Below are 113,047 nucleotides of genomic sequence, written 5' to 3' on the forward strand. Positions count from 1 at the left end.
TCATGTTTGGTGGGACTGCAGTTTCTTATTGCTGTGTGGAGTCAAGTAGCTGGTTTATGCTATAGGATAATTGCATTTTTAGAATCAAATCCATATACTACTGAATGAATTTTCCATCAAACAGTAATTTGGAGTAGCTTTATTGTTTCCACTTTTGTCAGAACCCAAAAGTTTTTAAAGAATTTAGCATGCCATGTGATGTGTATTGATACTGGGATCGAGCAGTTGGTACATTTTTGTATAATAACAGTCTTTCAGCTTGCATAAGGAGCTCTTAGCTGCAAAACACTAGGGTGGTGAGATTTTTCAAACTGAAAAATGAACAGCTGTGGATACCAAATTATTAAACATTTCGATTGCACAGGCCTTTAAGAATGAAGATGCAGTTACATGATGAAAATATTACTCTCTCCATATTGCAAAAAGCTAATGTTTATGTATATACATGTGCACCTAGTATTTGAATGTAACATATTGTTAGGCATTGTCTGTGACATAGAGATTTTACATGTTTGGGACAGTTCAGTCAGCGGGAATCTGTTCCAAGGGTAGATGTGCTGATAGAAAATAAATTGTGACATGAGTATGCCCTGAAACTAAATCTGTTTGTGCCTTCATGGCAAGTTAGAAAGACATGGTAAATTGGTTTTCTATTAAGATTCTCATTTCTTTTCTGGAATCTGTATGGCAAGTTGCACGGTGTTTTAGGGTGGGGGTGCATGGGGGCAGCTTGTGTATATATTGATATTAGATATCTAATTAGAGCTTAAACATTTATTTCCTTTACTCAGTACTGTCGCTCGATTGACATGTAACTGGCATGGGAAAAGGAGTTAAATAGGATTCAATGTGCCTAGTAGTTTTAGAGGTAAAGCGAATGTTTGGGGCCCAATAGGTCATTACACACCACAAATGGCGCACTGATGCTCGATTGCCGATTATGATTTGACTGAAGTGGATTGGATCAGATGTATATGTTTTTTCTGAAGATTAAGTGGTCACAGATAGAAAATATTTCGCTGTAAAGTGTCAAGAAAAACTTGGGTAGTAACCCACCATTTGGTTAGGCAAGGCCGGCAAGGCGGCAACCCACAGTCCAGGAGTAATACTATGCTCTAAAGAAAGAAACAAGATGATTGATGATGAAATGGCTGAGTTTAATTCATCTTGGTTATTTGCAATTTCGTGTACCACTTAAAGTTCTAAACAAATTTTTATTTCTATACTGGTAAGACCTCCGATAATAGATATGTTTTCACAATAAAGGAAGTTATCATGGTTTTATATAAACTGTGTGAGCTGTACTTAATACTGATTGTTATTAAATACACTGCTATTTTTTGTATGTCCGAGAATATTTGATAGGGATTGTTATTTAAAGGGTTGAAGCCAACAGTTTTAATTTTCTTTCCACCCCTTCTGCGAATATGCTGTTTAACATTTTATGATGCAACAGTTTCTTTTGTTCCTCACATATATAATACCCTCGTATCTGATGTATTGTGATTTACTTCAAAACCAGAGGGACACAACTGGTTTAACTGCTGAGAACAGAGAGCTCAAACTTCGATTGCAGTCCATGGAAGAGCAAGCTAAACTGCGGGATGGTATGTTCTGATCTTCCATTGAAACTATTTCTGACCTCCTGGTTGTAACCATCGCATGTTCTTAAACACAAACTTTCTGTGCTACAAGATCTCTGATTTTACTGACAAGTTGATTGATCTGTTAGAAAAACGAGATAGAGCAATTCTAGTTTCTTAGTTATTTAGGGAATCAGCACATTGACATGTTCCATTTTCTACCTCTACAGCTTTGAACGAAGCCCTGAGAGAAGAGGTCCAGCGACTTAAGATAGCTGCAGGGCAAGCTGTGAACATGAACGGGAACCCCTTCAATGGTGGACTCCAGCAACAGATACCATCCTATTTCGTGCAGCAGCAGCAGCAGATGTCATACTTTGGTGGCCACCAGGCTCAGCATCACAATCAAAACCATCATCACCAGAGTCCATCGAATGGGGGCCAGTCGCTGAGTGGTCAGTCCCTAAACGACTCCATGGATTTCATTTGAGGACAATATCAGGGCCAATGTTATCACATACCAACTGCAGTTCAGCATTGTAAAGATAGCTAATGTACCATGTATGCATATGCCTCATTGGTAGGGTAGTTAGCTCTTGTATCATTAATCAGCAAGTAATTCCTGTATGACATAATCTCCGCTTTTTTATCTTTGTAACTTTGTTGGTTTCTGGAGTAATGTACTAGACTGAATTAACTACCCTTAACAGTTTCTGTACATGTTCTCTTACCAGTGGAAGCATTTAGTTATCTGTCAGTTGTTCTGCTCCATTCTGTGCCTGTTCACTATATTGGGTTTGTAAACACGTTGCTGCTATGTGCATCGGATACAGTTGGTTAGCAAGGCATCAATGTGCATCAAATTAGTGCTAGCATGTCAGACCTTAATCAAATAATTGTGGCAAAAGACACGACGCCTGGAATTACCTGCAAAACAGCTTTGTATTGTTATTGCTAAATTATGAACTGGGGCTAGTCCATACATATTATGTCTCCATTTGAATTACCTTTTAAATTATTGATAACTAGATTCTAAATAAACCATGACATAGTTTAAGGCTATATATTAGTTTGAAAGCAAGATAATAGGCCTACTTGCATCAAGCAAGATATATTAGTTCAAAACCATTACTAGCTCTCCTTGAAGGCTAGAATATGTTTTATCTGGACCTCACCGGCCAGACAGCAGGCAGGTGGTTGGTCTCTCTCAACTTCTCAAGTCATTTGACAAATCAGATTGCAGGATCGCAACAAATCAGGTGGTGATGCGCCCTTATCATATCTCACCTTTCCTCCTCCCTTTTAATCTAATGTTAACCATTTATTTGGACAAAAATATCCACTTCGGCAAGATTGGGGGATGGCACCTGCATTTTTTTTTATATAAAAAAGACCCGGTCGTATGGCCTTTTCACAAAAAGTGGGGGCAGGCCCGGAGGGCCAGATTTTAAGGCTTTTGGACTAAGTGCTCAGCTTGAGGACTGCTAATTTTGCGGGAGAAGTATCACTGACAATCTTTGATGTTTTTTGCATAAAGTTTTATAGTAAAAAAATTAAGCGAACGTGCGGAACTTGTTTTTTTTTCTCGAATCGTGTGGAACTTGTTGATTGTTCTAATCTCAGCTAGAAACTAACAAGTCACAACTCTAGTAGCATTCAAGTATAGCGCTAGCACTAACAGCAATTCCTAAACTTACCCCTGTGTGTGTAGGTGATGACACAGGAACCAATAGGATAGCTTGATCCGAAATTCACTGAACGTGCATGCGTCTTTGAGGGACAGCGGACTCTCCATCAATAATGTACTTTTCACTACGGATGGCAAACTCTTAATTCTTAAGAAGGAAACTCGCTTTTGAAGTCCAGATGAAAAATCAAAAGCAACATAGGAAACAAAAGGGCGTGCTTTCTCTAAGAATGCTTTTTTCTTTTGTTAGCTGACCAGCTGGGTGCACTGAGCCTCGACAGCCTTATGCACTGATGTCCATTTGTAAGCTTGTTAGGTCTACTTGACAGGTGAACATGAAGATAAAAAAAACGTTAGGCTGCTCAAAGCCGCAGGATCCAAAGGTCATGTTGTATTTATGGCAACACATTCACGACAGCATTTAGCTACTTTCTTTTGCAGCTTCCAAAGCCTTATTTCTGTAAGACTTAATCTGCAGTTGTCCCTTATCTGATTTTGGTCAAGGAAGTCTGCAGCAGCCTTTGTTGACTTGCAGCTTTTGTTGACTTATGGCTCTAGGCCACTAATGATAGAAGTTATTAGCCATAAGTGGTAGCACCTTAGAGTAGGTAGCAATGGTGTATAAATATGAGTGCAATGCAATGAGAAAAGGCAGTTCAGTTTGCCACAATCCAGTCTCTAGCTCTCAGCCAACGCAGAGAGCTGTGAGTGTATGTGTGTGTAGAGGAGCTCAGCTCTTCTTCTACCTTGGAGCAAAGGAGAGGGAGAAGAAGGTGAGCAGGTTGCTTACCTGGTCCTTGATTTCAGGGACCAACAAGTGGCATCAGAGCCGTACGGTGTCGTTCTAGCCCAGCGGCTGAACGATGGCTGGCGACAACTCCCCGGCGTCCAGTGCAGGCGACAAGGGGAAGGATGTCTCGGAGGTTGTGATCAGGACGGTGCGGGAGACGAGCTCGCGGGACTGGCCGCAGCTCACTCGCACCAACTATGGCGAGTGGGTGGTGCTGATGAAGTGGCGGCTCAAGGCGCGCAATCTCTGGACGGCCGTGGAAGTCGGCACCAAAGAAGAGGATGAAGACGTCCAGGCCATGGACGCACTGCTGTCATCCACGCCACCAGAGTTCCACGAGGCCATCGGCAACAAGAAGACGGCGAAGGAGGCGTGGGACATGCTGGCTTCATTCCGAGTTGGCTCGGATCGAGCCAAGAGGGCCAAGGCGCAGCAGCTGCGCAGGGACTTCGACGACCTGAAGTTCCGCCACGGCGAGGCTGTGGAGGACTTTGCGCTCCGACTCCAGTCGTTGGCAAGCCAGTTGGCAACGCTGGGGAAGAAGTTGGAGGAGGAGGACGTCGTCTGCAAGCTGCTCCGCGCGTGCCCGGCCAAGTACAGCCATATGGCGGTTACAATCGAGGCCACCTTGGACCTGGATCAGGTCTCGCTCGAGGACGTCGTCGGTCGACTTCGCCTGACCGAAGGGCGTTCTGATGCGCCGCTGGAGCGGAGGCAGGAGAGCGGCAAGTTGCTGCTCACCGAGGAGGAGTGGAACGCGCGCATGAAGCGGCGGACCGGGGAGAACTCCTCAAGCCGCGGCGGGTATGCCGGCGGCAACAAGGCGCGCGGGAATCCGCGCGGGAAAGGGAAAAAGAAAAAGAACTTCGACCCCGATGCCTGCCGCAAGTGCAGCAAGATCGAGCACTGGGCTAAGGAGTGCCCGGAGCGGAAAGAGAAGAAGGAGGAGGCCCACCTAGCTCAAGAAGAGAGCGACGACGACCACGCGCTGTTGATGGCGCAATACTGCGCGCTGAAGGATGGCGAAGCAGAGGAGGCGGACACGGAGCAGAGGACTGCGCCGCAGCCCGTCAACCTTGACGAGCCAGAGGCGCGGGTGTTGCTGGGCGCGGTCGGCAACGAGCTGTAGCAGAGGTGGTACCTGGACTCTGGGGCCAGCAACCACATGACGGGGAGCAGGGCCGCCTTCTCTGACCTCGACGAAAGCAAGACCGGGACGGTCAAGTTCGGCGATGGCTCGCGGGTCATCATCCGCGGGCAGGGCACGGTCCTCTTCAGGTGCCGCAACGGCGAGCACCGCGCACTCCAGGACGTGTACTACATTCCCCAGCTGCGCTCAAACATCGTGAGCATGGGGCAGCTGGATGAGCACGGGTCGGAGGTGCTCATTAAGGCCGGAGTACTGAGCATAAGGGACCGGGAACGGCGTCTTCTCGCCAAGATAACACGTTCCCGTAACCGGCTTTATCTCCTGGATTTGAAGGTGGAGCAGCCGGTGTGTCTCGCGGCGGCGTGCACGGAGGAACCATGGTTGTGGCATGGGAGGTTCGGCCACTTGAGCTTCGAGGCACTTGGACGCCTGGGCAAGATGGTGACCGGGCTGCCGCAGATCAAGCACGTCGACGAGCTCTGCGACAGCTGCTTGGCCAGGAAGCAGAGGCGTCTGCCGTTCCCAAAGACGGCCAAGTACCGGGCGCAGGAGGTGCTCCAGCTGGTCCACGGGGACCTGTGCGGGCCCATCACGCCGGCGACGCATGGTGGTCGGAGATACTTCCTCCTGCTCGTGGACGACTGCAGTCGGTATATGTGGCTGCAGCTCCTGACGAGCAAAGATGAGGCGGCGGAGGCCATCAGGCGCTTCAAGGCGCGGGCAGAGGCGGACTCCGGGAAGAGGCTGCGCGTCCTCAGAACCGACCGTGGCGGCGAGTTCACGGCGGTGGAATTCGCCAGCTACTGCGCAGGAGAGGGAGTGGCGCGTCAACTGATGGCGCCATATTCGCCACAGCAGAATGGCGTAGTCGAGCGGCGAAATCAAACCATCGTTGGGATGGCACGCTCGATGATGAAGGCGAAGGCGATGCCGGCGGAATTCTGGGGCGAGGCGGTGAGCACGGCGGTGTTCATCTTGAACCGCTCACCGACCAAGGCCCTGAAGGGGATGACGCCGTATCAGGCGTGGTATGGGCGTAAGCCAAACGTCTCGTACCTACGCACGTTCGGCTGCATCGGGCACGTGAAGACCGTCAAGCCAGGCCTTGGGAAGCTTGAAGATCGGAGCACCAAGATGGTGTTCCTAGGCTATGAAAATGGGACGAAGGCCTATCGGCTCTACGACCCAGCCCGGGAGAAGGTGGTGGTGTCCCGGGATGTCGTTTTCGACGAGGCGGCGGCATGGAGATGGAGCACGCCCGCGGCAGGGGAAGAAGAGGGGTCCGACGGCGGCTTGACGGGCGAATTCGTCGTCGAGCAGCTGGTGATCGAGCGCCGGAGTGGCGCAGAGGAGGCAGCGCAGGAGCCAGAAGCGGAGGCGGTGGAGCCTCCAAGTCCTGGCACGGCGGAGGTTCCGCCAAGTCCTGGCGCGGCGAGTTCAGCGTCCCCAGCCTCCCCTGTTTTTCCAGAACAGGGGACCCCGACAGCGGCGGCGGATCCTGAGTTCACATCCCCTCCGTCCTCCTACTCGGAGTTTGTGGATGCCTACCACGACGGAGAGGAGCTCCGATTCAGGCGAGTGGACGACATCATCGGTGATGCAGAGCTGCCGGGGCTGGCCTCGCGTCTCACCGATCCAGAGCTCATGCTCATGAGCGCTGAGGAGCCGGCCACGTTCGCGGTTGCGGAGCGTGACGCGGACTGGCGGAAGGCCATGATGGAGGAGATGCGGTCAATCGAGGACAACCGCACCTGGGAGCTGGTCGATCCGCCGGCGGGATGCCGGCCGATTGGCCTGAAATGGGTCTACAAGGTAAAGCGGGACGAGCGCGGCTCCATTGTCAAGCACAAGGCTCGGCTCGTTGCCCGTGGTTTTGTGCAGCGTGAAGGGATTGATTTCAAGGAGGTGTTCGCACCGGTGGCTCGGATGGAGTCGGTGCGGTTGCTGCTAGCTCTTGCGGCAGCAAAGGACTGGCAGGTCCATCACCTCGACGTCAAATCGGCGTTCTTGAACGGCGACCTGGAGGAGAAGGTCTACGTCAAGCAGGCGCCGGGCTTCGCGGTGCCGGGGGCAGAGCACAAGGTGCTCCGGCTGCGGAAGGCTCTGTATGGGCTGCGCCAAGCTCCCAGGGCGTGGAACGCCAAGCTCGACACCACCATGGATGAGCTTGGGTTCGCACGCTGTGCCACCGAGCATGCGTTGTACACACGACGACAGGGGAAGGAAGAGCTCATCGTCGACGTGTACGTGGACGACCTGATCGTCACCGGAGCTCGGGCGCAGGACATTGAAGCGTTCAAATGCGAGATGGCGGCTCGTTTCAAGATGAGCGATCTCGGCGCACTCTCCTACTACCTCGGCATCGAGGTAAAGCAGAGGAGGGACTCCATCACGCTGGGCCAGCGCGCCTATACGCTCAAACTGCTGGAGCAGGCCGGGATGACGGGCTGCAAGCCCATGGCGACGCCGATGGAGGAGCGGATCAAGCTGTCGAAGAACAGCACGGCGGCGAGGGTGGACGCAACGCGTTACCGGAGCATCGTCGGCGGGCTGCGGTGGCTGACGCATACGCGGCCGGACATCACGTTCGCAGTCGGGTATGTGAGCCGTTTCCTCGAAGACCCGCGGGAGGACCACTGGACAGCGGTCAAGCGGGTGCTGCGCTACGTCCAGGCCTCTCTGGACATGGTCTTCGTCTTCCCCAGGCACGGCGGGCTTCAGCTGACGGCATTCAGCGATGCGGACATGGCTGGAGATGTGGATGGACGGAAGAGCACCACAGGTGTGCTCGTCTCCCTTGGAACCGCACCGGTGGCTTGGCAGTCACTGAAGCAGAAGGTGGTGGCGCTGTCAACCTGTGAATCGGAGTACATTGCAGCGGCCACCGCGGCGTGCCAAGTCGTTTGGCTGCGCCGGCTGTTGGGTGAGCTCACTGGCGTTGAAGCTCGCCCGCCAGCACTCAAGGTGGACAACCAGCCGGCCATTGCACTGGCAAAGAACCCCGTCTTTCACGACCGAAGCAAGCATATCGATGTGAAGTTCCATTTTCTTCGGGACTGCGTCAATGGGGGGCACCTTGTCATCGAATTCGTCGACACCGGACGGCAACTCGCTGACATCCTCACCAAGTCGCTCGGGCGTCTTCGGTTCTCGGAATTGAGGAAGATGATCGGCATGGATGAGGTCCAGGGCTAGCAGCAGGATTAGGGGAAGTAATGTAAGACTTAATCTGCAGCTGTCCCTTATCTGATTTTGGTCAAGGAAGTCTGCAGCAGCCTTTGTTGACTTGCAGCTTTTGTTGACTTATGGCTCTATGCCACTAATGATAGAAGTTATTAGCCATAAGTGGTAGCACCTTAGAGTAGGTAGCAATGGTGTATAAATATGAGTGCAATGCAATGAGAAAAGTCAGTTCAGCTTGCCACAATCCAGTCTCCAGCTCTCAGCCAACGCAGAGAGCTGTGAGTGTATGTGTGTGTAGAGGAGCTCAGCTCTTCTTCTACCTTGGAGCAAAGGAGAGGGAGAAGAAGGTGAGCAGGTTGCTTACCTGGTCCTTGATTTCAGGGACCAACAATTTCTGGCTGAACACATACTTGTTAGGATGGTCAAATTGATCCAGCTTGCTAGCTCACTGAAAAGAATGATCGGCCTTACTAAGGTTATTTCGGCTTATTGGAATTTGTTCTATACCTGCTGTTTAGTCTTCTTGCTTCGTACATTTGTTATGAATTTGCCTTTTGAATTTGTCGGTTTTTTCTTCAGTGGTGTTAGCTGCACATTTTGTTAACCATCATATATCAATGGTGATGGCTACTATTTAATGTAGTTTTGCAAGTCCTAAGCTTCACTGTCACCTTGTGTTTTCTTGACATGGGGCAGGTTGCTTTGGTTCAATTAAAAAAAAATAAGAGAGAGATAGGCTATTTCAGCTGCTGGCTGTTTTTCAACTTGTGGGCTGTTTGGTGCTACCTTTTACTTTCAGAGCTCATTATGCTTCTACTGTTTTCTACGCCAACTTACCTGTTACCCAATAATTTGCATCTTTTAATGCCTCTTCTTCGTATTAGTGATACAGATATCTTACAGTGCCAGATTGGCATGCAGATTGCTGCATTATGCTTCTCTTTGGGGTTCAGGTATTGTTTTGGGCTTCCTGGTTTTGAGAGATTGACTGCAAGCTGTGGCGCTAACTCAACAAGGAGACATGCACCAAGCTGTCCAAGGACTCAAAACCAGGTGTGTTGACAGAATCTATAGCGAAGGAGATGAGCGGCTGAGCGGCGTAGTCCGTAGCTACATATTACTTAGACTCGAGCCTGACCGGTTATTTCAAATAGAAAACAACAGGTTAGTATGCTGTCACCTTTTTCCCTTTATTGCTACAAGTACAAGGCGCATCCTACCTTCTCCTCAAGAACTGAACGTTTTTTCTACTGAAATTTTTTTCTGCCATTCACATTTTGATAAGTGCTTGAATAGCCATATCAAGTCATGTTTTTTTCAGTCTGGAATGTCTACTAGATGTCTAGATTCTTCTGATTATTTGATTATGTGATCATCATGCTGATACCTACCCTGGAAGAAGAAAGAAAAAACAACTAAGGTTTGCATGTCCTTTAGAATTGTTTCAATATGCTGATTCCCTGACTTTCAACCAGAATCATTGGTCTGATGGAATCATTGATCCAGTGCTGCATTTGTGATTAATTTGTTTATCTAATATAATGCTTCGCTTCTTTCTCTGGTACAATTAGGATGACACCAAGGTCTCCATCGGCCGGCCTTGACTCATTTGATGTACGTCATTGTTGGTAGAGTCTTCCATAAGCATGGCAAACATCCAAACCAATACTTTGTAGACTATGCGGCCACTTCATTGTTCGTTTCAAATAATTGCTATTAAACTCTAAATATATGATGGCACCATGAAAGTTTGAGTTGTGGCTATTATAGTTTCCTTCATATTTACAGGCCTGCCCACTTGTACGGTTGTACCATATAGATTTCGTCCTGGTTTGCCTCATGGTTGCGATGATCACGGCAGGCTTCTTACCCTCTTCGCTGACAAAACGAACTATGAATTCATGTGCGTAGCTTGCATGTGTTCCAAGCTGCCAAGAATCTTTTGTTGTAAAAGAATAAATACTTCACTTTCCAACTGTGCAAGCTTGTTTTATTGTATGTCCCTTTTTGTTTTGGTTAATGATGACAAAAATTAATAGTTGCAATAAACAATGCAGGGGAGTACTGACACTGGGCTAATCACAAGATACCCCTTGTTAGCGTGTGGATGGTGACATCTGAGCTTGTCCTCTAATACCATCTAATTTATGTGCCGCTTGGCAGGTGATCAACAAATTTGCCTCTTCTATTTGTTCCAGTTTACAGTTATTGCTGCTTAAAGATTATATATCAAAGCATAACATTTGTGGTTTTTCACCATCTTAACTGCTTTATTCAAGATCTTGCTTCAATATACTTCTCACGATCTCAACATTCAATATTATATTGCAGATTTTCAACCCTGTTTTATCTAACTGTAATTTTAAATTACCACAGAGAAGAGTCTTCAGTACAAGTCGAGATGAAAAACAAGAGGTCGATTGGAACCGAGAATATCTCAGTGGCCCCCATTTGTTCTGTGTGAGTCCCCTTTCTGCATCAACTCTACGCCTTCAGACAAGCAGCATTGTTCTCTTCCAGTTACATGCTATTGGTTGCCTCTCCTGCATCTCTCTTAAAAATTGATGTGGTGTTAGAATCAATGCTGTACCAGCTACATTATGAAACTGCGAAGAGTTTAATATTCATATGCAACATTAGTACTGTATGTCTGGTAATATATTGCACATAAAAGAATTGGAGATGGCAGCTGGTCCGTGTCTTAAGCTTATTGGGCAATCATTATAAAATTGGGCACACACAGCCACAGATGCATAAGTAACTGTACTTGCCCGGTCTTAAGTAAATTTTTCATAAAGATCTGGTCTTAAGTAAATTTGCTGTCTTCCAACACTAAGGCCCAGTTTGGATCCAAGTGCTACTGGCGAAAGTGCTAAACTTTGGGCTAAAGTTTAACCAAGACTCAAATTTTAGCATGTGTATATGGATGCTAATTCTAGAGTTTAGCACTCAATTTTAGCTCCTCCAAACAGGACCTAATTCTAGAGCTGATTGAAGAATAGTATATACTTAGCCACAATAGACCATGATTAGGAAAGTTAAATTAATGCCCATAAATATCCATTGCCCCTCTTTAATTCAACGATAATACTAGTTTTTTCAAATGAGCCTGCACCCCTGCACATCTACCAAATCCCAGACTCACATGTCATGCAGGCAAATTAAATCCGGGACCAGGAAAATCTGCAACGGCATAGAAGGATTACCTATATCACAATTCTCTTCTTATGATCACAACTTGGTTTGCTTCGTGCAATTGTCAGCATTGCCACTTGTCATGGATGTTGCAAGATGCATATGGAATACATTGTGCCATATGATTCAGAACCTGACCACATGCTGCCATGCTGACACCTAGCTAGAAGCATTCCAGGAATATGCTCTGCCATGCTCTCACTTATTTCTGTCAACTCTGATTGAACAGGAAAATGACACAGTGACACATCATATCCTCTGAAGTTGGTAGAGAACTGTACAAAAACGGTACATCTTCTGCTAGATCAATGCCCAATCGAGACTCCAAGGTAAGACAATTTAGCTTACACAATCCATGAAGGTCCACATATAAAATTCCATCCTCTTGAGAAATGGTCCTAACCCTCTCTCGTCCTCATTGTGTACATAAGCTGTATGAAACCACAGGTTATAGCAGGCAGTTCTTTCTCTCTGAGGACGTCATCCAGATGGAGACCATGTCATATCCTTGCTCCCCTCTCATCCCCTTCCCCACACAGCATGAAGAGAGCAGCTGTCTTCTGTGGTCTCCTCAAGTAGTGATCCCCCTTGAGAATGGCAACATGTGCGACGGCGATGCCGATCCTTCCCCTGATCAGCAGCAGCAAGATCATGAGTTCATGGACATCATGATCCAAGAAGCCAGTCGCTTGCTGCTTCAGGATGATCTCTCCGATGGTGATCCATCATTGAGCGGTTTTGATCAGAAGCTGGAAGGGCAAGAAAATGGCAGCCTGTTGGCAGTCCAAGAAGAGTTCATGGAGGAGAGCAGTTTAAACGACCTCCTCGTCACCGGCGCCAGGGCGGTTGAGGCCCAGGACTCGATCAGGGCCTCGACCATCTTGTCGAGGCTCGACGACCTCGTCCCCGGCGTGCCTTGCAGAAGCTTTCACCATGCAGCGGCCAGCTCATCTGACCATCTGGCCTGCTACTTCGCTAGAGGCCTGCGGTCCCGGATCTCCGGCGCGCGCTCCGAATGCCATCCGGCGGCCGCAGCAGCACCGGAGAACCGGATGCCGGCGTACCGGATGCTGCAAGAGCTGTCGCCGTTAATCAAGTTCGCGCACTTCACCGCCAACCAGGCCATCCTAGAAGCCACCGCGGACGACCCGGGCGTCCACGTCGTCGACCACAACGTCGGCGAGGGCGTCCAGTGGGCGTCACTCATGTCCGACCTCGCCCGCCATGGTGGCAAGCCGTTCCACCTCACGGCCGTAGTCACGGCCGACGACGACGCGGACTCCGCCGCCGCCGCCGGCGGCTCGCACCCCGCGGCCGCACGGTGGCTCTCGGAGTTCGCGGGGTCGCTGAACCTCCCGTTCCGGTACAGCTCCCTCCACCTGCGCAGCGAGGAGGACTTGCGTGGCTTCGCCACGAGCGGCAACGGCGGCGGCTCAGTGACCGTCTCATGCGACACGACAGATAAATCTTACAGCTCCCTGATCAGGTTGCAGATGCAGCTTCTCGGCAGTGTCAAGATCCTCCGGCCCAAGCTGGTGATCCTAATCGAACAAGAGCCGTTCAGGATCGATCGGGGTCTCGCTCCATTCGCCGAGTTCTTCTGCGAAGTGCAGCAGCACTTCGCCGCCATGCTGGAGTCCTTGGAGAGCTGCTTCCGCGACGGCGGCTACGGCGCGTGCCTGGGGCCCGTGGAGAAGGAGACGCTGGGCCCAATGATAGAGGACGCCGTGAGGCAGTACGAGCCTCTGGCAGGTGGGGCCGGTGCTGAGCTGGAGGGTTTCAGGGCTTGTGAGCTCAGCAGCTTCAACGTTGCTCAGGGCAAGATGTTGGCTGGGCTCTTCAGCAGAGGGTTTGGGGTCGCCCAAGAGGAGGGCAGGCTTGCACTGTGCTGGAACTCTAGGCCCTTGACCTCAGTCTCTGTTTGGAGTCCCGTGTGAACACGAAAGATAGGAGTCGTGGTCAGTGGTCACTTGGTCAGCGTGTACTCCCTCTGTCCAAAAAAAATCGTAATTCTTTGACTTTTAGAAATTGCGTTTGACTGCTCGTCTTATTCAATTTTTTTTTACAAATATTATCACTTTTGTTATGACTTATTACATCAATAATGATATTTTAATAATATTTTATTTGTCTTACAATATATATTAAAAATTTGAATAAGACGAGCGGTCAAACACAATTTCTAAGAGTCAAAGAATTACTGTCTTTTTGGGACTGAGGGAGTACTTTGTTCTTGGATTGGAGTTGAGTTGTTACAAATTTTTTTTGCGTGGCTACATCACATCAAGTTCTTTTTTTACAACAGACGATAATGGCGTCAGCACCAACTCACGTGACTAGGCCCTACGTACTCATGTGCGCTGGTCGATCGACTCCATTACTCCTAAGGTTGCTAGACCAGTTGGTCGACAGCTTCCGACGGCACCTCCGCGGCCGGAGTTCGAATTCCATGCGGAACGAATTTTCGATCATCTCTTTCGCTATGCTCGCCGCAAGATATGGTCTTTGTGGGCATGGGTCGAGTTTGGAGGTTTCTCGGCCGAAAAAAACCGTTGTCGCTTCCTCTTACTAAACTACGGACTCCGGCCGAGTCCGGTCGAGTTTTTTACTCATCTGCCCGCACCAAGCAACCGAGTTAGTGGAGGACGAAAAGAGGCGATGTCAGGGGCCGAAGGTGCCTGGTGCATCGGCATGGTCGCCACCGCCCACCGGCCATCGCCATGAACGCAAGGCGTTACAAATTCATTTTTGTCCTGCGCAATAAATAAAATCGTTGTCATTTTTCGTCCTCACAGCCACACCTGAATCCCACCCCCTATCTCTAAAAGACCAAACTTGACCCTGGATCAGGCTTCTCACTGGGCCACGTCGACTGTTTTTTTCTCAACCGCCGGATGTTGATCGGACGTGCCCATCACCTGCATTGCAGCTAGCGTTTCTAGAGGCTTCCCGTCTGGTGTCGCTTGTCCTCCATCCCTTCGCATCTCCCTGGCACCGGCCTTGTCCCCATCGACCATGCCTGCTCCCGTGCTCCTGTGTTGTGCTCCGTCAGCGTATGTTGACGCCTCCGCCTCTGCCCGCCTGCTACCTGCACGCTTGCCTCCTCTGCATCCAAGGCGAAGCGCGTGCGGGTTAGACCTCGGATGCGCTGCCTCCTGCCGTCCTGCGTGCTTCCCGCTCTGGTGCGAGCTCATGGGCGACATCTGCAGCGGTGCCAACGACGATTCTTTTGCATCTTGACCTCAGAGAGCTAGCTCGAGGCCGGCGAACGGCAAGATTGGCTTGGGTCCTTTGCAGCTTGACCTCAATGTCTGGCAGGCGACCGGCGGACCCGCTGGGCAGCTGCAGCGTCTGGCGCGTGGGGCGGGCAGGGTCAACGGCTCCAACGCCGCTGCGCAGGTCCTCAACTGGCCAACTGTAAACGTGTGCGCGCACAGGGGCAGCACGACCCTTGCCAACCATGGAGACTCTCTTGCTCTCTAAAAAAAACATGGAGACTCTCCGCCAACGGCCATGGCAGCGGCGCTGCTCCTTCCGACATAGTGACAACTATCACACACAAGTTGCTTGTGGCTAAAGACAAGAAGGCAAGCAAGAACCTGTAATTAATTCTATATGCCTCTCATCTCAGCTCATCTTACTTGAACACGACGGTGAGCGATCTCAGCTCATCTTACTTGAACACGACGGTGCGCCCGCTCAGGTGTTAGAGCATCTCTAGTCTCCCAATAATTCTTTTTCAATAATTTGTATTGGGAGATGTCCCAATAAAAAATTTAGAATTATTAGAAAATGCCCCAATAATTCTCCAGCAGACCAAAATATAGAATATACATAGATCCAGTATCTACAAGATACACTGTCCAACTCATCATGCTAGGCGCGGCAACGGCCGCGCCAAATTTCTAGTTTTAATCTAAATCTAACCATCAATTTTTTCCATAAAAAAAGTAACCATCCTTTTTTCCCATTCTTTCTTCCCTAACCTCCCTACCCCAATGCTGCTCTCACCGATGATCTTCGCCATGCCTTCTCTGCTATTGTCCCCGACACGGCAACTGTTTTCCACCGCCAAACTTTGCATCTCCAATTTGCTGCTAGACATGCACACTGCCTCGATCAATCTCTAGCCATCAGTTCTGCTGCCACCTCGATCGACCTTTCCTCTAAACCTTTTCCCATTACCCAAAATTAATCCAAATCTCCAAATACCTAGCCCACAATCTATCCTTAACCACAGTTAAAAAGACAAAAGAGTACGAGTTGTACTGTTGGAGCAATGACCTGGTACCCAAAAATTTGGTCGTGGATTGGAGGCTAGAAGAAACACTTGAGTGAAACAGTAGGGAGACTTCGTTTCCCTATCCATGACTGGGCATCCGTTGTAACTTTCTTCAGGTGTCAATTTCACCAGAGAAAGTTACATGCATGGATGCATAGACTCGATCAACCACAGCCGGCATTGTTCAAAAAAAAAAAAAGATCAACCACAGCCGGCTGGTTACGTGCCTGAGGTAAGATGATTTTACCGCCGCATCAGATCTTGGTGTTTGTCTTCCTCTGATTTGAGCCACGTGTCGGGCTGTCAGGCTCCGGTTGACGCAGAAGTTTCTTGAAGCCAAGCTATGATTTTTTCAGGTGATTCCAATATGATTTGGAGCTCTTGTTTTTGGCCCCTTTGAAGGATCCGATGGTGGTTTTTTGGGGGGTTCTTTAATTCCTGCAAGTGCAATGTGACGTTCAGGTGGCATGACCAGGCCGGGTGAGGTGACAAGAAATATTCCCACTATACACGAGAGCATACAAGGAAATGGACATGTGCGATACCGAAAAGGCGACCCCTCTTGGCTCAGGCTGCTGGCATACACTCTGTTCGGCTACGGGCGGTCAACAGTGTTTTTCTCTCAGACTAAATCAGCACCAGTCACCAGCATCAATCTGCCAGCAGTATTATTCTCTCACAACAAATCAGCACCAGCCACCAGCCACAGCCAGCCGAAACTCTTTTTCTGCATATGTAGCTGCTGCTGACCTGTAATGGAATTGTATTGGCCTGATTTTATATGATCTGTCGATCGACCCGTTGCAGTTGCACGTGGCACGCAGAATTGCAGCAGGAAGGTTTCTGACAAAAGAAAAGGACAAGATCACTGTTCTGGCTGTCAGGAGTTCATGCAACACCAATGCCACCAATGCCACTGCTTGCAATTCTTTTACAAGAAACAAATTATCTTTGCAGAATTTGTTTGGTAGAGTGAGCACCGAGCAGTGTTCTGTCTGTACTCCTGAGGAGCAGAAAAGAAATATATTATTTGGCGGCCCATATGCAAACCAACCGCCAAAAGCCCGGGTGTAATTAACGGCCCAGTAACTCCCACGCGTGACATATTTTGGGCCCAGATTGCTGGTGCTTCCAGAATCCAGCCAGACTCTTGCGAGGCACTGAAAGAACTACTAGTACAATCTCTGCCTCCAACATTTGTTCCCATATTCTCAAGCTTTCAGTCATCTCTCCCTTGATGCATCATATATATATATATATATATATATATATATATATATATATATATATATATATATATATATACACACACACACACTCAGTTTTTTTACAGAAATTGCTTCTCCACGACCACTCTGTTCGCTGGGCTGGAGCTGGAACTGGTGGCTGGAGTGGTGTGAGAGAAAAATACTGTTGGCTGGCTGGTGACTGGAAGCTAGTACTGGAGCGGTGTGAGAGAAAAATACTGTTGGGCTGGAGGCTGCTAGAACTGCCAAACAGAGTGAACATGACTCTGCTTCCTTTATGAAAGTCACACCTCCTGCTGATGCCTATTTCAGTTTCAGCTTGATGAACTATATAAGTAGATGATCACTTTCACGATGAGCTGATTTCTCAAACCAAACGCCTCCCGTGCTGTGCTCCGCCGTGGGCAGGTTGGAACATTTCTTGACATAGACATGGATGATGGATTATTTATAGCACGTGCAATGACACTGTTGTTGGGTCATATATGTGGTAGGTTGTGGTCCACTAACAAACCTAAACTATTGGTGGCCGGCGGTTCAGCTGCAACAACTCAAACTGTAGAGCTTTCCTCCTCTTGTAGACTGGTCACTTAGGTATGGCTATATATATTTTTTCGAAAAGGGAACTTTTATTAATTTCAAAGTGATACATTAAGATGATACATCGTTTTGAAATTTTTCCGACCTCTACCAAAAAAACACACAACCTACAAAAGTCTTACAAAACCGGACAAACTAATGACAGTCAATCCTAAGACTAGACCGCAACCCATGTGCCCGGATAAAAAATCTCTTGGCTACCTGCTCCGAAAAATGAGACGCCACTAAGGACATCCTGCGAGGTAGACGGCTGAAGAATAGCCCACGTGCGTACATATCCACATGTCCTTCCTGTACATGAGCCTATCCACATGCATGCTATTCAGTTTTCACATGTGTGCACAATCTAAACAAGAGTTAGGATAGGCAAAGCTGAGTGGGAAGCGTACTATTACAATTATTTTTTCTCGGTCATGGATCATAAACAAGTTTGGTCCATATGTACGATCTTGATTAATTTTTGCAGAAAGGAAGAGTGTTTCTTGGGGCCAACCAAGATTAGACCAACAAACGTGGAGGGTAGAACTAGAAAAGGCTGCCCATGAATGATTATGCAAGTTGACTGCAGGGCAACAGGCCTCACACAAACACCCCTCAACCTTTTGAAAGCTACTTCCATCTCCATGAGAGCCCTTCAAAATTCCAGGCTTCCGCAACTCCCAATCTTTTAAGCCTTCTCTGCACAAATGGATAACTATGGATGACACATGTTGCCTCACTCAACATCTCAACAAAACCACATGCCTGAAGCTTTTACCTTTACCAATGAAAGGGAAAGGCTTCGAAAAGACTTTTGTAGCATTCAGCAGCTTTCATGCATACCTTCTCACATCGCAAGTGCCTTGCAGCTACGGCAAGGCAATGATGTCTGAACTTCGTGCTGTTCCTTTGATGATTTCTCAGAAGACCCTTGTGTACTTGGCATTCCTACACCTTGTGGATAAGGTTGATACTATAATACCAATCCGCCTTATCAAGAACATGATGTTTTTCAAGAGAGTTTCTTGTAGACATCTTTTTAATTTATCCTCGTTTAACATGGCCCCTCCATTGATGTAACCAAACCTTATCAGCTTTGACTGTAAATATATAATTTTTTTGAAAATAACTGTAAATATATAATACTTAATAAGTTTATATCCATCATGTGATGTGCAACGTACCATGAAAATAAGGAGGATGTGTACTTCACCATCTATAAGGGATACATGTTTTCTGCAATAATATGCAAGGCGTGAGTAGCTTGGATAAATTTCAAGACATTCAAGTTGGATTCAATACGTTTTCAACAAATTAAATCTGGATACATACAACATGAGCTGAGTACTGATTATAGGTTTTTGGGAACTATATTGGCTTGGATGCTAGTGTTGAAGATTAGTTGATAATGCTAATTATTCCTTATTTCCATCGATTTTTTTAAGATAATAAGGTAATTTTTCGTGGTGCAAGAACATACCCTTTTCCCCATATCCACATTTATGAGTTGATACATTATCATTTGTTATGTCCACTTTGGCACCCGATCGAAAAATACAAAAACAGAGCTAGTTTTTCTACATCCCTATCCAACCCATTTTTTCCCTTGTACTCCCATGATATGATCGAGATCCCTTACCCTACAAAAAGTATAGTCTGAAGGCTCCACTTCTCCAAGAAAATGGCTGCCCCTCAAGTGCACACCAAGAAGGGTGGCGCCCTTTTTGCCCTAAAAAGGGACGAATGAATAGGAAACGGAACGAATGAATCAACTAATGGCCGACAGCAGTGCTCTTTGAGTTCCAGGCTTACGTAGCCTACTGCCCAGCGATCGAGCTTACTTCTTCTCTTTTTTGAGCAAATTCTCATCGGCAGCGTGGTGTGTGCGTCTATCCAATCCATCTCCTCTGCAGCCGTAAGCCTAACCCAATGCGGCGCTGCAATGTGCAATAATATGGTTCACTTCACCTATCAAAAGATGCCCCAATCCAAGCCCCAGCTTTTACTTATAGATCATGTTGTGTTTAGATATTATGCAACCTTGATTTTTTTCCCTCACTTTTTTTTTTCTTGCGCCTGTTTGGGGTACGCGAATTTGATCTAGACGGTGTTATCCCGCGTGCCGTAGATGATGCCAATGCTGCAGTGTTTTCTGGGTTTTATTATGTGAGAGAGATTGTATTGGCTTCCGAGGATAACTTTTCTTTTTGATACAATTATACCTCTCTTTGCTTGCGATCGGTGGTAATTTTGTGTCATAATTATTACCCTACCCTCCACTTTGTGCTTACGTATGTTGCGCTTGTGCAAGAGATAACCACGAACATTACATTTACCTTTTTTTTAATTAGCTGATGGCTGCACATTGAACTGCAATCATCACTTTCGGTAATGGGCTAATATAGTATCTTGCTTTGATGCGATTTGTCAAAAAAGAGATCTTGCTTTGGTGCTAAGAGTATATATGCTTGATGATGTCATCACACATTAAACTAATAGAACATATGCTAATGAAGCATCATTAATTAGGACTAATAATAAGGGATTGGAATAGATAGCCGGCACGCGTGGCATGCTGCAATTGACGCTACTGCCCTCCCATGCCCATTATTAGACATTGTTTATTAGATAGACGGTAATTCCCTCAAATCCATACTTGCTGAGAGGGATTAGGAGAGAAATTAGCCCAATACACTGGGAGAGAATGGCAGTATATTCTAATCCCTAGTTACAATGAATTTTTCCTAAAAAAAAGTTAAAATGGACTAGTAATATAGTATCTCTCAAGTTGGCTGAAAAACGGAAATAGTCTTTTGCACCCTGTACGTCTAAGTGGGATGTTTTCTCCGCAGAACACCGTAAAGCATCACTGAAAAATCAAAAGCTCTCTCTAACTACCTTTTAAGTGGCAATAAGCAGATTTGTATAATGGTTGAAAAATGTTGGAATAAGTAGATCTATGGAATCATTGAAACTTATGCAAATCTTTGTGCACTTAAGGTGACGAATGGAATGGAACAGGGGATGTGACATGCTTGCATCAGAATAAGCATGGACCCCAAAGCGAGATCCATCAGCTCAGGTTCTCCCCTTCCCTCCCACTTTAAGCAGATTCCATCCAGCACTATGGCCTGGTTCTAATCCACATTTTGGATAAAGGCATAGAACAAGGTTTAGAGCCATCAACATCAAGGGCATCTTTGTCATTTCCTTGTAAAAATTCACATCGACCAACTGAAGGACGTCTCCTTTGTCTAAGGACTCCTCCTTAGTTTAGTCCTTTCAGCTGAACAATTTCATGTCGTGAGTGATGAAGGTAGCATGAGAAAATGGAATATACTAGGGCCTCAAAGCAACTAAGCTAATGCTGGGACCTAGCTCCTCTATGTTGATACCAAATTGTTGTTATCGTACGACTATTACAAGCTTAACTTGAAGATCAAAGAATGTGCTTAGGATCAACCTCGAGGACCACACACAATTTCTTAGTTTTAGTGAGGTGGTAGGTGCCCGTATTAGACTACCAAATTCATATTCAAATATTTATCAGACAACACCCGTGAATGAAAAAAAATACTAGGGCTAATCATATAAAATTCAGCGTACATGCCTAATGGTCTTAGTCTCTTGGTAATCCTTTATCTAATTGTGAGGTAGTCATTTGATAGCGTTGCTAAAATCAAGTATGCAAATCACATGCTTCTATGTTGAATGGATAATTTGATCTCAGTTTTCATACAAATTGTATTGGGATCAGCTATTTTTAATGTATCTCATTTTGGTTATTTCTCAATAAAATAAGAAAATAGTTTGGCTTGAGTATTTCAATATAAATTGAAAATGTTTGCTTAATCAAAATACTTGTGCCTAATACCAATACTCTTGGAGATTGAGTAGTGTAAATGCCACAAATCTTTTAGTTGCAAGTAGTGTCATTTGTTGGTTTTTCACAGCTATTGCAATATAGTAAATTGTTGAAATTACCTCAAAAAATTAGTAAAATGTTGCATGATTGGATCAAAGAATGATGCTTAGGATCATCCTCGAACAATTTTATGTTGAGATGTTGATGTTGGACCATTCATCAAAATGTACCCATAAAACTCCAAAAAGAATCAACAATTATAATAATGTTGATTAGTAATCTCCCATCATCTTTCTATTGCTTATTTGCAACTTGTGAGATGACGGTTTGATCAAGTTGCTTTAGGCCTACTTTAAGATATATTCCGTTCTAATATTGGTTGCCCGCATCTAAATTCAAAGTTGGTGATTATAGGTTCCACGATCAATTTATCCTTACACAGAAATTAAAGATAGGTTCCTTGCTAATTAAAGTTAATTGTTTATATTAGGTACACTTTGCCTCGATCGAGTTATGTTAGGCATGAATACATTATATTGATGCCATAGCTCAAAGTGTTCTCGCAGCAGTACGATAAATGATATATTATGGACCTAGCCAAATAGCAATATATTATCAACAAACCTTGGTTATAATAAATGGGTTACGAAAATGACCTGACTTAGTCTCTAACACCGGCGCTCTTGGAGATTTGTCACTTGATCTACTTGCTGCTAAAATAGTACTGGTACCAGCAGAGTGCCGGCAATACTTTAAGATCCCTTCCAAACGTTGTTCTTATCCCATCTCATCATACTAAAAGAACACGGTCCCACCAGTCATTGTCCGAGCAAAGTCCACAAGAGAACTTCGTGGCGTGCACGTAGCGCACACACGTTCAGAAAACCCGCGTCTACGTCACGCAGCCTGTCCACTCCATACACCACGTCCACCCTTCAGTTATCACTGACATCCGGGACCACTCGAACGCCCAGGCAAGGACCAAGCCCCCGGCGCACAACCAAATCCTGCCACGCCGCCGCTCATTTCGCAGCAAGGCCCCCGTGGTCCGCGACATCCTCGGCCCGCAGGCCGCAGCGCGCCACGGAAAGACGCTTTTGCCCCTGCAGCGGCCTCGTATTCTCTTCCTCATACCTCGTGCCTGTCTTAAGAGCTCTCCTCGTCTTCTCGCACTCCTATCCTTCTCGCCTCCGACTGCCCCCACCGCTGCGAACCTTCTGGAACAAGCGAGCGAGCTGGCTGGCGGGCGAGACTCCTGTCGGCGAGGCGAGGCGAGGCGAGGCGAGGCTAAGGGGGAGGGAGGGAGGGGCGGCGATGCGGGGCAGGTGACGTGCAGCGCGGCGTAGGGGGCCGGGGATGGTGGCTGCGGCGGCGGCGGTGGAGGGTGGGCTCGGCGGGGGCGTCGAGGAGGGCGTCGGGGAGAGCTCTTCCCCGCCCCGCGACGCGGCTCCTGTTCCTGCCGGCCCCGGTGGGAGCGGAGGCGGGGGAGGCGCCCGCGACATCTGCGGCCAGGTGCTCGAGCGACTCATCGCCGACGGGTACGCGGAGGCGTCCGACTCCGAGTTCCGAGACAAGCTCGTGGCCCATTTTGGGCGGCTTCCGCACAGGTGATCCATTAGTTCCTCTTGCTTTCAGCTGTCGCGTCTTAGGGTTGCTGTGGTTTAGAGCGGGTGGTTGTGGAAATCTATGCTCATTGTTTCGGTCAAGGAGGGTAGCGTGGTCGTTTAAGCCTGGGCTTCTAAGTGGGCATCGCGAAGCTTAGTGGTGAGCTTCGTCTTAGCGTGAATTTGTAGCATGTTTGATCTTTGAGTTAAGCTCCCACGGGTGCTTGATAAGCTAAGTGAGTGTTGTTTGACTCGGCCATGGAATTGGAGTTGACTCGGTACTGTTTGCTTGGTATCTGGATGGATTTACACTACTTTTGTGTCGGAATGGTGCCTAGCAGCTGTGTCTTCCTCGATTTTGATCCAGTGTGGTCTGTGATTATGCTAAGGTTGGAAGTGAATGGAGTGATCGGTTTTGTTAATTTCACTTGCAAGGTGGGATCATATGTTCCAAAAAGGAAAAATATGATCCTTTGCCTGAATTAGTCTTTCACTTGCTGCTTGCTTCCTCCGATTGAATGACTATTTCTAGGTTTCATTTTTGCAAGAAAATATTTGGATTGAGTTGAGGCATAATTGGCTCAATTTTGTGCTAGCTGCTAGCTGAAAGCATCTATTTTAGATCTTTGGCAGCAAAATTTTTTGAAATTAGCAAATGCTATAGGTTCCAGAGCTGCATGGCGATACAATTGCAAACTAGCCCTTAGTCTTGTGGTTTGCCTTTGTATTGAGCACAGTAGTTAGAAACTGGTCCATTAGTCTTGTAGTTTGCCTTTGTATTCTTCGCTTGTGGGTTTATTCTTTTTTATGATAGTCATATCTGCAAAGGAAGCTGGTACCTGCAGTCACCATTTTTGGATTAGCATTGTTAGGACTATCAATTAATTCTTTCATTGTCTCATTCGTGTCATCATAAACTAACATTGGCTCTTCTTTTGTTTATTCATGCTGTAGCTATCAGCTGGATATCAATGTTGAAAAAGCAGCCGATGTCTTGGTCCACCAGAACGTCTTAGCAGAAGCAAAGGATCCTGATAGGCGCCCTGCATTCCATGTCCGTTTCTTGAGGGTAAAGCTCTTTCTTATTCTGGTTGAGAGTTTGGACAGTTCTGCAAGCAACTATATGTGCAATATAACAATGTTGCCTGCTTTTGGTGGCTAGTGGTTGCAAATTAATTTTTACTGCTGCCAAAGTTGGGAAAAACTAGTGTGCAAGTTAATGGTAACCACATTTCTCATTCTAGATGAACATCTAAATGAAACAGTCGAAGACACTACCCTATGTAGCAGCATTTTTTTTCCCAAATGAATACGTGCTTGTAAGTAACTATAACCCCCCGTGTGGTACAACTGGTTTGTGGAATAGAATGTTTGATGTATATTCATGTTGTTTTATGCATAGAGCAAAATTGTGTTTGATGTTTTGAAATATGAAGGATAGTGGATTTAAAAAGCAATACTTACCAGTGCTAACTTATGTATGGATGATTTTGTGGGAAATTAAGTACAATTAGATAGTTATTAAGTAACTGAGTAAACTTGCTTGTTTTTTGTTGCTGCTGAACTGCTAATGTAACTTGCTTGCAAAATGTGCAAGGGAGAGAATGACTGGCTTTGGCTGATATTCATACAGGCTCAAAACCTACCTTGAGCTGAGCCCAGCCTATTGCCTGCTTTTTTTTCCATGCAATTGTAGCTTATATAATAAGAATCTTCACGGCTAGTATATTAGGGATTTGGAAGAGAGGTCTGTTAGCTTGCGATTTTATCTCTTATCGAGGCTAAGTATTTTTCTGTGCATTAATGATTGCTTGTCTTTAGTATCCCCAATAGAAATTGGAGTTGCCGAATTGACTCTAAACTTTGATCAAAGATTGAAGATGTGGATCAAGCATATGACTCCGATGCAACTGAAGAAGGGGATGATGATGGTGATGATCTCTCTGTAAGGTAGATGCCTATGATACGTGCTGCTTCAATATATTTTGGCGATCCCCAAATTGGGTGCTATGTGACTAGTAACACAGTAACATGTGGCTCATTGCTTTTGTAATCTGTACTAAAAAAAATGTCTTGCATGTCTTCACTAAGCTTATGATTCTTCCATATGCTGGTTGAGTGGTTGTACATCTTATAGAATATCTTTACATCCCTGGATAATTGTAGTGCACTATATTATTGACAATTATATGCATAAGAAAATGAAAAACAGAAGGCATGCTAAAGAATCAATGGAAAAAAGTAGAATGTGTAGATAATAATAGGAGGTGCAAATAAGAATTTCCCTTATAGGCTAGGCTCCATATTTGCAGTGAATTTGATGTTCCCAAAGTCATGGAGGATCAAAGCCCTTTCTGTTTTTTTTTTGTCTGTGCACAGAAAAGTATTTTTTAGTTAATCATACAAGCTCTGTAAAAAGCTACCACTCAAAAACCCTTGCACAACAGCTAACTTTGTCTGGTGAGCAATGGAACCTTTGTATCACATAGTCACCCATTTCCTTTTCATTCCTTCTAAATAGTGCATGTGAAAGGTTGCAACCCTTTGAATACAAGTGCATTAGCATTTTAGTTGTCTTTGCCTTGACTGTTGGATCACACAGAGGGATGTTTGCCTTTGTGCAAAAATACTTGTTCACTTCTGTAGTCTGTGTGTCAGATAAACAAGCAGAAGTTAAAACTGCTCCTAGTTCTGCAAAAAGAAAAGTTAAAACTGCTCATGCATTTTCAATTGCATGAACAACTATGACATGCCCAAGACACATTTAACATAAAACTTTATTTTCTAATGCACTAATTTTGACTGTCTATATTTCACAGGCAAGACACACAATATAATCATATTCATGAGATTGTTTTCTCCACAATTGACAAGCCAAAGCTACTCAGTCAGGTCAGCAGCTGTGTGCCTCTTAAACTATCCTCAACTTCGTGATACATTTTTACAAGTAATAGCATTTTTCAATCAATCTACATGCTCGAGTTGTTTGATAAATGATATCTAGAATCTAGTTGGATCGCTTGGGTAATTTATACCCATGCTTACACTCAAGATATCTTATAGAAGGATATTTTTTGGCATTCAACCATGTATTACTGTACACTCTATGATGTTAATAATTGGTCATTTTTTCTCACAGTTTAGCATCTAACTCAACATGTTTTGCCAGCTCTCTGCATTGCTATCCGACATTGGACTGAACATCAGAGAAGCACACGTTTTCTCAACTCATGATGGCTATTCTCTTGATGTTTTTGTGGTTGATGGTTGGCCTATTGAGGTAACATGTTAGGCCCTTATCATGGCATTGGTTGAATTGTTGAGGGTTGAGCGATTGATGCATTGGGGTTGTTCCTAGACTTAGCCCCCAACTTTCTTGAGGTTAAAATGATTTCTTGTTCATGGTAGCACTGGCCGCTGCCAGTAATAAGATTCATCTTGAGTTATGGCAGCCGTAGCAATGTTCACTGGTGCACATTAAATTGGCACGTAGTTTATTCTGAATAGTTATATGTGCTACTAAATTATCACTTTGTGAAGTAACAAACCGCATGAAACTTCCAGTTAGACCTTTTCAATTACTTGCTGAGGCATTAATCCTTCTCAACATCCAACTTATAAATGAGGTAAGTTATGAACATCCATGTGCATATAGAAGCAACTTAGCATCCATGTTACGCTCTGTTGCACAAGATGCAAGGGTTTGATCTGAAATCTGCCACTTAACCAACTTCCATAGCTCATGGTGTTACACATAGTTTGTAAATAAACAAAACCAGAATCAGTCAAGGGGTCATACTTGAATTTGCCTCCAATGATGCTAAACTCATAATTTTATGATCAGGATACTGATGGTTTGAACAAAGCACTGGAAGCATCCATTTTAAGAAATGAGGTAAGTTCTGAACAATTCATATAAAGATACAATTTATGATTGACACTTTTACAGTATTAGGAAGGCAGGTCCTGTCTTGCTTGTGGTTTATGCAGGAGTCAGTATATATTGTTCCATTGTTCAAAGCTAACAACACATGTGCTGTGTTCTGAACACAGGGTTCGTGGTCTGGTTCATCTCATTCCTCAGCAGCTGAAAGAACACTGCTCTTCCAAGTTAAAGGTGGTGAGTGGGAAATCGACAAACGACTTCTTAAGATGGGAGGGATGATTGCTTCTGGTTCTTGTGGGGACTTGTGAGTCAAGTTTATACTTCTGACAAGTAGTTGCTGTATTCGGTAGTGCTTTCTTTTTATTGTGTTATGCTTATGTGAAGGTATCATGGGACTTACCTTGGTGAGGATGTAGCTGTTAAAGTTCTAAGGGCTGAGCATTTGAATAAGAATGTCTGGAATGAGTTCACGCAGGAAGTATATATTCTAAGGTATCTAACATATCGTGGGACCACTTATGACTTACGTGTTGTACTCAAATATCCTATGTCCTATTTGGTTGGAATAGTTTAATGATGTACGGCATGCCTTCACCTTCCACACTTTTCAGAGAAGTTCAACATACAAATGTTGTGCGGTTCATTGGTGCATGCACAAAACCACCGCAATTTTGCATAATTACAGGTGAGATATTTGAACCATCTACTGGATGTATTTGGAACCTGAATACATGCAATGCAAAGCCCTCCTTTTCATAGCATTGGCCTAGTATAACTTGCAGCTCTCAACGATTGCTAGTTACTTGCTGAAACCAAATTTTACCTTTGCTTCTTAACCGACGCCCTTGTAAGCTTTAGCAATTTGCTCTGGTAATACTCTTTTAACCTTTCCTTAATTAACTTGCAGAATACATGTCTGGAGGAAGCCTGTATGACTTTGTGCACAAGCAGCATAATGTTCTAAACCTCACAACTATCTTGAAGTTCGCAGTTGATGTATGCCGAGGGATGTGCTACTTGCACGAAAGGGGTATCATCCATAGAGATTTAAAGACTGCCAACCTTCTAATGGACAAAGATCACGTATGTAGCATTTAACTACTACTTTTGTTCCAAATAATAGGTGTTTTGGCTTTTCTGGATACATATTTTTTCCTATGTATCTAGACATAACGTATATCTAGGTGCATGGCAAAAACTATGGATCTAGAAAATCCGAAACGACTAATAATTTGGAACCTATGGATTTTTTACTATTTCATTTGCGAAGGAGATGTTTAGGGTAGGAAAATGGGATGAAAAGAATACTGGTGGTGAAACTTGTGGATTTATTGGTGTGTGTGTGTGTGTGTTTTGGGGGGGGGGGGGGGTGGCGGGTGCATGCATCGCAAAATTTGTGATAAAAGTTACTCTGACTGATGAATAATTTTGTTGCTTGTTCCTCTAGGTTGTTAAAGTGGCTGATTTCGGTGTGGCTCGGATCCAGGATCAAGGAGGTATCATGACAGCTGAAACTGGAACATACAGATGGATGGCACCTGAGGTACAGCTCTATTTGCTGGAGCACTGTGATTGTATATTAAAACTTACCTGACATAGAAATTCAGATCTCGTGAATCTTGTTCTTAAAGTTTCAGAAACAAGCTGCTGATAGAAGCTTTTCATATCAAAATGCACTATGTTGCCTAGCTCGAGATATCAATCAATCTATTATTCACATTGCTTAAGTCGAGAATTCATATGGTAGAAGCTTCCAAAATGATTAGACTCTTGTTCAATAGTTTATCGTGACTAGTAAAGTGATGAAAATGTAGAATTCCTTTCTTATATATCTTCTACATGCTTAGGTTATAAATCATCAACCCTATGATAACAAAGCAGATGTGTTCAGCTTTGCAATTGTTCTTTGGGAGCTGATAACGTCTAAGGTACTGTTGCACTTATTTCTGTGACTACTTATAGTTCCTTGTCACTAATGATGCAGTTATCATTGCAATTGCTGAACCTTCTTATTTTTTATTTCTGGTGTTTCCAGATCCCATATGATACCATGACTCCGCTCCAGGCGGCTGTAGGTGTTAGACAGGTGGGTAAGGAAAGGATTAGTTGTTATAGCATTCTATGCGCACAGTGAAATGTGCTAAACATACTGTCATACCAGGGATTGCGTCCAGGACTCCCCAAAAAGGCACATCCAAAGCTTTTGGACTTAATGCAGAGATGTTGGGAAGCCGATCCATCTAAACGGCCTGCTTTCCCAGACATCCTAGCGGAGCTAGAGGATCTTCTGTCACATGTTCAGGTATCTCCACAAGCACTTGCATTTGCCTCCTCGAGGGAGAAACCCTAACAAACCTGATCCAGTTCACTCATAGTAACACTGACAATGCTCTCTCCACCCCTTGGACAGGGAGCTTCAGGAAAGACAGTCCAAGATCCAGCTAATGACTCGAACAAAAAAAGATTGACTCCCCCTGCACATACCTGACATTTTTCTCAATTCGGTGATTTGGCGTATTTAGGATTCGGGTCACTAATTAAGAGGAATGTAGCATATCATTTTTTTTCCGGTTGGTTTTGCTTTGGTGTACATTTGAACAAGCATCTTGGGGCCTAATTTTTTTGGTCTCATTGTTCTTACATCGAGGAAATTGGCTCGCCAACCTGCTTATAATGAGACTGGATGTTTCGGATGCATCTGACTTATCTCCTGATTATAATTGGCCTTTGGTGGTGACACTCGGCTGTCTGCTTCGAAAAGGTTTTCTCAAGCCACATTTGAACAAGCATTGCTTGGGTGAAAATCAGAATGGACTTTGGAAGGCAGGATGGAATGTTTGCTACGGCAGCCGAACAGGACTTGATTGGTGCGTTATGCAATAATGTCGAACATCTTTTCTGGAACGCAAATGCCGAGCATTCTTCAATCTTTGTTACCGATTTAACTTTGCGGTTTGCTGACATAAATAATAAATAAACAATTTTAATACTATAGATACAACCAGCTGGGGCAAAGCGAGCACATATAAAGGCAACGCTAATAGCATGAGGATTTATGTAAAAACCTGTCATAGATTCTCCTATAATAAAGGACATGAAAAATCTGTAATAAGCTGGGCAGGATCAATCCACGTTTGCAGCTCATGGATGTCATTGCACGGACCAATAACCAATTCATTTGAAATCTACATGAAAATTATCAAAGGACTGGAGGCACGACAAATGGATGGCAATCTTGAATGTAAACAATTGTCAAAATAAAGGATGAAAGGTTGAATTTCGAAGCTCATATCCACCACCACCACCACCACCACCACCAGGAAAACGTTTGGTTAGTTATACTAACACTCTGGGTACCTTGCTCCATCTACCTTCTCTAGTCATGACAGTGAAACTGAAAACCAGCACAGTACGTGTTTGCTGCCTTATTCAAAGACTTCTACCAGTTGAATAGCAAAATGAAACCATTTGTTACATGTTCAACTTATTTAGCTCGAGAATTACAACAGAGAAGTCACGTTGAAAGCTGCAGTCTCATCATTTGAGCTTATCAAAGAGCTTTGGAGCAACCTGTGCCACAAATTTGATAATGAATTGCTCTGACTGATAAAAAGTCAAGAATGTGAATCTGCAATTATTCAACACAAAGTATTACGTACACACTTGTCGACGCATGACCAGTAGTCGAAATATTGGCCGGTGCAGTGCTTCTGCCCACTATCGTCGTTCTCAACTCTTTTCATGCATCTCTGCACAAGAAAAGGTTAGCGTTAACACTAACCACACAATATTAACAAGTGAACATGCTTCACAGTAAAAGCATCAAGATCATATGTGCCAATACTGAAACAACATAGTTGGCTTAAAATTCAAGCTCAGTATTTTGGTTATACTATACAAGATTCAAAAATACAAACCAAAAAGGGCATGGATAATTCCTTGTGGTAATCAGATCCATACCTGTTTTCATGGAATCAAATAGCATGTTTGTACGATTGTACCATTCAGAATCCAATGATGCATCCATTTGACAGAACAGATTGTTGACAACATAATAATAGTGTCTCTAAGTTCCAACTAGTATGCATATGCTATAGGGCCACTAGAAAACTGAAGTAGACTGTGGGAATGCAAAAGTATGGCATTAATTAGATATGGCAAAAGGATGGTACTGTCCAATTTATAGCATAATATGCAGACTTCAAACTTGTAGGCTATAACCATATTTCAAATAAAACTTTCATAATATAAGCATGCATTGATATGCAAGAAAAGAACTGTCAAACTTCTCCAATATGAGTCCTGGCTCTGTGATTGGAATTATTTTATCAACCATATCAACTCCTTAAGACAAATGTACACACACCTCATAATGATACAATGATTTTACACACTGTGGCTTGCAACGTTCCTCAAGGTAATTCTTCGGATCAACAGGTTCAGCGTCCGCCCTGACAGAATATAAACCAAGTTTAAAAAAAAAACACACGAAATGGACATTTCTTGTACAAAATCACTCAAAGACTACGGGCTACAAAGTCAGAGGTCAATCAGTAATAGGAAGTATTCCGAAAATCCAAAGCTAACAAGGTAACAACATTAAATTCAATACAGGACATTATTTTCTTATGCTTTTTCCCTTTAAAAAAGATAGATCAAGCGTTGTAAACCAGTATGCAGCAAGAATGTTGAGTGCATACAAGAGCAAAATTTACATAACGGAACAATATATAAAAACTGGCAACAGTCAGATAAAATTCCCTTCCCAAGTTTGTGAACAATATATGCATTATTACATTGCAAAGCAGCAGTGATTTTTTTAGAAAAGAAAACACTGCTTCCATCATAAGCAATCTGCATTTAGATGCAAAAATCCCAACTTGTTGATCCATCTGAAGCCAGTGTATCTAAGTTATGAACCCAAGGAACTGAATAATTGCAGAAGTTAACAGGCAAAATCTAGTTGTTAAAGATGTGCCAAATCAGCCATTCAATTACATATGGCACACTTAACTTATGCTCTGACCTAAAACAGTTGTTCATTAAGTATCCAGTGACACTAATTCGTCAGCCCTCCCAATCCCCGTAAGGTGACAATCTGGATTACTGAATCCATTCGTGTAAAAAAAACTCAGTTGATGGAGCAAAAATTTCCTACCTCAGTTCACGAAAATACAATGAAACAGACTTGAGCATATTATGAACAAGTGAGCATGAATATAAATCACACTTTCATACTGAACAAATAGAGAGGCATCAGTTCAGAGGCTAAACTAACGATTCTAATGACAGCTGAGAAAGAGAAAGGCGTTACACATAGCACTTATAGGATCTTGATCGAAGGTCAAAACCGCTAACATAAGTTCTGAAGCAAACATCTATTAACTCCAGACTCTAGTTGTAGGCTACCGTAGATAAGCCAAATGGGGAAATGGGAAATTCAGTCACATTGCGCACTTAATTTATGATTTCCAGTAGAACAGCAGTTGGTGAGGGGTGAGGCATTTAGCGTGCATTACTAGTCACACTTCTCATTGCCCAATCAGGAATCCACTCACGGGGATAGAACATCCAGTCCAAAAGAAATCTCCCTTCCACTTCACAAATAGAAAGAGAAGTGATGATAAATAAAGCCCGTTTAACTTCTCATTGCCCGGACTCAAAACTAAAGGCTACACAGGAAGACATTCAATCAGTAGTTGGAGCAATTATGAAGTTCGAAAGCGAAGAACATTAAAATTCAGTTCCAGGGCATTATCTCCTTTCTCTCGCGGAATTCGTGGTCTCAAAACACCCTTCAAAACGTGCAATTACACTACACATTACGCACGTAACCTATAATTTTCCATGCAGCAGCAGTCCGTGAGGCTTGAATCGGATCAGGAGGCGCTCCGGGGCGACGAATCCTCTCGCGGGGGACTGAACGTCCGGACGGAAACGCAAATTTCTCAACCTCGCTCCACGAATGAATAAAAATGGACGAGAACCGAACATACTTCGTACAGGAGCACGGATCAGACACTGATGCGCAAAAAAAAAAACTACCGGCAGAGAAAGTACATACATGGAACTCGTAGGATCGCGAGACAAATCCCTGGTCTCGTGAGCCAAGAGGAGCCGAGCCCCCGATCTGATGGGTTGTCTAGGGTTACGAGACGGAGGAGGAGACGCGACGCCGAGGAAGAAGAACTGGGGGAAGGGGAGAGGAAGAACGATGACGGAGGAAAGGTTGATCGTTTCAGGTGGGCCTTTTTAGTGTAACTGGGCCAACTCATGGGCTTGGCTCTTCTTCCAGAGCGCTTTTTTCTTTTTTATATTTTTTAAAAAATAAAAAATTCAAAAACATATGTCCGTTTTGAGATATTTCGAAAATACCCCCGATCGCCACCCATAGGGCGACAGACCTTAAATGTATTTTTTTTTCAAATTCGCAACGATGTCCCTAAAAAAAAGAGGGTCTGTCGCCCCCCCAACGGGCGACAGGGGCATGTCGCCCATGGGGGGGCGACAGGGTCCCCTCCTCTATACACCCTGGCCGCTATATGCCGCCATTCCCTTTGTCATTTGAGCCAAAAAATTCGGGAAAAAATAGAGGGGTGAGGAGAAGAAAAACGGCGAAGCTCTGTCGAATTGCGTACTTGTGATCTACCGGTAACTTCCGTATGAATCCATTGATATTGTATAATAATTAAATTTAATTAGCGGATTAGCTGAATTAGATTTGATGCTTTAGAACACTCGTTTAGTATTACAATTTAAGTAGTATCACGCGAAAAAATCGCAAGAACTTCTCTTATTTCACGAGCATTATGGAACCCACAAACATAATAAGTTCACATCAATAGTATGTATAGAAACAAATGACAAGTAAACTAGCACAATCATAAACATCGGATACAAATAAGCGGTCCACAGCTATCTCATTACAAATAAACATCAGAGATACAAACATCAGATATATCTAACCACCCCTAGGGCGTCAGACCCTCTTAGCCCTCTGCTGGGCACGGACATAGCCCTCGGAGTAGGTGAGAACATCTGGAGACCTCATCTGTCGCTCAGGACGCGCAAGGGGCTGCGGTGTCTGCTGCTGAGATATCCCAAGTGGTGCTCCTCCTAACTGTGAATACCCCAAGACATCGGGGTCACCTTGCGCGGCAGGCTCTTCTGGACTCAAGCTGTCGAAGTCGTCTAAGGTGAATATCTCGTTATCTGGTCGAAAGGAGGAAGAAGAAGGTCCGGCGCCCGCATGGGGGTAGAATTCTACGCAAAAAATATGGATGTTAGCGTACGCTCGTATATTTTATCATGACATGTAGAAACCGAAATACGAAACATAAACTAACCTGTGTAGACCGGTATCTGTGGCCCCGGTACCATCCCTGGATACGGTCCGCCAACTGGTGCTGTCCCTCTAAACATTCCAGTAGCTGGATCGTATCTTGTATGTGATATTAGTAAATATGTAGGAACACTTGATCTAATTTTAAAGAGATATGTACGTTACCTGCACTTGGGAAGAACTGCGATGTCGGCCCTTGCACGGTCGACGGACACGGGAACGACGACGAGGCCTGGGACGACCCGTGGCTGTCTTCGTACTGCACACGGCTTCCGAAGTTGTGCACTAACTGACGCAACTGATCACGCTGCCTCGACCATGCCTCTGTCTGCTCAAACTGGGTCATTGGGGATATTGCCCATAGTCTCACAGCATCTTTTACGGCTTCAATATTTGGATATGTTGCACCTTACACTACCTCATTTCCTCTGTACTCCCACTCCTGATTTCGTACGTCTTCTGCGACATGACTGCCAAAACCATACTCCTTCCACTCTTTTGGCAATGAGTACTGCTCGTCGTCATCAGATGAGCCCTCATATTCTTCCATCTCTATTGTGGTTTGGTCTTCTGCCTCCATCTCGTCCACAATGCTATGTATCATCTCTCCCTCATCAGCAAGGCCCTGTGGTCCCATGTTTTGGTTCTCTGTCTCTTCTTGCTCAATATAATTGGTCTCTCTTCGAATACTCGAAGTTGCTTGATCTGCACCATATTGGATTTCATTTTCTATCTTCTCCCGGATTTGAACAAGAATGGCCAGAGGCCACCCATGTTCTAGAGCTGCTTGCATGTACTTCTGCCAGTCATCAGTGCTGTGTATCATCATCAATTCCCATGAATCACTTTCTACCTCCCAATTAACAAGAGATTGGACGGTGATCACATGTGTCAACGGATCAACACGGAACTCGCGTTGCAGCCACTTAAATATAGAACCAAAACTCCTTTCCAGAGGTTTATCTATGACGCTTGATGTGCACTTAAAGGCAGAAAAATCTACTCCATTTGGCCCATACAAAACATTATAGTCACCATAAAATACTTGAAACTGCATCTTGCTCGACATATCTGTATATCACAGAATACTTATCGAGTTATACTCTTTACTTCACTACCTTATTCAATAATCCGTAAAAACTAAGTATGGAATTCAACTACAACGTATAAGTATTCATAACTACGTGATGACACTTAAATTCTATACTGCATATGCCAAATTCTATTCTAAATCGTAATTAATTTATAAACGCGTCTCTAATAGTACTGTAATTGTAATAATAAATGCGTAGTACTAATTTTCTAAACTAATTTACTACTACATAACTAAAAACTAAAGTATCATTAAACTCCTAGTTAAATGGTTCTACTATAGCACTAATTAAATTAAATTACTCACCCCTACTTAAATGCGTAGTACTTAAATAAAAAATTATATAAACTAAATGTACTAACCTGCAGATCACAAGTGCTGAATCCGGCAGGGCTTCGCCGCTTCCCTTCTCCTCACCTCTCTCTTTTTTTCTGTATTTTTGTTGGAATTTTCGGGCTCAAATGAGGAGGGAAGAGGGGGTTTGACCTTATATAGGGGGAGGTGCCCCGGTCGCCCGCGGGGGGGGGGGGGGGGGCGACAGGCCCCCCTGCCGCGCCCGTGGGCCGGGCCCAGCGGTCGCCCGAGGGGGGGCGACAGGCCCCTTTTTTCCAGGGACATCGTTGCAAATTTGAAGAAAAAAAATTACACTTAAGGCCTGTCGCCCTATGGAGGCGACCGGGAGTATTTTTGAAATATTTCAAAACGGACATATATTTTTGAAATTTTTATTTTTAAAAAATATAAAAAGAAAAAAGCGCTCTTCCAGAAGCGGATCATCTCGGCCCAAACGAGCGAATTGAGCCCTCTCTCTCTTCTTTACGCTTCCTGGAAATTTTACTGCGGCGTATTTATTTCCTATCGGCGACGTCCCCACACGGCTGCCGGATGAGGTTGGCAAACATCACCTCCGGACCAACACGATCTGATCGGACCTCGATCGCGACTCTCTAGCGGACTAGCAGTGAGGTTGCGGCAGCTTTCTTTGATGCGTGGCAATGCCGGGCATAAACAGAGCAAAGAAACCATCATTCAGCTGCACGCTCGATCGCATGGATGCACGTTGGACGGACCTACGCTACCGGCAGGCTGGCCGGGCAGGCCCTAGCAATGGGTGATCCCACGAGGGAGGAGATCGGGAGGATCTTGTTCCAGGAGAAAAAAAGATGGAAAAGAAAAGAATGGAAGATTCAGTGGGGATCCTGCAATGCCAGTTACGAATTACGTTGCTCCCATTGATAGAGAATTCTTGAAAGAATTTCTAAACTAATTGAATCTAATATTTTTTTAATAAAAAATATGGTACAGATGCTGACGGCGCTTACATAACGTCGTGCAACATTAGAGTGGCAGGTCTCAATGAAAAAAAGACGGTGGTCGTGTCGTGACCTCCAATTCTCCTGGCAACGCACGCACGCACGCGACTTATCTGGCTGGGATCTGCCTGGTTTTGTATTTTATACACTGGGCTACGCTGGAACATGCTCATGATATATCTTCGTTTCTTTTTTATTTCTCCTTCAACCTGTTTCTTTCCCTGATCTCTTTCTTGTGTTCGAGACGCATGCAAGTGTATGGCGAAAGCATTACTGTATCTGAACACGGAAAGTCCTCCAGAAAAAAAAATGTCTGATGAAACTAGCTAGCCTCTCATAAAAGGGAACGTTATTTTTTTTTAAAAAAAAAGGAAAGGTAGTATAACAAAAGAAAGAATCATCATCAAATTCGCTGGCTCTGTGTCATCACCCATCGTGCAAAAGACTACCATCAACTCATTGCGAACAGCTGTCCAGCTCAGCAGTCGTGCACAACCATACCTCAGTGGCCATTATATAAATCAACTTAATCGATGCAATGATTCAGGCACAAGCTGGATTAATATTTGTTTATTTATTTATATTCGATGAATCATCAGGCGCAAGCTGGACAGAGTATAATCGAAAAGGGGAGGCCTGGAATGGGGTGTTGGTTCGGTTGGGTGAGCTGGGCCAATGGGAGCGCAGGCCCAAAGCCTACCCGCGATCCAGCGAAGAACCAGATGGTTACTGCCGGCCTGCCGCGTGGGGCCACACGTCGGTAGATCGGACGGCCGGTGCGCCCTACGCGTCGGCCATTGTGCGGTCCAGGATGTCCGAGCATCTCCAGCTCCTTCCAGCCTCAGGCGAGATACAACGGCTCCCCCTATACCTCCCCCACTTAACGTAGGGGGTGCTTTGGGGAATTGGCGATCCAACAGTTCCCCCAAAGCTACTCTTATATATGGGGGAGTTGAAACTCTATATATATATGGTGAGTTCTAACTCCCCCTATATTCTAATCACACTATTTATTCGCGATATTAATCCTGTTTGAGCCCCGTAATATGATGATAATGTGTATTATGACAGTATAAATACTGTATGATTTTTTTTTAAATTCAAAAACGTTAAATAAATAGTTAGTTAATGAGTGATAGTATATAGGGGGAATAGATATGGGGGAATGGTTGGAGAGAAAGAGTTATAGAGGGAGGAATCTTTTGGAGGGAGATAGTAAAATATAGTAAATAGTACGTTTGGGGGGAGTTGGATGGGGGAAATGGTTGGAGCAAACCTAAATAGTACGTTTGGGGGAGTTGGAGAGGGGGAATAGTTGGAAATAGCCTCAGCCAGTCAGGAGAGCTCCTCGCCGTCCTCGGGGCATTCCCCCCTCCCTTCTGATTGTTTTCCATTTTCTTTTCTTTGATCCTGGACGGCTGGACCACTGGTACTATCTTGTCGAAGGAATTGATTTATTGTGAAACGAAAGGAGACGTGAAATACTTGGGTCTTGGGGTTCTCTCACTCGATCCTAAAAATTTTAGTTTCTTTGCCATGTTCTATGTGTTTGAATGGTGTGGTTTGTTGGAAGTATGGTTAGCTCTTTTGGCATGGACTTTCTTGCAAATATTTTCCTCCCTGTTAATAGTTTCTTTTTGGCGAATAATAGTAGCTCTTTGCATGTCAACACCTTTTCTAACCCGTGACAACCGGCCATGAGATTCCAATTCAGTTACTAGTACTTGTCTTTCAACGCAAACTAATTTTAGCTGTCAGCCAGGATGCGCAAATAATTCTTGACATCTTGGGTAAGAGAAATGAAGTGTCTTCCACGAATATACGTGGCTCCTAGAAAAGAACCAGAGCTGTGATGTCGAGTATAGAAGGATTTAAATAAAACTATAATCCGTATTTATTTACAAACTGCTCAAAACAACAATCGACACCTCTATTTTATGCAGAAAATATACCATGTATTTAGCACAATGAAAGCTTTTCTTGTCTCCTGTGGTGGAAAGGAAATGTTGATGATGCCAGCACCAGCGGCGGAGCCAGCAAGGGGGCTAGGGGGGCTCCAGCCCCCCTAAGCTCCCCTAATTACACGTAAAATACTATAGCAAAAACATTAAATTATCATTAAATTTTCACACAAATTAACATCTCCATTGTTTCAGCCCCCTTGCCTCTCATCCTGCATCCGCCACTGGCCAGCACGAGTGAAATCAATCAACAACTGCGATATAGATGTCATACCCCTTGAAAGGCCTGCATTTGGAGAAATACAAATGCTAAACACGAAATCATCGTATTTCACTCTATTTTATTAGAACACACTACAAAGACGCCGCGCATCTGAAATCGTATTTATTAAAATTTATGGAAAAAATACACGCCTCGTATTTCAAACCGTATCTGTGTCACGGACCACGCATCAACCGAGTCCACGTACCACCCATCCCTTCCCCTCCACTTCCCCAGCGGCTCTTGTATAAACTCCACCACCCCAGTCCTCGGGGACGGGCACGCCGCCATCCAGATCCAGCCGCCCTTCCCACCGCCGGAACTCCGCCTCCCTTCGCCGTCGGCCCCGCCCCTCGGATCGGTCGGCGTCTCCTCTTGCTGGTAAGGAAGCCTAGCTTTCCCTGGTTGTTTTTTCGTTTTTGTTCCTCGGTGGATGGATCTCCTCTTCGCCGCTAGTGGGCGCTCGAATCGGATCCGAGTCCTTGTTGCTTGTATGGCTGCTTCTAGCTCGTCGCGGATTTATTCGCTGCGCGGCGGAGTAGTAGTTGGGAGCAGTTTGTTTCCCAGATCTTTTGTTAGGATTGGGAGGAAAGGTTTATGGGGGAAAACTGAAAGGTTTATGCGCAACAGCTAGCCGCCTCAACGGAAGTGGTGGCTTGCCGCCGGGATTTGCTCAGTAGGATTACCCTTGATGAGCATGAGCTAAATAAACAGAACCTGTTTGAGTGATCAGTAGGAGTAGCCTTCTGATGTTTGAATCTGTGTGATGCAACAGAATCACTAACCAGATGGCTGACGGCGAGGACATTCAGCCCCTTGTCTGTGACAATGGCACCGGCATGGTCAAGGTTTGAGCTGCCTCCTTCTCATCGGTTCATACACATCTTTGGTCAGGCATTCACAGTACTGACCCTATATTGATATTTGTGTTCTTCTTAGGCTGGTTTTGCTGGGGACGATGCGCCAAGGGCCGTCTTCCCGAGTATCGTTGGGCGCCCTCGCCACACTGGTGTGATGGTGGGGATGGGGCAGAAGGACGCCTATGTTGGCGACGAGGCCCAGTCCAAGAGGGGTATCCTCACCCTGAAGTACCCGATCGAGCATGGTATTGTCAGCAACTGGGATGATATGGAGAAGATTTGGCACCACACCTTCTACAATGAGCTCCGTGTCGCTCCTGAGGAGCACCCTGTGCTGCTGACTGAGGCACCCCTGAACCCCAAGGCTAACAGGGAGAAGATGACCCAGATCATGTTTGAGACCTTCAATGTGCCAGCCATGTATGTTGCCATCCAGGCTGTGCTCTCCCTCTACGCCAGTGGACGCACTACAGGTGTTTAACTGATTCTCCGCTTTTGTTAAAGCACATTTTGCAATGTGAGGTTCTTTACGTTGGCTGGACTAATGCTGTTGTTCCTGCAGGTATCGTGTTGGACTCTGGTGATGGTGTCAGCCATACCGTGCCAATCTATGAAGGGTACGCCCTTCCCCATGCCATTCTCCGTCTCGACCTTGCTGGACGTGACCTCACTGACAGCCTGATGAAGATTCTTACTGAGAGGGGTTACTCCTTCACCACCACTGCTGAGCGGGAAATTGTAAGGGACATCAAGGAGAAGCTCGCCTATGTGGCACTGGACTATGAGCAGGAGCTTGAGACTGCCAAGACCAGCTCCTCTGTGGAGAAGAGCTATGAGCTGCCTGATGGGCAGGTGATCACCATCGGGGCAGAGAGGTTCAGATGCCCTGAGGTCCTCTTCCAGCCTTCTTTCATTGGTATGGAGTCGCCTGGAATCCATGAGACCACCTACAACTCTATCATGAAGTGTGATGTGGATATTAGGAAGGACCTCTATGGTAACATCGTGCTCAGTGGTGGCTCAACCATGTTCCCTGGTATTGCTGACCGCATGAGCAAGGAGATCACTGCCCTTGCACCAAGCAGTATGAAGATTAAGGTGGTGGCACCGCCCGAGAGGAAATACAGTGTCTGGATCGGAGGGTCTATCCTTGCTTCGCTTAGCACCTTCCAACAGGTCAATATTACACTTATCTATTGCTCAGTTATCAAATTTATCTATGTTGCAGTAGTTACACTTCTTTTTTGTCAGTATACTAACAGTATGCTCTGATGTTTATATGGCAGATGTGGATCTCAAAGGGTGAGTATGATGAGTCAGGCCCAGCAATTGTTCACCGGAAGTGCTTCTAAGCCCTGGATTCATTGCCTTTCTGCTTTATCGGGGCTGTTCTTTTGTTGAGTCCTTGCCATGTAAGCTACTGTGTTTGAGATTGCTGGGGTTCCATTGAGCTATATTACCAGATTTGTTGGTTGGGTCAAAACCATGTACCATTTAGACTCTGTTCAGTGGCTGCTATATTCAACCAGTGCTGAATCATACATTGTGTGTTCTGGTTTCGCTTTGATGGCAAATTTGGTGCCAATGTTAAAGAGTATTGAACTATCTACTAGCATGTTCTGTAATAGTCTTGAATGACTTGTTTTCATTTCTCATGTACATTCAATCTGGGATATTATCTATCGATGGTGTTGCCCAGTTAATTCATGATTTCTGGCGTAGTGTTCTCTGCATTTTATATCAACAGTGTCCCCATTGATGCTGGGACTCCCAAGAATAGACTCGGTGGTGTGCTGTATATCTCTTGAGCATATGGGTCATTGAAATGATTGGTTGATATGCCCGTTTGGCTATTTACTGTCGAACTGCAGCAGATTTCTGAGTGCACATTCTGCTGGCCCAGTTCATCTGGTACCAGAAAACATGGCATGTTGGTGCTACTAATTTCTGAATGCGCATTCTGCTGGTTTGATTCATCTGGTGGTACCGAAAACGTGGCATGTTGGTGCCACTGATTTTCTGAATGCATCAAAGGCAGGAACATGCTCCTGTACTTGGAGAACATGGGGTGTTGCTTTGTGAAGAGCGGGGAAGGAAGAGGCCATTGCTGGCTGTAACTTTTTCATGTGCAACCATTGATTGTTTCATGTGGGTGGTGGATGCCCTTTGGGTTGTGACTTTTGTTCAGATCTGCAGCAGTGTAGCCTTTGATCTACTCATATGTAGGGGTTGCCCCTCTTTACGAGTTCATGCGAAACATTTTTTGCGACGAGTCATTTTCAGCTCTGCTTTTTGCGTGTCCTTTTCGACTGTTTTTCGTGGATGGTATATGAGTTCAGGACCTTCAGGTGGTACTGGTTGCTATTGCTTGAGCTTTGTGGTGCAAGTTCGCTTGAAGCTGCACACCACAAAAGCAAGTGGAAAATATGGATATATGTGGATTGGCTTGTGCCAGAACTTGTAACGAATACGTAGCCTGTCATTGTTAGGTCTTTGTATCTTGGCTCGCTATCTTTTATCGATCAATCAGCGATGTGTGGCTGATAAAGTGAACCGTATTTGCTTTCTTATCCAAACAGGAAACTGAGGTCTAGTTTTTATTTGATTGGATCAGCTAACTAGCTAAGTTAAATAACAAACTCAGGCCTTTGTGAATTGCAGCATTTTTCGCATCCCAGAGGAGCTTGGATTACTATAGCTTATATGCTGCTGAAAACTAATTAAATATATGTAAGCAGGAAACTTGAAACGAAGACGAATGAAAAATACAAACGCTATTCGAAAAATTCCTTAAAAGTTTAAAGAATGTCGAGAGCATAAACCCCCAATGGGCCAAACTATACTCTCACTTGTGTGGGCTCTTATCTCGAAGGCCTCAACAACAAGGCCCAAAACTCTTCAAAATAAAGGCCGGCCCACGTAGCAATCAACTGCTCTAGTGCGGTGCCTTTCTTCTTCGACGCCGCCATGCCTGCTGCTCGCCGGCGGCGGCGCTCATGGCCAATACCGTGCAACTAGGGTTAGCTGGCCAACAAAGTTAAGCTGAGTGAATTCGGTGCATGGCGAAGCCATGACAACCCGTCCCCATGTTAGCGCCCTCATTCTCAACTACCACGCTCACACCCGTGCTGATCCACCTCCTGCGCGGCGCCTCCGACCTCGCGTCCGTCGCCGCCATCCACGCCAAGCTCCTCAAGGTCGGGGTCGCGTCCACTCTCGCCTCCTCCAACCATCTCCTCGCTGCTTACTGCCGCTGCGGCGCGCTGAACCGCGCCCGCGACCTGTTCGACGGAATGCGGGTGCGGGACGTCATCTCCTGGACGACGCTCATGTCCGGGTACACCGCATCCGGTCGTCCCCGGGAGGCCATCGCCGTCCTCCGCGCCATGGAGTTTAGTGGTGTGCGGCCTAACGTGGTCACCTTATCGACGGCCGCCAGCGCGTGCGCGCGCCTTGCGGAGGCGGGGTTCGGCCGGCAGGTGCACGCCCGCGCGGAGGTCGCCGGGTGCGCGCGCGACACCATCGTCTCCACTGCACTCGTCGACATGTACGGCAAGTCTGGCCGCGTCGATGACTCGCGCGCGGTGTTCGATGGCATGGCTGCGCCTGCGAGGAACGCCGTGTCGTGGGGCGCGATGCTGGCTGTGTACGCGCAGAATGCGCTCGGGGACGAGGCGATCCAGCTCTTCGCCGAGCTGAGGACAAGTGGCAGTGATCTGGCGCCCAACCACTTCATGCTGTCAAGCGTCGTGAGCGCGTGCGCCAGTGTGGTACGTCTCAGCATTGGCAAGTGCGTCCATGGTGCGGCTCTCCGGCTTGGGCATGGAAACAACGAAGTGATTGCGGTGGCTCTGGTTGACATGTACTCCAAGTGTGGGTGCTATGAATACTCAAGAAAGGTGTTCGGCACGATTGAGCAGCCATCCGTCATCCCGTGCACCTCCATCATCGTCGCAGCAGCAAAGTACGGCCATGGGAGGTGTGCACTTGCTTTGTTGGGTGAGATGGTCGATCGAGGTGTGCAGCCAAACGATGTCACACTGCTTGGCGTCATGCATGCTTGCAGCCACTCTGGTCTCGTTGACACCGGCCTGCAGTTCCTCCACTCCATGCAGAGCAAATATGGCATTGCTCCGTGCCCCAGCCACTACACATGTGCGGTTGACATGCTCGGCCGGGCAGGGCGGTTAGAGGAGGCATTCGAGCTGGCCAAGGAGGCTCAAGTTGAAGGCAACGAAGCCCTCCTGTTGTGGAACTCCTTGCTGTCAGCTTGCCGGACACATAAGCGCCTGGACCTAGCAACCTTGGCTGGGCAGAAGGTTTCAGAGTTCAACCAAGATGTAGCTGGTGGACTGGTAGTGATGTCAAATGCATACGCTTCAGCTGGTCAGACTGACAACGCTGCTGCTGTGTGGTCAAGCATGAGGCAACGTGGCATACAGAAGGATCCCGGGTGCAGCTGGATTGAAGTAAAGGATATCCCCTATGTGTTCTACGCTGGTGCAGTATCATGCGCTGGTGCAAGGGCAGATGAAGTGATGATGTTGCTAGATGAGTTGGAGTATAAAATGAGGGAGAAGGGTTACAAAGGGAGATTAGGGAGTGCTAGAGTATCTGATGCTCATGAGGATGATGGGGATGGAGGAAAAGGGGTAATGGTTGGAGTACATAGCGAGATCTTGGCTCTAGGGTTCGGTTTGCTGGTTGTACCAAAAGGGATGACCATCAGAGTCATGAAGAACCTGAGGATGTGCTGTGATTGCCATGAGACGTTCAAGCTCATTAGTGGCATTGTTGAGAGGGAGTTTGTGGTCAGGGATCTGAATAGGTTCCACCATTTCAAGTTGGGGTCATGTTCTTGCAACGACTACTGGTGATTCAAGATTGTAACTGAAGCGGCTCTGATCTTTCTGTGTAGAAAAGGAGAACATTAGTAACAGATTACCTTGGTGTAGATGTTCAAATAACTTTTTTTTTTGCTGCATGTAGAATGACCCAACCTTGAGCTCAATCGGAGCTACTAGCGTTGGGCATCCGATGCAAAATTTCTCATTGAACGTCCTATTCCAACATTGAAAAATAACTGCTGCAAAATTCAAAATCAATGCTTGCAATATTATAAAATATATAAAATTGTTTTATATCCGATTCTATGATAGAAAATTCCCGCTGTAATATGATACTATATGTTTCATGCAACATCCAATAAAATAATAATGTGTAGAAATAGACTTTTGTAATGTCGACATGTGCCTTTTGCAACATTTAAAGATTATATTTGCAATATTTTTTGAATTACAATTGCAACATCCAACAAAATATTTTTCTAAAAAAATCAGAGAACAAATAGAATTAATCCATTGTATTAAAAAAGGTGTAATATAACAAGTCAACTATTTAAACATCTATAATAAATTTATGCAACATCCTAAAACAGTTGTTGCAACATCACTTCACATCTTAACACATCGGGTTTCTTAAAGACCGGTGCCTCCTCCGGCTTTCTCTGCGTTTCACGGCTGGCGCTGCTCTCCGCATCACGCCACGTCGTCAAGATGAGTTCTGGTGCTCTTATGTCTTGATTTTTGTGCATCCCAAACTAAAAAATGCTCTACTTTGCGAACCGATTATCCAAATTAAATTTCGACTGCACCGTTGTGTTTCTTACGACAAGATCTTCAAAACTAGACCACACTTGATTATATTTATATTATATTTTTTCTAAAACAATTTTATTTTATTCATGAACATTTTCTATCTTGGAGAAATTTTTATCTTGTTTCGAAACATTTTGTTGGTTCTGGAACAATTTGCATCTCTAGAATATTTTTAACTCCAACGGACTTATGCAATGGTATGATGTTAGTCGCACATGCTATGAGTAGACATCCCTCAAGGCGGAAGCCTAGGCAAACTTCGAGGCTCCGTGCATCAGGATCATGACATGCTAGACACGGGAGGATGGACTACACGATGGCTCTGGCATCGCAGTTAGTGTAGAATGGGTTCAGCTTGGCACACGACGATGGACATGGAGGAAAAAAAATACAACGTCATTCATCCGTGTCGTATGCCCAACTTCCACCCACACATATTGACGGATCCTGAACTGTGACTACCCCACATGCAGCGATGGGAAAAAGCAACAAATAAGGCTCAGGGTGCGGTTATATATCACTTCAGATGATATTTCCACCTATCATTACCTAGAAGATATATTAGATGGGCAATCATCGGCCCAACCGGGGAACTATTTCCATGCTACGATGGGCCGTCATCAGCTGGTGTGACCCACCTACATGCAAATTCAAAATAAAAAAATTATAACTATTAAATCAAGCTTCTAAATTAAATTTAGATTGCACCATTGTTTTTCTTATGACAAGATCTTTCACGACATTTTGAAAAAAAAACATTTTTTACACTAAATAATTAATTTCAACTATTGGGAATAAATATTTCATACGAAAAAAGTTAAACATATCGAACAAATAATAATATACTACGAACAAAATATTAAACATCGTGAACTTTATATGAAAAACAAATACATCTACATTGAAAAAATATATTTTTATAAGTATACATGAACGTGATGAACAGCTTAGCTCATAAAAGGAAATAAATTATTTCACACTGGACTTATGAGTCCACAACACAAATAAATTAATATAAATTAAGCATGGCTCACTCTTAATTGTGATCAAAAAGTTTGATAATATAGTAAAATGTTTTTTTTAGATCATAGTAAAAGGTAAGTAAGTACAGATCTACTAATATCTTATAAAAGAAACAAACATGGTTGATAAATTATAAGAATGATAATTTATATACACAAACAAAGATTATGTACATGAGATTTATAATGAGGAGAGAGAGAGAGTAGATAAATAAATAGATACAAAGGATTGGGAAAAATAAGGGAAATAGAAATAGAAGGAAAGAAATAGGAAAGAGAAGAAAAGAACAAGATAAATAAACAAAAGAAGAAAATAAATAGAAAATAACAAGATTTATTACGTTCTTATCACTAATCACTAATATAGTGTAGATGTTAATTGGGAACATGCAACTTTATTTTGTAGAATTAATAGCTGATCATCTGAGCTTCTATTCATCATCATAACTCGGTCAAAGTTTTTACCAGATGCTATTTAAAATATTTGTAATAAATTGACTATTGAGAATAAGAAAAGGGAAGCATAGGCTAAGCAAAGCACACTATATTAGGGATACCTAATATAATTTTTTATATTTTTTTGAAGAAAATTCCAAGTAGATGCTCTTTAATTCATTTATATTGTTAAAATTCATGGTAGTCATGCTAGGGCGCGCAAAGCGCGCTTAATGTTCTAGTACTGAAAATGACCACTGCAGCATCACCTATGGACCCATTGACCAATCTTACATCAACTATTGTAACATCAATAACAACTAAACTTCCCACTTTAAACTTAAACTTTTTGCTATAACATCATCATATTCATATGTCTATCACAACAACAAAAAATCATGTAAGAAGTCCATCACAACATCCATCATTGAGGTCGGAGTGACTTTTCCGCTGCTATATCAAAATCATATCTATCGTAATAAATACATGCAAAAAATTTCCACTACAACACCATTGTGCTGGGTAAAGGTGTCCGACGATCGGAGGGCCTGATGCAAGCAATTCCGTAGCTCAATTTTGTTTGTAAACTAGTCACCATGCAGAAGATGACTAGAGGGCATAGTTGGGAGGGGGTTAGTGATCACGGAGGAGAGCACTGTGGCAATTTAACTTGAGAAAATTAGATGATATTGGGGCCATGGTAGCTTGGTTCCTTTTCTTGTGTTCTTATGGATGTGGATACAAAGATATCACTCTTATAGCAGTGACTTGGCTTGAGCATCAGAACACTTAAAATTTTTGTCCATTCTGAGTATAGATGTTCAATATAATATAACACTTAAACATCTACATAAATTGTTAAAATATTTTATCTAAAATGTTGCATGAAGTTTGAATAGATGCTCAATATTAGTTAGTATATTTTAGAATGTTGACTACATTAATACAACATTTTAGATATTTTTAATAAAAGTAACAAGCAGAATAAAAAAACATAAGCAATGCACACAGCACACCTGCCACCTCTGCCTCCAAATGTGTCCGTGGGCTTCTCCTGGGCCTCCCGACATGCGGGGTGTTCGCTCGGCCGCCGACTTCTCGGACGGGATCTCTCTCTCTCTCTCTCTCTCTCTCTCGCCCCACTTTCTCTTCTCTCTCTCGCTCGCTCGCTCGGCCGCCTTCTTTCCAAGCGGCGACGACAGGGGAGTGGCGCCGGTGTTGCCAGTTCTTCGTCGGGCGCTTCGCCGGCCGACAAGGTATGTCCACCCTTTCCCTTCCCTTCCGATCCTGCTGTGCGAAATCGAATACCCAAACCCCCTAGCGCGTGCTATTTGTATTTGGATCTGACCATGTCCAATACTAGGTCCGCCCCTGCTCGGGGGTTCAGCTGAATTCTGTTGAGCCTTTTGCTAGTGCAAGTACTAATCTTTAGCTCCTCTTTTAGGTGTTGCTTAATTGATGCTGTTGACTTGACTACAGTATTTGGTCCTCCTTTTAAGGTAGTTTCACTCTCAATACGTTACAAAAAGTAATTCACTGATTAGTAGGCTGCCGTGTTTGCTAATGATCTGCTGAGTGAGCCCATTGCTTCTACCTTAAATAAGTGCCTCTAATAGATTAATTTAATGAATCACTTAACTCTTAATGAAGCATAAACATATTATTTTGATTTGAATGATCTCTAGGTTCATATAATTATTTGTGATCTTGTTGGAGTACTCATGTAAAGGCGGCAAGGCAACCCGAGGCAAGCTGGGTATGCCTGGACGCGGCGCCTAAGGCGACAAGGGTGTGGCTGTTGCCCAAGTCGGTGCTTTTAGAACTATGCATGTAGCCATATCTCACACGTGTATTTTGCTCAACACTTCCCCTGAATTATTTTCTCAGGTGGGGCTGCAGGACCAATAAGGAGTGCTCACGCCAATCTCTCTGCTTGTATATGGTATCAGTAGGGAGTATTAATGACTGCATGATCCTTTGGGCAAAATGGAAGGAAATAACCTACCCTCTGGAAGCTTGATGCAAGGAACACCTTATGGTAGTTTAGACTTGCATCATAACCACATGCCAATGCACGCACCAAACTCTGGAAACCAGGGCTTCAATCACCCTCAGATGGCCAGCAATTTCCCCATTCATCTGAATCAGGATACAGATTCCGATCAGCTGACTGAATTTCAATTTGGAGAACATGGCAAGGCCAACCACCACCACCACCAGCAAACAAAGAATAGCATGAGCGATGATGAGGAACATGGTGTCCATGAGGATGCCACTGATAGCCAGACCGGCAAGGGCAAGAAGGGCTCGCCATGGCATCGGATGAAGTGGACTGATTCAATGGTTAAGCTTTTAATTACCGCAGCATCTTACACCGGGGAGGATCCAGGAGCTGATTCAGGAGGTGGTAGGAGGAACTGTGCAATGATGCAGAAGAAAGGCAAGTGGAAGGCCATATCAAAAGTCATGGGTGAGCGAGGCTGCCTTGTATCGCCACAGCAGTGTGAGGATAAGTTCAATGACCTCAATAAGAGGTATAAGAGGCTTACAGATCTCCTTGGTCGGGGTACTACTTGCAGAATTGTGGCAAATCCAGAACTTCTGGATAGCATGACTAATCTCTCAGATAAGACGAAAGATGACGCGAGGAAGATATTGAGCTCTAAGCACTTGTTCTATGAGGAGATGTGCTCCTACCACAACAATAATCGGTTTAATTTACCTGAAGATCCTGCACTTCAGCATTCGTTGCAGCTTGCTCTTAAGTGTAAAGATGAGCATGATGCAAGGAGAACCAGTGGAGATGCTGATGAAGATGATCAAAGTGCGGACACTGATTATGAGGAAGAGAATGATGATGAGCATCCAGCAGTGCATGTCAATAAGGGGACCTTGCCCATGCATAAAAGAATGCGGTACATGGCGAATCAGGAGGATGTAGGTTTCGGCAACTCTTCAAGCTCACATGACTGCAGCAGGAGATCTGATCCCCATAGCATTGCCGTGGATATTAACAAAGTCTTCCCGGATGGAACTAACTTGGCTTTGGTGCAAAAAGACTTGGCTACACAGTCTGCGGAGATTGAGAAACAGCGCATGGAAATTGAAGCTGAGGCGCTGGAGCTTGCAAAGCAACGCCACAAGTGGGAGAGATTTAGTAAGAAGAAGGACAGAGAACTGGAAAAGATGAGGTTGGAGAATGAACAAATGAAGATTGAGAATAGACGTTTGGAGCTGGAGGTAAGACACAAGGAGTTGGATCTTGAACTCAGGCTAAAAGGCAATGGCAGTCAGGCATGATGTGATGACATCTAATAAATTGCAAAGGCTGACTTGCAATATGGTAAGCTGAATATCTTGTTATCACTGCCCAGAGAAATGATTTCGAGTCACTTGTTTTTAATTCCTTCACCAAATCCTTGGTGTTGCTGTGCTGCTAGGTGTTATTTAGTATCACACACTTCACTCATCTTTATATATTTATTAAGTTTTCTATAGATGTTACAGAGTAAGTTCAACCTTCGACGTGAACTTGAAACATCAATGCACGCTTAGGGAGCTATGCTTTCCTTGAGATATCTTGGTTGATGTACACTAAGAGTTATAATGGCTTTATCGATTGTTTTTCAGTACACTTCTTTGTATATTCACACTTTCCAGAGATTTCCATAAACTGTCTTTAATTTTGATGATGTGGTTATTTACACCTCAATAAAGGCAGAAAAGCGCAGTAGAATCTCAACACGTGTGGCAAGTATACATTTTAGTGATCAGTCTGAGACGCTTGCTTCCAAATCAAATAGTTGAGAATTGCCAAAAACACTTCACTACGTTTCTTCTGTCTGTCTTGAACGAAGGCAGAGCCCTTCTTTGTGCTAGTGTTATTTAGAAATTAAATAGTTCTATTTTTTTCTGCCCTCCACCCCCTGTTTCAACAGTGTATAACTTTACTAATGCGCACTAGCAGTCTATAACTTTACTAGCAGTCTATAACTTTACTAATGCGCACTAGCCTGGATCACTGGAATCTTTGATGAAATATATAGTCTATATCGCATACTTCCAACAGACTTAATTTTTTATACGTCTTTTTTGTCCTAAACATATTTGCACTTGTTAATCCGACAAACAGTCTATCAGAAGTTGAAACTATTCCAAATACTTGTCAATCTATGTGCTGCATATAATTTGCACCAACATAGAGGAAAAAATTTACTCGAGTAACTAAGAACATAGACATACTACCCAACCGACAGTGACATATATACTGCACAAATAGATTACAGGATCGATCATCCGTAACCTGAAAAACGACCTATTCTTCTGTTTTTTATTTGAGAACCTATACTGAAAAGCACTGTAATGTAGCATGTGAAATTTGTGAATCTGCGGAATGTATATGAAACCTATATTTTTTTCCTCTTACCATTTTATGTGGCGGGGATAAAACTGCTGGCTATATTTTGTGTTGGAATTTTCTCAGTATAGAACAGCGCTGTCCATAAGACATGTCCTATGAGTTTGCTACCTCTGTTCAGTTTGCTTGAGGCAGCCAGGTTGCTCCATGTGCTGATACTTGATAGTGGTGTCATGAAATACCTTACTTCCACATTCAAGATAACTGAAACAAAGTCTACAGACCGCAAAGAATATGCTATGGTCCATGGAGACCTTACTTGTTGATTATCATGAAGCTATGCTGTTGCCTGATGCCAAATTACCTTCAGAAATGCTAGCATACACTGTTAAGTTTTTCCCTAATTTTCTTACCCTGTTGATGCCTTTCAGGTTACTTATGGCATTGATGTTAGAGTACTTCAAGAAAATTGACAAGGACACGTTGCATTGAGCCACTGACCATGCATTTTTCTAGGGGTTGCAGCGTAGAAGAAATGTTTATGATGCCAACGATGGTTCCATTCAAATTGTGCTTCTTCCTCGCAATATCATTTGTATATTGGAGCGGCCGATTTGTACTATAGCTCTTAATTCTATTTGCGTGCTATGCGCTATTATTCTGTTGTAAATTTCCACGTACAGCTGTAATATGGTCAGATTGTTCTTCCAGAATTTCAGCTGCTATTCAGCCTAGCCTAGCCCTGTTTATTCAGTGTATAGTTCTTTGATGTAGGTCAACTACTTATTGAGTGGTAAAAACTGGCTTGACGCCTCCTAGGCTGTGACTTTAATAATTCCCACCATATTTCTGTGTCATGCCTAAAACAAAAGGGTCGATCTAGGACAAAGCTGCTGACTGAATAAACATCACTCAGAAAATGGGAATATATATCTATTACAAATAATAAAAGAGGGGGAAAAAAGAGAATGGAGTGTACTTGTACTGCCATCAAATTTGATTAGGCTGGTTCCAGGACTCTGGAGGTACACAATCTTCATCTTTGATACTGCCATTGTCTTCTAATACTTTGTTATTACTCTCTCTCTCTCTCTCATTGTTCTTTAAGCCATAAATAAATTCAAGAAGTTTTGGGTTAAACCTAAAATTTGTTTTTTTCCCGCTGTAATTTTTTTTCCACACGACACACTAGTTTCGCGGAAAACGCCCTCACAGGTCGGTGTTGTCTTGCGCAGGTCGCACGTGACGTCGCGTTCGCCCCCGCAACACTTGTCCAGCCACCACCACTTGTTCTTTCCTTCGCCTCCTCTTCCTCCTCCCGTCGTCTCCTCTTCCTACCCCACCCCCCCCCCCCCCGCGTTCCCCTCCGTCCCTCCGGATCCGCATGGCGCCTCCGCAATCCGCGCCGCGCGATCTCCCGTAGCCGCGGCTCCGCCCCGGCCCAGCTCCCGCCACGCCGCTCGCTCCCGCCCCAGGTGCGTGTCGCGCGGATCCGTGCTCCTTCCCTGCTTGATGCGTGCCGGTGGCTTGTGGCGGATTCGCGCTGTTGTAGCGGGGATTGGGTTCGAGAGAGGTGGGAACGTGGGGCGTCTAGCTGGGAAGAGGTGCTTTAGCTTGCATTTTAGCGGAATTCGGGCGGGATTTGGTGGAAAAGCCGCGGGCTTTTCCTGTGATTTGGGCTCAGCTATAGCGGGATTTGGGCGTGGAGAGGTGGTTCATGTCGAATTTTTTTGCGGGTTAGCCTTAACTGCATCCGGCGAAAGCGACATAATGTGCCGGGTAATTGTTATGTTTGGGTATGCATATTGTGGCTAGCTTTAGCGTAAACTGTTGGGATTGCTAGAAATCAGAAATCAGGCGTCGCAATTACAATGTACGTTGAAGTCTTAGATTACAAGCCGCAACTAATCGAGTCCATGGTTTAGTGGCCAGCAGTGGCATGGGTGGGGAACTGAAGTGTATCTATACTCTTTTGTGCTCCGAAGATCTGGAATTACGGCTATTACGTTTTCCAATCTGTGCTGTGGTTTTAAATCTATATTGGATTATCGGTGATGTTACTGTAGTTTTGACGGACATTGGTTAGTTGTTATGTGAAGGGGTAATTCTGGTGAGTTCTTTCCTACCTTTTTTTCTTCAAATTGAAATCGCCACACAACCTTTGAGCTACACATCATTTCCAGCTCTACTGAGTGACCCATTCCAATATTACTTTTGTGATCATTGCTATATTGTATTGGCAGTTTGGCACAAAAATATGCAAAAGAATAGGTTCTCCCATGTTCAAAGTAACTAATTGTATCAATTGATTTGAGAGATTATTATGTGATGAGCTACAATATTATAGAAGGTGTTTTTTCAGAATTTGGTCTCTTGGTTGTTCCTTTTTTGGTAGTTTGAAATAAGCAGTTAGATATTACTGTTCTTACCAGAGAGAAATTTCAAAGGCTAATATTAGCTTTTTTTTTGTATGGCAGGCTCATCGTTTGGTTCATCTAGACTGTCATTACTTGGCATCGTGCTTGTACTATCGTTGGAGGAAGTTTTGATGTTTCAGCACAATTGCATTTGCTGTGATTGACCTTTAGTAGATGTCGTTCCGCAGCATTGTGCGTGATGTAAGGGATGGTTTTGGGAGCTTGTCTCGAAGAGGGTTCGAGGTGAAGCTTCTGGGCCACCGCAGAGGGAAATCTCATGGTGCTGTCCATGAGTTGCATGATCCAGCCCCGGTGATCCAGAGCAGTTGCTGGGCTAATTTGCCCCCTGAATTGCTTCGAGATGTGATCGAGAGGTTGGAAGCCAGTGAAGCAACATGGCCTAATAGGAAGAATGTAGTTTCTTGCGCGGCTGTTTGTCAAACCTGGAGAGAGATGTGCAAAGAGATTGTTAAGAATCCAGAATTTTCTGGAAAAATCACTTTCCCTGTGTCCCTGAAGCAGGTGATGATGCTCTCTTTGATCCTTGTTTCATTTTTCATTTTTTATGATAATTTTACTATAACTGGAACATGTTTTTGCATCCTTACTGTAACTTCTATTTGGAAAGTGCTATCATTAAAATAAAGAAAACAAGGGATACAGACACCTTTTCTATTCACTAATACTGTATTGTTGGCCACATTCAGCCTGGGCCTCGAGATGCAACTATCCAGTGCTTCATCAAAAGGGATAAATCTACCCAAACATACTACCTGTATCTGTGTCTTAGCACAGGTAAGCCTTTTCAAAGTACTGTGTTTGCTTGTACTTGCTGTAATGCCTTACACCACATCACTGCCATCAGCTTTTGTGAGATGCTTGTAGACGTTTTAAATATGCAAGATACATGATCATGTTTCTAGTTACATAAAACAAGAATATACATGCAGCCTAGTCCTTGTGATATAATGAGCCATGCTCGAATTATAACGAACCACTTTACCCTAATATACACATATGTACTATACATAGCAGTCTTTTGTGCATGTCTTCCCCACTTCTTTTTCATGTTCGACACTGGCATTCTTGACTCAGAAATCTAGAGAACCGGGCCCCTCGTTTTGCTCTTGCGGAATATACACTATATTTTCTTTCCAGAAGTAGTAATTTTAACTGATGTTGTAAATTATAGCACTTGTTTCTAGTGCTTTCTGCTAAGTCTGCATTTTCCTACTACCATTTAACCTCAATGAAGTCCACGCTCGCGGGGGTCGGGGTACTTTAAATAAATGTGTCGATATGGTCAACCTATCTTGCATCTGGGTCTAAGCATTCTTGAACCCATCTTCATAGCTGTTTAGTTGCTGGAATCCAATGAGTTAAACATTTGCAGTAGCCCTGTTGGTATTCTATGGGTCTAAGCATTGTTGAGCCCATCTTCGCAACTGTTTAGTTGCTGGAATCCAATGAGCTTAAGCATTTACGGTAGTCCTTTTGGTATTCTACCACTTTCTTGAGGCTAAAGCATAATACCAGTTACCAATTCTAGGAATTAGTGGCGGCACGCTGACAGATGCCCACGATTGTCTGTTTCCAATTCATTCCTGAATCTTTAGATCGATTCCACTTGCAGACCTGCCTGTTGCCTTGTTGGTACCTCTTTTTTTTTGTCAATCTGTTGCTAATACATGGTGTGACACATTTTTCAGCTGTGCTTGTTGAAAGTGGCAAATTCCTCCTATGCGCAAAACGAACCTCCCGTCCAACCTGTACAGAATATACAATATTTATGAATTCTGAAAATATATCTAGGTCAAGCAAAATGTACATTGGAAAGCTGAGGTACTAACTCATATATTGCCCAAGCTGTTTTTAGAAATCATTTTTCTAATATGTATTTATCACTAATATATCTATGGTGTAAATTTAGGTCAAATCTCCTCGGCACAAAGTTTGCAATATATGATACCCAGCCTCCATGCAATGTAGCACAGCCAGGGAAAACAAGCCGTAGGTTCTACTCCAGGAAGGTGTCACCAAAAGTCTCTTCCAGCACCTACAACATAGCACAGGTTTCATATGAGCTGAATGTCTTGGGAACTCGGGGTCCTAGGCGGATGAACTGTGTTATGCACTCCATTCCTGCCTCATCCCTTGAGGCTGGAGGCACTGTTCCATGCCAGCCAGACAGTGTCCTCACCCGCTCCCTTGACGAGTCATTTGGTAGCATTTCCTTCTCGAAGTCATCTGTTGTGGATCATTCCATGCGTTTCGGGAGCACAAGGTTCTCTGAAGTCTCGATGAGCAGCCACAGGATTGGAGACATGGCTCTGGGTGACAATGATGAATACAAGGAGAGGCCATTGGTGCTCCGTAACAAGGCCCCAAGATGGCACGAGCAATTGCAGTGCTGGTGCCTCAATTTTAGGGGCAGAGTGACTGTCGCATCTGTCAAGAACTTCCAGCTTGTAGCTGCAACACAGGCTGCTGCTGGAGCCACAACCCCGTCGCAGGCTGTCCCAGCACCGCCACCGGAGCATGAAAAGGCGATCCTGCAATTCGGGAAGGTGGCCAAGGATATGTTCACAATGGACTACCGTTATCCGCTATCAGCCTTCCAGGCCTTCGCAATCTGCCTGAGCAGTTTCGACACCAAACTGGCCTGCGAATAAAGCTATCGTGGCCGAAGGATCTGTTTGGTGAAGACAGCGGCCCCGAATTTTGCTGGGCCGCCATATTCTGTTGTATGTTGTTGATGCCTTCTTAACTTCCCTAGAAAGCTGTGTTTAGCCATTTCCACCTGATCTACAGCTGCTGCTGTGCTATGTCCTGATTGCTTTGTTTTCAATAGCTTTGTTCTGTGGTGTAGCATCATGGCCTGCCCTTAACTAGTTGGCAGATTAAATTGTTTTTTTTTTCGTACTATGTTTGTATTAACTATGAAGGGTGTGACATTTTCGTTGTGCCTAAGCTCTGAATTCCTTATTGTCTGGCTGCAGTGGTGGCAAGCAACTGTCCATTTTGTAAAATTCTGGATTATCTTGTCATAAGTCATAGCAATAAAAGAATTAGCTTTCGTTTATTCCAAAAAACTGTTGGGTCGCTGTATATGTATTTCTTGAAGCAAACTATCCCCTGTATGCACTTATTACTTTCCCATGTATGCTGCTGCACACATGTATTTGCACCAACATATACAACAACTAAATATTATAACCGATTTTGAACCCACTCCAAACTGTCCCACCATAAATTTGGGGTAAACCCATCACGGCCCACTTAATATTTTAACCCATCTAAACACGCTCCACCCGCAAACACAATGCATCCTATTAAACTTATTGTAACCAGCTCCATTGGCAAAAACCTAGCTTCATTTCACATACCTAAAACATTTTGCATGGACTCAGATATTCATCCAATTTGCATGTGGACCCATACGTGGACCGTATTGAACTATGGATGACTGGGTGTCGTAGGTTTGTGTAACTGTGCGCAAGTGTAGCTGTAATTTTGTAAATCTTAGCAGAAATGTTGTAGTTTCTTAGTTAAGCGTAAATAGTTGTTTTTTTTGTGAATGAACTCATTTGTATAAAATAGAGTGTTTCGATTGATTCCTCCTACCACACATAAAGTTTTTTTAACAAATTATAAAAGCAATAATCATAAAATTATCTAAAATGGACCCAGTTTACATCAATCAGTCAGAAATCAATCAAAAAGCCCCTGGCCTAGGCCCGTCTGAAATGGGCCCAGTATACTTGCGGCCTCGGGCCCATCAGGATTCAAGGCCCTCTCTGGCTCTCTCCACTGTTTCTTAGCCTCGTCGCAAAGCGGAAAGCCGGAAAGGGGTTTTCCAAAAACCCTGCTACAAAATCGCAACCGCCGGCGTGGATCGGCGCCGCCGCCGCCGCTGATCCGTTGCCGCCGCCATGTCACAGGTCCTCCTCCTCCGCCTCTCCGCGCACTCCCACGTCGTCCGCGGCCACGGGTTTCGCCGCCTCAGCTCCGCAGTCCACGGCGGCGGGGGCGAGTGGCGGCGGGCCTCGGCCCCGCCGCTGCAGGAGGAGAGCCGGGAGGTGCGGGTGTCGGTATGGTGGGACTTCGAGAACTGCCACATCCCCAACGGCGTCAACGTCTGCCGCGTCGCCCCGCGCGTGTCCGCTGCCCTCCGCGCCGCGGGCATCCGCGGGCCGCTCTCCATCACCGCCTTCGGTGACGTGCTGCAGCTCGCGCGGTCCTCGCAGGAGGCGCTCGCCGCTACGGGCGTCTCCATCTCCCACGTCCCACGCAGTTACGTGCTCGCGCGCGCGCCCCTACCCCTTTAACTGTGCTCCGTTCCATTTCATCCCTGCTATTGTGATTTCTGGAAGTGGAACGTCTACCAGAATTTCCTTACCACATGTGTAGCAGTATTAAAAATGATGATTTGGCTACCCCTGATATCTAGATTGATCTACTACGTCGGCTTTTCGTACATTTTTTATTGGACGTTTCGTTGATGGGTTGGTGGCTCCATACGCATTTCTATGCTATTGGTCCTAAGTTGGAGCTTGTATGTGATATATTTCGCATCCATTGCTCTGTTGATTTCTAACTTCCTGTTCACAAAGTTTGATGCCAAATTTAGTTGCCTACCAATCACAGGGATGAATCGTCTTATTGTAGGTTAGAATTGAGAAAAAAAAAAAGAACTCTTCCATAGAACAGGCTGGATGGATAATGGTTGTGCACCGTTTTGTTCTAAAAGTAAAGTGTTTCTGGTTGGTACTGGAACTTTTTTGCCGTCTACATTTCAAATCCACTGATATTTTACTCACTTTACCTATTTTTATGTTCTCTATGGCAAGAGTTAAAACTTAAGATTATTATTAGATGATGAAAACGAACATTCCTTTTGTCTAGTGAACTGTGGGAAATTTATTGCTCTTAATGACCACAAGTTTTTTTTTGTGTAGTATGAAGAAGTGTCGGTGTCCTGACCCGGTGGTCCAGACCCAACTAGTGATGATGCTGCGTGTTCCTCGTCCCAAATGGTTGATGCAGGAGGCAACACAGTCACGCACGAGTTTATCCTGGTTCCGGCCGCGGGGCCGTACGTCCAGCAAAAGGGCGTGCGAGAGCACTGTACTGTCTTGCACCGGGAGTGCCTGTAGTAGGGGGTACAAGCGAGGCGAGAGAGGGAGGAAAGCTCCCAGGTCTCTGCTAGAGGGGGAGTTGATTGAGGCGAGTGCCAATATCGGGGCTCAGAAGAGCGTATGTGCTCTATGAGTGGTGCTGAGTGTTGTGTTCTGCCAGATCCCGAAGATAGAGCTCGCCTCCCCCCTTTCATAGACACAAGGAGGGGCGGTGTACATGCACAGGAGATCGCGGAAGTCATCGTCTTCTCCCTGAATCGCGGGGGTGCAGTGGTCGAGCACTGTAGAAAATATACTGCGGGGTATGGCGCCTGGCGTGGCAGTTGTCCTGGGCGTCGTCCTTGGCCTTGCGGAGATCGCGCCGGCGTCCTTGTAGCTCCAGCGGGCGGCGTGGTGGTTGTTGTAGGGGGTACCGTCCTCCAGGCGTGGCGTGGCGACGTTTCGAGGGTTCTGCAGACCAGGGTCTTGTCCTGGTCAAGGTCGGAGCCGCTTCTGAGGGTCGTGCCCATGCCGTTCGAGGGTTCCGCGGAGGGAAAAGTATGAAGGAGGTATGGGGAGTTGGCAGCACAGTGGCTGGAGCAGTGCCGAGCACGTCTTGCACTGCGTCGCAGGTTCCCACAGTGTCGCCACAGCATTCGGAATGGCGGAGCAGTGACTGAAGTTGGCGGACGGGACTCCGGTCACAACCACTGCGCGGAGTGGCTGCCTGACGCCGTCTGACCCGGATGCTGCGGAGGAGTGGTTGGAATTTAATGCCTCCGTACGGCGGGCGGGTGAGCGGCGGGGCTGTGTGTCCTTCCTGTCGAGGGGTGGCCTCGAGCGAGGCAGAGACGATCCGCTCCCCTGAGGGTAGGCTCCCTACCCTCGAGCGAGGCGGAGTCAGTTCGCTCTCTCGAGGGTAGGCTCACTACCCTCGAGCGGGGCGGAGACGCGGGGCGTTTGTCGAAGGTCTTGGCGGGAGGCCCTCGAGCGAGGCGGAGATTGCCCCGCGGATTCGAGGGGGCTCGGTTGGGCCGTACTGTGTAGGTGGGCCGTGAATTGGACTTCTTTGAATTCTTTCCTTTTTTTGGATTGGAAGGGGGCTGTAGGTCTTCGTGGGCCGTGTTTTGCATTTTAAGGGTGATTTAGTCCCTTGGTTAGGGTGCCCTTAATCATGGTACCCGACAAGAAGGATATTATTGGCCCTGTTTGGATCTATAGGTTATTTTTTAGCCCACCCCCAAATAGCCCAAGGGGAGCCAAACAGGAGGGCTATTTCTAGGCAATTTGCAAATAGCCCACCCAAAAACTATCCCCTCAAAGAGGTGCTATTTGTGGCTATTTTGTGTGGGGCCCACTGATTCTCTTAATCTCTCTCTTGAAAAAGTGGCAGCCCAATATTGGAAAAGTGCTTTAGGAGCCAAATAGCCTTTGGATCCAAACACCTCAAGGGCTATTTAATTGAAGGGCTATTTTTTTGGGCTAAATTTTAGCCCCCAAATAACCCTTGGCTATTTCTCCAAACAGGCCCATTGTCTCATACACTCAATTTTGTGAAGGTGTCTCATTTCTTGGTTAGGCACATGGTTTTCATGGCGTCGCCTAGGACAAGGCGCTCCCCTTGTTTTGGGCTAAGGTGTCGCCTTAGCCCACTAAGGCGGCTGGGCGGTGGTGACTCGCCACACCTCGCCTTACCGCCATAAGAACCATGGTTAGGCAACTGTACTTTTCATTGATTTTGGTAACATTTAATTCCACATGGGTAGTATATTGCCTATAGAACATTATATGTAAGGGGTCGTGTCTTTTTTTATGACAAGAACCCTTGTGATTTTTTTTCCTAATATGTCTGGCTTTTAGTACTGGGAAATTGGCGATGTATTGGTTTTGTCAGGTTCAATACGGTTTTTGCATCTCCAGGTGATTACTTAGATGGCATTAGGGAGAATGACAGAATGTTAGTTGCAAAAGTTGCATTGGTACCCTCAAAATATTACAAAGTTGGCATCTGCGCATTTAAGTTGTTCTTTTCTTATGTAGGGTTCTGGTTATTTATTAGTCTGTACTGAAGTATTGTTTCGATAATGTAGGTGGGAAGAATAGTTCCGACCGTTCCTTTATGGCTGATCTTGTCTACTGGATTGCTCAGAACCCTCCACCAGTTCATTTTTTCCTTATATCTGGGGATAACGATTTTGCAAACCTCTTGCATCGATTGCGAATGAGCAACTACAATGTACTGCTTGCTTGTCCTAGTAATGCTACCAGTGTACTGTGTAGTGCAGCAACAGTTATGTGGCCGTGGGATGCTTTAGTTAAAGGGGAGGATTTCTCACCTAAACGTTTTAACCACCCACCGGATGGTTTACATGGATCTTGGTATGGTCACTACAAAGGAGCCCTGGACAATCCCTTCCTGGAGAAGGAATCAAAGGAACCCATCAAGGTACCATCTGATTCCTGGCATTGTTCAGTACCATCTTATACCAAGCATGTCTCCAAATCTTTAAGCAATGCAATTCTGGAGGCATTACGTCCACATCCTGATGGGCTGAGCCTCTCACGTGTGCGAGCTGAGGTTATGAAGAACGAGGTTTGTCGGGACAGTGATTTCCTTGCCCGCCAGAAATTCTCTTGCCTTCTCCGAGCAATGCCAGATATTGTTGAATTTATAGATCCTCCATCTGGTAAAAACGAGCCATATGTAACTTTGGTCAACAAAGGCCTGCTGCAGCCTGGTGACGTAAGTTCTAAGGCCGTTAGCTCAGCTCAAGGTAATGGCAGGGAGAATAATATCAACGGAACAGCACAAAATGATAAGAAGCATCCATCTTTGATGTCAACTCCTGAAGTAAATTTGAAGCCACAAAGTTCTTGTCAAAGTATTGCAAGGAGCAAAAGCTTCACAGAGACTGTAATTGGACATCCACCTACATTTTCTGTCCCATCTTCCCCATTGGTTTTGCTGTCTGAGGACCAAAAGAAGTACCAAACTGCTGATGTGAGTGCACCGACAGAGTCACCAGCAAAACACACGGAAGTTGACGAAGGGACAACCCCTGGAACTCCCTCTTCCTCAGGGGTGGAAAATGTTGTTAACAAAGATGGACTCCTTAAAAGAATCTGGATATTGTGGAATGGCCCTGATAATGCCAAGCCTGAGGTTTCTCAAAATTGTGAAAGTACTTCTGCTGAAGTGGTTAATGATTTGCGAATACCTCTGCAAGAGCATAATGCTGATTGCCGTATAAACGTTTTGAGGAGGATCCATAAGATCACTTCAAAAAGTGACAATCCAGATGGCACCAATAGTACTGCAGCAGTAAGTGCTAATTTGCCAATTTCATCTGATGGTGAGAATTCTGAAAGAATAAAGAGAGATCCATCAGTTCCTGAAAACCCAGAACCATGCAGTAGACCTGCATCTGTTTCCACGGGTAAAGCTGGAGATAAAGATTCTTCTGAAATGAAGAAGGGCTTGTTTAGCTGGGCTTCAAGGTGGTGGGCATTTGGAAAATCATATGCAGACAATAGTACAACAAACAGAAATGTCACTGATGAACCAATTGAAGAAATTGAATCTTCAAATGCTTCAGCTTGTGGAAGAGGGCAACAGGTGGTTAATGAAATATTTGCAAAGGATCACGTGTGGGATCTTTTGGAGCAACAGTTGTCAAAATGTCTTGGGGCTGATCTTATTTTGAAAGCAAAGACAAGGTAAATACTACCCCACCCCCCCCCCCCCAAAAAAAACAACTAATGCCTTCTGGTTTCCTGTTGATCATGTTTTTATGTAAGAAAAACTGTTGTCTCTTTGACCTTGAATTCGAACTCATGCAAATTTAAAGTCAGACTCATGGTCAACACAATACACGTATGTTATTTCCTTTTTTATGTTTGAAGCAATTAATAGATGTAGAAGAAGAAATAACTATCAACTCTGGCACATTTATGCTAGTAATGCCAATTGTTCCTATCATTCTATGGATCACTTGCTAGAGGTTTTGTAGACTGATACGGGCAAGGTGCAGTTATGCAATTTGTCTTTAATTGTATAAACATGTGGTTTGTATTTGCAGTTTTCTAGAGCAAGTTATTAGCAAGATGAATTCTATGTTGTTCCTCAAAACTAACAAATATCCTCTTCTACAGTTACCTTATACTTCCAATGATGATAATTTTGTAGCATATCATGTTTTGTAAGCTGAAGCCTGCAGGAAGAGAAGAGTATAGATGAGGTGCATGTAATGATTTCATTATGTGTCCTCGAAACTTCTAAGCTCAGCATCACCTCACATTTTGAAATCTTATGATCAATCGTTGCTTACTTGAGCATTCAGCATACATAATTCCTTATTTATGTTTCCGTTTGCAAGTAGAAAAGGATTTATGAGATGATGTGCAAATTTATGTTTGGCGTATTTAAGGGAGATCAGTTCTTATCTGATGACTTTTCTTGGCCAGGGGTGAATTGGCACATGGATTGCAGAAGCTGGGTTGTTGGCCTTTGCAAGGCCTCTTAGAGAAAGATCTGCATCATCTGGTACATTTGTTAATTTCGGAAAAGAAATGGATTGAAGAAATTTCTTCCAGACCTTTCCCTTTCCGTCTTACCCTCCCTCACAAGAGAACATGTGTTCCATCGAATTCCAGCAAGTCCACTGCTCTTAGTTCCATTTTTGTCAATGGGAAGCCACATAAGGGCAAATTTGTAGATGATAAGAGTAAGAAAAGCAAGCCTCTTACTAGGGAGGAGATACTGTCAGACTGTCACAAGCTGTTGAATGAGCTTCTATCGCAGCATAAATATGGATTCAACATCAGCATTTTCAAGCATCGTTTTACTCAGAAACATGGATATGAGCTTGATCATCAGAAGCTTGGGTATCCAGACCTTGCATCACTGTTGCAGATTATGCCTGGTGCCAGGATAAAATTCCCAAGGGTTCTACCTGCAGAAAATGAGAATGGGCAAGCTGGCAGCAAGGGAAGTGGAAACCATAACAATGGCGACGACTTGATTTGGGAGGAGCTTGGTCCTGTATCTTCCACTAGCGAAACTACTGCTGCAGAGGTCGATAAGGAAATGTGCTACCGTCCTCCTACTCCTTCAGATGATGAATTCTCAGATAATGACAGTCAAGCAGACCAACAGACTAGGAGAAATGCTGAGCATAGCTCACTGCTTCAGATCATTGATTCCTGGAACAGTAGCAAGGATGATGGCTCTAACAAGAAATCTGAAGACATCGACGGGCTTGTGGACTGTTCGACGAGAAACCCAGGTTATCTTGACAATCATGCTGCAGGGAACGTGCAGAGATCTACAAGGCTATCACAGAAGCAGTACTCTTTTGTGTCGGACTCTGAAGAAGATAAAGAGAAGGATAAGCTGGTTGAGAGTGTCTTGGGCAGTCTGCAAAAGGCGCGGAGCTCAAAGTTGCCTAATTAAAGTTTTGTTATATGCAAAAATGCTGATTTGCTTCTGTTGGCGCCCAATTGCAGCTGTTGGCCTGACATCATTCTGAGTCCCGTCATGGTCGTTACTTTTGTTTGTCTTCCTAAAGCAAAGATCGGACTTTTGTGGTCGTACTTTCATCAAGGTGCAGCTTATGTTCAGAAGCTATGGATTGATGGGAGTTATCTAACATTCTTTTCCCAAATCAAGAGAGTATGTTGATGACGGCTCTGAGGTTCAGTTAGCGAGACTGTTTGACCAAGCTGGTCGTTTCCGTCTATATCTTAGTAGTACTGTGAAATAAACAGGAGCATCACAATTCTTCTATGAATTTCTTCAAAAAAAAACATTTCTTCTATGAAGTTTCCTTGAATGGTAGGTACTATATAGCATAACTAATTTTACACTTGACTGTAAAACTGGCGAACCCAGTTAATTTTTTTTCTGCTTTCTATAAAAAGCTGTGCGAAGTTGGTCTTTGCCCTAAAAAACTAGTTTCTGCTTTGTTTTCTGCACTGTGGTTCTTCCCTCAACTTGTGTGTCCACTCTCGATAAATTGCTGTTAACACGCGACTTTCACTGCGTTCGGCAGGTTGCAGTTGGAATGGTGTGAGAGAAAAATAGTGTTACCTGGCTGGTGGCTGGAGACTAGTGCTGGAGCGATGTGAGAGAAAAATACTGTAGGGCTGGAGGCTGGTGCACCAGCCGAACACGGTTTTTGATGCATCGGTTACCACTTACCAGTGTTGGTATCCCACAACCAAGCTCCAAGCTTTATTCCTGCGCGCGAATTCTTGGTAGTAATTTTTGTAGTATGATTTTAATCACATGCTGGTGTCTGGAGGACACTTTTCTGAGAACCACACGGATCTAGGTGTCAGGTGGACATTTGTGTTATACACGCCAGATGCCAGTTCTTGGTTGCACTATGAAATCCCATCCTCCATGCTAACCTGGGCCACGTTAGTTCACTGAATATTCTCTGACTGAACATGCTTCCTGCTTGGAGTACAATTCATTTTTTTTTTAAGATCCAATTCAATTTTTTCAGCCGTTTGGGTGGGCTTTCCCAAAACGGCTTCACAAGCTGAAGCCGATAAAGCCCAAAAAAAAAAAGTTTCACCTGACTTTTTATTTTTATCCCAAAGCTTACAAAATGGTTTCGCGCTACAGTCATTTTGTGCAAACCAGGTGGAACCGAAGCTACAACAAAAGCTCCTTTGGAAGCGCTCCATGCGGCCTGCTCTGAGGGTGGAGCCCGAGCTAGAGGTGGTGGAGTTGTTTTTTTTCTCTCTCTCTGCCGAGTCCGTCTTCTCGTCTTGAAAACGACTCTAGCTCTCCCAACCTCTGCTGCGGAAGCGCTCCGCGCGCACGGCGTGTTTGGTGCGGCTCCACGACTCCGGCGCAATAGCTACTGGCAGCGCCGCTGCGGGAGCCGGACCAAATCGCTTGTGCTTTCTTCTTTGGAGCCTGTCATGGCAGAGGCATCTAAAAAGGCAACCTGGCAAGGCCCCAGACACCAGGTGGATGAATCACCATACCAGCTGCTAGGAATTACTTGTTTATTTATCGTCCGAATCCTTGACCAGCTTTTCATCACCTTTAATCGTGCCAACAACAATAGTTTATTCTAATGATCCAGCTTGCTTCGCCCTTCAAACCTGCCGATAAAATAACACCGGATATCGTGGCCGTTGGACCCCAGCGTGAGCAGCAGCAGTTGGCTCGTCCTCGTCGTTGGATCCAAGGATGATGCGAGCAGCAGAGCAGCTTTGGCAATTGGATCATCCAGTTCCAACCCAAGGATGCAATGCACCGCTCGACCCGTCAAAGCCACCGGGAAACCGCCTCCAGTGATGCCATGTGGCTTGACCGGACCAGCCTACTCACCGGTTGCCATCGGTGACACGTCAGCTCAAGCGGGCGGCCAATGGGCGGCCCCCTCGTGGAGCCCGGACGCCCCGGCTACGAGCTCACGGCGCCACGTGTCGCCGAGACGCCGGCGCTCCTACGCTTCGGTTCGATTAACCTGGCTGCCTACGTGGCCATGCCTGCGTCACCGGGCCCACTTCCAGTATCTGTTTTTGCGGCAGTGGTTCTGGTTGTGGTTGTGGTTGTGGTTGTAGTGCGGGACTACTACCACTCCGTTTGACCCGGGACAACGAAAGGAAAGCGTGGCCGTTGATCAGCGTCAGTTATCATTTGGGAATTTTTAAGTGAACACACTCCATTAAGAAAAGTACAAAGCGGACCTACCTGATTTCTTATGATGACATCGATCTAGTAAAAGTTTCTTTGGTAATCCTTGCTTCTACCAGGATCAAGCCCAACAAGAGGAACTACCATCTGACCATGAAAATGTCGCAGAAATTTTATAAGGCATGCCACCAAATATCCTCTTACAATGCGTCAGATAGATGACGTTTTGATGATGCTTGATTCGTCCTAAAAAAACAATTGGCAAGATAATGTCATGCGCCTACTATTACGAGAATGTTAGCCTGCTGGTTGTTTTCTTCAGCTTATCAGCGATCATGCACGCCACGCAAGGCCCTGTTTACCATGATTTTTGCTTGTAGGGATCGGAGTCCACAGTGTGGTATAGTATGCACGATCGATGGAAGACACTTTGTACCACCATTTTGGCTCATTCACATGCTCATTTTCGAAAGGAGTTTTTTCCCCTCTTCCAACGCAAGCATACCTGAATTCCCGGTTTGCCATCATATGGTCAGATAATGACAGAAATTATCATGCCAGTCTCGTAATCAGCCGGCCATGACCCAGCAGGTAGGTAACCATCAGGCGACGAACCAACGAAAACGATCAACTGCCTGTTGGTTCCTGTGAAAACGATGGATAGAATACGACTTGTCTGCCAGCCCAGACGGGTTTATTTTTATACTATTAATAAATACTAGTAAAAATTATCAAAATATCCTACCCTAGCAGCCACTACCATCCGTACTCGCACGCAACCGCCACGTGCCGGCTGGTCCCCTCACCCACCACCGGCGACAATTTCAACTGACATAACTGCCCCACCTTCCCTCTCCTCCCCTGCTGTGGCTGCTGCCCTGCACCCGTCGCGTGGGTCCCGCAGCGGTCAAGCTCCCACGCCGATCGCCGTGGACCAGCACCGCGACCGCGTCCCGCGCGGCGCGGGCCAGGGGCATATCTGTAAACCTGCCGGTTCCCCGCTGGGCGCTGGGCCTGGGCCTACCTGGGCGTGCTTCTTCTGGTGTTTCTGGAAGGAGGGAGCCAGGGAGGGAAAGGCAGGACCCACCCGTTCCCGTGAGCAGCGGGGCCCACGCGTCAGGCGCAGCGCGTCCACGGCGCGTCGCGGCCGCGTTCACTCGGTTTCGCGGAGCCCGGGAAAAAGGGTACTACTACTACTCGGTTTCCAGGACTACTAATCATAACCGCGCTTTTTAGTCTCGTTGTTAATATACTCCCTCCTTCCCCATTTATAAGGCATGGTGGAACATGACACGGTCTTCTAAACAACACTTTGACCATTTATTTATCATATATTATATCACTTTTGATTATAAACTTATAATCATTGTAAAATATATTTGATTATGAATCCAATCATATGAAATTTGCATTATAAAAATAAAAATTTAATAGTCAAATTATTGGTCAAAGATAACAATGTTTGAATCTTGATATACGTGTATGCCTTATAAACAGGGAAGGAGGGAGTAATAATTACGCTTTTGGACGAGGCGTTTCTCCCTACCGCCTCTCTTTCTAGCGAATCATGCTTGAGGTAGCTGAAACTGAAATGCGAAACGCCCATAGTGAGCCTTTCAAATGCCAAATGTCATGTTATTCGGAGGGGATTATGATCGATGCTAAGGGCTACGAGGCTTGGAGTTTTTGGGAGCAAAGAATTCGCTAATTATTGTGGTGACCAATGGGGATTGGAATCAAGCACAACGCCCATGTTGTCAACGACACGGGACCCAGGCCCTGTTTGGTTCCCATCAGAGTTTCTTAGTGCACGTAAGTCGAGAAAAAAAAAATCTCGCATACATAAAGTACTAAATGAAGTCTATTTGTAAAAAAATTTTAGGAATTAGTATAACTTTTCGTGATGAATCTAATGATAGTAATTAATCGATGACTGTCTACATTGATGCTACAGTAATCATACTCTAATCACACAGTTAAAAGACTTATTAGATTCTTCAGGGTTCCTAACGCAGGGATCTGGAGTTGGTTTTGTAAACTGGCTTTATTTAATACCGTAATTAGTGGTCAAAGTTTCCTAATACTCCCTAGCACACAAAACCAAACAGGCCGGATTGATTAATAGTTGGACACCCACAAGGCAGTCAGTCCCTTAAGGGAAACATGTCTGGTGGCCGAGGCCAGAGATGATGCAGAAATAAGTGACTTGCAATAATACAGCTCCCATTTTCAGTTAGGAACTTTTCATTTCATAGGGACTGGAGTGCAAATCAGGTGCCCAGAAGAAACGTGAAGAGTATCCGAATGCGCCCCCATGGCCATGGAAACATTCCAGGCAGGGCTCCCTGAAGAATTTTGCAGGCTATAAATAAACAGAGCCCCCTTCCCCTTCCATTCGCATCATGCCCATCTTCCCTAAAATTAACTATATTTAATCGCCCCCTAATCTCGCGGCCCCATATAATATAAAGGCGGCCCGCCACCCCCGCTCCTCTCCTCCTCGAGGGAAGGTCACCCATCGCGAGCTCCCGTTCGCCACGCCACCACCAACGGGCGCGCACCCGCCGACCCGCTAACCCCGGCCGCCCGCCCGCCCGCCAACACGAGATCCACTCCGGGCCGGCGGCGAGAGGGATCGCCGGAGGCCAGGCCATGCCGGTGACGGACTACCAGGGCTCAACCTCCTCGCCCTTCTCCTTCGGCCGCTCGCTGCTCTCGCTACGCAGGGACACCACCGCCATGCCGTCGGGCGAGGAGGCCGACCTCGAGGCGTTCCAGCGCCACGTCGCGGCCACCCTCGCGGAGCTGCTCCCCGGGGGGGACGCGGGAGGGGACGCCGCCGCGGCAGGGGCCGCAGCTGCCGGGGGCGAGGAGTTCCTCTCCGTCGCCTGGATCCGGCGCCTGCTCGAGGCCTTCGTCATCTGCCAGGAGGAGTTCCGGGTCGTGGTGGCCCAGGCGCGCCGCCGCGGCGCGCTGCCCGCGGCGGCCGAGAAGATGGTGGCCGAGTTCCACGAGCGCGCCGTCAAGGCGCTCGACGTCTGCAACGCGGCGCGCGACGGCGTCGACCAGGTGCGCCGCTGGGAGCGCCTCGCCGACATCGCGGCCTCCGTGCTGCGGGGCCCCGCGGAGATCCACGAGGGCCAGCTCCGCCGCGCGCGCAAGGCGCTCTCCGACCTCTCCGGGCTCCTCGTCGACGACACCGCGGCGTCTGGCAGCGGCGGCGTCGCGTCCTTCCTGGCCTCCCACCGCAACCGCTCCTTCGGCCGCGCGCGCGCGTCCCCGTCCCGCTCCGCGGTCGCCAGCGCCACGGCCTCGGCCTCCTCCTCCCACTTCCGCTCCCTCTCGTGGAGCGTGTCCCGCACTTGGTCCGCGGCGCGGCAGCTGCAGGCCATCGGGGCCGGCCTCGCCGCGCCGCGCGCGCACGAGGCGGGCCTCGCCGCGCCGGTCTACTCCATGGGATGCGTACTCCACCTCGCCGCGTGGGCGCTCGTCGCCGCCGTCCCGTGCCCGGACCGTGGCACCGCGCTCCAGGCGCACCACCTGCCCGCCGCGCCACCGCGCGCCGCATTCCCCTGGGCGCCGCCTCTCCTCTCCCTGCAAGAACGCCTAGCCGAGGAGGGGAAGCGCAAGGACAGGCGCCATACTTGCGGTCTGCTCAAAGAGATCCATTCGCTCGAGAAGTCGACGCAGAAGCTTGCTGAAGCAATTGACGCAGCCCCCATCCCGCTCTTTGGTGACAGGGAGACCGATGTGCGGGAGGCTGCAGCGGAGCTCGCTGCCGTGTGTGAAGCCATGAGGGATGGTCTGGAGCCACTGGAAAGGCAGGTGCGCGAAGTGTTCCACCGCATTGTGCGCAGTCGTGTCGATGGTCTTGATTCGTCCATGCACAATGCTGATTGATTCGCCGATCAAAATCCTGCCTTCAATTGGGCAATGTGGCGATCCTAGGTAGCTTTTCTTGCTCTTGGTTTGCTTGTTTATGTTCTGGTTGTATTAAGTATAAAAGTGTATCTCTTGTAAAGAAGGGATTTGAATGTGGCCATCATGATGTAAAGATGGCTGCTTAGTTCCCATGTTTTTTATGCTGCATTTGGTATATATTTCATCAAATTTTTGTTAGCTTTATGTGCGTGTCTGCGGCGACTAAATTCACAATAACCTGTCCAGAGTTCTCTAAGATCACTTAAGAAATGTGATCTTTGATCTAGCTAAGATAAAATGAGGTGGGGAAACTTTCTTCCATGGTTAAACTTGCCAGTTACAATCTGAGATGGTTGAGAATGTTTTGTTTTGTTTTGTTTTGTTTTGAAAAGATCACAGGCAATCTAAAAGCATTGGATGTCTTTATATGGGGAAGTTTCTTTCCAAAAAAAAGTTAAAAACTATATGATCTTGTTATGCTCCATATTCCAGAGTTCACCAGGATCACATGGGAGATGATCTTCTTCAGAAAATGTGGAAACAGAAATTTCTTGAGTTTGCAATTGTTTCTGCTATGTTTGATTGTAGTAAGTAGCTGAAACTTGATAGACAACAGTGCTCCTTTGCTTTTGCGGCACAGCAAAGTGTTCTATTCTTGTCTTTTTCGTCAGCGTCTCCCCTGGTCCGCACACTAGCAGAATTGCGATCTTTGATGGAGGAAAATGAAATGGGGAAACAGAACTTTCTTCTGTAACTGAACTTGCCGGTTACAATCTGGTACTATTTGTATATTTTGCACCATCACACATTGTCGGATGCCGTTGAATGGGAAAATTGTGATAATCACCATGCTTGTCCTCTAGCATACTTACCATGTCTTTCAATTGTTTTGTTGATAATCCTTCTGGTTTGTTCTATTGTTCAACGGTGCTTCATCTGGTTGAACGAATTATCTTTGTTTGGATTCACGATGTATTAATTTGTTCGTGATGTGTGTGTTCAACAAGCATCAGCCATTTCCCGCTACTTCAATGCGATTGCCATTTTCTTTGGGCATGTTGAAATGCTCAATTGTGATGGCTAATTGTAATCGTTTATGGCCTACTGCTCTGGTTTCTGGTAGATCGGACCTGATCAAAGGTAGCAGAGACTGTGATGAGGAAAGGTAGTCTTCCTTGTTGAAATGCAGCTGAATTCCACCATCACCTACTGATTACTTGTCTGCCAATCACCTACTGATTAGTGTAGTGATGCAGAATTTTTTTTTTGAAAGATATATTCATGCAGAAAGCAGAATGGCTGATCGACACCAGGACGGAGAGAATGACATGGGAGAAGGTTCTGTTTTGTTTGGGCATCAGCCAATTCAGCACCCAGCTGTGTAGGTAGCGCTGTGAACCTGTGATATACCCGTCAGTGCCGTGAGCTGTCGGGTCCCTTAAGAATTGTTCTTGGTCAGAGCTGTTTCAGTTCAGCAGTGGTAGGCTCACCCAGCTGGTGCCCGCAATAGCAGCAGCAACAGCCCGTCCGTCTGCCCCGGTCCCCTCGCCGGCTGCTACGTCTCGCCGGCTGCTACCGTCCCTGGCGTCATGTTCGCGTCGGCGGCGACAGACGGGCCCCTCCACCCATCGCTCGTCTCACATCACGGAGGTCGGCACGACGACCATGTTCGGCTGCGGACCGTCGCACTCGCACCGTTCGCCCCCTTGACCCAGTGCGGAACGGATCAACCAACTCTGCTTTTTTCAACAGTCAAACTGTTTACCGCCATTGCCATTCTGCCTGTTCTGGACAAGGGTTCAGACGTGCAGCCAACATCACCACCAGTAACCACATCATGGTGGTCTCGGTTGCCACCGGAAAAGCCAGCATGTCACGCACATATGCAACACTGACCCGAGCATGACCGCACGAGAAAAGGACGGCTCCACAAGCAGTTTTAGAAGCAGATCCAGTCATGCAAACGTGCCATGACAAATACAGTAATTTCTCCAAGCAGAACCAGTACACTGGACGGCCGGCTGTATCTAGACCATCCACAGATCTATCAGGAAGGCTACTCGTCTCATCTATAAAGCAGGTTACAGGCTCAGAGATGAAAAATCAAACGTAAAACACTTGTTTGGACACAATAAGCTCACTGATCGTTAGCACATCCTAAACTGTAGTATTAAATACACCAGACAACAAGGATTCACAGCAAAGGTGACCATCTACAGCACTATGAATGGAACTGAAAAAGAATAAGCTATTTATACAAATCGAATCTAGCAAGCTGGAAAACAATTGCTGCTAGGATCTTTACAGCGCTACCCGTCCTGGTGTTGGATTCTGGTGGAGCATTTATGCTATGCAAGCTTAATTTTCCTTGCTTGGTCAGTACTCAGTAGTGTGAACTATTGGTTTGGTATGTAGCAGTATCACAAAGCCGAACAGTGTCGTCACCGGAATAGGTCAGGGAAAGACCACATGATGAACTTGGCGTAGAGGTCGGTCTCCAGGAACTCGATGTGGGCAGCTCTGCCAATCATGGTGTTTAGGCTTCGACCTTGATTGGACTGGTCGAAATTCACATCACAGCGCATGAATATCCGGGTGTCGGATGATGGTGCACGGATCTGATCTAAGCAGTTGTTGAGCATTTCTGTGAAGACTTGGCCCTTCTTTGAGGTGTCAGATGATGCAGCTGGGCAGAGCTCGATTCTCGCGGAATGATATGGCACATAACCATCCTGGAAGAAGAATATAAATGTGTCATTACCCACGGTATGCAACAAGGACTACAGATGCTAAAAATAATGTAGTGCCGCAATTTATCACTCCACCCGACAAGTTAATGAAAACTATTAGAAGGGAAAAGTGAATAACCTGTGGCGACGATAGCAATATGATATTTTTGAAGTTCTCCAATGTTCTTAACTGTATAAAGGATAACTAAATCAATAATAGTTGGAGGTAAGTTCATCTTAATGTAAAAAAATCTGATATAAATTGTGACTGATTGAATGGCCGAAGTTACTCCAAAGTGAAGTAGGCTGACATTGTACCTTGCAGAGCTTATAGAAGTACGTATTCTGGGGGTCTTGATCATCACTAAAAGTCAGTTGATGGATGCACTGTGCTCCCTTGAGCTTTTTTAGCAGCCAGAGTCCAGAATTGAACAAAGAATTTGAACTATACCAGTAACCCAAGTGAGGCCCTGATATTGACATGTAAGTGTAGAGATTCTTCAAGTATGGTTGTAATGCAGGCTCTGTTAAGATGGACCAAAAAATAATTAAAAAATCAGCAACATGTCTATCAGTTCAAAGGATTTTGTTACGAAAGTTGGAAAAGACCTGCCAGGGCACTTCTAATGATGATGTTCCCGATGGAATGACCGACAAAACTTAACTTAAGCTCTTTGCAGCCTCCATATTTTGAAAGCTTATCCATTTTCTTTTTCAGGAAGGCAACTACTTCCCCAGCCAGCCTGCTACCCATTTCTTTGAAGTCACCAGATGTTTTATCTTCATTAGCCTCAGACATTAGGCAATCAGCTCCAGGATCCAATAGAAGCCACTGATTTCTAACAAGACGTAAATCCAAATGGTGACCCTGTTTATTCAAATCATTATAAGGTTCAGATAACTACTACTTTTAACTCAGATCAAACTTAACACAGATGATTGGAGCTTGCCTGAAAACCATGCACAAAAATGATGGCTCGCAAGATGCGTCCACTTTTTTTGCCAGTACTTTTGGTTGCCAAAGAGTCTCCTTGTAGTTTAGGTAGCACAATAGTATCCTTTTGTTCCGCAGCATTCAGAGCCAGATCCTTGCTGGAACCATGTTGCGGAACAACCATGACATGTTGTTCTATAAGAACAACAGGAACGCGTGAAGGATCGGCATATATGTGCATATCTTGAACAGACTGTGTATTGATCTGCAAAATGCTTCGAATCAGTAACATGTTTCAAAGGCAAGTTTTGCACTTGTAACTGCTCTCTAAAGAACAGAGCAGTGTCAAACCTTCATTTGTGCTATGCTTTTCCTATGTAGCTCTGCTCGTGAAGCAGAGTTCTGTACAGGCTGCACATACATATAGACCGTTCAGTAGATATAAGAGTGACAAATACTTATGAATAGAACTTCTTGGTGTAAAATGTCTGAAAATCTACTGCTGACATTCAAGAGGGAGCAATTACATCATCATGGAACTTCCTTGAACCAGAAACTCTAAGAAGGGAATGACGGTGAGATGAGTCATCATTCATACTCCGCAAATAGCGATGAGGGATCTCAATTTTTGAGTGAACAGTCCATATTGACCATTCGGCCTTCCTGTCAATAGCCCAACCATCATGCAAGTAGTCCAATATCTTTGTTTTGTTTATCCTGAATAGATCAAGAAAACATTGTTGGACATGGCAATACACAGCCAATATAGACACTGAAATACAGGATAAACTAAAAAGAACACTTGCCTATGAAATTTCAAGAATGCATTCCATAGAAATGAAAGTTGACCGCTAACAGTTAGAAACAATTCTAACAGCTCTTCGTTGGGAAGAGTATACAGCATAGAATCTTCTGTACCATTAACTGCATCATTGGGTCTCTGCAGAAGCCGAGCATAACATATTTTAAATCCACAACTTTCTTATCGTTAAGATAATCCTAGATCATCACAATAGAGGATGAAGCATACCTCTAAAAATTCATGTAAAATTCCAGCCAACTGTCCAACACCCTTGCCAGTTGCAGGGAACACTTTACTAGAATTAGATAGCTCAGAATTTATTGGATTAACTGACTCGTATTTACCAAGATCCAAGTCAGCACCATCTAAATCCTCTATTCTCTTACCAATAGCATCACTGATTTTCTTCAATTCTCCAAGCAACATTTTCCTAGAAGTTAACAACGCTTTTACAATGTGATATGACCTAGGACCTAAACCTTGGTCTGGTACCTGCAAATAAAATGCCACTTTACTAAAAGAATTCAAGAAAAGAGAACAAAAACATAACATCAATGATACCAACTAAAATAGCAAGATCCATTTATTGGGAAATAAATGCAGATTATTTCAAGTTTTCAACATATAAACATGATAACACTTACATGATTATTTATGCATTATAAAATAGTTACTCTAGCAAATAATGAAGTTTCTGACTAATAATTCCCTAGACCCCTAAATTAAGAAATTAATTGAAGCTGTAGATTTTGATCTGAGACATTTGTTTCGAACCCAACACCTGGGGATTGGAAGATTTCCAGAAAGTTTCCATCTCTGGAGTCAGTACAGATTTCCAGCCCATCCCATAAGAGTCGTGCCGGGAGTTGGCAGTAATTGTTTTTTATTTGTGGATTCAAACACCAAGTGCTTCGATCTGGAATACCACTATATTTGAGCTAAGCATCCCAATATACTCTTTTATACAGTCATTACAGAAGTTATTCACAGTATCCAGGTTTTTAGGTTGTTAAAATGTCAAACAAGCATGCATTGGACCGCCATTTTCAAAGAACATTAAAGCTAAAGCTTCACAAACCTGTGTACCTTCAATGATGGTTTAGTCGCACCAGCTTTCAGGTACACTATATGTAACGTCAGATCAACAAGCACAGAGTGGAACACATCAAAGTGAACCGGACAGTAGGAGTGTAGACCCAGGAGAGCTCTGTGTGGGATCCTAAATTCATGCACAGCTGCTGAAGATGCGACACTAGAAGATTGAATCTCAGACCTAGAACTCAGCAAGGCAAGAGCACAATCAGTATTGCTAAATGAAATTCGTAAATACAAGTGCACTGGAGTATGTGCAAAGTCTAGGAAGAACATCACAAGTGGTTAAATGTCTACTCACCCAGTTTCAAGTGTCGGGGCATATATCAGCTCAAACTTCAACATCACAGCTGAAGCTGCTGGACCCTAAAAAAAGCACAACCCAATAAGGCCTTTAAAAAGGCTACAGTAATGTCGGCTCAAATAAACTAGAGATTAGCCAAAAAGCCAACCTCTTCTTCGCTGTTGATTATGTTGAAAGACACCATAACCGATAGATAGATATCTTGTCTCGCATACTTGATCCGAAACGGTTGTGTGTGGAAGCTATTATCGACATCATCTATTTTCCAAATGCCTAGCGCATCGTCCGCACCAACATCAGAAGCTGCAAAATCCACCTACCATGTCATTATCTATTAGCAAAAAGATTGATATCTGCAGAGTACTTGATGAAAGAATCTCATGATCACCAGCAACCAAAATCCGCTGAGATACTTCTTTACTTTATAACAAAACAAGGTATAGAAACACATCTGGATAGAGAGCAAAAAGATAGTCACTATAAAATTATCATACAAGTTGAAGAGAAGATTCATGACGAATGTGTTCACATGCTCAATAAGCACTCAGGAAAAAGAAGTATGAGATGACAGGAACTAACTCAGGGTCCATCCTTTTGGTTCTGTTTTCAATATCTCATCATCATTTTAACACCACAGAAAGTGCACTCCTGAGCTAGCGTAATTTCACAATTAAGTTATTAATACAGAAAGAAACGTAAGCATTTACACAAAGATTGTTAGATATATTCCTGGTATAGGTGACAAGTACATAAACATAGAAAGTGCACTCCTGAGCTAGCGTAATTTCACAATTAAGTTATTAATACAGAAAGAAATGTAAGCATTTACACAAAGATTGTTAGATATACTCCTGGTATAGGTGACAAGTACATAAACAAGGGGATATTATTGATGACACACCAGTAAAGTTATATTCCATATCTAGCTACACGACAAACTTCTTTACGTTATCAAGGTAGAATTATATGGAAACAAAGATGGTCTGGTAGTTTCTTGACATAGGGCACCTCTGAAAAATGAATGAATACTACCTGTAAATAGGCAACTTACTATTCTCAGTATCATATGCAACGGATAGTATCAGGTAGTACTATTGAGAAAAACCAAACAGTTACATACTGTATGCTAGCATATGTACCAAATTAAACGTTCACTTCCACTGCAAGCATCTTGAAAGTGAAAGGTATCAGACCAGATGATCAAATCGTAAAATCCAGTGCCCAGAGAGATGCGCACCTTCGTATTGGACGACCCTGGCAGGTGAAGCCGGCGTTTTGGTGCCGCCTTCCTCCCACATTGCACTAATCTTCATTTGGTACCATCTGCATAATCAAAAATTCATCTCATGAGAACCAAAAATCAATGCGAAAGGATTACACTATACAGACAAGTGACAAAAGCTTCAGACGAGGTATCAAGCGAAAATTGTCTGCACATAGCTCAAGGACAAAGTTTGTAGTGAGGGGAACAAAATTATGGGCAAAATCAAAATTCGTCAGTTGCGAGAAGAAATGTCGGAAACAACCGACCAAATGAGAAAGCTAACAAAAGAAATGCAGAAATGTTCGCGACAATCCAAACATGTAGCCTAGAAATGCGTAGTGGCCGTACCCTTTACCTCAAAGCACTTGGAACTTTTCATGCTCAGCCTAAAAGGAAATAAAGAACCTAAACCCGAGAAAACTAATACGGGAAAAACAAAGACGAAAAGCGAGAATTCTCTCACCCTTGCTGGAATAGATCGAGGTTGTGGAAGCGGTGGATGTAAATGGCCACCTCGTGCACCGTCTCCATCACGTCCGGCGGCCTGAAGCAGATCACCGGCCCCTTGCCCCCAGCTCCCGCGGCTGCTTCTGCCGCGGCGGTGTCCACCCGCCACGACGCCGGCGAGACCCTCTTGGCCGCTGAGCGCGGGCTGTCCTGGACGCCGCCGCCAACGAGGCACCTCATGCGGCTGAACATCCGCGCCGCGCCCGCCGCCCCGATCCGCGCATCCCTCCCTCGATCCCAGCGGACGGAGAGGCCTAGGCTCCCTCCCTCCCTAGGGTATGGAAGCTTCCGGAGAGTCCCTCCCTCCCTCCCTCCCTCACCCCTAAACCCTAAACCCTAGACGGCGTGAGGATGACGCGCGGGTACCTTGCGGCGTCGGTGGCGGCGCTGGGTTCGGCTGCGGCGGGACCGGGCCCCACGCGGAGATTCGCTAGTTAACAGATCGGGAGGCGAAGCCAGCGGCGATGGAAGGAATGGGGACCTAATGACGGCGGCGCGTGCAAGCTGGGGACGGCGGCGGCGGCTTGGTGCCTGACTGGGTGGCTTGGCAGTGGGCCCCGCTCGCCGGCGTGTACGGAGATCGGAGGCGAGCGGGAAAGCGGTGTGGTGGTGGAGCAGGCGAGAAGAGGAGGAAGGAGACAGTGGGTGCAGGGATTTTAATGGCCGGCTCGTCTGACTGACAGGTGGCTCCACACAGGCTGCGGGGCCCGTCAGCAGCAGCTCGAGGCGCAACCCGTCCCCACACGTCGGTGTCCCGGGCCCATCGGCCAGCACGTGCAGACGAGGGAGTGGACGGGAATAAATAGGGCCGCGATGAGATGGCCGTAGCTGTACAGGTACGGGTACGCCGGGCCCACTGGTAAGCGACCGTGAAGCGGCAGCCCAGCTCCGCCTTCCTGGAAAAGGCGTCGTCCCCCTTCCCGGGCGCGCGGCGGCGGAACGGTATCCTCCACCTGAAAGCGGGTTTCGTTGGAAACGCTTTTGCTTTCCGGGCACGGGTGGGGCCCGAGGCACGGCGGTCGCCGGTCCCCGGTCCCGACTCCTACAGGTGACAGCGTTGCCCGGAGTCTCCGCCGTGGGCCCGCGGTGCCATGCTTACGTGGCTGGTCCCGGATGATGGTATGGTATGCTACAATGTCAGGGCACAAGTCAAAGAGAGAGAAAACGAGCGAGAAAGAATTCTTTTCCGGAATTTGGGAGGATAATCATCGACAAGTCCCTGTCACGCAAGCTCATGGGATTTGAGGCCATGTTTAGTTTCTACGCGTAAACGCAAAAAAGTCGTAAACGCATTAAAGTGAAAAGAAATCTTTCTAATTTGAAGTACTAAATGAAGTTTATTTACAAAACTTTTTGCATGGTTGGGCTGTAAATCGCGAGACAAATCTAATGAGCCTATTTAATCCATGATTTGCAACAGTGATGCTACAGTAACTATCCGCTAATTATTACTTAATCATGGATTAATTAGCATCATTAGATTCGTCTTGCGATTTACAACCCATCTGTGTAAAAAGTTTTGTAAATAGATTTCATTTAGTACTTCAAATTGGTAAGATTTCCACGCAAAAAAATTTTGCGTTTATAGGTAAAACAACTAAACAGGGCCTGAATTATTATGGGAAGTAGTTTAATTCACATTAGTAGCACGCAGACGTACACCAAACAACTCGTACGGCATCTCCGGACCGCCGTCCCCGGTCGCTGGCCCCACGTGCCAGCGAGACGGCGAGGGAAGAAAAAGCCCGAGACACGCGGTCGGAGCCCGCACCGATCGAGCCAGGCTGCCGTCGCGAGGAGGCTTCCGCGGCGAGATCCAGACGCGGCCCGGTCGGACTCGGATGCAGATTATTGATTCGCCAGGGGGCGCGGTGATGATCGCGGCCGGTTGGTGGCGGCTGGGGCTTTACCGGACACCGCCTCGGGGCCCGGCGCCGCGTGCGGCACATGACGAGAACATGCTCCGTGTCGCGGGGCTGGTGAGGCGAACGGGATTCCCATGGATGGGAATTCGCGGCGGACAGCGGATGGTGCCGCTACTGTGCTTGATTGATTGATCTGAGACAAGGAAGATGCCAACCGTTGCGAATTGGAATTGCGAGTAGTAGTAGACAGGTGTGCTTCCTCTTCTCGCCGGCGGCGGCGAGGTCCGGATGGAGCTGTCAAGAGGCCATCACTGGCGTCAGGGGCCTGTAATGTTGACAATTAACATGTGGCTACATATATTGGCAACCAGGATGACATGACAACAGGAGAAAGCAAGCTACAACCAGGATCACAATATTTTGTGAAAAACGACATCGTTTAAATGTGTTGATACTAAAAGCATTCATCGCTCCAACAAGGCACATTTATATTTATATATAAAAACAATGCAAATTTTCATTAACCTGGGAGCAAGCTTATTAGATAGATTCTATATTTACTTTAAAATTTTCAGATAAATGTAAAAAAAAACACCATCGTGCAATATGCATGCCAATAAACGTTAAAAATTATATATTTCATCTAAACAGTCATATTGAAACAAGATCTCTGAGATAGGTCTCAGCAGTATTTTAAATAAGTCACTTCAAGTGAGCATAACAAGTACGCATACTTCAGAAACGACCAGAGACAATGAGGTAGTTCACGACAGCAACGTCGCCAAAAACAATTTTATTGTTCTCGACTGAGTTCACATCTTTCCCAGGTCCAAACTAAAAGGGTCGAGAGGATGCAACAGATTGAAATCCAATAATCGATGGCAAAAGACCTGAGCCGAGCATCTACCTTACAAACCATATATGTAAAAGAGAACAAAAAAAAACATATCCATTTAATCTTTTATTAAGCACCCAGTCTCTACATTTACAAGCTTGGCATCCACCAGAGAACCTTATACCTGTGCTATGATACATCTTACTAGCAGGGCAAGATCAGGAACTTTACAAAGAAGTCACGTTTCAAGGAACGACTAAGGTGACGAGCAAAATATTTCTGTAAGATGATGATTTTCTCTCTAAGCCATAGGTATCTTCAACAGTTCAACGCCACCAAAACAACACCATCTACTGTGCAGACATGCTGAACGCGTCTGGAGAACCAAGTGAGCATGTACATCTGAAGCTGCGATCATCTCGATTGGACCACTCTATAGTGAAGAATCAAGTCTTCCGGCTTCTTCCAAATATATGTTCTCACTGTAGCCAAACTCATCTCTTGCGATAGAACCTGCTTCATAGAGTACACATTAGCACAACAGCACAAAACACTGTGTAGCAAATGTCCCTAGAACAAAGGCCACAAGCCCACAAACATAAATCAATATGTACCATCTCTCTATCCCCCCTTCAGTTGCAGAAAATCTCAATCATCACAACAGTTATATGTAGGTAGAATGGGAGGGGAGAACATGAAATTTTGAAGATAAGATAAATTTGACTGCAAATAATTTTTTTCAGTGCTTATTATATATGATATGCAAGAATAAAGCTACAGGAAGATCATTATTATTTATGAGGTCAAACTGGTAAGAATATGTTTGTTTTTTATGAGTATAATATGGCAGAATTTACTGAAAAACTGAGTTTGACAAGTCCATTATATGGATTCTGCTCAAAAGGTGCCTGTATACTGCAGTCACTTTAAAAACATGGAACTAGAAAAAAAACATGGGAGCTGAAAGCCTAAAAGTTACACCATAATCATAGGAACCTATTCATGATTAAAAGAGTGAACAAAACTGGAAAACATCCTGGCCAAACTATTCATGGAAGACTACTACAGGTGGCAACACAAGCTCGTTATAAACAAAACTGCTGTTCTTTATGTAGGTCAAATGACAACTAAATATAGAATATGCCGGCTATATTTAGAAAAAAAAACTTACCTGGTTATTGCACAATATCTCTACACATGGCTTTAGTTTTTGCCACAGCTTTAGTCCGATCCGCGAAGAACTATCTAGCGCTGAGGGTTGTGATTGACCAGAACTCAATCCCATCGCAAATGTGCTGTCAGAGCCTCCATCCAACGGTTTATCAAGAACGAGTTTCTCAACCACATAATTAGCTACCTGTACAACGACATGGAATAAGCTGTAAACTATGAAAGAGTAAATAAGGTGGTTTATAAATGAAAAAAAAACCATTCATAGTTATAATAAATTACTCAATGTTATCCAGTCACGCGATAAATATCTGAATGATTCAAATCAAGGGTCCTGAAAGTATCTATTTTAAGGTTGCAAAAAAACTATACAGTTAGCTACATTAACAGAAACATGCAAATATATAGGTAGTAAGCTATTCTGATGCCACAAACGCATGCATGCAAACTCAGTTGACTGTTGACACAAAAAGCTGTCTCCACGCAGAGCTGATTCTTCCATTCACCACCAACCACTTATATCATTGTGTATTGGGGGGTTCACCATTTTACAACATCTTGCGTTTGCTGTGGATCAATGATTTTGAGAACATCTTACTTTGTGAATTCTCAATATCCGTGGAGCACTCAGCTTCCCTTGAGTTATGTTTGGCGCAGGCGAGCCTTCAGCAGGATGCAAATAAAAGCCACATCTACATTGAGAAAAGGAAAGAAACATCAGGAACTTTCTTCCAAAAAACAAAGAAACATCACGAACAAAACCACACCATGAAAGCCATGGTAACCTAGGCTGCACCCTGTATCATATTAATACCACAGCATCATCCATAAATTTTCATTTGCTCATATCTTCCTTGTTTCTAGTAAGACAAATAAAACCTGTTGTTGTGGGGTTCTAGGGGTACCCACAGCCGGGTGGCGGAACGCACCCGCCTATTCCCAGTGAGGGAGTACTCGGGGAAGTACTAGGCGATGGGGCTGGATCTACGCTGAGACAAGGACTCAAGAACACACGATTTAGAGTGGTTCGGGCCGCCGGAGCGTAATACCCTACGTCCACTGGGTGTTGTATTGTTCTTGGTGATGTGTATGAACCTATCCTCTGCTGGCCTTGGCTCTTGCCCAGCCTGAGGTTTTCTAGCGGCGCCCCCTCCTTTTATAGATCAAGGGGGAGCGGATACATAGAACGTTGATGCCCCGACAGGTGGGCCCAACGTGACTGTGGCTACAGTGGTAGCGAATCTTTCCTCCGATATGCGTACTGCCGCTCCTCTGACTCAGGGGGGGGTCTTCTCTTGTCCCATCAGCGAGGCGCCCGTTGGAGTAGCGTAGCTTGCGGCGTGGCCTGCTGAGGCTATTATGTAGCGTCATAATGGGCGAAGCCGAGCCGTCGTATCCATCTGTCACGGCAGGCTGGCAGTTGCGGTATGGGCGGCGCCAGCGGCTTCACTGCCTTGGTAATACGCGATCAATAGTGGCGCCTGGTCAATGAAACGCCTCAGCTTCTGTCATATCAATGCAGACGTCCACCAACCGCAATGAATGCAATGGTGGGTGACCGTTAGTAAGGAACCCAAACGGCCATATCTTGCAGACACGTGGCGTCCCCAGACCACCCCGACGCGGGGTGCCGATTTCTTCCCTTAGTGAGGGGTCCGGTTACTATACAGGGGGTCCGGGACCCCATGAGGGGTCCGGGACCCTGCGGGGGTCCGGTCTCCTTGGGAGGTCCGGAGCCCCGGCTGCTTGCGCACGAGTTCCTGCCTCTTCCGGGACACGTGGTGTCTCCGGACCTTTCCCAACTGTGGAACGGTCCAGGCCGCTGCTGGGAGAACAGGACTCCGGACCGCAGGGGTCCGGCTGTTTGGATGTAGTTAAGGATAACTACTAGATCCTTGCCTAGACACAGCAAGAGGGGGTACCCCAGTCCTGGGGTACCGACACCTGTGGATGCCATGCATGTATGTGTGCAAACATCTTGTTCAGTAGCTCCGCACAAATAACACATTATCACAGCTAGAGGAAATATTATGACAGCACCCCACAACTGGAATTGTTACTAAGACATAGTGCACCACGGAAGACTTAATGACCACAGTAACTCAAAATTTAGAAATGGAATATGCTAATACATTCCAAATTAGTTAATCTCCCGCAGACAACAAAGTTCCAGATATCAAGGAAGAATATCATCTGAGGACAAGAGGGAATTGAAATGAGCACTTACTTTGTATTCTCCTTTGGATATCGATTGTGGGTGACACAGTCCACACACCACCAAGGGAGATCACCCTCAGTTCCATCCAAATCAGTAATTCTCTTTCTCCAAGGTCCTCCACTAGAACCTTCCGTGATAATTGATGGAGGCGAAACCGTAGAAAATTCAAATGATGGAAGCACATGAGTTGCATGGTTTTCAGTTCCATCGTCCACCTCGGATCTCGAACGGGGTGAGTCTTTTGACAGAACATCTTTCCCTGATGAACTATCCCCATTTGACAAACCATGTGAATTAGACTTCTGTTTCCTTTTACTCCAATGAACTAGCAAACCACGAAGTGTCTCCTGAGCCAAATTAATCTGCACAATTTTGGGGGAACCATTCAGAAGATGAGATTTGGTGGATTCAGTATCTCACTTCACTCGACTGCAGGTGGCAGCTCAGATTTTGCAAAAAATACACTCTATTGATATGTCTAGATACTTTTCAGCAACAAGAATTAAAAATTCATCATTAAAGAAAACAAATCTTTCCAACATATTTAAAAACAGAAACCACACTATCAGCTCACAAAATACTAAAGATTGAAGTGTGAAAACAGATGTAATCAGTACACATAATATATATTGCTGTACAAACCTTAAGGTCTTCTTGTGCTCCAGAAACATTTAAGTCAACCGCATATATTTCAGCAGAGAAGCATTGTGGAGTATCCAGGTGGACAGACAAGCATCCCAATCGAGCATCCATGGTGAACCAGGCAGGTATGCTTACCTAATAATCAATTACAAAATTACAAAGTAATAGGTAGCAACTTTTAATACAATATAGAAATCATGGCATTTCAGTAATACCATCTCAAACAGCTCTTTTTTCTTATCTTCAAAAGAAACCTGCATAATCAAAACAAAGGAGTTAAAAAATTAATAAAACAAAGGTATCAAGAAATAGTGTACTTACGAAACGGGATACAAATAAGCAATGCCAATAATTAACATGCATGTATATATCCTAGGGAACAATCATCCAAGAAATTAAAGATAAACAATAACCTTGCCAAAGTCTTCAATAACAGCTCCCCGGGTAATCTCCCACAACTTGACAGAACCAGCAGTATCCTGCAGAAAAGGAGATGGGTGCATACACCATGATACCACTCCTTGCAGTTTAATAACAGGAAATGTAAAAGAAATTTTGTAATCACCTTTGTCAGTACATGCCTCCTATTATTCATTATCTCATGCTGGATTATTGCTGGAACTCCCGGGATAACAATAGATGATTCTTTGTAAACAGGCACCTAAAGTAGAATAGACTACAGATACTTAGTAATCACCATTAGTTAACAATTTGCTGGCAGGCAAGAATTGAATTGATATAAATGCTGTTCATCAGGCAGTGAAATATTAAATAAACTAATAAAGGAGTAGCAGAATGAAGGATTGAATGAACTTTGGCAGCATCTGGCATAATGTGTGAATAGTATCCAAGTAGGGAAATAAGACTATAAACAAAACCGCTAAATCACCAGAATACTACACTGAAAAAAGGAGACCTAGAGGCCCACTTGGGAAAGATCTCAAGTTTAAACTTATTAGATTTCTGTTATAGAAAGTTATTAGATCCTACTCAATTAACACTTCCCAAACTAACTTAGAAGACAAGTTAAACTTCTATGTTTGTAATTATGGTGTCAAGAATGTGCAAAGAAACCAACATTATGATCTGTATGTCCCCTAACTATTAAACAAAGTTACCTTACAGTGTCGTCACAGAAACACAAAATGCTTGCGATGCGTTTTCTTCAGAAAAAGAAATATAATTTGATAAAAGAAGACAACTTTCATGCTTACAGGTGCTGATCCCTCTAAAGAAGCTCGTGCCCTTGAGAATGACAAATTCCCAGCTAAGAATGAGCCACCCTTTTCGAAGACCTTTTGGGGCGTGCGCCCTTCAGCTGGCCATCCATAAACAGAAGAATCCGTTGTTGCAACCCATATTGTGTCATCTTGCAGAGACAACTGTAGAATAGGGTATTCATTTGTGCAGAGTAAGACACTCTCTCTTGTGGACAAATCTGTCAGGTATACCTGCAATACAGTGAATATATGAAAGTTCTGAATAATGAAACAAACTGACTATTCAGCACATGTGAGATAATTAACTCACAGACTGGTCTCTTCCACCACTGTAGACATGCCCAAATGAAGGAGTGGTTGCAAGTGCCCAAACTGAATCAGTATGCACAGCATAAGAATGAACACAACGTTGCTGTCCTAGATCCCATAGTCTGCAAAGCATATAAAATACCTAAGATGTCAAAAGTAATCAGAGAATTTATGTCAAGCACAAAAAAAAGAGGGAGATGAATGGGATGTTGGAGCTGCATAGATTTACCTTATCATCGAATCAGATGAACCTGATAGACAATACCTGAAAACATTGTTAAAAAAAAGATTAATAAGTCATTTAATGAAAGCAGACAGGATGTAATAGTTCCACAAACCCCAGGCCAAAGAGAGACAGACCAATCCGTATTACATCTTTTTTGGTAGTTACAGCCAAAATCAGCAATTTGACCTTTTTTGGTAGTTACAGCCAAAATCAGCAATTTGACCAAACATATTCAGGTTAAATGTGATATCAGCCGCTCCAGGTCAACCCTCACCATCATGGCCATAATGTGTTATCATTTCCACGTCAATTAATTTAATAGCAACATGAAAGTGGATTACATGGCACATTGCTCCACTAGGATGGCGACCAGTACATTGACTCTGCAAACTTATGTTACTGTTGACATAAAGAGTTATAAATTCCTCTAATGAAATTACATAGTTGGTGGCTTGGTGCTCGAGTGCTGACTCGCTCAAAAGAATGTTTCTGGAGCAAATGTTATCCGATATAGACAATACCCATTGCTCATAGTAACTACATGAAAGTATGAAACCAATGTCAAATGTGATGCAAACTCATGCCCACTTATCACAACAAGATAGCATTAGTGCATTACAACTGTAGAGAACTCAATAGTCACTTATACATTATCATGCAACATTTGGGATGGAAATAGAATTAAGATGGAAGAGAAGTGTGCAGTGAAAATAAAAATTGTGAAGCTCATTTTTTTTAAGTAATGTTGTCAAGGACAGGAATAGTATAGCATTGATGAATTTAGAAGAGCTCATTTGATAATGCTAGACACACCTTCCTGTGGAATCAAGAAGTAAGGTCCTGATATTGTCTGTGTGCCCCCTCAATTTCATCTTTTTTGAACCTGTCCTGGGATCCCACACTCGAACAACCTGCATAAAAATAAATATAAGGATTTTAGGAGAGGTCTTTTTTGACAAAAGTCTACAGAAACTAAAAGTTGACTGGTCTCCTAATCACAAAGAAAAAAAATCACTTGCCCCAAAGATGAAGAGTGCAATACCTTTTCAGTGCCACCAGAGACAAGAAGGGTTCCTGTATCATTCATAGCCAGTGCATAAACTGAATCTTTGTGTCCTTTGGCGGTAATTGGACTGTAACCATGTGTTTGTCCATTAGAGGAAGCGATGTTGCTACTAGAATTTACATTGTACAAAGTTGTCAAAGCAGGTCCGGAGTTTCCATTAGGAACCTCATCCTCTTTTGCATCAACAGATTTGGCTACAGGAGCAAGAGCAGCATCGATGTCCCAAATGAAGACCTCACCACCAAGACCACCAGAGGCGACAATGTTGCTCTACAATACAGTGGCCCAAAAAAACTGTAAAAATAAAAACAACAAAGAAGCTAAGTCCCACAGAAAAGCACAAGCATGGATTACATTCTTCTCGGCAGCAGCAAGACAAATCACATAATCAGAATGCTGGCGGAGAGTCCTAGTACAGGCACCCTCGGAGAAGCAATTCCACACCTGTGAAGATATAAATTAGATGACATGCACACTCAGCAAACAACATTTAAAGGAAAGTGTTACACAACAAACCTTTAGGGTGGTGTCTGAGGAACAGGAAACAAGCCTTTCACCAACTATAATAGCATCATTAACCTGCACAACAAAGAACAGCTTAGGACAACATAAAACACCGAACAGTACTACTATTCCACTTTACAAACAGAAAAATATAAAACATAAAACAGTGAACAGTACTACTATTCCACCATTTATGTTGACAGTGTGAATAGTAATAAAGTAACAAAGACCTAGCAAATATGCCAAAGATAAGAGAAGTTAGGTCATCCTTTGACATTGGCCTCTCTGACAACTTTTATCCAATAGCACCACCGCTTACAAACGACACAAAAATGTTCCAATTTAAAAACTGCAGTTAAGAAAAACATGAAAAAGAGAAGGAAAGAAGGGACAGAAAATAACACAAACCAACTTGAAAGTATCAACTAAAATGTTTGGTAATAAAATGTACTCAAAAGGTCGATCATAACGGTCCAAACAATAAACGGACAGAAGAAGGGACAGAAAATAACACAGACCAACTTGAATATATCAATTCAAATGTTTGCTAATAAAATGTACTCAAAAGGTCGATCGTAATGGTCCAAACAATAAACTGAGTTGATTTCGTGTTAAAATATATGGATACTAGCACGAATGTGCTAGCATTGGATTCAAATAGTAAACCTCAAATTGTCAATTGACGTGCTAAAATTTATAGACAGAAATGATGTAATACACATAATTTAGAGGGATCATTTCGGATTTTCTTAAGCAACATAACTAAGTGATATTTCAAGCACTCCTTGCTATTTCAAACAGGAAAAACAGCTTGGATTAAAAAAGAAAAGGGCATACCCAATCGACATGTGACTCAAAAGTTGCTGAGAAGCTTGCATCCCCATTATTTAATTCCCATCTTTTCAGGGTACCATCACGACTCCCGCTAAAAAGATAATCACTTGTACTAAATGCAGAACCATTTAGATAGGCCAAGCAGTTGATCCCTGCACAATGCTGAATAAACAAACAGAATGAAATGTATCAGCAGGACATAGGAGTGGTGCATGGATTGTTCGAAACTTATGGAGAACACCTAGGAACAGCTAGGTCAAAAGAAACAAAATCAAAAAAGCTGCCATCGATGGTTTATTTATGTAAAACATACCTTTTTAGAATCAGCATCATTAAGCACATATGTGAAGCGCTTCTCCTTTCTCGGTCGAGTCGAGCCGGCCGTGTTACCAGCACTCCCAACACGATGCATCGAAGGAAGCTATCTAAACTTGGAGCAACTAAACCTACAAAGTAGTGATAAACATTTCATAAGGGCACTGGGATCACAAGATAGCCAGTATCTAGTAAGGTTCAGCACAGCACAAACTTATTCGCAAGTATCTGCTTGGCAAATTTGTGCCTAGAATAGGTCCAGCATCTAGTTGGGTCAAACCCGCTTGGCCACCCTTCATGTGAAACAAGGGCAATTTGGCACTCAAAATAACGGAAACGTACCATTCCAGACCTCTAATATCAATAAAAACACTTAATACCGAAGTGGAATGTTTCCTAAATTCTGTCAACTGAAAGCTTAAACGATGACAATCTGTTGCCCCAAACAAGCCAGAAAAACTATGGAAAGGGTACAATCTGTTGAATGAACTGTTGAACGCAAAAGGTCAAAAATCTAAGGGCAAAATTGGATGATCACTGCACCACTAGTTTCCACTTTCGCCCAATCAGCGAGCCCAACACTATCGAATCAAGCTCGGCACCAATCAACCCATTAATCTGCAACGGCAGAGGTTTAAAACAGAGGAGATTGACCCGAATAGTAGTAAGGTCCGCGAGGCTACTGCGAGACTGGGGCAAGGTTGGAGTAAGTAGCGTGACCACGGCATGCACTACGCAGCAAGCAATCGATCGTCACCTGGGATCGGGCGACGGGCGGCGATCGGCGGCGCGCCGGCGTCGGGATGCGAGAGCGGCCAGCGTAGAGCCGGGGGTCGCAGATCTAGGGTTTAAGGCGCCGAGGCGCCGCCGAGGCGCCCGGAGGAAAGCAGCGGGAGAGGCGGAGTGGACGGCAGCGGAGCGAGCGGGCGCGTGGGGTTAGGGAAGTGGGCAGCTGCAGCGGCGGCAGAGGCGGTGGGAGTTGCCGCGGCGCGGGGCGGACGCGACGGGGCAGAGGAGGACCGGGGGGAGGAGGAGCCGAGGAAGAAAGGTGGGTGTCGTGTAGTGTAGTTGGCTATGACGAAATGGGCCGGGCCTGAGGACATTGAGAGTGACGTCACTTCTTGGTCCTGGCTGAATTAGGGCTTGTATGGGCTGAGCTGGGCCGAGCTGAATAAGGCCCTGTTTGGATAGGAAAAGTCCTAGAGCTGAAAAAAGGTTTCTGGTCTTAAACTTTTAGTCCCACCTTATTTAGTTAAGAAACTTCGAGGGACTTTTAGTTATTATTAAATGAAGCTCTAAAAATATCATAGTACCCCTAACTGACATGCAACCACTACCCTCCATGCCGCTCTGCATGCATGCACAGCACACCGGCCGGCATGCATGCGCTGCGCCCTGCCTGCTCTGCATGCATGTCTTGCACATTTTATTAAAATCATGTCTTGCAAATTATTTCAAATGATATTAGTACAAATCATGTCTTACACAAGATAAAAATACAATTGAAATTACATTTATTTCAAACTCCATAGCCCATCGGCGACCCAATCCCGAAATTGATTCATCACGGCACTATCTTTTTCATCTGTAGCGTTGGCATTAGAACTTTGTGCATGTAATGGAACATAGTTTTCATCCTGGTTGCACGAGTCAAATTCTCTATCCGATATCTTGCTTTCTCTAATGAAATTATGCACTGTCATGCACGCCACAATAATCTTGCTTTGCTTGCGCTGCGGATAACCTGGTAGTGAAGAATGACAGTAATTGAAGTGCTCCCTTTTTCCTCTAGGCATTATGCCATCACGGTATTCTTGGAAATGATATGTTATACCCTTGTATAGTGCAAGATAACCCGGTCTGTTTGGGTATCCCGAGTCCACAAGATAAAAGATCCTCGTCAATGCCGGCCAGGGCGGACGCGCGGTGGTCGCTGGGCGCCTGGGAGAAAAGGTCATCTTCGCCGGCCATGGCGGACGAGCGGGTGGAGGCGCCGGGACGGAGTGCGGCGCTTAGACGAGCAGGTGGCGGCGCCGGGACGACCGGGTGGCGGTGCCAGGAAGACCGGGTGGCGGCACCGGGACGGGATGCGTGCACGGGAGCGCGGGCACGGGAGCGCGAGTGGTGGGAGCGGGTGGAGCAGGTCCGGGCGCCGTAGGCGTGGGTGGCCGGGGGCGGCGGCGGCGATCTAGGTTTCGGTGGGAGGGAAGAGGAGTTGGGTTCACGGGAGGATTCGAGGACAGGGGCGTGGCCTCGCGGGTCACGGGCGGACGTGGGAGTGGGCGCGGGTCACGGGATAGGTGGCCCGGGGGGAGGGGTAGGCAGGAATCCAAACAAAAAAGTCCCAAAAATCTCCTCTTGAGAGTCTTTTTTATTTTAGACTAAGGGACTTTTAGCCCCTGTAAAGTCCCACCTGTTTGTTTTTTAAGTCCCATAAATCCCTAGGACTTTTGCATAAGTCCCTCTAAACAAACAGAGTCTAAGCGGGAGTTGGACGCTTTTGGTGGTGGACAAGCCGAGGCAAGCAAATCGCATAATCCAATAGCGATTTGCTTTTTCGCTCATCTGACTGAAAACAATCGCATGGCATTTAGCTCTTATCTGATTTTCTTGGCTGGGGATTTTCTGAAAACAAGCTCAGCCTACCGTCTACGTAGGCGATCTTTGGCTGGGGATGGGAAACACAATATCTTTTACAGGCGATCTTTGGCTTGTGGTGGAGATGATGTGCTTTGCGGGCTGCCACGGCAACAAGGACTCCCACATCAGGATCATGAGCCGTGGAGGCGAGTTCTTGACCATCGTGTGGCTTCTCACGGAGCATCTCGTTGCGCATGCACGCGCCATGGACTTGGCCTCCACCGTATAAGGGAGCATAGCAGGGTTCGACCTCATGTGTTGGCGATTTCTGTGCAAAGTTTGTTGCATTATGACGATTTTACTGGGTGGTTGTGTTATGAACTTATGGTATCGTTCTTTGTTCACCCATTTTATAAACGAGTGTTTTGTGTGGCCATGTAGTAACAACCTGCTTCTTCCTTGTAAAAAAAAACCTCAATCCGCCGGGGGAAGATCTCCTCGAAGGTATTGTAATTAAGATAGAAGACAACCTTGATCACGATTCACGGATCGAGTGAATCTCCGAACTCCGACTTTTGCTAGTGAGAGAATTTTTTTAACACCAGCCCCGACTAGAATTCAAACCCGGGCCTGCTGGATGCTACTGTACTCGAACCACTAGGCTGCCCCTTCGCACTTCCTTCCTTCCTTGTAAAAAAGCCAAAGCCATTGACGAATAATGAAGCACATGATCGATGCCTCTTTGTATAATACCGAACAACAATCAAGCCTGATAAATCTTTCCGTGTTGTGAGCTTGTGTAATACTGTGACATGTCTTGTGGAGTAATCATCGCCTTATCCATGCAGTCGCGAATCTTTCCGTATTGCTTGCTAGTCAGAGCTATTTCGCGCGCTAGCATTTCCACGAAACGACAGCTGCCGGTCGTTTGGCATTATGTAATCACCGGATATTTCGGTGTTCATAGAGGACCTTTCTATGTTCAAAAGAGCGGGAGAGGGGTTTTTGGAATGTGCACAAAGTCCGGCGAGTGAAATGTGGTTTACCCGAATCTTACAATATTCATTCACTACGAGAAATTGAGCTATCAGATCAACAACGACCGGTTTGAATGGTTGAGCCTACAAATAGCACCCCACTTGGTCATTTGAAGGTGCTAACGCTGGACAAGCTCAGGTTCAGAAACAGACCTCAGGTTCAAGCTCAAGCTCCAACAAAGAAATGGCAGCGATCAGTGGAGGATACCCTGCAAACGATGGATGGGAATTACCTCAACACACAAGAAGTCGACGAACAAAGAAATGGCAGACACATCAACAGATGCTTGCAATCTGAAATTCAGCTATACTTGCTATAACAATCACACGAAAATTCCGTTGCGTACTACTAGGCGTCAGTGACTCAAGGGACATCAAAGCACACACCAATATAATACACCACACGTCCACACGGCTACGCGTACGCTGCTACATACAAGATGCAACACATGTCAATTGTCATATACGTCGAGGAGCCGGCCGGCTCACCCGCGCTGCTGCTGCTGCCGCCGCCGCCGCCTCGCCGCGGCCACCGCGAGCCCGAGCAGGATCAGCGCGGGGGCGACCACCATGCCCAGCCGGAGCCCGCGGCGCCTGCCTCGCCGCGGCCGTCGCCCTCCTCTCCCGCCGCGCCTCCTCCTGCCGTCGCCAGCACCTCCCGGCTCGTCCCCGTCAGAACTGCCATCCTCGCTGCCAGAGCCGCTGCCTGGCGGAGACACTGCAGGTGGGCTCGATTCTTTTGGTGGCTCCTCGACCGGCGGCTCTTGCACCGGTTCTTGGGCCGGCGTCTCCTCCACTGCGGGTTCCTCGGCTGGCGGCTCTTGAACCGGTTCTTCGGCCGGCGGCTCTTGCACGGCGGGCGGCTCAGCCTGTGGCGGCGGCTCTTCCACCGGTTCTTCCGCAGGCGGCTCCTGCGCTGGTTCTTCGGCCGGCGGCTCTTGCACGGGTTCTTCGGCGGGCGGATCAGCCTGTGGCGGCGGCTCTTCCACTGGTTCTTCCGCGGGCGGCTCCTGCACTGGTTCTTCGGCCGGTGGCTTTGATTCCTCGGGTTCCTGCACGACGGCCGGCTCGGGCTTGGACTCCACGTCGCACGGGATGTCCACCGGCGGGTTCGGCACGTCGGCCGGCGGCTCGGGCTCGCGGTGCGGCGGCCCGAGCACCTCGATCGGCGTCTCCACCAGCGGCTCCGGCTCCTCCGGCTCGAACACGACGTCGCACTCGATGTCGACCACCCGCGGCTCGCCCTCGACCTCCACCGCCGTCTCCACGGGCACGTCGCGGTCCCCCTCCACCTCCACCGGCGTCTCCACGGGCACGTCGCGATCCTCCTCCACCTCCACGGACGTCTCCACGGGCACGTCGCGGTCCTCCTCCACCTCCACGGACGTCTCCACCGCCACGTCCGTGACCACCGGCACCTCCGTAACCACGGGCACGTCGCGCGGCGGCGGCGGCGGCTCGGGCTCGTCCTCCTCCGACTCGACGTCGACCCAATCCTCATGCTCCAGCTCGAGGCTGGACGCCTCGTCGCCGAGCTCCAGCTCCATCTCGACGCCGACGTCGTCGCTCTCGCTTCCTTCGCCGGACGACGACTCGCACTCGCCGCCGGAGCACTCGACGTCGAGCCGCGCCTCCTCGTCCCCGCCGCCGTCCGGCCGCAGCTTGGGCATGATGACGACTAGCAGCCCGTCGTCCTCCTCGAAGCCGACGGAGATCCGGCCCACGTCCACGCCCGGCGGCACGCCGAACACGCGGCGGAACCCGGCCACCACCTGCCGGTGCGCGACCCGCACCCTCCCCGCCGCCGCCTCCACCGCGAACGCATCCTTCCTGGCGCACGCGACGGCGACCTCCGCGCCGCCCGCGCCGACGCGGACCTCGACCTCATCCTTGGCGTAGCCTGCACGCGCACGCAACAACCGCCCGTTCATCACGCTCTGCATTGCTAGCGGACGCCACTGCAATCGGGTGGAGAGATCGATCTGCGCGTACCAGGGAGGTGGGCGAGGACGAGGAAGGCGGCGCCGGTCTCGGAGGTGGCGAAGGCGAAGTCCTCGCCGGGCGCGGGCGGACAGGCGACTTGCACGGCGAGGTCGAGGTCCATGTCCATGGCGCCCGCCTGGCATATAGCGGCGGCAGCGGCACGAACGATGATCTGCCATGCTTGCGGGTGGATTCTTGTGGCTTAAACCTCCCGTATCGTGTCTGGACCAAAAATGTGAGCGCGTCTTGAGCCTGGAATTGGGCTGGGCGGCGGGGTGCCTTTGGTAGCACGGATGCGGATGCATTTCTCTCCGGGGTGGGTTTGGAAGAGATGCTCCGGCCAGCGGTGAAGGAAGACTTTAGTTGGTACTCACATGGACAGAGGTGTTAATTTAAATTTCTTCAGTCCTTCAAATCAAGTTCATCTCCATGCCTCGAATTGGTCGAATTGACGAAACGTGAGAACTGTTCAAAATTAAGTTCCGTTTGGCACGACTTGACTAGTACTTCCTCGTTTGTCACGGCTTGTGGCTGAAAAACAACAAATCTTTGCAGGCGGCAGGTGAACTGACAAAATGAACTTGCCCATGCCACTGCAGGCTACTCTGAATATTCAGAAACTGCCACGGCATAACAGAGTACCGAGACATTTCAATTTTTCAATAGGCCGCAGGTCACAAGAGACATCACTCTAATGCATCCCCGCGTTGGAATCATCTGAAATGCCCCTATGCTATTAGACAAAGATACTGTCGTTTGCTTGTTAACTAGGAGTATTAGTCAAATCAGTAGAGCAATCATGCATAACTTAAAACAGCCATCAGCTCCCAAGCCGGCCACACATGCATTGAAATTATCAGAAGAGCCTGTTCGGACTAACCAGCAGAGCATCTTATATTTGCAGCACATGCTGCATAATTTTTACAGGCAGATCGACACACATTTCCGTGTCAGTGAACACCCTAAGAAGCCATTGACACGAGCAAATGGCTAGCTACGTCTTGCCATGGCTTTTGCTGCCGTTCATTGTGTTGGCCTCGTCGTGCTGCGGCCGGAGCTCCGCCACCGCCGCCGCCGACCTAGGGGTGGTAATGGGCCATGGCTCTAATGGCCTCTTCACAGCCCAATAAAGCCCTTAAAATTTTTGGTTCAAAAATACATATGTTTAGAGTCCGACCCTTTTAGGGCCCGATCCTTAGATTTTCTAGTTCAAAATATTAGGCCCTTTACCACCCCTACGCCGACCCGATCCTCGGCTTCGCCGCCATCGAGCTCACCGAGGACCGGTTCAAGCTGCACAAGCCGTACGACCTGCCGCCGGAGCAGCGGTACGAGTTCCGCGACGGCGTGCGGCGGATGTGGGTGTTCTGCGACGACAAGCTCCTCAGCCCCGGGAGCCCCACCAAGCCGCGCTCCGAGATCCTCCTAAATGTAAACCCCAAGATCATCATCAATCTTAATTATTACCCATCAACCAGCTAATTGCATTGTGATTTACTTCCTCCAAACCTGTTCGATAATGAATTGTGAACTGCTAATCATTTATCTCTGTTTTTTTTTTGTTTTGTGCAGGCGAGGTACACAGCCGGGGTGTGGCAGTTCGAGGGCTACGGCTACGTGCCGGCAGGCACGTCGGGGGTGGCGGTGATGCAGGTGTTCGGCGCATGCGCATCGGGGCGCAACACGACGCTGATGCTGCACGTCTATGGCGGCCGGCTCATGTACTACCACGACGAGGCGCGGGTCGTCGACGGCGACATCTACGACCGGTGGTTCCGGCTGAACGTTGTCCACGACGTCGACGCCGGGATGCTCACGGTGTTCATCGACGGAGAGGAGAGGCTCGCCGTCGCAGGCCACGGCGGTTACCGGCACTACTTCAAGTTCGGGGTGTACACGCAGACGGACCCCTCGCACTACATGGAGTCGCGGTGGAGGGATGTCAAGGTATACACCAAGATTTGATGAAAGAGATCTCAACGAGGCTGAAACATTTAATAATGACTTTTGCTAGCTTTTCTCAAAATACTTGATGATCTTTGTGTAATTTTGCATGAACTGATCTGATGATGATTGAAACTGCAATACTACATCATTTGGTTGTCAAGTGATTAACTTAACCAATGGACGGAAGAGCAAGCAAGTTTGAATGTCATGAGGCAATACATGTTGGATCGGATACATGCACAGTACAGAAAAAAGGATAGATGATATAATCTACTAGCTGCCCTGACTCCTGAGAAATATAATGCAACAAGTACATTACTTAGTACATCACCCGTTGATCGAATTGTTAACATTTTTAACCAAGAAGACCAGAAGAAGATCAAACACAAAAGAAAAATTGCTCAAATCGAGAGAATTGATTAGCTGGATCGAACGAGCGTCTCCGCCGTGGATAGCTGCGGCCTAGCAGTAGTATTATTGTCATGCCCTCCTCCTGACCATGGACGTGGCGTTGCCGTCGAAGAGCTCGTCGATGATGGTCTCGACGTCCTCGGCGCTGAGCTTGACGTACTTCTCCGTCTGCCTGCCGGCGCTGAAGTGCTGCGAGAAGCGGCCGAGGAAGGAGCGGTAGGCCGGCACGACGACGGCGGCGATGGATACCCTGAGCTCCGACTGCAGCTGCTCGTCGCTGACCACCCACGCCCCCTGCGTCCGGTGGATCTCGTCCATGGCGGCGTTGAACTGCTTGAACCGCTCCTTGAGCACCGGCTTCTGCACGTGCCCCTTCACGGTGAGCACGCCGTCGTCGCGCAGCAGCCCCAGCACGCGGCTCCACGTCTCCCGCTGGTAGTTCTTGTGGTACTGCCGCAGGTTCGTCGACTGCTTCCGCGCCCACGCCTCGCCGAGCATGGCGTTGATCTCCGGCGACCCCCGGATCTTCTGCAGCATGTACCGCCCGTTGTTCATCAGGAAGATGCTGCTCAGCGACGGGTCCTTGTACAGCCGCGACTTAGCCTCCAGGTTCCCGTGCAGCAGCTCCATCACGTCCATGAGCTGCGCCGAGAACGGGTTGTCGTCGCCGCCGCCGTGGCGCCCGTGCTCCCGGAACACCTGCTCCAGCGTGCTGTTGTACTCGCACGCGTACTTGAGGTAGTTCATCACGTAGCGGGTCAGCGGGTGCACGGCGCCGCCCGGGACCGGCTGCTTCCCGGCGTCGGCGCGGATCGACCCCTCCAGCTCCTGGAAAATGGCGGCGGCGGACTCGCTCAGGCGGGCCCGCACGGAGGCGATCTCGGCCTTGAGCTCCGCCAGGGCCGAGGAGCTGCTGCGGTCGGCCGTGCCGGGCTCGTCGGCGGAGAGGAAGGCCTCGATCACCGGGGACGCGTCGCGGACGGCCTCGTACATGTCGAGCACCTTGAAGAGCTTCTCGGCGGCGCGCTTGGTCATGGCCACGGCCTCCGTGAAGCTGAGCATGTGCAGCATCACGCAGCGCGCCAGGTCGGCGAAGATGTCGCGCCCCACGGCGGCGTGCCGGCCGGAGAAGACGCGGGTGCAGAGCTCGTGCTCCGTGGACAGGCCCACGTTGATGGCGTGCCGGAACGCCTTGGTCCACGCCACGATCTCCGCCTCCAGCGCCTCCCACGCCATCTTCACCACGTCGTCCATGTTGGACTTGTCGTACCCGAACCCCTGCAGCGCCGCGTCGAACGCGTTCCGCCGCGCCACCAGGAACATCTGCGTGCACTCCGTCGAGTACCCGGCGGCGATCATGGCGTCGGCCATGGCCCGGAGCCGATCCACCGTCTCCGGCGGGTAGGGTGGCGCGGCCTCCTTCCCGGCGCCGGCGCTGCCGTGGTCCGCCGACGGCGGCAGCGGGAGGACGCACCGGTCGGACTCGTGCTCGATCCCCGCCTTGGCGGCGCACGGGTCACCGCCGAGCAGCGCGTGGAACTCGTCCTCGAGGAACGCCATGGCCCGGTGGAGCACGCCGGTGACCCGGTGCACGGCGGCGGTGTGCTTGCCGCCGCCCTCCGGGCTCTTGCCGAGCGCGGACGCGAGCGCCGCGATGCGCGTGATGGCGGCGAGCAGCGGCGACGGCTCGCCGCCGGCCTCCGCCGCCCACTTGTCGTCGGCCCCCTCCGACCGGGCGATCAGAAGCTCGACGGCGGACGCGAACTTCTCCAGCGTCGCCTCTGTGACGGTCACCGGCGCGTCCGCGTCGTGCCCCGCAATGAACGCGTCGATCTCCACCGACAAGGCGGCAAGATCCGGGTCGCCCCCGCCGCCGTGTCCTCCTGGCGCGCCATCGCCTTCCTCTGGCTCCTCCTCCTCCTTGATGGCCTGCTCCCTGGCGCCGCCGTGGTGCAGGTCCCTCTTGTCGCGGACGGCGCCGAGGGAGAAGTTGCGGTCGACCTCCCGGGACCTGCCGCCGTCGTCGCGGGTGGTGGCCTGCGAGAAGCTGCTCGACTTGTAGGGCGCCTGGCTCCGGCTGTCCATCTCCGGCCGGGGGGAAGGGGCGGGGAATGGCCGGGCAGCGGCGAGATCACTGCTTGTTTGTTCGCCCGGATGGCTGAGGCGGCATGCAGAGAGCGAGAGGGAGGCGGGGTGAGGTGGTGGCAAGAGAGAGAAGCCGGGCTGGGCGGGAGTTGAGGCGCGCCACGCTTCGAAGGGCCTCTCCTCTCTGATTATACCCCGTTTTAGCTGGCCGGCAACGAGAGGTGCAGAGGTATCCTTGCTCCATGAGCATGCGGTGATATGAATCCAAATCCTTGGAATGAATTTAGGTCAACCAGATTTAATTTATTTGTGTGAAATTCGAGGGAAGTGCTAATGGTCAGCCGATTGAAACCATATATGATTTCGGCAAATTAAACCAACCAGAACGGTTGGATCAAAAGTTGATCTCATACATTCATCTTCTACCTCCAGGCGCTGAATCCCCCCTCCCCCCCCCCCCCCCCCCCCCACGCAATTCATCACTTCACCATGCCCTCCTGCGGTCCTGCCTCACCAGTGGTGGAAATTGGATGAATAATCCATATCATCCGTTTTCACATCCAAGAATGTGTTTGTATTCGAAACATCCATATTCAATCGACTAATGGATACAAAAAAGTTATCGGAAACATCCATATTCAAATCAATCTTCCTTCCCCAAGCAAACATCTCTGAGAACCATGACTCTCATCGCCATGTTGCAACACCCGACTATGAAATCCCTCGTTTTAGGCCTTGTTTAGTTACGTCTGTAAAGTTTTTAAAATGATTTTTTTTCACATTTAAAGTATTGAATATAGTCTAATTACAAAACTAATTACAGAACCCGCTTGTAAATTACGAGATGAATTTATTAAGATTAATCAATTCTTCATTAGTACTTGGTTACTGTAGCAATTTAGTGTCTAATTATGATCTGATTAGGCTCATTAGATTCGTCTCGTAATGTACAAGCAAACTATGCAATTAATTTTTTTTATTTCATCTAAATTTAATACTCCATGCATGTAAGATTCCTATTCGATGTGGTAGTTTTGAAATTTTAAATTTTACAACTAAATAAGGCCTTAATCATATGAGATCTAAGGAGTTCCTAGAGCATCCATCACCATCTCTTGATGGGATCGAGCATAGAGGTGTAGCTGTTGTTGTCGATTATCACGTGCGGCTTGTGTAAGTTTTTTTCCCTTTCTTTTTTGCAAGTTTTACCTTAGTTCTACGAGGAGCTTACCCCCTTTTCCACCTTTGCACATGATGATACCTCCTAACTTCTAATCATCCCACAAGAAAAGTTAGCATGGACCGCATAGAACCTTTGCCCGATGTCGGTACCCAGTATCACTGTCGGTACCCAGTATCAGGGATATCCACTCTTACTGCAGCAAGGCAGGACCCGCGTAGTTATCCGTAACTGCGCGCAAAGGACGGAGTAGCCAGGCCCCACGGGTCTTGGCTCTTTCCTCACCAGGCCAACGGCCCCGGCCCCGTTCCCTGCCTGGGGATGGGTCCGGAGACGCCACGTGTATCTAAGAAAGGAAAGCTCCGAGCTGACAGCCGAGGCCTCGGACCCCCCATAGGGGTCCGGGACCTCCTGCGTCCATCCGGACCCCCCTTACCGCGTGGGGGTCCGGAGCCGCCACGTGTCCCGGAGGCACGGGCGCGAGCTCGTGTGCGAGTCCTCCGCTAGGAGACTCGCCCACCCACCGCATTTCATGCGGATGGTTGAGGCGTGCTCTATCGCCGCGGCACGCGGGACAGCCTTTGTCAGGCCTCACTGTGCACCGCGTATTACCAAGGTGCACAGTGCAGCCGCCTGTGCCGCACCCGCGCAGAGCCCGTCTGCAGCATTAAATGGATACGACGGCACGACACTTTTCCATCATGCCGCCTACGCCGCTCCCTACACAGCCCCCGTTCAGCTACGTGGCAGGCGACGCCACTAGCTACGCCTGGCATCGTCCCGACAAGACAGCGCCTGAACATGATGAACGAGGGACTCCAGGAGCAGGCAAGGGATTCCAGGAGAGAGATCTCCGTTGCCTGCGACGCCATGATATATGAACAGTACGTTATTTTATACTACATCGTTGGGCCCACTTGTCGGGGACCCAACAGCCATGTACGCGCCTCCCTTGAGATATAAAAGGGAGGCGCTCGCTGCGCACTGGGGGGCTCTCTGGACAAAAAGCTCTCGAAAACTCTCTCACTCTGGTGAGAGGGCAATACAACACACAGTGGACGTAGGGTATTACGCTCCGGCGGCCCGAACCACTCTAAATCTTGCTGTGTTCATCGTGTTCTTGAGGGAGATCTGACTGGGACTAGCTAACCCCCGAGTTCACACCCTCTGGGCTAGGGCGGGTGCTTTCCGCCACCCGGCTGTGGTTTGCAGCACCACGACATTTGGCGCGCCAGGTATGGGCTTTAGCTGGTCGCAGTTCATCTCCTCTTCGTCCCCATGGTTCGTGTGGACGACGTAGAGATGACGGAGGGTGTGGCGTCCTCCACGCCACACGCCCCTCGTGTTCCTGCTCCAGGGGCAACTGTGCCTGCGGAGCAGCCACCGTCGGCGGCAGCGCGCGCTGCTCGCCGGCAAGAGTCAGGGCGCCCATCAAGGGCCCCCTCACAAGCTGCGAGCGGCGGAGCGTTGGCAGCGGCTAGGGAGTTGCTTCGCAACCCCTCGGCTGAGGCAGCCTCGCCAGACGCCCTGAAGCAGTGGCGGGACGACGTTGACCGTCTCCTCCACCTGGCTCAGGCCTCCCCCAGTTCTGCAAGAACTGGGCAACGACCTCCGCCCGGCAACGCGGTGGTACCTTACCACCAGCGTCAGGGCAGTGCGTCGGCGTCCGTGCGCTCCCCTACCGTGAGGGGTGCACGAACAGAAGACCTGCGGGCGGAGCTCAACCGCCGGCGCGCGGGAGAGGATGCCCGCATCTCTGTTGAGAGGGCGCGAGAGCGCCGTCTTAACATTGAGGGCCGCAACCTCAACACCGACTTGGACATGGTAGCACCCAAGCCCCCGGTGAATGCCCGGATACAGCCAGGCGCACCAGTTGCTGGGGTGGGCTGCGCTGCGTTGGCGGAGCACCTCCGCGCAGTGGCATGGCCATCCAAGTTCCGCCCCCACCTGCCGGAAAAGTACGACGGTTCCACTAACCCGTCGGAGTTCCTGTAGGTGTACGTTACCGCCATCACAGCGGCTGGTGGTAATGGCGCCGTCATGGCAAGCTACTTTCATGTGGCCTTGTCTGGGCCAGCCCGGACCTGGCTCATGAACCTCACACCTGGGACGATCCAGTCCTGGGAAGAGCTCTGTGCGAGGTTCATGGCGAACTTCGCCAGTGCGTACCAGCAGCATGGTGTGGAGGCACACCTCCACGCCGTGAGGCAAAAACCCAGAGAAACGCTCCGGGCCTTCATCTCGCGCTTCACCAAGGTACGGGGTACCATTCCTCGTATCTCAGATGCATCTATTATCACTGCTTTCCTCCAGGGGGTACGTGACGAGAAGATGCTCGAGAAGTTGGCAACGCACGGGGTGGAAAGCGTCACTACGCTTTTCTCCCTGGCAGACAAGTGTGCCAGGGCCGCTGAGGGTCGTGCATGGCACTCAGCCCCCCAAGACGGAGACGCCAAGGCTGGCGGCTCCGGTGCTACCGCACAGGGCGGTGGTAAGAAGAAGAAGAATAAGAACCGGAATCGCGGGGAACCGCAATCTGGCGGACCAGTCATTGCAGCAGCAGCGCCAGCGGTGGCGCCGGCAGCGGCAGCAGCGGCTGGGGGCCAGAATGCACATGGCAAACGCCCTCGCCCGCAAGGTGGAAGCGGAGGTTCATGCCCAGTGCATCCCACCGCTCGCCACAGCGCCGCTGACTGCCGCGAGATCCAGAAGCTCGCGAAGCGGGTCAGTGGGCGGCGTGAGCAGTCCTCCAAAGACGGCTCACCCCCTCCTCGCCAGCGGGCCGGCAAGGAGAAGGCCTCCGACAGCGGGGCCGCCGCCGGGGAGAAGGAGCTGGGGTACCAATCCCCCGCTCGAGAGCTGAAGGGCGTCTACCACGACGACGACTCCGATTCCGACAACGGCGACCGCCGCAAGAAGCTGTACGTAATGTACGGCGGAAGCTGGGAGCTTGTCTCCTGACGGGACGTGAAGACCCTTCGCCGGGAGGTCCTTTCGGTGAAGCCGGGGGTCCCGAAGGCGGCGCCGCACCAGAGGTGGATGAACACCACCATCTCTTTCGGGCCATCCGACTGCCCGGAGAATATGGCCGGAGCTGGTGTACTACCTCTAGTCACCGCTCCTGTCATATCCAACATGAGGCTCTATCACGTGCTGATTGACGGTGGGGCTGGCCTCAACGTCATCAACTATGCAGCGTTCAAGCAGCTGCAGATCCCGGAGTCCAAGCTGACTCCCTCTCGCCCATTCTCCGGGGTGGGCCCACACCCGGTGTTCCCTCTGGGGAGCGTCACATTGCCGGTCACGTTCGGGACCGAGGAGAACTTCCGCACAGAGAGCGTTCTGTTCGATTTTGCAGAGGTGAACCTTCCGTTCAACGCCATCATTGGCCGACCGGCACTCTACCGCTTCATGGCCATTGCTCATTACGGGTATTTGGTCTTGAAGATGCCTTCCCCTGCCGGAGTCCTCACCGTGCAGGGCGACCGCACCGCTGCCGTCGCTGCAGTTGAGAGACTGCATGCTCTGGCAGCAGAGGCTGCACGTTCCGAGGAGGATCCGTCCACCTCGCAACCCAAGGCGCCTGCAAAGGCTCCCAAGGTCCAACCGTCCGATCCGGACCATGTTCCCGTGAAGACGGTGCAGATTGGAGCGGACTCCACCAGGACCACCCGCATCGCGGGGAACCTGGAGGAGAAATAGGAAGACGCGCTCATCGCTTTCCTCCGGGCAAATGTCGACGTGTTCACCTGGGAACCGTCACAGATGCCCGGGATCCCCAGGGAAGTGATCGAGCACAATCTGAGGATCAACCCCGACGCCACGCCGGTGCGCCAGAAGCCTCGGAAGCAGTCCGTGGAGCGACAGAACTTCATCTGCGAAGAAGTCCATAAGCTCCTACACGCCGGCTTCATTGAGGAGGTCCACCACCCCGAGTGGGTGGCCAATCCGGTCGTCGTCCCAAAGGCCAACGGGAAGCTTCGGATGTGCATCGACTACACCAGCCTCAACAAGGCATGTCCTAGAGACCCCTATCCTCTTCCGCGTATCGATCAGATCGTGGACTCCACCTCCGGGTGTGACCTTTTGTCTTTCCTAGATGCATACTCTGGTTTCCACCAGATTCAGATGTCTAGAGAGGATAGGAAGCATACTGCCTTTGTAACAGTAGATGGGCTTTATTGCTACATTGTCATGCCGTATGGTCTAAGGAATGCCTTACCCACGTTTGTACGAGCTATGAATAAAACATTCTGTAATCTTATTAGAGATATTGTTGAGGTTTATGTCGATGACATTGTGGTCAAGACTAAGGTAGGGTCGACACTAGTGGAGGACCTGTCCCTCGTCTTCGACCGGCTCCGCGCCACGCGCACGAAGCTGAACCCCGAGAAGTGTATCTTCGGCGTCTCAGCAGGGAAGCTGCTGGGTTTCCTGGTCTCACATCGAGGCATCGAGGCAAACCCAGCCAAGATCAAGGCGATCGAAGCGATGAGGCCTCCTGGCCGCATCAAAGACGTCCAGAAGCTCACTGGATCTCTCGCTGCTCTTAGCCGCTTCATATCGAGGTTGGCTGAGAGGGCCCTTCCCTTCTTCAAACTATTGAGGAGGTCCGGTCCATTTTCTTGGACCAAAGATGCTGAACAGGCCTTTCAGGAACTGAAGCAACACCTCACCTCGCTGCCAGTACTGGTGGCTCCAGAGCCCGGTGAGCCGTTGTTTCTGTATCTGGCTGCGTCTGCGGAGGCAGTCAGCATGGTGCTGGTCGCCGAAAGGACGGAGCAAGCTCGCCAGGGGGACACCAGGGTCTCCCCGGCCAAAGATGGTGAGCCGGACCCCGGACACGGGGGACCGTCAGCCTCACCTCTGCCTGAAGCCCCAGACCCCGCACAAGGGGGTCCGGAGGAGCCTTGTGCCAGTGGGAACCCAGAGCCGCTAGGGGCCCAAGGACCTGATGTGGTGGATAAGGGCGAGCCGGACCCGGTAACCAGGGTCCGGACCGTCCAAAAGCCAGTTTACTACGTCAGTGAAGTCCTACACGAGGCGAAGGCCAGGTATCTTCAGACGCATAAGCTTATCTATGCAATACTTATTGCGTCCAGGAAACTGCGCCACTACTTTCAGGCACACCGAGTTGTCGTAGTGACCTCTTACCCGTTAAGAGTGATCCTGCACAACTCCAACGCCACAGGTAATATCGCCAAGTGGGCGGCAGAGCTGGCCGAGTTCCAACTGGACTTCCAGCCACGCCATGCAGTCAAGAGCCAGATCCTGGCTGATTTCATAGCGGAGTGGACTCCTTCCCCAAGCAATTCTGGGGGTCCGGTCGTCAACGCTGGACCCCCAGAGCCGGAAAACAGGGCACCAGTCTTCACCGAGCCCCACTGGACACTCTTCTTCGACGGGTCCGCCCGCGAAAAGTGGGCCGGAGCTGGTGTGGTCCTCATCGACCCAAACGGAGATCAGCTGAAGTACATGGTGCACCTTGAGTTCAAGGCCACCAACAACATGGCGGAGTACGAAGCTCTGATCTTTGGCCTGACGCAAGCCCTCTCATTGGGGGTCCGGCAGCTCCTGGTGAAGGGGGACTCCCAGCTAATCGTCAAGCAGGTCCGAGGGGATTGCAACTGCAACAATCCCCAGCTCGCAGCATACCTCATACACGTGAGGAAGCTCGAGAAGGACTTCGACGCCTTGGAACTACAACACGTTCCCCGCGAGCACAACTCAGCAGCAGATGATCTCTCTGCGAGAGCATCTACCTGGGCATCCGTGCCCAAGGGTGTCTTCGAAAGGCGGCTGCTGAGACCCACTGCCCAGCCTGCCGAGCTGGGTGAAGGGGATTAAGCTAGCACCTCGAAGCCAGCGGTCCCGGCAGCACTCCACCTGTGGTGCCCAACCTGGGCCGTGTGCCCTGTTGAGGATCCTAGTGACCTCGCAGAGCCACACCCACCTACTCAGGGAGCTCCCGATGCATGGATCTCCGAGATCCGGGACTACCTGAAAGATAACATCCTCCCTGATGGCGATGTGTCCGCTGAGCGTATAGTCCGATTGGCTAAATGCTACGCGGTGGTAGAAGGGGATCTCTACCGCCGTGGCGCCAATGGTGTCCTCATGCGGTGCATTTCCCAGGGAGAGGGCCGCGAGTTGCTCGCGGAGATCCATGGAGGCGAGTGTGGAAGTCATTCCTCCTCTCGCACGCTTGTTGGCAAGGCCTTTCGGCATGGCTTCTACTGGCCAACAACACTCCAGGATGCGGCTGAGCTGGTAAGGTCCTGCAAAGCATGCCAATTCCATGCAAAGCAAATACACACCCCGGCTCAAGCTCTGCAGATGATTCCGCCCTCATGGCCATTCGCTGTGTGGGGTGTGGATATCCTGGGGCCATTCCCCCGGGCTGTCGGCGGGTACCGGTTCCTCTATGTCGCCATCGACAAGTTCACCAAGTGGCCGGAAGTTACCCCTGTGGTGAATATCACTAAGAAATCAGCAGTTGCATTCCTCAGGTCCATTGTGTGCAGATTAGGCGTCCCAAACCGCATCATCGCGGATAACGGGACCCAATTCAAAAGCAGACTCTTCCAAGAGTACTGTGAGGACATCGGCATCCAGCTATGCTTTGCGTCCGTAGCACACCCCCGCAGCAATGGACAGGTTGAGAGAGCAAATGCAGAGATCCTCAGGGGACTCAAGACCTGCACCTACAACTGCTTGAAGAAGCATGGTGCCAAATGGGTTGACGAGCTTCCGTGCGTACTTTGGGGCAACCGGACCACACCCAGCCGAGCCACCGGGGAGACTCCGTTCTTCCTGGTCTACGGGGCTGAAGCATGCCTTCCCCCAAAAATTCACCTGGGCTCACAACGGGTCCAGGCCTTTGACGAATCCATGCAGGAACAGCTGCGGCGCGACGACGTAGACTTCGTTGATGAGCGAAGGTGGCGAGCAGCAATCCAAAATGCACGCTACAACCAGGCGCTCCGGCGCTATCATCAACGGTTCGTGCACAGCAGGGAGCTCCGGGCTGGCGACCTCGTCCTCAGACGGATCCTGAGCCGAGCAGGGCTCCACAAACTTTCCCCTAGCTGGGAGGGGCCCTTCAGGGTTACAGAGGTATGCCGGCCTGGATGCGTTCGCCTCGCCACAGAAGATGGAGTGCCGCTGCCCAACCCATGGAACATAGAGCATCTGCGTAAGTTCTACACCTAGGCAGAGCCGGAAAATAATCCTTTCCTTTGTAATAAGATAGAGTTACCGTGCGGCCCAGAGCGGTTGGGGGCCACCCTCGTAAACCCGACCTCTGGCATCCATCGCACCGTTGGCTAACGCGCGGCTCAGAACGGTAGAGGTCCGACCTCGTAAACCCGGCCTCTGGCATCCATCGCGCAAGCCATGTACATCAAGATTGTAAAGGAAATAATTTCTCCCAGTTCTGTCTTTGTGTCAAAATTTAAATTCGCATTCTGATTCTCAAGTTTTTACCTTTCTAACCCCCGCGGGGACCTCTACCCTTGTTGCTACAACTAAGATCTGAATTGAGTTGCTGGACTGCCGTACAGATCCGGACCCTCTTGCTGCTGGAGAGGAGTCCAGACCCCTAGGGACCTACTCTGGAGAGCGGGTGCTTGTTTCCTGGGGTGGTCCGGAGTCCTGTGTAGCCGCTTAGCTGGTTCCGTACCCAAAAGCCTACACACTCCACCACCCTGTAACGAGTACTCTAGTACCTGGAGCCGGGTAATTAAGGGCCCGGACCCCCTTCCAGCTCAAGAGTTGGTTTCCTAAGTCCAACACGGCATGTCCAGTCCTATCCCTCAAAGGATCGAGTACAACAAAGTGACCTTGCCCACTGCTGCGAGAGGCCTGGGACGATGAAGCCAGGTCCGGGAAGATCGTGCTGTTTCCTGGAATGGTCCGGAGCCCTGTGTAGCGCTTTAGCCTGGTCCCGTACCCTAAGCCTACACACTCCACCACTCTGTAACAAGCACTGAGCAATCTGGACCTGCGCATCTAGAGCCCCGGACCTTGTACCAGCCTGGCACTAGTCAGGGATGAGTCCCGCGGGCCTGCTACTAAGCTGTAAATTTGAAGTGGTACACAGGTTAAGTCCTGACTGGTGGTAGCCAGCCTCAAACCATTGAGCCTACCTACCAGGGGGTCCTAGCATCCGCTTCAAAGCCTTCATGCAGATCAAGGTCCAGTCTCAATGGTAGACAGACTCAAAACAACTGAGTCTATCTCCCAGGGGGCCCGGAGCATCCGCTTTGTCCCACACATCACGAACAGATTCTGCATGCGTCAAACAGCTAAGTTGCAGTATCATTACTACTGTATAAGTAAGCTTGATTCTTCTCCCTGTAGTTCTGAATGCTACACAGGGAACAAGGCGCTTGCTCGTCTTACAAACTATGCAGTCCTATGCCCAAGGAGGTCCGGAGTATCTTCTACGGCTCAGGTGGCAGACAGGTCCAAACAACTGAACCTATCCGCCAGGGGGCCAGGGCGCCGGGGTGCTGCATACCGCAAATCAACAACTGACAAACAGCTAAGTTGAAGTTTCTTCTATATCAAAAATTTCAACTAATACAGTGTTTGTTACATAGTGCAAAAAGAAAAAGATACAATCCCCAGCTCAAGGGTCCGCAGCTTCCCGTTTGAAGTAGGCGGCAACGAAGTCAACGACCTCCCGCACGCTGTCCCGAGCGGCGGCCTCCGTCTCCGCTACAGGGCCATCGACCACGGGCGCCAGCGAGATGGTCGGGTCGTGGCTCCGGAGGCAGGTCAGGATGTGCTCCGCCACCATCCGGATCAGCTCGCGGCCCTCGGCTTCGAGCCGTCCAGCAAGGACCGGCCCCAGGCGCTGGAGCCTATCCGAAGCAGAATTCAGCACCGGGAGGGCGTCAGCTATCGAAGCTGGCGGCTCTGCCACCTGGATCGGGCTCAGTCCAAGTGGCACCAGCGCCAGGCTCGCTTCGGTCGCCCAGTCAGCGATCCGCTGGGCCTCCACGCGCTGGTCCTCCTGGTGCTTCCGGACCGCCTCCCGGACCGCCTCTTGCACCCGGGTGTCCAGAGCCGCCTTGACCACCTCCACCTCGCGGGACCTCTCCTCGAGCTCGCGGGACCTCTCCTCGAGCTTGGCCTCCTTCCGCTCCGCCGACTCCTTCAGCTTCTTGAGCGAGTCTAGCTGGCGGCCAAGTTCCTTCTCTATGCCGGTGGCGTGGGCCTCCCGTGCATAGAGTGACTTCCAGGCCTCCTCCAGCTCCGCCTCGGCATCAGTCAGCTTGCCTGTTCTCTCCTGCAGTTGCTCGCGCAATCCCTGCAGAGTAGCAGAGAAGACGTCGAGCTCCTGCCTCCGGACCTCGAGGACCTCGCTGCGAGTCTCCAGCTCGGACCTCGCTGCGAGTCTCCAGCTCGGACTGTTGAGCCGCGAGGTGAGCCTCGAGGTCGGACCGCTGAGCCGCGAAGCCAGCAACCTCCAGGGTGAAATCCTTCTCCCGCTGCGCCAGGGATTTCTCTCGGTTCGACACTGCGAACTCCCGGTCAAACACCTTCCTAAGGTTGGCTCGGTAGGCCTCTTGGTCCGCCTTGAGCTTCGACCGAGTTTCTACAGCGCGGGAGGCTTCGGCCTTCGTGTGCGCTTCCAGGCGAGTGTGCCAGTCGGAGAGGCGCTGGCGCTCGCTCTCCAGAGCAGACCACTCCCGCGGAAGGCCGCCTCGGCGGAGGAGGTTGCCTCCTCGATCGACCGCCAAACCTGAAACAACACTTAGGGGAGGGGAATCGCATCCTCCTCTGGGAGTTGGAGCTGCAGAAGTCGCCTGCCAAAGACCACCTCCAACTCCTCCTCTGCAACAGGACCGGAGCTAGAGGTGGGGGCTTCCGCTGCAGCACTTGTCTCTGGCGCCTCCGCTGCCGCCGCGTCGGGTGCGGCTGTGCCCAGCTCCGGCGCCCCCGCTGCCGCCGTGTCGGGTGCGGCCGTGCCCAGCTCCGGCGCCTCCACCGCCGCCGCGTCGGGTACGGCCGCGCCCAGCACCGGCGCCTCCACCGCCGCCGCGTCGGGTACGGCCGCGCCCAGCACCGGCGCCTCCGCTGCCGCCGCATCGGGTGCGGCTGCGCCCAGCACTGGCGCCTCCGCCGCCGTAGCATCGGGGGCAGCGGTGCCCAGAGCCGGCATCTCAGCTGCCGTGGCGTCGGGTGCGGCAGCACCCAGCACCGGCGCTTCCGCCGCCGCCGTATCGGGTGCGGCTGCATTCAGTACCGGCGCCCCGCCGTCGCCGCGTCGGGCGCTGCTACACCCAGCACCGGCGCCCCCGTCGCCGCAGAGTTGTGCGCTGCTGAGCCTGGAAATGACACGCCTGTCAGCACCACGTCACACACCACTGGGCTGGCATAGGTCGCTGTACCTGAGGGTCCCGCACCCGCTGTCGCCGTTGCTGTCAACGCCGAGGTCGCGGCCGCCTGGGCACCAGCCGACGAGCCGGCGATGGTAGAAGAACCGCTGGGGCGAGGAGCCCTGGTAACAAAGCGGAGAAGCCCTCAGGAAAAAAGCAGAGCACCGGCGTAAGGGAAGAAAGCAGGATAACACTAACCCAGAAGTACTGGGTACCCAGCGTCCTCGGAGCCCCGGCCTCTTCTCCTGCGGCTGCTGCTGTTGCTGCTACTGCCCCAGCAGCTGCGATGCAGGCGCAACCCGGGCTTGTTCCTGCTGCTGCTGTCCCCGTGGCTGCGGCACGGGCGCGACCCGGGGTTGCACCTGTTGCTGCTGTTGCCGCCCTCGCGCCTGTTGCCGCTGCTCTTGCGGCTACTGCTGCTGCCGGCGGGAGGAATTCCTCGGCGGCGATGGTGGTGGTGCAGCCGCCCCAGAGGATGCGTGGGGGTCGGCAGCCCGGGAGCTACCCTGGCCCGCGCCCTCAGAAGACCTCTGGCGCTTCGCGGCGAGCTCCGAGACCAGGGTCCCGTCGCCCCTGAGTAGCCTGCGCCGGCCTGCGTCTCCCGACGATGCACCGGAGCTGCTCTGTGCCCGGCTGGAACCGGCTGCGGCCGCGCTGCTAGCCGCGGCCTGCTTCCCCTTTGTGGTGGCGCCGGACCCCGCAGCGCTCAGCATAGCTTGATCCCCAGACGCGCCAAGGATCCGGAACCCACGGTTCGGGTCGCCTCCGGTCTGGCGTGGGGCCAGTCCCCCGTCGTCCAGAGTTGGCAGGGTAGCCAGCACCGCCACCCTCGCGGAGTCCTCGCAGAGGGGGACTATGCTCTGTGGGAGGATCAGGTTCTCCGGGATGAAGGCGTCCCCCGTCACGTTCCGCACCAGAACCTCCAAGGCCTCCTAGGTCAGGTCGCTCCCCTCTCCGCGTTGGGTCCTGCTGCAATCGTTGAGGCCGGTGAAGTTCCACGCAGGACGCGGCCGCTGCTTCAGGGGAGCGATCTGGCGCTTCACGAAGTCTCCGAGCACGTGCCACGAGGTGAGGCCGCTCTCCGCCAGCGACCTGATCTTGTCCAGCACGGAGTCGAACTCCGGCTGCAGTGGCGGCTTTGCCCTCCAGGATGCTTTGTCGGAGGCGGGCCCCTCGGTCGGCAGAGCGAGGCGCTCGTTGGCTTCGGTGGTGGCGATCACCCAATCCCTGCGCCACTCCTCCCACTTTCCGCCAGCAAGGCCGGGAATGTAAGGAGTCGCCAGGTCACTCCTCATCTGGAAGTAGTACCCTCCCACCTCGTCCTTGCTCCTTCCGGACCTCACCAGAATGAAGAAGTAGCGGAAGAGGATGACGCAGGGCCGCACTCCCACGAACATCTCGCATAAGTGCACGAAGATGGACGTCAGGAGGAGGGAGTGGGGCGTCAGATGCTGAAGTTGGAAGTCTTCCAGCAGCAGCAGCAGGAACGAAGAAATCGGCAGTCCCACGCCGGTGGAGATGTGCGAGGTGAATAGCACAAACTCCCCGGTGCGGAGGTTGCCAAGGGGAACCGAGCCTGCTCTCACCCCCCAGTCGGTCTCCTGAGCACTCCACCCAAGCAGGCGGCGCACTGTGTTCAACTCTTCCTCGGTCTGGTAGCGGCGGGGATGAACAAGGGATGCCATCTCTTGGTGGAATGAGGAGCAGCCTGCGTAGGGGAGAGAAGGGCAAGGGAAGCTCGAAGGCAAAGGGGCGCAAAGGCTAGGAGGAAGAAGACGAATGCGGGAAAGTAACTGCGGAACGCGGTACGCCCCATTATAAAGCCTGACTCAACCGGCGCGCCCCGGAACCGTCGCCGGAACTCAAGCGACGCCCGCGCCTGGCGTTGACCGCCCAGTCCATGACATAGGAGCCCAGGCCCACCTGGCGGGGTGAGCAGGTAACCAACACGGGTGCGAAAAGACGGGATCTGAACCGTCGCCCGCGCGCGCGGGGAGCGAGGCGGAAGCTGAGCTGACGTGCACGTATTAAGCGCTGGCGTGACCGAGCTTTTCGGGAACTGCGCCGGTGGTAAATGATCCGTTTACTCCGGCCGCAACAATGCCGAGCGTCGCGCGCGTGACTAGGTGAACCAC

The 113,047-nt window shown here is 47.8% G+C and overlaps 14 protein-coding genes across 21 annotated transcripts in view; 10 read left to right on the forward strand and 4 right to left on the reverse strand.

Moving 5' to 3' along the window:
* LOC120696782 (transcription factor VIP1-like) overlaps window positions 1-2,354 on the forward strand; it is a 3,538-nt gene extending 1,184 nt beyond the window's left edge. Inside the window, exons 3-4 of the mRNA XM_039979768.1 lie at window positions 1,523-1,607; window positions 1,814-2,354. Of these exons, the coding sequence (XP_039835702.1) occupies window positions 1,523-1,607; window positions 1,814-2,073 (345 nt within the window). The 3' untranslated portion in view covers window positions 2,074-2,354. The remainder of the gene's footprint in view (window positions 1-1,522; window positions 1,608-1,813) is intronic.
* A 9,722-nt stretch (window positions 2,355-12,076) lies between these two features.
* On the forward strand, window positions 12,077-13,525 carry LOC120700347 (protein NODULATION SIGNALING PATHWAY 2-like). The gene has a single exon (XM_039984569.1). The coding sequence runs from the start codon at window positions 12,077-12,079 to the stop codon at window positions 13,523-13,525; it is 1,449 nt and encodes a 482-aa protein (XP_039840503.1).
* A 9,193-nt stretch (window positions 13,526-22,718) lies between these two features.
* On the forward strand, window positions 22,719-29,757 carry LOC120696783 (serine/threonine-protein kinase STY46-like). Of its 2 annotated transcripts, XM_039979770.1 has the most exons (15): window positions 22,722-23,168; window positions 24,120-24,234; window positions 25,039-25,115; window positions 25,985-26,057; window positions 26,335-26,445; window positions 27,010-27,060; window positions 27,219-27,355; window positions 27,436-27,543; window positions 27,663-27,736; window positions 27,959-28,134; window positions 28,499-28,594; window positions 28,899-28,979; window positions 29,087-29,137; window positions 29,213-29,353; window positions 29,462-29,757. In XM_039979770.1, the coding sequence occupies exons 1-15, from the start codon at window positions 22,918-22,920 to the stop codon at window positions 29,537-29,539; spliced, it is 1,620 nt and encodes a 539-aa protein (XP_039835704.1). In that variant the 5' UTR covers window positions 22,722-22,917; the 3' UTR covers window positions 29,540-29,757. The 2 variants fall into 2 exon arrangements, with proteins under 2 accessions (XP_039835705.1, XP_039835704.1); XM_039979771.1 differs by lacking the exon at window positions 28,899-28,979 and having other exon boundaries at window positions 22,719-23,168.
* A 9,450-nt stretch (window positions 29,758-39,207) lies between these two features.
* On the forward strand, window positions 39,208-41,589 carry LOC120696784 (actin-7). 2 transcript variants are annotated; one of them, XM_039979772.1, is made up of 5 exons: window positions 39,208-39,403; window positions 39,798-39,870; window positions 39,962-40,355; window positions 40,445-41,058; window positions 41,169-41,589. In XM_039979772.1, the coding sequence occupies exons 2-5, from the start codon at window positions 39,811-39,813 to the stop codon at window positions 41,232-41,234; spliced, it is 1,134 nt and encodes a 377-aa protein (XP_039835706.1). In that variant the 5' UTR covers window positions 39,208-39,403; window positions 39,798-39,810; the 3' UTR covers window positions 41,235-41,589. The 2 variants fall into 2 exon arrangements, with proteins under 2 accessions (XP_039835706.1, XP_039835707.1); XM_039979773.1 differs by having other exon boundaries at window positions 39,310-39,359; window positions 39,795-39,870.
* A 1,215-nt stretch (window positions 41,590-42,804) lies between these two features.
* LOC120696785 (pentatricopeptide repeat-containing protein At4g15720-like) lies at window positions 42,805-44,849 on the forward strand. Its single transcript, XM_039979774.1, has one exon. The coding sequence runs from the start codon at window positions 42,969-42,971 to the stop codon at window positions 44,757-44,759; it is 1,791 nt and encodes a 596-aa protein (XP_039835708.1). The 5' UTR covers window positions 42,805-42,968; the 3' UTR covers window positions 44,760-44,849.
* A 3,217-nt stretch (window positions 44,850-48,066) lies between these two features.
* Window positions 48,067-52,185, forward strand: LOC120696786. Of its 4 annotated transcripts, XM_039979777.1 has the most exons (5): window positions 48,067-48,252; window positions 48,441-48,495; window positions 48,682-48,802; window positions 48,884-50,339; window positions 51,785-52,185. In XM_039979777.1, the coding sequence occupies exon 4, from the start codon at window positions 48,983-48,985 to the stop codon at window positions 50,294-50,296; it is 1,314 nt and encodes a 437-aa protein (XP_039835711.1). In that variant the 5' UTR covers window positions 48,067-48,252; window positions 48,441-48,495; window positions 48,682-48,802; window positions 48,884-48,982; the 3' UTR covers window positions 50,297-50,339; window positions 51,785-52,185. The 4 variants fall into 4 exon arrangements, with proteins under 4 accessions (XP_039835711.1, XP_039835712.1, XP_039835709.1 ...); XM_039979775.1 differs by lacking the exon at window positions 48,682-48,802 and having other exon boundaries at window positions 48,089-48,252; XM_039979776.1 differs by lacking the exon at window positions 48,441-48,495 and having other exon boundaries at window positions 48,089-48,252.
* A 425-nt stretch (window positions 52,186-52,610) lies between these two features.
* On the forward strand, window positions 52,611-56,862 carry LOC120696788 (tubby-like F-box protein 14). The gene is made up of 5 exons (XM_039979779.1): window positions 52,611-52,828; window positions 53,831-54,292; window positions 54,478-54,565; window positions 55,480-55,612; window positions 55,701-56,862. Exons 2-5 carry the CDS (start codon window positions 53,945-53,947, stop codon window positions 56,440-56,442), a joined length of 1,311 nt encoding a protein of 436 aa, XP_039835713.1. The 5' UTR covers window positions 52,611-52,828; window positions 53,831-53,944; the 3' UTR covers window positions 56,443-56,862.
* A 756-nt stretch (window positions 56,863-57,618) lies between these two features.
* On the forward strand, window positions 57,619-64,839 carry LOC120696789. Of its 3 annotated transcripts, none has more exons than XM_039979780.1 (3): window positions 57,619-58,063; window positions 60,978-62,604; window positions 63,352-64,839. In XM_039979780.1, exons 1-3 carry the CDS (start codon window positions 57,703-57,705, stop codon window positions 64,337-64,339), a joined length of 2,976 nt encoding a protein of 991 aa, XP_039835714.1. In that variant the 5' UTR covers window positions 57,619-57,702; the 3' UTR covers window positions 64,340-64,839. The 3 variants fall into 3 exon arrangements, with proteins under 3 accessions (XP_039835714.1, XP_039835715.1, XP_039835717.1); XM_039979781.1 differs by lacking the exon at window positions 57,619-58,063 and adding an exon at window positions 58,070-58,827; XM_039979783.1 differs by lacking the exon at window positions 57,619-58,063 and adding an exon at window positions 59,692-60,598.
* Window positions 64,840-68,953: 4,114 nt separating this feature from the next.
* Window positions 68,954-70,669, forward strand: LOC120696790 (protein ROH1-like). Its single transcript, XM_039979784.1, has one exon. The coding sequence runs from the start codon at window positions 69,197-69,199 to the stop codon at window positions 70,442-70,444; it is 1,248 nt and encodes a 415-aa protein (XP_039835718.1). The 5' UTR covers window positions 68,954-69,196; the 3' UTR covers window positions 70,445-70,669.
* A 1,767-nt stretch (window positions 70,670-72,436) lies between these two features.
* LOC120696791 (protein FAM135B-like) lies at window positions 72,437-78,726 on the reverse strand. The gene is made up of 14 exons (XM_039979785.1): window positions 78,054-78,726; window positions 77,564-77,649; window positions 76,475-76,629; window positions 76,324-76,388; window positions 76,017-76,203; window positions 75,159-75,422; window positions 74,935-75,068; window positions 74,656-74,845; window positions 74,480-74,539; window positions 74,145-74,393; window positions 73,804-74,062; window positions 73,513-73,718; window positions 73,334-73,384; window positions 72,437-73,197 (listed from the first exon to the last, which is right to left on the reverse strand). Exons 1-14 carry the CDS (start codon window positions 78,287-78,289, stop codon window positions 72,907-72,909), a joined length of 2,433 nt encoding a protein of 810 aa, XP_039835719.1. The 5' UTR covers window positions 78,290-78,726; the 3' UTR covers window positions 72,437-72,906.
* A 1,996-nt stretch (window positions 78,727-80,722) lies between these two features.
* Window positions 80,723-90,385, reverse strand: LOC120696792 (WD repeat-containing protein 48-like). Its single transcript, XM_039979786.1, has 18 exons — window positions 90,059-90,385; window positions 89,300-89,432; window positions 88,990-89,148; window positions 88,165-88,227; window positions 88,003-88,092; window positions 87,625-87,918; window positions 87,396-87,493; window positions 86,586-86,621; window positions 86,358-86,478; window positions 86,042-86,278; window positions 85,393-85,488; window positions 85,241-85,306; window positions 85,043-85,081; window positions 84,828-84,962; window positions 84,195-84,547; window positions 82,566-82,659; window positions 81,969-82,154; window positions 80,723-81,310 (listed from the first exon to the last, which is right to left on the reverse strand). Exons 2-18 carry the CDS (start codon window positions 89,396-89,398, stop codon window positions 81,212-81,214), a joined length of 2,265 nt encoding a protein of 754 aa, XP_039835720.1. The 5' UTR covers window positions 89,399-89,432; window positions 90,059-90,385; the 3' UTR covers window positions 80,723-81,211.
* Window positions 90,386-93,183: 2,798 nt separating this feature from the next.
* LOC120696793 (fibrous sheath CABYR-binding protein-like) lies at window positions 93,184-95,574 on the reverse strand. The gene is made up of 2 exons (XM_039979787.1): window positions 94,911-95,574; window positions 93,184-94,818 (listed from the first exon to the last, which is right to left on the reverse strand). The coding sequence occupies exons 1-2, from the start codon at window positions 95,026-95,028 to the stop codon at window positions 93,404-93,406; spliced, it is 1,533 nt and encodes a 510-aa protein (XP_039835721.1). The 5' UTR covers window positions 95,029-95,574; the 3' UTR covers window positions 93,184-93,403.
* A 333-nt stretch (window positions 95,575-95,907) lies between these two features.
* Window positions 95,908-96,866, forward strand: LOC120700348 (citrate-binding protein-like). Its single transcript, XM_039984570.1, has 3 exons — window positions 95,908-95,922; window positions 96,123-96,332; window positions 96,474-96,866. The coding sequence occupies exons 1-3, from the start codon at window positions 95,908-95,910 to the stop codon at window positions 96,864-96,866; spliced, it is 618 nt and encodes a 205-aa protein (XP_039840504.1).
* Window positions 96,867-97,025: 159 nt separating this feature from the next.
* Window positions 97,026-99,730, reverse strand: LOC120696794 (exocyst complex component EXO70B1-like). Its single transcript, XM_039979788.1, has one exon. The coding sequence runs from the start codon at window positions 99,342-99,344 to the stop codon at window positions 97,329-97,331; it is 2,016 nt and encodes a 671-aa protein (XP_039835722.1). The 5' UTR covers window positions 99,345-99,730; the 3' UTR covers window positions 97,026-97,328.
* Between the last annotated feature and the right edge of the window lie 13,317 nt (window positions 99,731-113,047).

Source organism: Panicum virgatum, chromosome 3K (genome assembly GCF_016808335.1).
Source record: "Panicum virgatum strain AP13 chromosome 3K, P.virgatum_v5, whole genome shotgun sequence".
NCBI classification, from domain to species: domain Eukaryota; kingdom Viridiplantae; phylum Streptophyta; class Magnoliopsida; order Poales; family Poaceae; genus Panicum; species Panicum virgatum.

Excerpts from the sequence above, each read along its gene's own strand:
- LOC120700347 (XM_039984569.1), top strand. The coding sequence starts at position 12,077 with ATGGAGACCATGTCATATCCTTGCTCCCCTCTCATCCCCTTCCCCACA.
- LOC120696783 (XM_039979770.1), top strand. The coding sequence starts at position 22,918 with ATGGTGGCTGCGGCGGCGGCGGTGGAGGGTGGGCTCGGCGGGGGCGTC. Across the intron at positions 27,737-27,958 it reads GCAATTTTGCATAATTACAG|AATACATGTCTGGAGGAAGC; the intron begins GTGAGATATTTG and ends ATTAACTTGCAG. Across the intron at positions 29,354-29,461 it reads ATCTTCTGTCACATGTTCAG|GGAGCTTCAGGAAAGACAGT; the intron begins GTATCTCCACAA and ends CCCCTTGGACAG.
- LOC120696784 (XM_039979772.1), top strand. The coding sequence starts at position 39,811 with ATGGCTGACGGCGAGGACATTCAGCCCCTTGTCTGTGACAATGGCACC. Across the intron at positions 40,356-40,444 it reads CGCCAGTGGACGCACTACAG|GTATCGTGTTGGACTCTGGT; the intron begins GTGTTTAACTGA and ends TTGTTCCTGCAG. Across the intron at positions 41,059-41,168 it reads CGCTTAGCACCTTCCAACAG|ATGTGGATCTCAAAGGGTGA; the intron begins GTCAATATTACA and ends TTTATATGGCAG.
- LOC120696785 (XM_039979774.1), top strand. The coding sequence starts at position 42,969 with ATGTTAGCGCCCTCATTCTCAACTACCACGCTCACACCCGTGCTGATC.
- LOC120696786 (XM_039979777.1), top strand. The coding sequence starts at position 48,983 with ATGGAAGGAAATAACCTACCCTCTGGAAGCTTGATGCAAGGAACACCT.
- LOC120696788 (XM_039979779.1), top strand. The coding sequence starts at position 53,945 with ATGTCGTTCCGCAGCATTGTGCGTGATGTAAGGGATGGTTTTGGGAGC. Across the intron at positions 54,293-54,477 it reads TCCCTGTGTCCCTGAAGCAG|CCTGGGCCTCGAGATGCAAC; the intron begins GTGATGATGCTC and ends GGCCACATTCAG. Across the intron at positions 54,566-55,479 it reads GTATCTGTGTCTTAGCACAG|CTGTGCTTGTTGAAAGTGGC; the intron begins GTAAGCCTTTTC and ends CACATTTTTCAG.
- LOC120696789 (XM_039979780.1), top strand. The coding sequence starts at position 57,703 with ATGTCACAGGTCCTCCTCCTCCGCCTCTCCGCGCACTCCCACGTCGTC. Across the intron at positions 58,064-60,977 it reads CATCTCCCACGTCCCACGCA|GTGGGAAGAATAGTTCCGAC; the intron begins GTTACGTGCTCG and ends TCGATAATGTAG. Across the intron at positions 62,605-63,351 it reads ATTTTGAAAGCAAAGACAAG|GGGTGAATTGGCACATGGAT; the intron begins GTAAATACTACC and ends TTTCTTGGCCAG.
- LOC120696790 (XM_039979784.1), top strand. The coding sequence starts at position 69,197 with ATGCCGGTGACGGACTACCAGGGCTCAACCTCCTCGCCCTTCTCCTTC.
- LOC120696791 (XM_039979785.1), bottom strand. The coding sequence starts at position 78,289 with ATGTTCAGCCGCATGAGGTGCCTCGTTGGCGGCGGCGTCCAGGACAGC. Across the intron at positions 76,204-76,323 it reads GCCCCGACACTTGAAACTGG|GTCTGAGATTCAATCTTCTA; the intron begins GTGAGTAGACAT and ends GCTGAGTTCTAG. Across the intron at positions 73,719-73,803 it reads CATTAGAAGTGCCCTGGCAG|AGCCTGCATTACAACCATAC; the intron begins GTCTTTTCCAAC and ends CCATCTTAACAG.
- LOC120696792 (XM_039979786.1), bottom strand. The coding sequence starts at position 89,398 with ATGCATCGTGTTGGGAGTGCTGGTAACACGGCCGGCTCGACTCGACCG. Across the intron at positions 87,494-87,624 it reads TCTCTGGTGGCACTGAAAAG|GTTGTTCGAGTGTGGGATCC; the intron begins GTATTGCACTCT and ends ATTTTTATGCAG. Across the intron at positions 86,479-86,585 it reads TCATCTGATTCGATGATAAG|ACTATGGGATCTAGGACAGC; the intron begins GTAAATCTATGC and ends TATGCTTTGCAG.
- LOC120696793 (XM_039979787.1), bottom strand. The coding sequence starts at position 95,028 with ATGGACATGGACCTCGACCTCGCCGTGCAAGTCGCCTGTCCGCCCGCG. Across the intron at positions 94,819-94,910 it reads CGTCCTCGCCCACCTCCCTG|GCTACGCCAAGGATGAGGTC; the intron begins GTACGCGCAGAT and ends GTGCGCGTGCAG.
- LOC120700348 (XM_039984570.1), top strand. Across the intron at positions 96,333-96,473 it reads GCTCCGAGATCCTCCTAAAT|GCGAGGTACACAGCCGGGGT; the intron begins GTAAACCCCAAG and ends TGTTTTGTGCAG.
- LOC120696794 (XM_039979788.1), bottom strand. The coding sequence starts at position 99,344 with ATGGACAGCCGGAGCCAGGCGCCCTACAAGTCGAGCAGCTTCTCGCAG.